Raw genomic sequence first — 144,179 nt, 5'->3', positions numbered from 1 at the left:
CTAGGAGTGAGTTGGCACTCTTAATAATTTACAAATTATGCGACTAAATATTCAAAATAAGCTGATCATATGGTAAAACAAGCTACCAGTCAGCATGAATACCATAGACATAACTGGGACGGTTGAAAAAGAATTAAAAGGTATCGGTAAATTAATCTCAGCCATATATTAACTTAAATTCCCTTTACTTCACTTCTATGGTCACTTGTTTTTATGTCATCAGTTTCGGTCTTTAATGACCATCTTCAGATATGCAGCAAAATATGAGAAAAACACAAATACAACTAGCGGATTGTCTATAGCTTAACACAATAAAATAGACCATGATGGAAAGTATTACTGACATACATGTGCATTTGTGCGCTTTAAATATGTGGCATACTCGTTTTATAAAAACATGCCCTAATATACTGGAACCATAGTGACATGTCATATGCTAAAACAAAATCAGCGCCGACATCCTCAAACATATGTAAATAGTAGTATACAACAAGACTCATCTCGTCAGCAGCACTACTGCTCAAAACAAACTGCAGTACAGAAGCCACAAAATATTGTGTTGCAAGTTCCCCAGATGTCGCTACTGTAGGTGTGCACATACTCTTCAGTGTAATTTTTCGATGTAAAATAAAGGGGGATACAAACAGTAAAGTCTGCAATGGAATTATAAAGTGCAAGAGGCATTACTGTAATAAAAAGCAATGACATCAAAAACGACAAGACTTAGACCGTTAAAAAGGGGGAAAAAAGATACAGTAATTGACATACGCTCAAGTGGCGATGTTATAGATAATGATATAAATAATAAACAGCTTTCCGAGTACACAGAATAATATAAAAATTACAAAACAAACAACTAAAGATCCCCAATGGATGAAAACATACTGCTGCACATAATCAGCGCCCTCTGTTGGCGCTAACGCCGTAACACTGCATTGGCGATAAGTGGTTAGAGGCACGGGGGTGAAAGCTACATGGGCGAAGAGGCAACAAGCCACGTAGTTCTAGTCCAGACCAAAAGCGGCGCAAGGGGTCAAACGAAGCTGGAACTGACCAATGAGAGCTGTCTAAACTCCAATGGTGGTTGTTTTGAAATATTCACTCGTCTTGCTCTGCACTGAAGTCTGTGGTCCTCAGTTACAGTCGTCTTTGTATTTGTTTCATATTTACGTACTACTCATCTTCATTATAAACAGATTTTTTACTTTAAATTCATAAAGCTCACCATGGAATTGAAGAAATTTCCCGCTGAAAAATGCCCACGATTAATTGTAAGGTAAGACATTTAATTTTTCATTAAATAATCTCGTAGCTTATAAATGAAATGTATTCTCTCCTCTCGTGAATTAAGCAGTGTGGTTTCCGTTTGTTTATTTAAATAACTTTGATTTGTCTGTAGTAGTTTTATTTAATGAAGACGTTTATGTTTTTTTCAGAATATTCAACACAACAGATTGACGTTGAAATACTCCTGCAAGTTCCCCGGCTGTTCATCTGGCTATTACGTGAGTTCAAAGGAGAAAATTTGCAACAAGCATTTCTACAGGTTTCCAAAACAACCTCAAGAGTTGCTTCTAAAGTGGAAGAGTGTTTGTAAACTGTCACCAGATGTGAACTGTGCTTCTTATTTTGTTTGTGAAGATCATTTTTTCGAAAAGATTTTACGAATAAAAGTAGGCATAGGCTAAACAGGGGGGGGGGTTTCCAAAACATGTGACAGGTGTTCCTTGTGAAATTGCCAAAATCGGTAGTGAATCAGGTGACACTGTTGTTAATAGTGAATTGGGCCTACCAAGCACTAGTGGTGCTACGGCAACTGTTCATTTTACAGCTGCTAATACCAGAAGTGGAACTGGTATTAATGAACTACAAAGCCTTAGTTGTGCTGTGGCAAGTAGTTCTCATGTAGATGTTTGTACCAGAAGTGGATCAGGTGAAACTGGTGTTAATAGTCAATTAGACTTACCAAGCACTAGTGGTACCATGGAAAATCTTTATTATACAGGCGCCAATACCAGAGGTGACACTGGACTCGCATTCGGGAGGACGACGGTTCAATCCTGTCTCCAACCATCCTGATTTAGGTTTTCCATGATTTCCCTAAATCATTTCAGGCAAATGCCGGGATAGTTCCTTTGAAAGGGCATGGCCGATTTCCTTCCAAATCCTTCCCCATCCCGAGCTTGGGCTCCGTCTCTAATGACCTCGTTATCAACGGGACGTTAAACACTAACCACACACACACACACACACACACACACACACACACACACCAGAGGTGAAACTGGTATTAGGGAATTGCCTAGCACTAGTTGTGCTGAGCAGAGTAATTCATTGAGTGATGCACCTCTTAAATTTTTTATCTCCCCTCAAAATGAATCTGCAGATAGTGAGTACACATTCTTGTCTGGAACATTTTGTAATGAGGAAAGTGAGGTTTTAGGTACAGGGGTTTCAAAAGCAGACTTAACTCGAACAAAATAAAAAATGTACAAGATTCAAAGGAATACTCTAACAAGGCTATCAAAACTGAAAGCAAAGCTACATCATGAAAAATGAGAACTGAAAGCACTTAAGGATTTATATGACAGCAATACTTTCTCTGTCATAGAATCTAATTTAATCTCTGTTGCCAAAGATTTCATAAACAGCCAATTGCGAAATGCTCATCGATCTGCAAATGCAAGGCGATGGGCACCCGAGGACAAAGTATTTGCTTTATCCTTATACAAACGAAGTCCCCGCCTGTACAGATATTTGTCAGTTCATTTTTATCTTCCTTCTGTAAGGTATCTGAAATGTCTGTTGTCTTCTATACCTTTTGAACCAGGACTGAATACTTTGGTCATGAATGTAATGAAAGCAGGAGTTGAAGTAATGAACAACAGTGACAAACATTGTGCTTTGTTTTTTGATGAAATGTCTTTAGAAAGAGGGTTGTATTACATTGCAATCAAACAAGGAAAATCAGGATTTCAAGATTTAGGGCATTTAGGGAGGTCAAATGTTCATGCAAATCATGCATTAGTTTTCATGGATAGAGCCACACATAAAAGCTGGCAGCAGGTTGTTGCTTATTATTTCACTCACAACTCAGTTTCAAGTATCACTTTAAAAAGTCTTATTACCTATGTCATAAGGCAATTGCAAGAAATAGGGCTAAAGGTAGTTTGTACAGTTAGTGACCAGGATGCAACCAACCAGAGAGCACTGAAGGAACTCTGCTCTGAGAAATCTACTGAGTCCATTCCATTTCATTTTGTAGTCAGACATGAACCTATTGCAGTCATTTATGATGTCCCACATCTATTCAAAATACTAGAAATGCTCTGCTAGGAAATAAAATACAGTTTGGGTTTAAAAAAGAGGCCAGTTTTGAATATATTCACAGGGCTTTTCTTCTGGATCAGCAGAAGACGTTTAAGACATTGCCAGATCTACATAGGAATCATTTTGAATTAAAGGATTCTTTTACTAAAATGAAAGTCAAGGTAACTGCAGCCCAGCTTAGTCATACAGTTGCTGCAGTTATTGAAACTAATGTTTCATTTAAAATCTTACCTGCTGAGCCAATATACACTGCAGAATTTGTTGAAAAGATGGATTGTTTATTTGATTCACTGAACAGTTCCTATTGTTACCCACAAGATGGCAGGTCTTATAAGTGTGCCCTTTCTGCAGAGTCCCCACATATTGAAATGTGGTACAGTCTATTAAAGGAAATGGAAAATTGGAAAGTGTTGGAGCTAGGCACAGGGAGAGATAAGACAAATATGTTCAGTTTCATAAGTGGGTGGCAAACTACAATAAGATCACTGATGTTCATTTGGAACAGGTTTTCAAAAAAATGGCTTTAATTTTTTAAACATGAGGGCTTTCAATCAAGACCCAGTGGAGAATGTATTTTGTTGTGTGAGGTAGCATGGTGTTGCAAACACCAACCCAACTTGCTTTCAGTTCAAAGCAGCATTGAAAACAGTTATAGTCAATAACATGTCCTTACCTACAAAGTCACTAGGTAATTGTGAGGATGATAGATGCATGCCATTAAGCAATTTAAGGCAATTTTTGGGAGCTAGTGATGACAACTTTCTTGACTCCACAACAGACCATTCCATTATAGATCAAAGTGAAAGCTGCTGCTGGAAGTGGTGGGGCTGATGTAAGAAATGACAGACAAGCACTAGCATATGTAGCTGGTTACATCCTATGAAAGATGGGTGTAACATATGAAACCAACTGTAGTGACTGTAAAACAACTCACCAACACCCACAGAGCATCATTTATTTACAAGTTTCAAAGAATATGATGCTTTAAACCCAAAATTATTGTATGCTAGTGACAGCTTAATGTCCTTTGTAGCAAATGTTCCTAGTTAGTTGTATGCATTCTTAGATAAATGTGGACTCCAGGAACAATTGGAGAATGCATTCTATTCACTGTTTAAGTTTCCAGAGGAAATAACATTTTGCAAGGCCCATTTTTCTGAACAGTGTATCTTAAGACAATGTGTACCTCTATTGATTTACAAATATGTGAAAGATTGGAAACGCACCATCAGTAATAAAAGACTTGATATTGTTAAAGACAAATTCAATTAATGGTTTAAAGCTTTATAACAGTTAAAAGAAATTTTTTCTTGTGAACTTGAGAAATAAAAAGTAAGTTTTGTTTTCGTTTCACTGTTTTCATTTCACTGTTTTTATCCACCTTTCCTGCTTTTGGTACTTGGTATTGATGTCTTCTTTTTTACGTTGAAGCATTTACAGTAGTAAAATGTAGGAACCTTTTTAAGAAATTAATGGTCAGTAGTGCAAGTTTGCTGGGCACTTACTCAGAACTTATAGTCCTGCAACATAGTTGTCACAAATTTTACAATTCTTCATTAATTAATACTGTGATAAATATTTCTTAATTGAACCTCTTTAACTGCTGCTTATTCTCTTAATAATAGGCTTTTTTTCTCCATTGGTCTAGCAGCTTGTATGATGTAAAAATTATGACATTATTCAGGAATATTTGTAGTCCTGTTTAGCTGTTACAATGTTATTGTTTGCTTCAATTATTTACACTACAAGCTTGTTTCGACTTACTCTCATTTTCAAGTGTTGCATCTAGTTCTTATGAGCAATAAACATGCTGGAGCTTTAACATGTTGATAGGTAACAATATAAGCATGTCAATTTAAAAGTCTGTTTTTGACGTTTTGCACCTGACAGTCGTTGTTCCTATCATGTTTTGTTGTCTGTCAGACGCAAACGTCAAAAATAGACCGAAAATATTACTGAATAAGTTTCTCTCTGCTGTAGTACAGTGTGCTATAGATGTGTTTCAATTATTTTATTATGATTCCAGCCTAAATAATTACACAGCAGGCCCAGAAAAATAAGGTAATAGAATTAAAAGAAGAATAAAAACCTACAATGTAAGTAAATTAGGGGGGGGGGGGATGCAACCCGCAATTATTACTTATTTTAGTTCATCTCGATACCACTTGAGGCGCTGCTGTCGGTCTGTGTTTCCCACTTTTAACACGGAAGTTGCGGTTCTCTTTTTTCTTGTTCTATTGTTCGAGGAACTTAACCAGCAGAGGTCCCCTCGTATCTTGCGGCACGCTGTTCCGAGTAAAGAATGATAAAACCCCGTACCAGTGCATGAGCGAATTATCTGGTTAATTAACTAGATAATATAAGGGCAAGCCGATTTTCTTCCCCATCTTTCAAACACTGCGAGCTAGTAAGCTGTCTCTAATGACCTCGATGACACAAATCCTCCATTTATCTTTAAAGACATACCAAAGCAAAAGCCTAAATCGAGAATCCAGCTAGAGAAATCCACGAAACCTCAATAAAAACAAATAAAAAAGTAACCTCTACGATACCATAAACAGCGAAATAAATCTGAAAAAAAATTATATTGGAAATTTCACTTGGCGTATACAGCTCCAGTGATGTCAAGATACTACGAAAGCACACATCGTTCCAATAACCGATATCGGAAATTACATTTCACTACATAGCTCAAAAGAAGTCCATGATTCCACAAGCCATGACACAGCTCCAAAAGCTGATCTGGGAAACTTCACATGACCCATACTATCGAAATGAAAAATAAATAAAAAATAAAACGCAACACAAAAATAACCTAAGACACTCCCTCTCTAATCCTCCCCACTCCCCTTGTAAAAAATACCTACAAAACACCTCTTACAGTCAAACTGCAAATTAAGCCTAACAAAGGAATGCGAACCAAATTCAACACGCCCCAAAAATTCAATTTCCAACCCTTGACCTATACATCTTCTCAATAACCTATAATAAGCTGTGGACCAGACAAAAAGTGTGTGCAAACATTCTCCAGCAGTACCCACTTCAGCATTTCAGCGGGACTGCAAGCAGGGATTCGTACCTTCCTCCTGCTTACCACAGATTTAACCACTCCCCAACATGTTCGACAATTTCTAATTCACAACCAAGCGCCGAAACCCCTATGTCTCCAAATCTCTATAATAAATCAGGATACAAACGTAGACCTCTCCTCAATACATTCCTCAATTAACTCAACTAATACTCGTTTCGTCCGTCGGCACTGATTACGTATTTGTTTGTGTGTTCAGATGTGCTAACAAAACTAACGGGGTTCCATTTAAAAAAACGTAGGTTTATATTAAAAAACATAGTTCCGTGCATTTTTTTATGGTTTGTGTTCACCAATTACACTAGCCCCTCTCCTCACGTTCGGTCTGTGGAATCGATTCGTCAGTATTTGATGTGGTTTACGAAATATATCCAGCGGTAATGTTAAGTGACTCACCCTATATATATATATATATATATATATATATATATATATATATATATATATGCGGTCTCCTCTGGAGAGTAGTGTGCGTGATTGTTATCCACCTCGATCATTTTACCTGAAGCTGGAAGCCGTATTGAATTCCAAAGAACATGCTATGCTGTGTTAGGCATGACAATGTTTTTTTGTGTTTGTTTCGATACTTTTGTCCAACGCTTGCAACTAATTTATTACTTCCGCCTGCACAAAACACTGAAGCAGTTACATGTTTAGAAAATACAAAGTATCCACAGGATTATTTTAATACGATTAATGGAATTCGGAGGCGTTGTCTTATTGTAATTAACCCAACATCCTTCACTGTGAACATACTTTCAGCGTTTCAACTGTACCACTTCGTTAACAGTGGGATATGAATTACTGATGCTTCCCCAAAACGTCAATAGCAATAGCAATAATCTAGCTCCACTCAAGGACCATCGCTCGTTGTTATGTACGTCGCTTCTGTACTGGATTCAGAGGGAGGTAATCCGTTGAGAGGTGATGACTCCGACGAGCTGATGTCGTGCCAACTATGACGCACTATGCTGCTGGAAGGTCCTGGAACAAAATCCGAAGTAAAGGATTGTTTCCTTGTTGCATTCAGAGCATTACCATTGGTAGAAATGGCTAAATCACAAAGCGCAGTAGCATTGAGCTGACTTGCTGGTAATTTATCTACACTTGGATTTTCTTCAGCACCCGAATCTTCATCTGTTACGTCATCAGTTGAATTTAGAGGAGGGTGTAATGTTACATTCACACCAGTATTAGGTATTTCCTCATCTTTTGATTCAAACATGTCCAAAAGTTGCATCAGTGTACATCGTTTTCTGTGAATACAGAATGACAACATATTACCCTGACATACTTCTGGAAGGACGGTTGAAAACATTATTGAATTACAACCGACGAAAACTTTCAATCGTAATATGAAACCATAAATAATATAGGTTAATTCTTTAAGATATTATATGACAAATTTCAGAATTATTGGCGCAAAATGAAAGAAAATATACATACCCATCGATGACAAGGTCAGTCAGTTCGTCCATGGTAAAATCGGCCCTATTTTCCAGACACAGTTTCTAACTCACTATGAATGACACCGTCAAATTGACTGTTGCACCGCACAACTGACTCTGCCTACTTCATATAACAATGTGTCACAGTCCGTTGCAACATTGCGTTATTCACAAAAGTAAATAATTTCAACAGTGAGTGACGTCGTCCTTCCAGAAGGACGTCAGGGTTATCTGGGTAGCAGTGCTGCACTACGCCGAACAAAACAAAACTCGTGAAGCCAATCTTATTTAACAGTAGTGGACACATCTATGAAATTAGTCGCCAAATCATCAGCAGCAAATCAGTCCACAAAAAAGCAACCAGTGAAGAATACGTCCAGCCCCAAACTGTCGAGCAGGTTTATATGAAAACATCGATTTCCAAAACTAAGCACATCTACATTCATCTCAAAAATATGCCAAGCGAAACACAGGTCTCCATGACTTATATTGCGCTATGTAGATACAGCATAGCAGATTCTGCCATTACGTGAATTAATTTTTATACCATTTTGCTTTCCCGGACTGCGACGTTACACACCATTTTGACACTAATACACGGAATTTGTCTATTTTTTACGTCTTTTGTAGCTATGCAACACCTGAATATGTACTGAATTTCAGTTTCTATCGTATAGCAATAATGAGATATTACTGAAATAAAAATACGGTAAGTTTTAGCTCCAAGAATACGGCTCGAGTATGGGCACTTATGCAGTTTAGCAGGTACGGAAAAAATTTTTCATTCCAAATGTATCTGGCTTGGAGAGCTTTGTGGGTGAATATGTAAAGTTCGTTGGTGATTGTACTTTGTACTTTCATAAATAAAGTGATCTGTAGCGTAGTCCACTTGAGGTTAGGTTGGGAGTTGTTTTTTTTTGGAATGCGGCCGCGGCAGCGGCCGCCTATGATTTGAAAATACTGATTAGTTAGTGCATTACGCAGTGTTGCGTCATCGGCAGCGCCGCGCTTATCGGGCAGAAGATATCGCCGACGGTCAAGGGAAAATGAAAATGGATGTTATATTCGAAATCAGCGCATCAGAATTCACTATATCGACAAAATATTGAAAAATAAAAAATTTTAAAAAATTTAAAACAATTTTTTTTATGTAAATAATTGACTGGGGCGAAAATAAATATCGTATTCGTAATCAGCGTATCAAATTTGACTATAATCGATCAAATTTTGAAAAAAAATGAAAAATTTTTTCCGTACCTGCTAAACTGCATAAGTGCCCGAGTATGAACGAAATTATACGCAAGCGTATTTCAACAGCAAGAATTTCAGAAGGAACTTTTACGGCATTTATTCTACGAAATTTATGTAACCAGCTACTTTATTTACACTACTGATGTGCACCAATCTTGACGACATAAATTATTTCTTCACTTCGACGTCTTGCATTCTGAAGCCATTACACTATTACTATTAATTTATGTTTTCGGCGTTCAGCTTTTTTTTTTTTCCCAGGAAGCATGCTAACTGCCAGTTTTTTTTTTTTTTTTTTTTTTTTTTTTTTACAGATGTACGTATTTCTATTGCCAGCTTCCATATATGCTTATTCTGATTTACATATGAGTGTACATAATAATATGACGAAATGCAGATCTTATGTCCTGAAGTATTTCCTATGCTTATACAAATTCTATTGGTACCTTGTTTTCACGTTTCCTTGATTATTCAGCATTTTAATTTGGTGGCAACGTGCCCAATATGGATAATCTTGTAGGTCGGTTCTCTTAACATAAGCTAAAGCCTTGCACATTTTTCTGTTTTCATACGGGCGTAAACAACAACTGAAAGAGACAACATTTATTTTGACATGTGTCCAGCGGATCACATCCCTTCTTGTACTTGATGGTGTCACTAATTTACTTGCTTTCATCTATGTAGATTGAAGAAATCAATGTAACATGTACCTCATATCCATAGCAGATACTCTTAATTTTTTTTTTTTTTTATATTTTGCAGAACCAACGTACCAGAGTCTCATTGTATCCAAATGAGATATTATGCTCGTAAATAGAAGCAGATAAAAGTGCATAAAATGTAGTACATAGAAAGCACGACACAAGTAACTTATATGGAATTCTAAACCACATTACCCCTATTCATACTGTTTCCTGGCAAACCTTTTATAAACATTTTCCTCTTAATGTACTAGATAAATTAGGCAGATTGCCTATAAAGATTTAGGATACTTCTTTTGCATTTTATGTTAGGTATAAGAGTATTGTTAAATGAGTGCTCATATCCTGGGCTGCACCAGTTTTGTGGGACAAGGATGGAACATTGATGTTTAATGAGTGTTCATGCCACGTGCTGCACTCCAGTAATGAGTACGATATTGATGCTGATGATTTTTCTATAATAGTATTCTGTGATGTTAATATGTATTTTGTGTATGTTGTGTCCGTTCTAGGAAAATCTGTCTTACCTTGTGACACATGATCGGAGGTGTTTGTGGAAGATTGTCACAGAAGCTTTACACCTAAAAGAATTTTTTTCTTCACCATTCCTTATGAGATTGGTTATGATACTGCCTTCTAATGTTAGCATGCATGATTGCCTTTTTTCAGGTTCATAATCACTTTTACAGGTTCCACTACTTCTGCAATTCACAATCATATTTATCTCTTTATTTACAGTGATGTGTCAAATGTATCTAATCACAAAGGTATATTGGTCTTAGTACTCCTGTCTTTATGCTTGCATATACTATAATCAAATTCTTTCTTTGCTTTGGCCATAGCAGTTCTTTACTCAAGACAAATTAGATTGACTGTTAATTTTCTTTTTTTTTTTTTTTACGTATAAAGTGCACTCCTCTTACAATCATTCCCATTTCCTTCCTAGCAGATATCCACATTGTTAGAGATACAGGTCATTTAATAGATAGTTTTTATGAAGCCCAAAGGGTGATAAACAACCTATAACTATTATTCCTTTACTCTATGATTCTGTTTGTCTAATACGTACTCATACAGGGCATATAGAGCCATAGTTTTAAATAATATTGCTATTTAAGCACTTTGCTCTTGTAGAAAGCCATGCCAAGTTAGCTTTGATGTTTATGCTATGTAAAAGTAGGCCACCATGTGCCAGAAAGATGTTTTCTGTCACATTAGCTATTAAGAACAGCATTTATTTCATGTAAAACCAGGCCAGTGTGAGCCTTAAAGAACATTTTTGTCACCATTTTGTTATTAAGGTCAGCAATTGTTTCTTTGTAAAACCTGGTTACTTTGAGCCACAAATATGATGTCTGTAACATTTTATAGCTACTAAGATCAGCATTTATGTAAGTAGGATAGCAACTTGGCACCTCTAGTTGACATTTTCTATTCAACTGTTTTAGATATTAAGATTTGCATGTATTTCATGTACTACGCCACCTGGAGCCATTCAATTCTTGACTATCTTGCTGGTTTTCTTACGTAATTATAGCGTAATATTGCACATACATGGCCACTGAGAGTAACAATATAAAATTGTGAACCAGTGATGTTCTCTGTCATGTTAGATTATTCATTGTCTAATTGGCGGCCTGATCCCACACTTATTGATGTTGTCTTATTCAGAGCTCACATTCAGTTTTGCCTGTTCACTCTGATGTAAAGAATTGTTGCTTCATCCAGTCTTTAATTTCATTAGGCTACTGTACTTATTCTGATGAGATAAAAAAAATGGCTCTGAGCACTATGGGACTTAACATCTGAGGTCATCAGCCCACTAGAACTTATAACTACTTAAACCTCACTAACTTAAGGACGTCACACACATCCATGCCCGATGCAGGATTTGAACCTGTGACCGTAGCAACAGCGCTGTTCCGGACTGAAGCGCTTAGAACCGCTCGGCCACCATGGCTGGCTGATTTGAGATAGATTCCTTGATGTTGATACAGGCAGAAATATTCATGTTCCACTACCTTACCTTTGCTACTTCTTTGTACCTTCCATTACACAATCTCCTACCTCTATTCGTGGTATTGGAGCAATTTACTGCTGGTATTCATATCTTAATATAAATGACTAAATGATGCTGGTCATCACATTACTGATATTATGATAATCGCCAACTATGCTTATTGCTGAGTACCTTTTGTGTCTCTGTACATGACAGAGAAAAATAATACAGAGTTCAGGTGTATTGGTACACTGAATGCAATCCACACTAGTCACTACTAAGTTTTTGAACCTGTACAAAACAAAAAGAAATGCACTTTATGATGCAGTCACTTCAACATGCTCATAGACTTCAGCCCTGACTCTTTCTTTACCTTGCCCAATCCTATACGATTATCTTGATGATTAGGGTTGTATACTGATTCTTCTTTACATGATTTGTTTGTCAGAAACCTTGTTTCAAATGGTTCAAACAGCTCTGAGCACCATGGGACTTAACTGCTGAGGTCATCAGGCCCCTAGAACTTAGAACTACTTAAACCTAACTAACCTAAGGACTTCACACACATCCATGCCCGAGGCAGGATTCGAACCTGCGACCATAGCGGTCGCGCGGTTCCAGACTGTAGCGCCTAGAACCGCTTGGCAGACACTCGCCGGCTAAACCTTGTTTACAAGACAATTTACTGATATAACCAGATTATGGTTTATACTAGTGCTTCCAAGCACTGTCAGTTCTTTCAAGTTTAATGATGTTATAGAGTTAAATAAATTTACCACACATTTGTTGTACAAGGTACTTCAAAATATGTGCGAAATTTGTTTAAACCCACTGGAGGGTTGTGAAAGGGCACACTTGTATGTGGCACCAGAATAAGATAAGATAATTAATAAATTAAAATGAAATTAGGATACTAAAAACGATGAATGTCTGACAGGGTGATAATGTGGATCGCTGACTGCGCGCAACCGCAGACCCAATTATACTGCTTTGTTAGAGTTAAGAGAGCGCTGGGCGCACAGTTGTAGGTAGCTGTCTGAGAGGTAAAGACGATGAGGTAGGCAATTTTTGTGGTGTGTTGTGTGGAGCCACCAATAGTTAGATTAACTTAGGTATGTAAATATTGCTGAACATGGAAGCAGAAGTCTTTGTGTAACCAAGGTAAAGATTTAAATAATTACGATTTCTGTTTTTGCCAGTCTGTTAGTATAGATGAGTTGTCTTATAATTTGTAATTATTGAGTAACCCCAGAATGTACGTAAATGATTTTGATAAAAAAGCTAGTTAAATGTTTCATTTTTGTAGTGCTTTCAAGATTTGTTAACAGAGGATTTGCATTTATGTTGGGTTAATTAAGTTAATAATACTTGCTGTTTAAACCTCATTGTTTGTCACTCAATTGTGAGTAATGTAACTTCAATTGTCAGATGTTTTCCAAAGGCCAAGCTTGCAATATAATTTTTTTTAAAAAACTGAGTGTTAGGAATTCACCATAATAAGTACCTCCTCCCAGTCTAGGTCAACTATTTTTTAAGGAAGTTGATTTTCTTAAATGTTCTCGTTTATCAGCCAAATGAATTTCACGTCAATTTCAAGTATTGTGGCCAGCATTGCACACTGTTGAGCCTGTAATTAGCATATTCATACTTGTTTTATGAGAGACCACAATATATAGCGTTACTCCATTGCTGCTTTAGAAGTAAGACAATTATTGGTTATGTGAACAGGGTCTCAGGATTCAGCGCTTAAAGGGCTGAACGTATTTTGCAGTGGCTGTATTTCTTTACTGTTATTGTCAGTTGCATTGCCCAATTAATTCGTGTAAAGTTTTGCTAACAATAACACAGAGTAAGCACACCACGTTTTAGAGTTACAACACGTCAGATGAAAATTCGAGTTCTGTATCCATTCCAATCTTAAGACATTGATTCGACATCATAGTAAAGTCTATTATTGTATCATTACTTTTAAAGAACGTTACACAGCCCGGCACAATACTTCAGCTCCATAGCTTCGTTTCTTCACGCCAACTAGAACTCGGCTACAGGAAGCAAAATGCCGGAATTGGCAATGGGAAACTTCTCAAACCAGCTGGCAGGAGGTTCTGGAAGATACGAAAAACGTGGTCGGGGAGGAATGCACAATAGAAAGGAAGTGAACACATGGATAGGACGTTGCACAAACTAGTCTAATAATTAGCCAGACATATGAAAGAAGTGCTCATATATTCTTCAACAGCAAGGATCTGAAAATATAAAAAAGGAAACAGTGCCCGATACAGTACCGTTCACTGCACAAAACAGGTACTGTATTCTAGTGATTTATGAGATTCATTTACCAGAAAAAAATATTCAAAAATGTAAAACAAAGTCTGTGAATATCGCAAGCAATGTAGTCAGTTCTATAATCATATTAAATATGGCCAATCTGAGAAATGGAAAAAACTTTGATGAACTGGATTCTACTTTCACAAACGCCTAAACTTGTAGTTGTTGGAAAGGGCGAAGATAAACTGGTAAGGATGAGGATTTATATGGAGGCGGAACTCTCGTTATTGGTTCGTTACTTAGCTTGGCCGCGAAAAAAAAAAAAAACCAGGAGACTGCATACAGTAAGTGTACAAGTTATCGTTCTTGCAAGGGCATCCACCCCTCCACATTAAACTGGGGAGGGACTCTCGTAGCCCCATCTGGTTGGCACCTACTGTGGCTGGAGGAGTGAAGTCGCAAAGAAGTAGCCGCTCTGAAATGGGTAAAGTTACCTCTCATAAGACACCATCTGGCAAATTTTGGTTAGTTATTCAACGACTAACGACATCTAAGCTAAACTTGCGACCCCTGTACGTGGAAGTGTTATTTACAGTTTTCCTTGGTCCAGCTAATAGGATGAAAATAGGTAAATATCGGCCATAAGTTTAATTGTATCTAAGCTAATTAATGTGTCCAAATATGAAATAGATTCCTAAATTCCTTTACTTTATCTCTATTAACTGATACCATTATCGGTAGATTTGCTTCTAATACACTCCTAGAAATGGAAAAAAGAACACATTGACACCGGTGTGTCAGACCCACCATACTTGCTCCGGACACTGCGAGAGGGCTGTACAAGCAATGATCACACGCACGGCACAGTGGACACACCAGGAACCGCGGTGTTGGCCGTCGAATGGCGCTAGCTGCGCAGCATTTGTGCACCGCCGCCGTCAGTGTCAGCCAGTTTGCCGTGGCATACGGAGCTCCATCGCAGTCTTTAACACTGGTAGCATGCCGCGACAGCGTGGACGTGAACCGTATGTGCAGTTGACGGACTTTGAGCGAGGGCGTATAGTGGGCATGCGGGAGGCCGGGTGGACGTACCGCCGAATTGCTCAACACGTGGGGCGTGAGGTCTCCACAGTACATCGATGTTGTCGCCAGTGGTCGGCGGAAGGTGCACGTGCCCGTCGACCTGGGACCCGACCGCAGCGACGCACGGATGCACGCCAAGACCGTAGGATCCTACGCAGTGCCGTAGGGGACCGCACCGCCACTTCCCAGCAAATTAGGGACACTGTTGCTCCTGGGGTAACGGCGAGGACCATTCGCAACCGTCTCCATGAAGCTGGGCTACGGTCCCGCACACCGTTAGGCCGTCTTCCGCTCACGCCCCAACATCGTGCAGCCCGCCTCCAGTGGTGTCGCGACAGGCGTGAATGGAGGGACGAATGGAGACGTGTAGTCTTCAGCGATGAGAGTCGCTTCTGCCTTGGTGCCAATGATGGTCGTATGCGTGTTTGGCGCCGTGCAGGTGAGCGCCACAATCAGGACTGCATACGACCGAGGCACACAGGGCCAACACCCGGCATCATGGTGTGGGGAGCGATCTCCTACACTGGCCGTACACCACTGGTGATCGTCGAGGGGACACTGAATAGTGCACGGTACATCCAAACCGTCATCGAACCCATCGTTCTACCATTCCTAGACCGGCAAGGGAACTTGCTGTTCCAACAGGACAATGCACGTCCGCATGTATCCCGTGCCACCCAACGTGCTCTAGAAGGTATAAGTCAACTACCCTGGCCAGCAAGATCTCCGGATCTGTCCCCCATTGAGCATGTTTGGGACTGGATGAAGCGTCGTCTCACGCGGTCTGCACGTCCAGCACGAACGCTGGTCCAACTGAGGCGCCAGGTGGAAATGGCATGGCAAGCCGTTCCACAGGACTACATCCAGCATCTCTACGATCGTCTCCATGGGAGAATAGCAGCCTGCATTGCTGCGAAAGGTGGATATACACTGTACTAGTGCCGACATTGTGCATGCTCTGTTGCCTGTGTCTATGTGCCTGTGGTTCTGTCAGTGTGATCATGTGATGTATCTGACCCCAGGAATGTGTCAATAAAGTTTCCCCTTCCTGGGACAATGAATTCACGGTGTTCTTATTTCAATTTCCAGGAGTGTATTTACAAATAGAAGCTCTCAATATTTGAGGTACTGCAAAACATGAACCTTTTCTCGAATGTGAGTTCATCTGCACCTCCTTGAACGTTCTTTCTGATTTTTTTTCCCTTAGCTCTCTTTGCAAATTCTGTGTTAACCTCTTGAATAATTTACCACATTCGCCCTATTGAACCATATCCAGCAGAGATGATGTCACATCTAACGACAGAGACGTCGTTGTCACCTAAAATAATACAGTCCCACGCCATTTTAACAACTCATTACGTAGCATAAATATGAAGTGTCACTGTGTTATCACATAATATAAATAAGGAACCACACAATGGTACCTAAGTTACTAATTCTCCGACAACGAGCAAGGCTAGGCGCAAATTGAGACGGCATAGCACGTGTGACGTGACACGACACCACGCCGCGCGACCTGGCGCAAGCGCGTGTCGCGTCCCAGTCGCATCGCGTCGCAATTTGCGCGGTACCATTTGAACCAGTAAAGTTACAAAAATGCGCGCTGCACTGCGTCGTGCCACACACGTCTCAATTTGCGCCTAGCCAAACAAGACAGCTTAGAAATAGTCTGTCCAAATGATTTGCGTTACCAGACAACATATAACAAACCGCAGAGTTACCTGATTTCACGTAAAAAAAATTGAAAGGTCAATGTATTCATGAGTTTGTACTCGCCTTTGTGTAAATAGAGTTCTCCATTAGTCACTATGAGTTACAAAAGTCACATTCTAGACTTAAGACAATGTGACATAAAAATTAAAAAGAAATGATTGTATGGCATTTATTGGCTGGGAATGCCTTTATGTCTGAAATGGCGTTTGTTGAGCATCTCAGTAACATTCTCATTTTAAACAAACAAAGTCGTGACTAAAAGTAACACTAATGTTTGGATGTTCTCCACCTCTTCTATTAATTCTACCTGGTAAGAGTCACACTCTGAGGAGCAATACTAAAGAATAAGTCGAACGAAATTTTTGCCTGCCACTTCTTCTGTGCAAGAATTACATTCTGAGTTTTGAATTTTAACCCTAGAAATGAAAAGCAATGCACTTTGAGAATGAAGAACCGTTTCTCCAACCTAAGAAGGCGATGAGGACGAAGTGAAAGACGAATTTAGCGGCCAACTAGAAGAGGAATTAAAAGATACACCAAGGCAAGATGTAAAGGTAAAAAGGGGACTTCAGTGCAAATGTGAGGAAAGAAGATGCTTTTAGACAGACGGTAGGAAAGGAAATCCTGCATGATATATGGAAAACATGGACAAAGACATACTTACTTTTCTGTGGGGAATGTAATGGTCCTGAAGAGTAGATGGTTCCATGATTTAAGGAAAGCTAAATGGTGCTCTCCAGATGGTACCGCTGACAATCAAATCGACCAGGTAATAATTGACAAGAGACATGAATCTGACACTGATGAAGATTTGGCTGTATATTTCTTGAATTTTATTGTTTGTAAGACTGTTAATTATCAAACCGTCTTTACATTTTCAACATAAAAGAAAAACAATAATTAAATTGTTGTTGACTAACTTAGAAACATGTATACTTCCATCAGAGGCATGCCCACTACTCTTAACATCTGCGGTACTCACAATATTCCAAAGACTTTACAAGAGAAAAGAGTTTACAAACCTTCTTGACAAAAAAAGAATCTTTCCAAGATATAACATTATTTTGTAAACGAATCCAGGAATAAACTTAACAATTCGAGTTAGATTGTGCAATTAATAATATGATATTTAAGTATGTCAGAAATTTCGTAATTTCAAATAATTCTAAAAGAATAGTAATTTTAACTGTACATACAGAGAGTAACAAATCAAATTCTTTTTATACATTTTAGTCTGAAATATAATACATTGTATACTGTCGGAATTTAGAATCGATGCCTCTGATACATATTTATCTTTGCCGCAGTTGCTACGGACGCTTTTATAGGCGTTCCTATTAACATGGTTGTGTTTTGACTACCCTTGTGTTACATTCGTTCTGTGCGTGTTAATAAAAGCATTTATGTTTACTTTCAAACCGTAAACGCGTGTTTATTTCAAATTCAATAGCAAGTGATTATGGGCCCAGGCACAGTCACCTAGCGGTTTATTTGAAGTGAAAGACGAGTGTGTAGGATGTATCTTGTTAGCTGGGCTGCCTAATGAATGCAAACCAATGATAATGGGTTTAGAGAACTCCAACACGCCGATAACGGGCGATTCCATTAAAAACAAATTGCTACAGGAAGTAAATGATGAAGCGTGTGGCAACTCGAATGTTAATGACGTGGCTCTCCAGGCGAATAAAAAAGACAAGCGCATCAGCTCACACCACAATACTAGAGAACCGAGATGTTACAACTGCAACAAATATGGACACATAGCAAAAAACTGTCGCATTAAAAACAAGGCAAGCGAAAAACTGTAATTAATGGAACCAGTTACAAGACATTCTTCATGACGCCACGATCAACTGAAGGTGTACACAAAAACTGGTTTGTGGATTTTGGGGTGTCAGCTCACATGTAAAACCATCCATGTTATTTAAGTATCGTAGCGTCACTTCCCAGTTCACAAGTGGCTGTGGCCAACACCGAAAATTTACCCGTTAAAGGGACGGGTTGCACGCATATTAAAGCTGTGGCAGGCTGAGAGAAAATAAATATTAAGGTGACGGATGTACTTTATGTTCCTCAGCTGAGTACAAATTTACTTTCCGTAAGCAAAATTGTGCAACAGGGTCACTCAGTCATTTCTGACAATAGAGGCTGTCGCATTCGAGATACAGAGAAGAAATTGATAGCTGTTGTTGTTGTTGTGGTCTTTAGTCCTGAGACAGGTTTGATGCAACTCTCCATGATACTCTATCCTGTGCAAGCTTCTTCATCTCCCAGTACTTACTGCAACCTACATCCTTCTGAATCTGCTTAATGTATTCATCTCTTGGTCTCCCTCTAAGATTTTTACCCTACACGCTGCCCTCCAATGCTAAATTTGTGATCCCTTGATGCCACAGAACATGCCCTACCAAACGGTCCCTTCTTCTTGTCAAGTTGTGCCACAAACTTCTCTTCTCCCCTATTCTATTCAATAACTCCTCATTAGTTACGTCAGCTACCCATCTAATCTTCAGCATTCTTCTGTAGCACCACATTTCGAAAGCTTCTATTCTCTTCCTGTCCAAACTATTTATCGTCCATGTTACACTTCCATACATGGCTACACTCCACACAAATACTTTCAGAAACGACTTCCTGACACTTAAATCTATACTCGATGTTAATAAATTCCACTTCTTCAGAAACGCTTTCCTTGCCATTGCCAGTCTACATTTTATATCCTCTCTACTTCGACCATCATCAGTTATTTTGCTGCTCAAATATCTAAACTCCTTTACTACTTTAAGCGTTTGATTTCCTAATCTAATGCCCTCAGTATCACCCGACTTAATTCGACTACATTCCATTATCCTCGTTTTGCTTTTGTTGATGTTCATCTTATATCCTCCTTTCAAAACACTATCAATTCCGTTCAACTGCTCTTTCAAGTCCTTTGCTGTCTCTGACAGAATTACAATGTCATCGGCGAGCCTCAAAGTTTTTATTTCTTCTCCCTGGATTTTAATACCTAGTCCGAATTTTGTTTTTGTTTCCTTTACTGCTTGCTCAATATACAGATTGAATAACATCGGGGAGAGGCTGCAGACCTGTCTCAATCCCTTCCCAACCACAGCTTCCCTTTCATGTCCCTCGACTTTTATAACTGCCATCTGGTTTCTGTACAAATTGTAAATAGCCTTTCGCTCCCTGTATTTTACCCCTGCCACCTTTAGAATTTGAAAGAGAGTATTCCAGTCAACATTGTCAAAAGCTTTCTCTAAGTCTACAAATGCTAGAAGCATAGGTTTGCCTTTCCTTAATCTTTCTTCTAAGATAAGGCGGAAGGTCGGTATTGCCTCATGTGTTCCTACATTTCTACGGAATCCAAACTGATCTTCCCCAAGGTCGACTTCTATCAGTTTTTCGTCTGTAAAGAATTCGCGTTAGTATTTTGCAGCTGTGACTTATGAAACTGATAGTTAGGTAATTTTCGCCTGTCTCATACATCTTGCTCACCAGATGGTAGAGTTTTGTCAGGACTGGCTCTCCCAATGCTATCAGTAGTTCTAATCGAATGTTGTCTACTACTAGGGCCTTGTTTCGACTTAGGTCTTTCAGTGCTCTGTCGAACTCTTCATGCAGTATCGTATCTCCCATTTCATTTTCATCTACATCCTCTTCCATTTCCACAATATTGTCATCAAGAACATCCTCCCTGTATAGATCCTCTATATACTACTTCCACCTTTCTGCCTTCCCTTCTTTGCTTAGAACTGGGCTTTCATCTGAGCTCTTGATATTCATGCAAGTGGTTTTCTTTTCTCCAAACGTCTCTTTAATTTTCCTGTAGGCAGTATCTATCTTACCCATCTTGAGATAAGCCTCTACATCCTTATATTTGTCCTCTAGCCATCCCTGCTTAGCCATTTTGCACTTCCTGTCTATTTCATTTTTGAGATGTTTGTATTCCTTTTTGCCTGCTTCATTTATGGCATTTTTGTATTTTCGCCTTTCATCAATTAAAATCACTCTCTCTTCTGTTACCCATGGAGTTCTACTAGGCCTCATCTTTTTACCTACTTTATCCTCTGCTGCCTTCACTGTTTCATCCCTCAAAGCTATCCATTCTTCTTCTACTGTATTTCTTTCCCCCATTCCTGTCAATTGTTCCCTTAAGCTCTCCCTGAAACTCTGTACAACTTCTGGTTCTTTCACTTTATCCAGGTCTCATGTCCTTAAATTCCCACGTTTTTACAGTTTCTTCAGTTTTAATCTACAGTTCATAACCAATAGATTGTGGTCAGAGTCCACATCTGCCCCTGGAAATGTCTTACAATTTAAAACCTGGTTCCTAAGTCTCTGTCTTACCATTATATAATATATCTGAAACCTTCTAGTATCTCCAGGGTTCTTCCATGTATATAACCTTCTTTCATGATTCTTAAACAAAGTGTTAGCTATGATTAAGTTATGCTCTGTGCAAAATTCTACCAGGTGGCTTCCTGTTTCATTTCTTAGACCCAATCCATATTCAACTACTACGTTTCCTTCGATTCCTTTTCCTACTGTCGAATCCCAGTCACCCATGACTATTAAATTTTTGTCTCCCTTCACTACCTGAATAATTTCTTTTATCTCATCATACATTTCTTCAATTACTTCATCATCTGCAGAGCTAGTCGGCATATAAACTTGTACTACTGTAGTCGGCATGGGCTTCGTGTCTATCTTGGCCACTATAATGCGTTCACTATGCTGTTTGTAGTAGCTTACCCGCACTCCTATTTTTTTTTATTCACTATTAAACCTACTCCTGCATTACCCCTATTTGATTTTGTATTTATAACCCTGTATTCACCTGACCAAATGTCTTGTTCCTCCTGCCACCGAACTTCACTAATTCGCACTATATATAACTTTAACCTATCCATTTACCTTTTTAAATTTTTTAACCTACCTGCTCGATTAAGGGATCTGACATTCCACGCTCCGATCCGTAAAACGCCAGTTTTCTTTCTCCTGATGACGATGTCTTCCTGAGTAGTCCCCGCCCGGAGATCCGAGTGGGGGACTATTTTAGCTCTGGAATATTTTACGCAAGAGGACGCCTTCATCATTTAACCATACAGTAAAGCTGCATGCCCTCGGGAAAAATTACGGCTGTAGTTTCCCCTTGCTTTCAGCCATTTGCAGTACCAGCACAGCAAGGCCGTTTTGGTTAGTGTTACAAGGCCAGATCAGTCAATCATCCAGACTGTTGCCCCTGCAACTACTGAAAAGGCTGCTGCCCCTCTTCAGGAACCACACGTTTGTCTGGCTTCTCAACAGATACCCCTCCATTGTGGTTGCACCTATCGCTATCTGTATCACTGAGGCACGCAAGCCTCCCCACCAACGGCAAGGTCCATGGTGCGTGGGGCATGGTTAATCAACTGAATGTATAGGCTGGACCAATCAAGTGATCGCAATGCAGAAACAAATGCATGCTTGTCTATTGATGCGAATCTATGGCACAGAAGATTAGGCCACCTACACTCAGATGCGATGGAAGAATTACGAAATGGTTTGGCTAATGGCATCAAATTTAAACGAGCCGTCAACACTTCGTGCATTACGTGCCTAGAAGGTAAGCAAACTAGATTTTCCTTTCTGACTCCACTTCTAGAGCTAAAAGAATTTTGGAGTTAGTGCATTCAGATTTGTTTGGTCCAATGCAAACCACATCGATTGGTGGAGCTAAATATTTTCTAACTCTGATTGATTTTTTTGAATACTGTCAGCAATAAATACCAAGTACCTGACATTATACGCAATTTTAAAAAGTTCATAGAGAATCAGAATAATGGAAAAGAATATGTAAACGAAAGACTGACGAAACATTTAAGGAAAAAAGGAGTTAAACATGAAACCACTGTTGCCTACACTCCAGAACAAAATGGTGTTGCAGAAAGGTACAACAGAACAATTGTGGAATAGTCAAGATGTATGTTATTTGAAGCGAAATTAACTGCGAATTTTTGGGGAGAAGCAGTCTCCACAGCAGTTTATCTCATTAACAGATCATCTACAAAAGCTTTGAGCAACATAGCGCCAGAGGAAGCTTTCTCAGGAAAGAAACCGGACCTCCGACATCTAAGATTATTCGGCAGCAAGGCATTTGTCGACATACCAAAAACCATTAGGTGCAAATGGGACAAGAAATGTGTTCAGTGCATAGTCGCCGGATTCTGTGAAGACAGCAAGGCATACCGGTTGTTCCATCCACTTCAACAAAGAATCATTAAATCCAGAGATAAGATATTTAAACAAGAAATAATTCGAGAGAATAATAACTAGCCAGAAACACGTGATCATTTGCTGGAACCAATCAGATATCTATGCCGTTCACACATAAGGAGGAGAACATTACGATTCAAGATGACTCAAGAGACAACATATCAGATAACAGCATTTCAGAAGAAACAGGCTCAGTCGAAATAGAAGAAGACTAAGAACCACCTCAACAAGTGCTCAGAAGATCTTCCAGAATACCCACACCGAAGAAGATGGATGATTATGTGACCTATTATACTAAGGAAGATTCACAAGAATCAGAGCAATCAACTTTGGAAGAAGCTTTGCAATCCAAGAATTCAGAGGAATGGTTTCAAGCAATAGAAGAAGAATTGAAATCACATGCGGAAAATAAAACTTGGGAATCAGCTATCCTGCCTCAAGGCAAAGAAGCGAATGATGCTAGGCGGGTCTTTAAGATAAAAAGAGCCATACAAGGACAGATAATTCGCCATAAAGCTCAACTTGTAGTTAAGGGATGTTCACAAGTTAAAGATTTAGACTATGAAGAAACTTACTCATCTGTGATACGATACAATTCACCCAGATATTTGTTTAGTCTAGCTGCTAGATACGACTTGGACATTGATCATTGTGATGTGGCGACAGCCATTTTGCAAGGTGATTTGAAAGAAGAAATTTATGTTAAAATTCCCACAGTTCACTACGTGACAAACCAGTCACATAAGAAGGTATTAAAAGACTCAAGAAAGCAGTGTATGGATTTAAAGGGGTTAGGCGCTGTTGGAATATCAAACTGGACGAAGATCTACTAAGTTTAAACTTCATCTGGTCCACCGTTGATCCATGTGTTTATCACAGAAACCAAAGGAACAACTTAAACTAAAGGACCTTGGAGAAGTATCCAATTGTCTAGGGATTCGAGTGATAAGAGATCGAAGCTTGGACTTTTATGGTTGGATCAGACTCATTATATAAATCAGATTTTACAAAAGTATAATGTGGAAGACTGTAATCCAGTATCCACTCCGCTTGACAATAACTAAGTATTAACTCACGAAATGAGCCAAAAACAGAAAGAGGTGCCATGAAGAAAGTCCCATATAAAGAAGCCATAGGTAGCTTAATGTATGCACAACGAGGTACTAGACCAGATCTTACATACACAATTGGAGTTATGAGTTGGTTTCATAATAACCAGAACAAAATAATGGAAAATATATTAGAGCGTAAGTTTACGATGTAGGAGTCGACCCAAAAATCAGAACCACACCGGATACAAACCAGCAAAAATTGTTTCAACGCTACAAAATGAATAAAGTTCATAATCATATCAATATGTTCAATTATATGCAAAGAGCAATTGTAAGAAGCATCTAGCCTCAATCAATGGTTGTACACTCTCCTTGAGTACACACACACACACACACACACACACACACACACACACACGCACACACACACTGGTAACTGTAAGAAGCATCCTTGAGTACACACACATGCAGACACACACACACACACACACACACACACACACACTCACTATCGCAATGACCAGGGTTCCGAAAACAGAGCTTAGCATGAGTCTGTTCACAATTCAAGGTCCAGTCAGATACAATATTGCAATACTTAGGATAAATACAGCTAAACATAGCCATAATTAGCTATGAATGATGACACGTGCCAGTGGCTGGAGGTTGAAAATCAGTGCATGAAAGCAGACATGTACACATCTTGTTATGTTGTCCATACTAGTAAATGTCTTCCACCCTATTTGATAACTGTCTATTGTATTGTACTGTATCGTATTGTATGGAACTGGGGACCTAGAAACAATGAGAGGCTTCATCCCCGACATAGGCCTCAGTGTTTCACAACTTCGCAACAGGCTGCAGCAGTCCACTCACCACACTGCCGCCCGACACCGAGCTCAGGGCCATTGTGGGGTTTGGCCCCCAGTGGACCCCCCCTGGGAACACCTCACACCATATGAGTGTAACCCCAATGTTTGCGTGGTAGATTACTTATGGTGTATGCGTACATGCAGAAAGTGTTTGCGCAGCAATTCCGACATAGTGTAACTGAGGTGGAATAAGGGGAACCGGCCCATATTTGCCGAGGTAGATGGAAAACTGCCTTAAAAACCATCCACAGACTGGCCAGCACACTGGACCTCAACACTAATCCACCGAGTGGATTCGTGCCGGGGGCCAGCATGCTTTCCCACCTGGAAAGCAATGCATTAGACTGCACGGCTAACCGGTTGGGCTTAATTATCCATAGAAACTGACCTACGTAAATAAAAGCCTAGAAGATTTACTTACAAATGATAAAAAAAATACATACTGATTTAATGTTACGTAATGTATTGTACTTGAAAAAATGTGTTTGTGCTGAATAACACTGTCCTTAACAGTCTTGCCTAACAGTTCACAAATATCAGCTGCAACACAGATCACATTGACAGATGCTTGAGTACATTACCCAGCAACAGTGATCTCTTGCAAGTTGAGTGGTGCAGCAGTGTTCAGCAATACTGCAGCGTGGGGAGTGGATCCACCACATCTTTCAGTTTCCTCCCTAGAGTTCTCATCACACAATGAAATAGATAAAGCAACTTCCTGTCTAGCAATCACATCGAATCCTGAAACATTGTTTTGTGTACTAAATATGCTGTTCAATACCTCCTTCACATCACACAAGATATCTTCTCCTTAGTAAATTTTCAAAGTTAATCATATGGGATTTAAGGCAGGTGCAATTAAAAAGTGTTCACATATGAAATTATTAATAACAGAGTTAAATGCAATTAAAAAAAATGCACTAACCAGGTGATACACACAGGTATACTAAGATACTATTCCTAATCTTTGCAGTACAAATTATGAATATTGTCCCATTTCAAAACTGCAAAAAGATCTACTAATTTAGTCTCATGGCATATATATGTACTGAGTTCTAAAGCAAAAATCTATTACAGAACACAACTATAAGTGTGTCATAGATTTTAATCCAGTCAATAGATAAGACAAATCTTTAAAAATCACATCATCTTACACACTAAATTACAGACAAACAAAACATCTAGTCTTATTCATATACAGATAGATTTAAACACAGTTAATGGATAAGTTAGATCTCTAGAAACTGCATGATCTTGCACACTAAGTTCAAGACAATGGAAAAAAGGCAAACAAACAAAATACTTATGGATAATCTCTATACTTATGGATAATCTCTATATGCTTTCAGTTCAGTGATATTGCATAATCCAAACAACTACTTGCATTTTGGATACATAATTCTGCATGCATTAGAATGTGGATTTTCATGAATTTTGAATGGCCCAATATAAATATCAAAAAATTTCTTTATCCCAGAGGTCAACAGTTTAGATTTCTCTTTGGCTGTGAAACAAGATCCCCTACTTCAGACTTAGAAAATCTTCCTTTACCATCATATCTCTCCTTTCTCCTATCCTGCTGTTTTTTCATCATTTCCCTAACACATTCTTCCCTCTCTTGTGGTGGCAGAATTTAACAAGGTGGATACTCAACAGTTTCAGAAACAAAGTTACCTTGTCTGCAATTAAACAAGATTTCAAAAGGCGAGAAACCTGCTGAAGAGTATTGTAAGATGTTCATAATATCCTCAAAATCACTGACATAATCTATCCAACTGGTATGATACTTACTACAATATGTTCTAAACAGTCTTCCAATCTCTCTTATACTATATCTTTCAGCAGGATTACTCGAAGGATGGTACACCAAGGTTAGAATATGCCTTATTTTTGTGTGATCAGCAAAATCTTTCCAAGCTTGCGATTTAAACTGAGAATCATTATCGGATAAAACTGTTTTAGGAATACCCACCTGATACAAATATGTATTACCAAACTTATAGATGATTTGCTTACTGGTAATTTCCTAAGCAGAAATAGGTTTATGAACTTCGAAAATACATTAACCACCACAAAAACATAACAAAATACATCCTTAGACTTAGGCAAGAGTCCATAAACTTTCACAGAAGCGAGATCTAGGTTTCTACTAGGCAGTATGTTTAGCATATGGCCTCTACTTGTTTGGTTACTTACCTTCACTCTTTGACAAGTGTCACACCTGGCAATCTTCTTCTTTACTCTTCTTCCTATGTTATCAAAATAGATGTTTTTCTGAATCTTTTGTGTGCATTTGGTTGATCCACAATGACCAATACTCTTATGTGTATAAGTAATTAAAGTATCAGTACACTGTTCCGGCCAACATAGTTTCCAGTCATCTGAGGCAGTCTTAGGTCTCCTGAATAAAATACCATTGTGTACCTTATCATACTGTTCAGTATTTTCTCCTACTTTCTTACCCAACATGCTCTTAACCTGTTTCTAATTTTGTTCATGATTTTTATACCTACCCATGTCTTTGATAAATTTCAAGATTTCTTTTTCCTGTCAAGCACATAATTTTAAACTCTTTCTCTCCTTCTCCAAAGTTGTTAGATGATTCACTCCCTAATAGTAGCCTAGACAAAGCATCACCAATTACATTATCTGTGCCCTTAATGTACCTTATTTCACAATTTACCGTATTTACTCGAATCTAAGCCGCACTCGAATCTAAGCCGCACCTGAAGTTTGAGACTCGAAATTCAAGAGGTGAGAAAAGTTTTAGGCCACACCTCCAAATCGAAACAAAGTTGGTCCATTGTAATATGAGACACAATTTAGGTCGAATAAATGACGATGCAGCTACAGTAGTTTGGTTCGAGTCGTAAGCTCAGCAGTTAAGCTGCACCAGGTAGCCATTGCTATGCGTCAGTCACTCCGTCCGTATTTATACGGGTACCCTTCCTTTTTCACGTGCTTCGTCTGGTTTGAATTGATTGCTTATTTTTCTTTGATCTGATAAGTGCCGTTCTCTTTGTTATAGGTGTTTACGTCACTCTAAGCTGAAAATGCATTACTGTACTGTCATGCATTGTTTGTCGCATTCTGATAATGAGTGTTTACGACCTGTCACCGTTCGCGGGATGGCTTGCTTTTGTGTGCGCTACCGTCGCTTACAATTTTAAAAAAAAAATAAAAAATAAAAAATAAAAAGAAAAAAAAACAAAGAGAAAGGAATCGTCTCATTATCGAAACAATGGCAAGACACTGCTATTTGTTGTTACTTACACTGCTGCTTTCTTTGGTAATGATCAACCAGAACCAAATAATAGGCTGCATAAGATAGAAGATGTTCTGAACGAGAGTTTAGCAAAAATTTTTCTCTGTTTGAAAATCTTTCCAGACGCCTCTTTAGTACATTATATTCTGCACAGAAATTCGTCATCTTAGATTTAAAAATCTAGTCAATTGCCGTGCTTCAATTCTGACTGTATCACTATTAGGCATAAGAATAATAAGAATAAAAACATTACATGATATGTATATTCTTCCTCGTTTGTTGTTGTCTCACTCTAGTTTCATAGTTTATTAGGCAGACAGGATTTAAATGAGATAGCAGCAAATATGAAAGAATGCATGGCAAAATGTTTATATTCGTACTATTCTTATGGTGAAGAGAATACTGCGTGTGATTCACAATTCATAAAAGTTCCTATTAGCAACTGTCTCTTCTGGCAGGTAGGAAAAAATTCAGAACGTAGAGTTGGCCATTTTGACAAACATCCCAAACAGTCTTGCCAGTCGGATTTTCGTAGTACATAGAAATGCTGCTACATTCGAAGATGAACAATACGGAATTTGTATTTACTTCGTCGGATAATGTATGAAAATGCAGTGGTTCGAAACTCGGGGCGGAGAAAAAAGCTCATCTTCCACCTTTTTTTAATTTTTTTTACTGATGCAGAGGTTTTGGCGCCAGTATTTATCTTTGTGCCTGCAAAGCATGCCCGTGTAGCGCTACACATATTCGAAGGCAGAAGTTAGTTGTGGCGGCACCTACCAACATTTTTCAGAACTTCCACTTACTTTGCACTCGATTCTAAGCCGCAGGCGGTTTTTTGGATTACAGAAAACGGAAAAAAAGTGCGGCTTAGATTCGAGTAAATACGGTAACTGCAGTAAAAACAAGGCCCAATGAGTAATTCTGTTATGGTACAGCTTACACACCTGAAGAGAACATAATGTTTTGTGATGAGTATAGATAATAACTTTGTGACCGAGTAAATAACTTTCAAATTGGTTGAATGCCGAATGTACAGCCAAAAGTTCTTTCTCAGTTACAGTGTATGTCTTTTCATGTTTCTGCAAAACTCTACTAGCAAATGCAAGAGATCTGTGTTCAATAACACCATCAACTTCAACCTCCTGAAATAAATGAGCACCCAATCACACATGTCTGTCATAATACAAAAGGGAAGAGACAAATCTGGTCTGCACAATATCTGACTTTGACACAAATGACCTTTGGTCTCATCGAAAGAATCCTGACACTCCTGATTCCAATCTCAGATGGTGTTCTTCTTCAAAAGTTCACACAAGCATGGAGCATTCAAACCTTGGATGCTACTAAATTTTATATAAAATTCAGCTAACCCAAAAAATTATTTGAGCCGTTTTTTCATTGTAAGGATGGGGTAAATTAGCAAAGCATCAAGTTTCTCTTTATCAGGTGCAATTCATTTTTCAGATATAAGATGACCTAAAGATTTAATTTCTTGCACAGAAAATGTACACTTAACTATTTTCAAAGTCATGCTATAATGATACAGCCTTCCCCAAAATTCATATGAAATGTCTGATTCTATCATTTTTAATATGCATCCAGATGCAATTCAGAGTTCCTAAGGCCTTTTACATGTGTCTTTATATATATCATTCTGTCCTATTTGATTGAAAACTTGATATTCATTGTGAAGGCATGTGGAACGTTATGGAAGGATATGTGTTGTCCTAATTATCGGTGGATTGTTGTCATTCATAAAATTATGTTCATATACTAAATTAAGTAACTAATCAAGAAATCGAAGTAATAAGTCCCTAGCAATAATTAGCGACTGCAGAGATGTTAGCATGAAAAAATCAATGCTTCTAATTAACAAAATGATAATCTAAAAAAATCCAGTAACAGAACACCTCACTATCTCAGAAAAAAAAGCTCAAAAGTTATTACCAAGCGATGTATTTTCATTTTTTGTTAATTTTTATGTCTTTCTCTGTCATTAATATTCTTTGTAATTACATTTCTAATTAAGTCTCCAATTGTTTACATCTCACATTTTTCCAATTTCCAGAATTTGAGGCCTTATTTATGCATTTTATGTATGTAATCGGATAAAGCATGAGCTCTGTACTGCCATTAAATATTAGTAACCAAATCCAAACTTTAATTAATTATGTAACTAAAATAATATGAGAGAAATTATTGTAATTATAGTTAAGAATGAGTTTTTGAAGCCCTAAATAAGCTTTGCATCATATTCAATGACAATAAATGTCATTTGTGATAGTCAGAAGTTAGATTACTTGGCCACCAGCTTTTCAATGGCATATGGTGTTATAACGGTACATCCTCCCCCTTTTTTTATGCATCCATATAGTTATCAGACAATTCAGTGCTTCCTAAGGCCTTGTATGTGTGCCTTTATATATATCATTCTATCCTATTTGACAAAAAAAAAAAAAACTTGATATTCATTGCGAAGGCATATGGACTGTTCTAGAAGATTGTGCATTGTCATAATTATCGGTGGATCATTGTTATTGATAAAATTATGTACATATACTAAATTAAGTAACTAAACAAGGAACTGAAGTAACAAGTCCTGAGCAATAAATAACTAGAGACTGCAGAGATGTTAGCATGATAAATCATTGCTTCTAATTAACAAAATGGTAATGAAAAGATCCAGTAATAGAAAACATCTCTATCTTGATAATCAGCTTGAGGTTATTACCAAGAGATGTATTTTCATTTGATGTTTATTTTTATGTCATCCTCTGCAGTTAATAGTCCTTGTAATTACATTTCTAATTAACTCTCCAATTGTTACATTTCAGTTTTCCAATTTCAGAATTTGAGACCTTATTTGTAACTTTCTCTTATGCAGTCAGATAAAGCACAAGATTTGTAATGTTGTTGAATGTTAGGAACCAAATCCAAATTGAAATTAATTACATAACTTAAATAACAAGAGAGACATTATTGTAATTAAAGTTCAGAATGATTTTCTTTTGGAAAACTAAAGATATTATTAGAAAAGATTGTTATTAAAATATTGTATTTTATGCCTTATTTGGCTGTAACATCAGTTTCTTTACGTTTTTTAAATCTTAATTGTAACAAATGGACTATTTTGGAAGCTATTGTTAAAATTCTATATAAATAAATGCAGTGATGCTGCGACAAGTCAGTTTTGAAGTTAGCCTGCTTTTGGAAGTGAAAGAGATCAGTGAAGTCTGGCCGTGTTTTGGTTACATGATGAGTGTTGAGTTCTGATGTCAATTAATATGAATAAATTTTGACAAGCATGAAAATTTTGCATTCATTCATCAACGGACCAGGCAGAAGAAGCTTAAGTTAAGTAACATTCACCATGAATCATTACAGTGTACAACAGAATGGAGTGAGATCATTAGACAACCACTGTAGCCATGGAAGTTTCAAGAATTGTACCAGTTTCTCAGCATGGTACATTTTTATTGCAGACACCTACCCCTCAAAAGAACTGCCATCCAGCAGACAAGTACACAATAGGCATTTGAGCAAACTAAAAATTGCCTTTCTCAGGCTATGATGTTGGTGCTCCCACTATACTGCACACCTGCTGATCTCTTCTAATGCAAGCAATTTTCTGATCAGAACAGTTCTGCAACAGTCATTAGCAGGAATACAACAACCTCTATGCTTCTTTTCCAGGAAGTTGGCAGACTCTCAGCAGAAATGGTCAGCATACAATAGGGAATTGTTCACAGCTTATGAAACAGCATGTCAGTTCCAAGATAACAGTGAGGAAAGTCCTGGAAGGTTTTATGCTGATGAAGTTCAATTTCTTGCAGTTAGGTCTTGACACTAGTCAGACAAAAACCCTGCAAAATCTCGAAAAAACCTTCTTGCCATGGTTTTCAAAGATACTAATAGAAAATCCATTTGTTAGTTAATTATTTTGTTTACTATCCATGCATTAAATAATAAATCATTGGAATATTTGTTTGATAACTTGGACATATTTTCCAGGCCAATTCAACATTAAATCCAAAACAGCCAAACATTTTACAATAAATCCTTGATATCTGTTTCAATTGCTGGGAAGTTCATGTCAAAGAACTTCTCCAGGAGGGACTTCAAGACACAGGACTCTGCACTGCAGACTCTGAGGAGACAGTGTATGATGATACAAGCATGTCATAATGAGACGTCACATCACAGCATGACGCCCCAGAAGTATCTCAAACACAAGACTACCACCAAACAAAACAGCATCACACTAATATTTTAATAACTGACAACAATTATTTCTTGGATGGACCTAGTTCAAAATGTCAATACTAACTCAATCAAAAAAGATGAGAGGAGTACAAATGGTACTCAGATACTCATCTGTGTTTCTAAAAACAAACCTGTACCCTCACAGGCCCTTGACTTCCTACAAAGATCATTGACACCTAACAGATTCCATCTGCACTCCATCAAAATACTGCTGTTCACATCCTTTTCACCATTTAGATTATATTGTGCAATTCACAAATGATGTTCAACTTCTCTATGGTGTAAACAATGTCATGACAGACTATCTCTGTTATCATTGTAGAGCTGCTGTATGTACCTGTCCAAATATTCCCATGGTAGCTGTGTCACAGTTGAACCTGGCTGAAAAGTAAATGTTTGAAAATAGGTCATTGTCAACTATGCAATTTACACGTGATTACTACTTGAAACAGATATTGTGCCATTAATTTTCTGTCATTACCTGAAAGAAATTATGTAAGCATAAGATGGCTAAGCTAAGAGACAATTACAAAAAAAAAATATTAAACGTGCTTGGCATCAGCTGAAACTGGCAGATAATGTTGCAGGAACATTCCTGGCACAATGGGCAATGCCAGGAGTTTCATTGTCACAGCAGCATCTTGGCCACCTTTCAGACACCATTCCAAGGGGGATCCAAGCACATTACAGTCCACACAATGGAGCAGTGTGGAACTAAATATCATCCAGCAACAGATTTTGATTTCATAGATGTGCAAAATACATGCTTTCAAACAGATTGCCTTTATTTTGGATCTTGTTTCATTTTTATTCACAATATAGTTATTTATAAGGCTTATTCTTTCATTCCACGCTTCCTCTGGATCCCAATCCACATAGATTTTCAGCAATTCATGTGAAATAAAATTTTTTGAGAAGTTTACCATGATTCACATAATCAAGTAGCAGATTGAACATAGAAACCCATTTGCTCTACCTCCAAATGCTAATTTGTTTGAGACAGAACAATACTGCACACATCAATATTTGACTCTCATTCAGTCTCTAGAGACATATTTTGTGAAAGTAAATGCCACAGACTTTAATTCTATGTACACAAAGTCACAGAAAGTAAGAAAAACACAATATATTGTCTGTGTCTTATTGTGTGTAACAGCCTTTGTAATGTATTTAAAATACAAACAAAATCAACTTTCTTTGAATTTTTAACTAAAATTGCATAAAAAAGGACAATTATTATTATTCAGCTCTTCTTCATTTAATATACACTTCAGCAAATCTTTTTGCTCAACGCATAGAACACCTCACAATTTCTTGAGAGTAGTGTAATAGAAAATGACATGCCAGCACATTGTCTAGCTTCCATCTTGAAATCAGTTAGATAACTGTGAGGCAGAATCTCAAGGGGCAGTAAGAAGTTCATAATTGCTACATTGTCACTCTGATTTGTAATCTACATGCTAAACTGAACACTTAAAGTTAAGATCATTTGTAGATTCATTTTTAATCCATTAATATCATATTTAGTAATAATACCATACTAATCATGTATTAGAATGAACATGTCTACAGCAGTCCACATCAGAGAAACTCTAAGAAGCAAATTAAAAATAAATAAATAAAAACGTTCTCAATTTCTTGTGGGAATTTAATTATTATGCTCCTTACATATGTTATTATTACTTTGATAAGACACAGAAGGTTTAGTGAATGGTTCACTAATCTGTATTAACTCACTATGAAATGTTAGAACCACTTTATGAACAAATGGAAATTTTACCATGGAATAATGGCAATATTAAGAAAAGGATATAGTGCTACTCAGGATATATGGGAGATATTTAGTCAGAGACATGCACAACAAAAACACTGCTAGACAATTATGTTTCAACAAAGGCCTTGTTCTAAATTAGACAACAGACACAGACACACTTTCATACAGATGTCACTCGCACACATGGCCACTGTCTCTCGCTGCAGAGACCAGAATGCAGGCAACAGCATATGATGGGAGAAACAGTCTGGATGGTGGGGATAAGGAAGAGGCTGTCAAGAGGAGGTAGAGGGATAGCAGGCTAGAGGTGGAGGACAGAAAAGTGTTGCTTGTGGGAGCACACAGGGACACACAGATGATGTGGGGAAAGGGTAGGGCACTAGGCGCAGTGGTGTATTGGTGAAATAAAAGGCTGTGTAGTACTGGAGTGGGAACAGGGATGGAGATAGGTGGGTGAAGGACAGTGACTAATGAAAGTTGAGAGCAGGAGTGTTATGGGAATGAAGGGTATATTGCAGGAAGACTTCCTAACTGTCCAATTCAGGAAAGCTGGTGGTGGTAGGGAGCATCCAGATGGCACAGACTGTGAAGCACTCATTGAAATGAAGAACATTGTGTTGGGCAGTATGCTCAGAACTGGGTGGTCCAGCTGTTTCTTTGCCACAGTTTGTCAGTGGCCATTCATGTGGACAGACAACTTGTTGGTTGTCATGCCCACAGTGCTTGCATTGCATCTTAGCTTGTAGCTGGTTTCACAAGTAGTCCACCAGCTGGCAGATTCATCCACCTACAAACATTGCCACAGTGATCTCATTACAGAAATCAAGTAGCATCTCCAGTCTCTCATCAGTTTCTTAGCCCAGCCCAGAACTTGTGCCAAGAGTCTATCCCTTTCCTCACTCTTACCACTCCCCACACTCATACCTTCCAGATGCTTCCTAAAGCACATAAATCCAACCATTCAGGATACCCCATTGTGACTAGTTACAGTGATCCTACAGAGTGAATCTCTGGTCTCATAGACCAACACCTTCAGTCTATTAACCTCAACTCACCCTCATATGTAAAATGTGTCAACAATTTCCTCCACTGATTCTCCACAGTTCCTGTTCCTGTACTCCACATTGCCTTACTTGTCACTATTAGTGCCACCTCCCTTTAAACTAACATCCCTAAAGCCCATGGACTTATCGCTATTGAACACTACCTTCACCAACACCTGAGGGATTCCAAACCTACAACCTCCATCTTCTTTACCCTGATGGACTACATCCTCACCCATGATTGCCTCTCCTTTGTAGGTATAACCTACAAACTAAGTCTGAGGTTTTGCAATGGGTGCCATCCTAATGCAATCTATTCATGGGCCACCAGAGTAATCCTTCCTCCCAAAGCCCCAGCCTTTACTTATGTCTGCTTGTGTCTGTATATGTGCGGATGGATATGCGTGTGTGTGTGAGTGTATAGCTGTCCTTTTCACCACCTAAGGTAAGTCTTACCACTCCCAGGATTGGAATGACTCCTTACCCTCTCCCTTAAAACTCACATCCTTTCATCTTTCCCTCTCCTTCCCTCTTTCCTGATGAAGCAACTGTGGGCTGCGAAAGCTTGAATTTTGTGTGTATGTTTGTGTTTGTTTGTGTGTCTATCAAAATACCAACGCTTTTGTTTGGCGAGTTACATCATCTTTGTTTTTAAATATATTTTTCCCACATGGAATGTTTCCCCATATATATATATATATATATATATATATATATATATATATATATATATATATATATATATATATATATATATATATAAAAACAAAGATGATGTGACATACCAAAAGAAAGTGCTGGCAGGTCGATAGACACACAAACAAACACAAACATACACACAAATTCTAGCTTTCGCAACCAACGGCTGCTTCGTCAGGAAAGAGGGGAGGAGAGAGAAAGACGAAAGGATGTGGGTTTTAAGGGAGAGGGTAAGGAGTCATTCCAGTCCCGAGAGCGGAAAGACTTACCTCAGGGGGAAAAAAGGACGGGTATACACTCGCACACACAAACACATATCCATCCACACACATATACAGACACAAGCAGACATATTAAAAGACAAAGAGTTTGGGCAGAGATGTCAGTCGAGGTGGAGGTGCAGAGGCAAAGATGTTGTTGACTGACAGGTGAGGTATGAGTGGCGGCACCTTGAAATTAGCGGAGATTGAGCCATGGTGGATAACGGGAAGAGAGGATATATTGAAGGGCAAGTTCCCATCTCCGGAGTTTGGATAGCTTGGTGTTAGTGGGAAGTATCCAGATAACCCGGACGGTGTAACACTGTGCCAGGATGTGCTGGCCGTGCTCCAAGGCATGTTTAGCCACAGGGTGATCCTCATTACCAACAAACACTGTCTGCCTGTGTCCATTCATGCAAATGGACAGTTTGTTGCTGGTCATTCCCACATAGAATGCGTCACAGTGTAGGCAGGTCAGTTGGTAAATCACGTGGGTTGCTTTCACACGTGGCTCTGCCTTTGATCATGTACACCTTCCGGGTTACAGGACTGGAGTAAGTGGTGGTGGGAGGGTGCATGGGACAGGTTTTACACTGGGGGCGGTTACAAGGGTAGGAGCCAGAGGGTAGGGAAGGTGGTTTGGGGATTTCATAGGGATGAACTAAGAGGATACAAAGGTTAGGTGGACGGCGGAAAGACACTCTTGGTGGAGTGGGGAGGATTTCATGAAGGATGGATCTCATTTCAGGGCAGGATTTGAGGAAGTCGTATCCCTGCTGGAGAGCCACATTCAGAGTCTGATCCAGTCCCAGAAAGTATCCTGTCACAAGTGGGGCACTTTTGGGGTTCTTCTGTGGGAGGTTCCAGGTTTGAGGATATGAGGAAGTGGCTCTGGTTATTTGCTTCTGTTCCAGGTCGGGAGGGTAGTTGCGGGATGCAAAAGCTGTTATCAGGTTGTTGGTGTAATGGTTCAGGGATTCTGGACTGGAGCACATTCGTTTGCCACAAAGATTAGTAACTCAGTAGTTACCTCTCTCCCAATCCGAAACCTCTGTCCTATCCAAAGGCCTCACCTTCAGCCCTACTCCCAGATTCAACCAAACAGCCCTCGTCAAAGATTTACTATCCTACACTCGTACTCTCTGCTGGAAATATCACTTTGTCACGAAGAAAAATGATCCTAATCCTACTCCCAATGATCCAACTCCCCAAGACACTATCCAAATTGAACCCTGCATGCAAAAGTTCTGTCCTCCGTCACAGCGGGACCCACCTCCTCTTCCTCAAAATCACCCTCTCCAAACCTTCCAGGAATTTCTGACTTCTAGCCTTGGTTCTCAATCCTTCTTAAAAAACCTTAATTCTACTCCCAACATCACCACTGCTGAAGCCCAGGCTATCCGTGATCTGAAGGCGAACCGATCCATCGTCATTCTTCCGGTGGACAAGGGTTCCACGACCGTGGTACTTGATCGTCGGGAGTATGTGGCTGATGGACTGCATCAGCTTACAGACACCACCACATACAAAGTTTGCCTAGGTAATCCCATTTCTGATGTCCAGTCGGAGCCTCAAGGAATCCTCAGAACCTTAGGGCCCCTAAAAACCTTTCACCTGATTCCATCAACCTCCTGATCCCACCAACACCCCGAACCTCAACCTTCTACCTTCTTCCTAAAAATCACAAACCCAATCATCCCGGCTGCCCCATTGTAGCTGGTTACCAAGCCCCCACAGAACGTATCTCTGCCTACGTAGATCAACACCTTCAACCCATTACATGCAGTCTCCCATTCTTCATCAAAGACACCAACCACTTTCTCGAACGCCTGGAATCCTTACCCAATCCGTTACATCCAGAAACCATCCTTGCAACCATTGGTGCCATTTCATTATACACAAATATCCCACACGTCCAGGGCCTCGCTGCGATGGAGCACTTCCTTTCACGCCGATCACCTGCCACCCTACCTAAAATCTCTTTCCTCATTACCTTAGTCAGCTTCATCCTGACCCACAACTTCTTCACTTTTGAAGGCCAGACATACCGACAATTAAAGGGAACAGCCATGGGTACGAGGATGGCCCCCTCATACGGCAACCTATTCATGGGTCACTTAGTGGAAGCCTTCTTGGTTACCCAGGCCTGCCAACCCAAAGTTTGGTACAGATTTATTGATGACATCTTCATGATCTGGACTCACATTGAAGAAGAACTCCAGAATTTCCTCTCCAACCTCAACTCCTTTGGTTCCATCAGATTCACCTGGTCCTACTCCAAATCCCATGCCACTTTCCTTGACGTTGACCTCCATCTGTCCAATGGACAGCTTCACACGTCCGTCCACATCAAACCCACCAACAAGCAACAGTACCTCCATTATGACAGCTGCCATCCATTCCACATCAAACGGTCCCTACCCTACAGCCCCCTGTCTTCGTGGCAAACGAATCTGCTCCAGTCCAGAATCCCTGAAGCATTACACCAACAACCTGATAACAGCTTTTGCATCCCGCAACTACCCTCCTGACCTGGAACAGAAGCAAATAACCAGAGCCACTTCCTCACCCCTTCAAACTCAGAACCTCCCACAGAAGAACCACAAAAATACCCCACTTGTGACAGGATACTTTCCGGGACTGGATCAGACTCTGAATGTGGCTCTCCAGCAGGGATACGACTTCCTCAAATCCTGCCCTGAAATGAGATCCATCCTTCATGAAATCCTCCCGACTCCACCAAGAGCGTTTTTCTGCCGTCCACCTAACCTTCGCAAACTCTTAGTTCATTCCTATGAAATCCCCAAACTACCTTCCCTTACCTATGGCTCCTACCCTTGTAACTGCCCCCAGTGTAAAACCTGTCCCATGCACCCACCCACCACCACTTACTCCAGTCCTGTAACCCGGAAGGTGTACACGATCAAAGGCAGAACCACATGTGAATGCACCCACGTGATTTACCAACTGACCTGCCTACACTGTGATGCATTCTATGTGGGAATGACCAGAAACAAACTGTCCATTCGCATTAATGGACACAGGCAGACAGTGTTTGTTGGTAATGAGGATCACCCTGTGGCTAAGCATGCCTTGGTGCACGGCCATCACATCTTGGCACAGTCTTATGCCATCCAGGTTATCTGGATACTTCCCACTAACACCAACCTATCCGAACTCTGGAGATGGGAACTTGCCCTTCAATATATCCTCTCTTCCCGTTATCCACCAGGCCTCAATCTCCACTAATTTCAAGTTGCCACCACTCATACCTCACCTGTCATTCAACAACATCTTTGCCTCTGCACTTCCGCCTCGACTGACATCTCTGCTCAAACTCTTTGCCTTTTAATATGTCTGTTTGTGTCTGTATATGTATGGATGGATATGTGTGTGTGTGTGTGTGCGAGTGTATACCCATCCTTTTTTCCCCCTAATGTAAGTCTTTCTGCTCCCGGTATTGGAATGACTCCTTATCCTCTCCCTTAAAACCCACATCCTTTCGTCTTTCCCTCTCCTTCCCTCTTTCCTGACGAAGCAACAGTTGGTTGCAAAAGCTAGAATTTGTGTGTATGTTCGTGTCTGTTTGTGTGTCTATCGACCTGCTAGCGCTTTGTTTTGGTAAGTCACATCATCTTTGTTTTTAGATATATTTTTCCCTCTATTTATATATATATATATATAGTTATAATAGAAGGAAACATTCCACGAAGGGAAAAATATACCTAAAAATAAAGATGATGTGACTTACCAAATGAAAGTGCTGGCAGGTCGATAGACACACAAACGAACACAAACATACACACAAAATTCAAGCTTTCACAACAAACTGTTGCCTCATCAGGAAAGAGGGAAGGAGAGGGAAAGACGAAAGATGTGGGTTTTAAGGGAGAGGGTAAGGAGTCATTCCAGTCCCGGGAGCGGAAAGACTTACCTTAGGGGGAAAAAGGGACGGGTATACACTCGCACACACACACATATCCATCCACACATATACAGACACAAGCAGACATATTTAAAGACAAAGAGTTTGGGCAGAGATGTCAGTCGAGGCAGAAGTGCAGAGGCAAATATGTTGTTGAATGACAGGTGAGGTATGAGTGGCGGCAACTTGAAATTAGCGGAGATTGAGGCCTGGTGGATAACGGGAAGAGAGGATATATTGAAGAGCAAGTTCCCATCTCCAGAGTTCGGATAGGTTGGTGTTGGTGGGAAGTATCCAGATGACCCGGACTGTGTAACACTGCGCCAAGATGTGCTGTTCGTGCACCAAGGCATGTTTAGCCACAGGGTGATCCTCATTACCAACAAACACTGTCTGCCTGTGCCCATTCATGCGAATGGACAGTTTGTTGCTGGTCATTCCCACATAGAATGCATACAGTGTTGGCAGGTCAGTTGGTAGATCACGTGGGTGCTTTCACACGTGGCTCTGCCTTTGATTGTGTTCACCTTCCGGGTTAAAGAACTGGAGTAGGTGGTGGTGGGAGGGTGCATGGGACAGATTTTACACCGGGGGCAGTTACAAGGGTAGGAGCCAGAGGGTAGGGAAGGTGGTTTGGGGATTTCATAGGGATGAACTAAGAGGTTACGGAGGTTAGGTGGACGGTGGAAAGACACTTTTCGTGGAGTGGGGAGGATTTCATGAAGGATGGATCTCATTTCAGGGCAGGATTTGAGGAAGTCGTATCCCTGCTGGAGAGCCACATTCAGAAACTGATCCAGTCCCGGAAAGTATCCTGTCACAAGTGGGGCACTTTTGTGGTTCTTCTGTGGGAGGTTCTGAGTTTGAGGGGGTGAGGAAGTGGCTCTGGTTATTTGCTTCTGTACGAGGTCGGGAGGGTAGTTGCGGGATGCGAAAGCTGTTGTCAGGTTGTTGGTGTAATGCTTCAGGGATTCCGGACTGGAGCAGATTCGTTTGCCACGAAGACCTAGGCTGTAGGGAAGGGACCGTTTGATGTGCAATGGGTGGCAGCTGTCGTAATGGAGGTACTGTTGCTTGTTGGTGGGTTTGATGTGGATGGACGTGTGAAGCTGGCCATTGGACAGGTGAAGGTCAATATCAAGGAAAGTGGCATGGGATTTGGAGTAGGAGCAGGTGAATCTGATGGAACCAAAGGAGTTGAGGTTGGAGAGGAAATTCTGGAGTTCTTCTTCACTGTGAGTCCAGATCATGAAGATGTCATCAATAAATCTGTACCAAACTTTGGGTTGGCAGGCCTGGGTAACCAAGAAGGCTTCCTCTAAGCGACCCATGAGTAGGTTGGCGTACGAAGGGGCCATCCTGGTAACCATGTCTGTTCCCTTTAATTGTTGGTATGTCTGGTCTTCAAAAGTGAAGAAGTTGTGGGTCAGGATGAAGCTGGCTAAGGTAATGAGGAAAGAGGTTTTAGGTAGGGTGGCAGGTGATCGGCGTGAAAGGAAGTGCTCCATCGCAGCGAGGCCCTGGACGTGTGGGACATTTGTGTATAAGGAAGTGGCATCAATGGTTACAAGGATGGTTTCTGGGGGTAACGGATTGGGTAAGGATTCCAGGCGTTCGAGAAAGTGGTTGGTATCTTTGATGAAGAATGGGAGACTGCATGTAATGGGTTGAAGGTGTTGATCTACGTAGGCAGAGATATGTTCTGTGGGGGCTTGGTAACCAGCTACAATGGGGTGGCTGGGATGATTGGATTTGTGAATTTTAGGAAGAAGGTAGAAGGTAGGGGTGCGGGGTGTCGGTGGGGTCAGGAGGTTGATGGAGTCAGGTGAAAGGTTTTTTAGGGGGCCTAAGGTTCTGAGGATTCCTTGAAGCTCTGCCTGGACATCAGGAATGGGATTACCTTGGCAAACTTTGTATGTGGTGTTGTCTGAAAGCTGACGCAGTCCCTCAGCCACATACTCCCGACGATAAAGTACCACGGTCGTGGAACCCTTGTCCGCCGGAAGAATGACGATGGACCGGTCAGCCTTCAGATCACGGATAGCCTGGGCTTCAGCAGTGGTGATGTTGGGAGTAGGATTAAGGTTTTTTAAGAAGGATTGAGAGGCAAGGCTGGAAGTCAGAAATTCCTGGAAGGTTTGGAGAGGGTGATTTTGAGGAAGAGGAGGTGGGTCCCGCTGTGATGGAGGATGGAAATGTTCCAGGCAGGGTTCAATTTGGATAGTGTCTTGGGGAGTTGGATCATTAGGGGTAGGATTAGGATCATTTTTCTTCGTGGCAAAGTGATACTTCCAGCAGAGAGTACGAGTGTAGGACAGTAAATCTTTGACGAGGGCTGTTTGGTTGAATCTGGGAGTGGGGCTGAAGGTGAGGCCTTTGGATAGGACAGAGGTTTCGGATTGGGAGAGAGGTTTGGAGGAAAGGTTAACTACTGAATTAGGGTGTTGTGGTACCAGATTGTGTTGATTGGAATTTTGAGGTTTTGGGGGGAGTGGAGCTGGAAGTTGGAGATTGAGTAGATGGGAGAGACTGGGTTTGTGTGCAATGATAGGTGGTTGAAGTTTGCTGGAAAGGTTGTGAAGGGTGAGTGAGTTGCTTTTCCGCAGGTGGGAAACCAGGAGATTGGATAGTTTTTTGAGGTGAACGGTGGCGTGCTGTTCTAATTTGCGGTTGGACTGTAGGAGGATGCTCTGAATAGCAGGTGTGGATGTGGAAGAGGAAAGATTTAGGACTTTTATTAAGGATAGGAGTTGACGGGTGTGTTCATTGGCTGAGTTGATGTGTAGGTGAAGGATTAGGTGGGTGAGGGCAATGGATTGTTCAGTTTGGACCTGGAATAGGGACTGATGGAAAGAAGGGTTGCATCCAGAGATGGGAACTTTAAGTGTGAGGCCTTTGGGGGTTATGCCAAATGTCAGACATACATATGTAAGGATAAGTATGACACGTAGTGTTGTCCTCATGCTTCAGGCAACCACATTTATAGGCTTACATAAATTTTGCAACAACGTCATTTCAACTATCTGGTCCTTTAAATTTCAATTTATGATACAGATTCATATTCTGACATTAATTTCATTGCAACTTTAGCACACATACATATATCTCTGCACTGGTTTGACTGTTACTATTCAGTACTTGAACATAAAATACAAACAATTCTCTTTTGTGATTGCAATAAAGTTTTTGTAAGGACTGAAACTACCATTCCATTTGCATTTGTGTAAGAAATGTTAGGAAGATTTTGCAAATAATAATCTTCATAATTTAAGCAACTTTATAAAAAAAAATATTGTTAGCAAACATATTTTACAAATTTCTATACTAAAAGCTGCATAAAATGTTACCTTACAATGAGAGAGGAATGAATTATTGTTTAGCTGAATTATGATAGTCTGTGTACATCAGAAAGATTTTGGTTGTAACATGCAAATTTTGTGTTTCTGGAAGGATCAGAGGCTTGCACACAGCTGCATCATGTGAGTACCAGTGCGATTGCAATCTGGCATTATCGTAGAAACCTGACAAACTGCAGTGTCAATATGTAGTGGCTGCAGAGCGCCTCACACATGCAGTAGTCAAGTCATGTTGCTGGCTGCCTGTGTGGGCAGAACAGTTTCCAATATACATGGATCCAATGCAGAATTATGTCTTTCTCAACTCAAACTGGAGTATTGCCAAATCCATATTTGTTCATGGTAGGACATCAGACACAGTTATAATGGGACGGCATAGTGAGTACGTTATCTATAAATGTCTTGATAGAAATAAGTGATGATGGCTAATAACTCATAGTTCACATATTTCTGTATGTCATGGGCCCAATGTCAGCAATAATCCTGAAAAATACCAAGGGAGTCCCTCAGCCGAGGATACAAATCTCATAAACACCTTATAAAAGTGGTGTCAGCATGGGCATCAATTGTGAATATCCTACAGTCCTGAGGCGGTGCAGCAATGTGTGAACTTCTGAGAATTTCCAAGTTAATGGCATATCTGTGTGACAAATCAACAGCAGCAGCAGCAATGTGGACATCATCTGACAACATGGGGTCATTCATTGCTGGAATTCAGGTTCGTCTACACAAATTTAGTATGAGAGGCAGTGATGAATTTGTAAATCTTTTGGTGTAATAGAGTGAGTTTGCTGGTGTAACAATCTTTCACATGACTTGTCATATGATAGCTCTTGCAGTGTTAACCCAATAAATAATTTCCCATTTTAGCCATCAGCACCACTGTTTAGTGGCAAACCCAAGGAAGACTTATAAGTATTCTTCTGTAAACATGAAGGAGCTGCCTTGTTGGGTTTGTGGGTTGATTCAGATAAATTAGCAGTTGCTAAATTAAGAATTCAGAGAGCCACACAAGATTTCATCAACACGGAGCCCACTTGTGTGAAATCAGAAGTTTACAATGGTGTGACAGTTGTTCAGAGATTTAAATGCAAAAATGCTATCAGATTCTACAGAGAGGAACTCTGTAGTCTGTGGATGTGATGTGATGAATCTATTGGTCAGTTTCCTGACAGAATTTGAAACATTAATGCTCAAACAAACGAGCTGCTCGAAGACAAGAATGAGAATCACATTCAGTTGTTCAACACCAATCATTCACGGGTTGTATGGTGAGAAAGTAAGCAAAGCAGTCAGACTGGCATGATGAAAGACTCTTTAGGAAGCAGTAGAAGCAGCTGTTAGCTTCATGGAAGCATTAAGGCCCCAAATGATTTACGAAAAGAAGAGCATCGCATATTCAACACAAATGCAGAATGTTACAGATGTACAAGACTGGTCATAAACATAAAGACTGTAAGGAAAAACGCCTTTGTTACAACTGTGGAATACAGGGCCACATATCAAAAGATTGCTGCAATAAGAGTAATGTGAGCAATGGACAACTTGGCAGATTGTGAAATGAGTACGGGGATATACGGGCCGCCACATTGTCTGCCTCCTGCCTGAGACAGTGATTCCTGTTATCTCCACCAAAAATCAGATTGACAATGACTTTGTTACAGGTACTGTATATCGTGGATGACAGATCAAACTAGTTATTGGCACATGAGGGCAGACCATACTAATGTTGTGTTACAATGACAAAAGGGATAAATTCAGACCACCACAGCTAAAAGGGTCATGGATTAAATGGCGGGAATTTATGGAACCACATGGAGGTTGACACAGAATTATGTTTAGACCACAAAAAGAAAAACATGGCAAGGGTGCAAGTCATTACAAATAATGAAATGCACTATGACAGTGTACTTGGATTTGATTTCTTGTCCATTAATAGGGCAGAGATATTTGTCACAGACAGAAGGATCAGACTAGGCCATAGAAACTATTACATAGGAAATCATTCTTCAGATTGTACTCAAAGGAGTAGCAACACCGACATCATGGGATTGATCAACTCGACCAACACATCAGTTCAAACACTCCTAGTCAATGTACAGATTGAACAGTTACAGCAAATTTCCCAGACAACAGGAAAAACAATGTTTGTTGAAGTCAAGTCATCTCAATGCAAAGAAGCAACTTTGTAATTGACTGAGTGGTTAAATAAAGGTGAGTTGCAGGACACAATGTATTGTTATGTTGCCAGAAGTGTTGGTGTAGCTACAATGGTAAGACAGGACATAGCTAGAGTCTCAATAACAATATCAAACATAGGCAACAAATAGATTGTATTGCCATGAGGAAAGAAAGTTGCTGAAGTGAAGTGTTGAGCATAAGTAAAAGTGATGTCATACAGATTCCAAATGAAGTTACAAATGTTGCAGTTACAAAGACAGATTTTTCTAGTGGTACCAAAAAATTGCATTCAGGAGTCAAAACTAATAATGAAATAAAGAGCAAGTTTTGGCAGTAGATAGAACATTTGACAGTTGAAGAGCAGAAGATTTTAGTGCCTGTTTTATTGGAGTATGCAGATCTTTTCCAAGAATGTTCAAATTTACCTTTCACTCATCTGGTTCAGCATGGTACACATACTGGAAATGCAGTATCAATTACTCAGAGACCTTACAGAACAACATTCAGCTGGAGAGAGCTGGTGGAAGAAATGGTTAAAGAACAACTGGAAGCCAGAATTATAGAACCAAGAGATCCTGCAAATCAACCATGGTGTTCACCAGTTGTCTTTGATAAGAAGAAATCTGTTTCCAGTGAACCACAGCTGTGTTTTTGCATAGATTAGCGTGGTCTGAATGCATTAACCACACCAGACATTTACCCCTTACCAAACCTTTTCGAAACCCAGGGCTGCCTTGGCAGATGTTGAATTTTTTTGGTTTGTGATCTAACAAGCAGATATCATCAGCTGACAGTGCATCCAGATGATTGACCAAAAACTTCATTTGTTACAACTACAGGAGTGTATAAATACTTGTGGCAGCCACCTTTCAATGCCTGATAGATTCTTTTTTACGAGGGCTCACACCACACAAGCTCTTGTACACCTTGACGATGTAACAATTTTTGGTGAAAACATGAAGCAGCATACTGAGAGACTTCAGGCAGTCTTTGAGGGTATAAGAAGCACAGATCTGTCCTTGTCAATAGATAAATGTCACTTTGCACAAAATCATATGAACTACCTTGGACATGTTATATCTAGTGAAGGCATCTGTCCTGATCCAAAATTAATTGATGCTGTCAAAAATTTTCTGGAACCATATAATTTAAAGGAATTACAGTTATTCTTGAGATTAACAAATTTCATAGTGTTTCATAGCTGGTTATGCAAATATAGCTAATCCAATGACACAACTACTGAAAAAGGGAACTACATTAAGTTGGTTAACAGAATACATGAAGGCAATGGAAGAACTTAAAACTGCCCTAACCACAGCTTCAGTGTTAGCCTATTCAGATTTCAGCAAGCCCTTCATTCTTTCAACAGATGCTTCAAATTTTGCTGTCAGTGCCATTTTGTCTCAAGAAATTGATGGCCATGAACACCCAATATCATTTGCTTCCAGACAATTAAACAAAGTAGAATGTAATTGTACTACTATAGGAAAGGAACTTTATTCTTTGATTTTTGGTAATACACATAACAGAGGTTTTTTTGACAAGAAGAGAATTCACAGTGATTACAGAACATGCCATGCTTAAATGGCTATTGAGTTTAAAGGGTCCAAGTTCCATACTAACAAGGTGTCAGTTTAAAGTTATTCATTGACATGGCAAACTACACACAAATGCTGATGAGATGAGCCAAAAGGTGCATGTTTGTGTTACAATAAGTCATAAGGAAGAGTTAAAAGCAGCTCAGGATTAGGATCCACAATGCAAAATATAGAAATATAGTCAATGTTTTGTCGAAATAGATGGACTGCTGTACAAGATCATAGTAAAGGAAACTGCCTAGGTCCAGAAAGCATGAGAGAGCATAGCATATCACAACAGAACGACATGATTCTTTATTATCTGGACATTGTGATAAGAAAGCAACAAATATTAAAATAGCTGAGGTATATTGGTGGCCAAGACATAAAGCTGAGTTTGTTTCACAATGTGATGCCTGCAACAGACAGAATAATTCAAGAAAAACTAAGCACCAGAGGCTAGTGAACCGTTTGGAAGAGTTGCACCTGATATTGTTGGACCTTTGCCTAAGACTAAAGATGAAAATAAATACATGTTGGCCATGTTAGATCATTTCTCCAGATATCTTCTAATGATACCAATATCTGATCAGAGTGCGAGACTGTGGCTAAGGTTTTTGTAACAGAGAGGGTTCTAAAGTTTGGATCACCATTAAGAGTAATCACTGATCAAGCATCAAATTTCATGAGTGAACTGCTTAAACAGACTTGTAAGTTAATGTAAATCACACAAAAGAACTACACCAGCACACCAAGAAAGAAATGGATGTGTTGAGCGAATACACAGGACAGTCATTAAGATGGTTAGCCACTACATAAGTAGCAAGCACGACAATTGGGATGTGTCTCCTCCATACATTGTGAGCTCTCACAATGCAAAAATGCACACATCAACTGGCCGAAGTCCATATGAAATTGTATAGGGAAGAAGGATGCAGTCACCTTTGGACTTTGCATGATCGACTGCTGGAATCAACAATGAACATGTGAAGGAATTAGCACACAAGCTAAAGGAGGCATGGAATGGAGTGAAATGACAAAACCATCATTCTTTTCTGCTGCAAGTGAAACATCACAATCACCAAGCAGTTGTGCCACAGTACCAAGTTGGAGATCTTGTCTTCCTTAGCAATGTAGTATTAAAGAAGAGTCAGGACAAAAAATTTAAGAAGTTTTGGAAAGGACCGTATCCAATCTTGGAGGTGTTGTCGCCAATCATTCCTAAGTTCCCACTGCCTTTTCAGTTGATTGTCATTCATGTCAATCATTTAAAGCCATTTCTGGGTAGACTTCCTGTAGCACCATGGGACAATGAGAGGAATGACCTAGAGGACTTCCAGCTGTTCCTAAATCCCAGGACACACGCAGTGGGAGGTAGCAGTAAAGATTTCGAGACCGAGGCATCACCATATGCTGAGCAGTCCAGTCCCAAACACCCTTACAATCTTTGTAGCTGTGTGTAGTGTGAGTATGTGTAAAACATGTGTTTATATCTCAGCCATGTGCTTATCTGAATGTATTGTGCAAATATAGATTGCAGATGTTACACAAAGTGTGCAATTGTAGCTAATTCTTATTCAACAGGTCACCACAAGAGACACATTTGTATTATATTCATTGTTTAACTCAAGTGTTTAAAAATAATTGACCATGTTTACCGCAATTATAATTTTTTCTATGACAATCTGCTCCATTAATGTTGTAGTGGTCGTACCACATACAATGGGTGTTTTGTTTGAACCATGATCATATAGGGTAGTTTCAATAAATAATGCTAAGCTTGTACTTAAATACAATATGAGTGAGATTCAACAACAATTCAATTCTGTTAAGAAGCAAATTGATTTGATTCATTCAGTCAAAGTTAATGACACAGTTTTGGAAGTGGGTACATCTTGGTATAGCAGTTGGATTACTACCAAAATGCAGGTAGTGTCTGCATTTGTTAGTTATGAAAAAGAGATTAACTGTTTCTTAAATCTTTTGCCAAATAAAATCTCGATTAGGCACAAATTTGCCTGGTTTGATTTTGGAGGAAGCGTCCTTTGTACTGTATTTGGCACTTTAACAAGCCAAGATTTATTTGACATTAAATACAAAACTGTAGCCCTTGAACAACAGTGTTATATGAATTCAGTTAACCTGTCTAATGAAATAACTGTATTAAGGAATACACAAAGAGCCATTACTAATAACACAGTTTTAATTGAATAAATTGTAAGGCAATTTCTTACCCATTTCAACATGACTCATGGTGAGATGAATGCAACCATCTGTGAGCTCTTTGAAGAATTATATTCTGTGAGTGTTCATTTAGATTTAAACACTCTGCTTTTAAGAATTAGTGATAGTCTATGAGATGCTAGAATTGATGCTCTTTATTTAAGAACAGCTCTAAAAATTAGTTCAAACAATTGTTCAAGCAGTGTACAATTACATCCAGATCAATCCTTAAAGATATTGCTGTTAATTGAATGTGTGTTAGATGCAACATCTACTATGATTTACCCTGTTAATTCTTATAATTTATATACCTAATAAAAGGTAGCTACAACATACTCTTTAATGACTGAAGATGAATTACCTGTTATTGTTTCTATACCCACTGCTACATCATAGCAGTGGCAACAAGCTGGCCTTCATGTCATGTATCAGCTAAAGGACTATTTACTGATCAATAAAGATCGAAGGTACTTTTATCTCTAGATGAGCATGACCTGTATGTATGTAAACATTGTCATAAGTCAATTTGCCCAGAATTGGCAGTATTTTTACACAGAAGAGTGTATAACCATGAGAAAGAATTATTTATGGATAATCCTCTTAGAATGGATTGGCCAAGGAAGCTAATGTATTTGTGTCAGCCATTTCTTCATGTCCTGAAGGTATGATTTACTCTTTCAATTCAACTCTCGATGTCACATTTAAATGTACAACTTCTGGTACACCAGATCAATGTTTCACACTCAAATTAAACAGTAGTGGATTAATGTTAAATCCCACCCATTGTGATTATCATATGATCTGTTTGATATGCCTTCTGTATTGCCAACTACTATTCATGCAGCTGGAAAGCTGTCACTAACAAGAATGTTACCAGTTTATTATAACATATCGTGCATAATAGTATATGCAAATCATTCCCTGTCGAGTTTTCCCAAGGATAATGGTTTAATTATGGATATCTAAGAAGATATAATGACTATTAACAATGAGTTGAATTTCATTCAAGGAACAAATAGGATTAAGTCTTTTGAATCTTCAAGTAATGTTAATCCATACTTACTTGTCAGTATTGTGTTCTTCTTACTTTTATTAATGTATCTTGTGCTGACAGTATATGTCATGTACCATGTTGTGATTTTGAAAACCTGTTCATCAGTATCAATCATTACTGTGTCTGCAAAGGAGATAAATGTTGCAATGCCTTCTGATACAACTACTGATGAAGTAGATTCATGATGCCCAGGTGGTTGTCTTGAGCCACATTTGATAGCTCATCTTCTTTGGTGGAGCAGGTAACCTGCAAATTCATTTACTGCTACCTCAGGACTGGAGGTCGTGGAGAAATGAAGATGAGTATTTGCTAATTAATTGTTATACTCTGGTGTATTTCAACTGTCATGGAGCAGCTGGGATTACAGCTGCACTGTTAAGGAGATTTCGCAAAGAGAATTTTGAGTTTCAGGTTGATTTTTTCTATAATGGATGCTAATACAATGAACAATTTTAATGAAAACACTGGTAAGGACATCTAAAACGAATTATATGTTAACAGAAAAAAAGGAGATTAAAGACACAGTAGCTAAGAAGTTGACACAAAGAAGGAAATGAAGTTAAGAACATGGAAATGCATTATCATGGACAATTGAGATAAGTACTTTGATTGTCCATTCTTGTTTTATATGTGGTAGGAATTTCATGTGAAAACTAGAATTTTAGTGTGAGGACAGAAATTTTCTCTTAAACTGTTTAGAATTGTGCTGCTTTATTAGTATGATGAGTAACAGTAACCTAGACAGTGTGCCAGTAGAAAATCAGGAACAGGTAGTAGACAATGTTCCAAGTTTAAACAACAGTAGCACCAATAATGAAAGTGAAATCAAAGTAAACAGTGAGGTAACTCAGAACCAAACAAATGAGAATCAGGCAGTAGTAAGTGGTGATGTGAATGCTTGTTCCCCATTCCTTGGTTTTGTCAAAACTGAATTTGCAGGATTGAGTTGGGTCTCTGTAATTGGTACTCTCAAAACAGAACTCAATGCAGAAATTACTTGTACCAAACACAATTTCAGAGTTATTCAGAAGAATGTAATATATAGTTGTGATGTAATGAGAAATGTAATAAATAACAAGTCACATTCAGATTTTAAATTCAAAAAGTTAGAAGACCACCATAATAACAGAGTATTAGAATGAGTCTCCAACGTCATTAACATAAAAAAGTTTGTAACTATCAGTATTGATGCATGTACTCATAGTAGTGGAATGAATAACATGAACAAGAAATTTACTGAGTTACAGGTAAATTTTGTAGTGAAAAGTTTTAGCAATAATTGTGCTGGCTTGTGAGGTAACATCTCAATTAAGCAATTTTCATGTGACAGCAAAATTCACCCTGTTGATTTTTTACATAAATGTAGGGACAACTTTGTAAGTCATATGACTGATAATCTAAACATCAAATTGGTGTTTTTTGATGGATAGGTGCTGTCATGGGCAATCAAAATGTTAATACTGAAATGTCTTGTAATGTATTTGAGATCTGTTGTTTAAATAAATTTTCATCGGAGAAAGTGAGAGTAAGGAGCCAATTTATAGAGTGAGGTAGGAAAGCATGACAGCATTTTGTGAAATACAACATAGGAGACTAATTCAATTAAACAAACTATTTGATGAACTCATTCAGACTGGCACTCTAAAAAAGAGACTTCTGAGCAGAGTGCAGAGGGAATGTGTGTATGGACCAGATGAATCTGTAGAGGAATTCCAAAAATACATGAACAAATTTGACAGAGCCTTATAATGATTTGGAAATCAAGACAGTAACTTTAATATGAATAATAGATCTAAACCAAACAGATGGAATCAGAGTAATAATTGGAGTAACCATAGGAGGAAAGATAGGAATAACTCCAGAAATTATCATAATTGTGTAGCAAATAAAAGGGATAATCAATGCATTGACAGAGATAGGAAAAGAAAGAGAGAAACAGCTAGCAGAAATAGACAGTGGGAGAGAGAGAAGAGGGAATATCATAACTTGAAACAAAACAACAGAGGCAGTGGTCAGGGAAACAGAAGAATATCTGAACAGGTGCCTGTCAGTTTGGGGTGAAAAAAAAAATCATTGGAATCAGGCAAACCACTATAGATCCATAGAAGGCTGTATGAAATCCCACAGATTCAATAGTATGGAGACTCACTAGGTGTGCCAATTATAGTTTGATCGAAAATTTTGGAGTGTAATGAAGAGTGATGTATATGATGGGAGAGATTTAGAAACTGAGGAAAACTATGAATGTAGACTGCATGCAGAAACTTTTCAGAATTTATATAGTGAAGACAATAGTAAGCATGTGGGAGGGGGGGGGGGTGAAAGTTTTAATGATGATGACAACTTTGATATTTATGGCATAAATAATATAATGAGTAATGAAGGTATGGGAAGTGTGAGTGAATGTGTCTGCTGCAGTGTTGAACTAGTGAGTCAGGTGATCTTGTGCCAAAAGAGGAAACAGAGAGTTTTAATTGTAGTGCTGAGGAGATTGATAGTGATTCTTTGATTTGTGAGGCTGTGGATACTGATAATGATTCTATGATTTGTGTGGCGGGGGAGATTGATGATGTGTCTGTGATTTGTAAAAGTAATGCTGAGAGATATTGCAATGTTGTAAGTGATTATGTTGTAGATGGCATTGACTATGATTTGAGAAGTGCTATTGTTTTTCATGTTGAGTTAGGTGAGATGATTTATGTGGATATTAAAGATAAATTCTAAAGGGAGATGATGATGTAAGTAGGGCTGATAATTCATAGAGGAGTGATGCATATGGTAGGATGGCACAAGAGAATCTTCTGTTGCATGTAGATGTCAGAAAAGCAGGGAGCACTGATAGCACAGCAGAGGAAAGACTATCGTGCATTGATGATGAGATTTTAAGAGTTGCTTGGGATCTTTACAGAAATATTGATAATTATGTTAAGGTAGTTGAGAAAATAGAGGGCATTTACAATGAATTACAATCAGTCATATGGAAAGAGATAAATGAGGGTAACTTAAAGACAGACCTAAAGTGCCTGCAGGAGCTTTGTAACCAGTTCTGATAATGAATGTGATAATAATCAAGGCAAGGGTCACATTGGTTATGGAGGAGTATAAAATGATTTGTTTTTTGAAAAAGAAGGTAGAGATGATGGGGAATTACAGGGGAGTCTTTACATATTGGTTAAAATTGATAACTGGAAGGGAATTCTTTGGTAGACACTGACAGTCCAGTCTATGAATTTCTGAGAAATTGAGAGACTAAATTAAATGTAACGTGAATTTTACTGAATTACCCATTGTTGGTGTCAAGATTAAGGGAGCTACTGGGACTCTAGAGGTTGAAATTGATGTACTCTTTGTGCAGAATGAGAAGAATGGAGGAGAATGTGATAAGAATTTCAAAATTATGTTTATGAGAGGAACTAAAGATGAGAACAAGATAACTAAGATTTGTAAGGACATCAGGCAGAATCAAAATGTAATAAAATGCTGTATTAGGTTGATGGGAAATGAAAAAGATGGACTTTACTTTACAGTTTTCAAGGGGACTTTTTTTTTTAGAAATAGCCTGTACAGTGAGAAATGGATGTTATGTTGGCCAGAAAAATTTATTGATACACTTATTTGGTATCTACATGAAGCAAATAGTCATTGTAGAGCACTGAAATGTATACAGAAAATTTAATAAAATTTATGTTTCAATAACATGACCAGAAGCATTTGAAATCTTTCAGCAACTTTGTGACAGATGCCAGAGAACTAAAGTTAGTAATCAAACGCGTAGAGGCTATATGCAAAATGTTCTACAGAAAACACAATTGGAATTAGGAGGGATGATTTCTATGGCGAGTTACCAAAATCTAAAGTTGTTTAATTGGATATAGAAAAAGTCTACTTAAAATGCAGCCGTAGAACACATACACAAAAGAATGTTGTAATTGGCAAACTTTTGGAGATGTTGACTCCTTCTTCAGGCAGAAGAGTTGAAGGTAAAGGAAGAAGGATGAAGAAAAAGACTGGAGAGGTCTAGGAAAAGGGGCAGACTTCGGGAAAGTCACTCAGAACTGCGAGTCAGGGGAGACTTACTGTACAGGATGAGAAGGAAGGGTTATAGCTATATTTTTTGATTGTTGATATACTCTCAAAATTCATCAGACTTTACCTGTTTAGAAAAGTTACAAGCAAGAAAATTATCTATAAATTGTGTAAAGACTATTTTCAGAATGTAGGGAGATCCAAACGTACACTGTCTGATAAAGGGGCACAATTCACTTCCAAAATACAGAAATACTTTTTGAGGGATGAAAATATAAAATACATATTAATTAATGTGTATTTCCAGCTAGCAATCCAACAGAAAGGTACATGAGAGAGATAGGTAGATCCTTTAGGACATGTTGTAGTAAAAATCATTGTTGATGGATGCACAATGTGAGGGATTTTGAAGATATTTTAAATATTTTACAGTATTCTGCTACTGTATTTTCTGTTTTTGGAATTATGTAGAACAAAAAGCCTAACAACATTTTTAGTGAACTTGTAGGGTATCCTGAATATAGAAGCCTAATTGCACAAGAAAGGGAAGAGGTTGTTAGAAGAACCATGAAACAACAGTACAATTTAAGAAAACACAGACATGGCAGAAAACTAAGATTATACCATTTAGAATTGGGGACCTGGTTCTCGTGAAGACCAACGAAAGATCTAGAGCAACTCATAAAGGGATCAAAAAGTTTTTTGAAATGTACATTCATCCATTTGAAGTGATACCAAATTCTCATTGAAATGCTTACAAAGTAGTTTTTTTGTAAAACAGTAAAAATGTTTAGCTTAAGGAATATGGTATAACTGGAAGCTTACAGACATGGAAAGAGAAAGTGGAGTGGAAAAATTAGAAATCTTTTACATGTTATTTTGTGAATACATAAAGTATGATACATCATTTTATTTTACAACAATGTCAATATTCCCTTAGGGAAATGTGTTTACCTTGCACATTAAGAGTGTGGCAATCTCTAGGGACCCAGCCCTGTGCCATTTGCTTCTGTAGTTTATCCTTATGATGGTAAAGAATTCTTCGACTATTCTTTTACTCAGTTCTTGCTCCTGGTGTGTGCTTGTGAATGCCAATTTTCATACTGTAGAATTATGGTCAAAAAAAAAAGTTGCATGGAAAAGTTACTCAGTAACAAAAGATTAAATGTTAATCTTACAAAGAATCTCTGTCTGTGAGCTGGAACTTTATTTGCTTTCTGTATTAATTTCATCTTATTTGTATTCTGTGAGTTTGACGCTTAACTATATACCAAAAATTGTCACAGGCAATATTACATATGAGACTCTTTTTGCTTAGCATTGGAAGAGTTTGTTAAAGAAGTAGATTGTACACATTAAGTAACTGATATATGAACGTAGTTTAAAACAAAACTGTGCTGAGTTGTTTGCACTAGCAATTTTAAGAAAGAAACCAGACATAAGAATTATGAATAATGAGAATATTACAGCAAATTTATGTTACATGCTTTATGTACATCATGTGGATAATTTTGTGGTTTAGTTGTAATGAGTAATAGGAGATGGACACTGTTTTGAACTAATGAACGCATATCTAACTTGAAACCACTTCATAGATACATATTGTCTTTATATGTGACTTCGCATGATTCCTGTTCTTCTGGTAAAGGAAAAAAGAAGTTAGTGGTATACAATGAGTATGATCAGTATTACTTTACACTACCATTCTTGTCATCAATCTGCTGTGTGACCGGTAGACTATTAGGAAGAGGTCATTGGAGTTTTCCAATAAAAACTCTCAAATATGTTCACATGGAAGAGTTGTACATGGTTTATGCTCCACACACTATTAAAAAGTTATTTTAACTGAACTGTATTTATATAGTCTATTATATTATTGGTAATAGTTTACTGACAAAATACGGATTATCTGTTTTATAGAACACACACACACACACACACACACACACACACACACACACAGAGAGAGAGAGAGAGAGAGAGAGAGAGAGAGAGAGAGAGAGAATTATCTGACTGACATGAGCCACAGCATTTTGTGAAGTGATTTAGTCAATGCTGTTGTCAGATACAGGTATTGTTACTTTCTTTTATTTATGAGTAGTTCACTGTCCATGTACTGTAAGATCAATAGCCAAGGATCAGGATGATGTGAGAGTTTTTACGCATATTATGGTATTTAGTGATTTCAAAAGAAGATTATTGCAAGAATACTCAACAGATGGCTGGAACACAAAATTTAAGAAGTAATAGGAGAGGACCAGTTTGGATTTAGGAAGGGGAAAGGAACCAGAGACACCATCAGCATGGTGAGGATATTGTCGGAAAGAGTTTTGGCAGTTAATTAAGAAGTTTGTGTTTGTTTTATAGACCGGTAGAAGGCCTTTAACAGTCAGCTGCATAAAATTGATGAACATCCTTATGGAGATAACAATAAACTGGAGAGACCGGAAATTAATTCTCAGCTTGGACCTGTATGGGGAATGGCTGGCAAGAGAAGCTTTCAAAGGATGCAGAAACTTCAACATAAAAGGATGCCTCATCAATACCATCAAGTATGCAGATGACCTGATAGTGCTTGCTAAAAATCGAAGACAACTGCAACACATGATGCACCAGCTGATGTAAACTGGAAGGAAATATGGCATGGAAATCAACATTAAAAAATCAAATGTTATGTGAATATCAAAATGGGAGAAACCTTTGAGGATAATCAAGAACTGGAGGATGTGAAACACTTCAAGCACTTGCGAAATTTGGTGACAAAGAATGCCCAGTGCATGAGTCAAATTCGAGCAAGAACTGCTATGATCAAAACTTCATTCAATAAAAATAGGAATCTACTTGCCAGCAAGTTAGGTTTGGAATTAACGAACAAACTGGTGAAGTGCTACATCCAGAGAATTGCAATGTATGAATCAGAGACAGGAACCGAGAGAAAAAAGGAAAAAAAAAACTACCTTGAAAGTTTTGAAGTGTGATGCTGGAGGAGAATGCAGAAGATCAAGTGGACTAATCAGGTGATGAATAACAATGCACTGAGAAGACTAGGAGAGAAGAGAGACATTCTGAATACAGTTCTTCAGAGAAAGGCCAACTGGATCGTACACATGCTTAGACATGGAGGCATCATACACAAAGTCATTGAAGGGAAAATTAAAGGAATGGTAAAACGAGGAAAAAGAAGAATTCAACTTTTGGATGACATGGATGATGGAAAGAGATACTGAAGACAGGGAACATTGGCATGAGAAATTCTCCATACAAAGACACAGATCTGCCACCAGGTAGAATACTACATGTTTGTTGTTGTTGTGTTGTTGTTGTTGTTGTGGTCTTCAGTCCTGAGACTGGTTTGATGCAGCTCTACATGCTACTTTACCCTGTGCAAGCTTCCTCATCTCCCAGTACCTACTGCAACGTACATCCTTCTGAATCTGCTTAGTGTATTCATCTCTTGGTCTCCCTCCCCCCTGCCCTCCAGTACTAAATTGGTGATCCCTTGATGCCTCAGAACATGTCACAGCAACCGATCCCTTCTTCTAGTCAAGTTGTGCCATGAACTCCTCTTCTCCCCAATTCTATTCAATACCTCCTCATTAGTTATGTGATCTACCCATGTAGTCTTCAGCATTCTTCTGTAGCACCACCTTTCGAAAGCTTCTATTCTCTTCTTGTCTAAACTATTCATTGTACATGTTTCACATCCATACATGGCTACACTCCATACAAATACTTTCAGAAACGACTTCCTGACACTTAAATCTATACTCAATGTCAACAAATTTCTCTTCATCAGAAACGCTTTCCTTGCCATTGCCAGTCTGCATTTTATATCCTCTCTACTTCGACCATCATCAGTTATTTTGCTCCCCAAATAGCAAAACTCCTTTACTACTTTAAGTGTCTCATTTCCTAATCTAATTCCCTCAGCATCACCTGACTTAATTCAACTACATTCCATTATCCATTTTTCTTTTGTTGATGTTCATCTTATATCCTCCTTTAAGGCACTGTCCATTCCATTCAACTGCTCTTCCAAGTCCTTTGCTGTCTCTGACAGAATTACAATGTCATTGGCGAACCTCAAAGTTTTTATTTCTTCTACATGGATTTTAATACCTACTCTGAACTTTACTTTTGTTTCCTTTACTGCTTGTTCAATATACAGATTGAATAACATCGGGGAGAGGTTACAACCCTTCCCAACCACTGCTTCCCTTTCATGTCCTTCGACTCTTATAAATGCCATCTGCTTTCTGTACAAATTGTAAATAGCCTTTCGCTCCCTGTATTTTACCCCTGCCACCTTGAGAATTTGAAAGAGAGTATTCCAGTCAACATTGTCAAAAGCTTTATCTAAGTCTACAAATGCTAGAAATGTAGGTTTGCTTTTCCTTAATCGTTCTTCTAAGATAGGTCTTAGGGTCAGTATTGCCTCGCGTGTTCCATCATTTCTACGGAATCCAAACTGATCTTCCCCGAGGTCGGCTTCTATCAGTTTTTTCCATTCGTCTGTAAAGAATTTGCGTTAGTATTTTGCTGTTGTGACTTATTAAACTGATAGTTCGGTAATTTTCACATCTGTCAACACCTGCTTTCTTTGGGATTGGAATTATTATATTCTTCTTGAAGTCTGAGGGAATTTCGCCTGTCTCATACATCTTGGTCACCAGATGGTAGAGTTTTGTCAGGACTGGCTCTCCCAATGCTATCAGTAGTTGTAATGGAATGTTGTCTACTCCTGGGGACTTGTTTCAACTTAGGTGTTTCAGTGCTCTGTCGAACTCTTCATGCAGTATCATACTCCCATTTCATCTTCATCTACATCCTCTTCCATTTCCATAATATTGTCCTCAAGAACATCCTCCCTGTATAGATCCTCTATATACTACTTCCACCTTTCTGCCTTCCCTTCTTTGCTTAGAACTGGGTTTCCATCTGAGCTCTTGATATTCATGCAAGTGGTTCTCTTTTCTCCAAATGTCTCTTTAATTTTCCTGCATGCAGTATCTATCTTACCCCTCTTGAGATAAGCCTCTACATCCATACATTTGTCCTCTAGCCATCCCTGATAGTCATTTTGCACTTCCTGTCGATCTCATTTTTAGATGTTTGTATTCCTTTTTGCCTGCTTCAGTTACTGCATTTTTGTATTTTCTCCTTTCATCAATTAAAATCACTATCTCTTCTGTTACCCATGGATTTCTACTAGGCCTCATCTTTTTACCTACTTGATCCTCTGCTGCCTTCACTATTTCATCCCTCAAAGCTACCCATTCTTCTTCTACTGTATTTCTTTCCGCCATTCCAGTCAATTGTTCCCTTATGCTCTCCCTGAAACTCTGTACAACCTCTGGTTCTTTCAGTTTATCCTTCATCATCTGCAGAGCTTGTTGGCATATAAACCTGTACTACTGTAGTAGGTGTGGGCTTTGTGTCTATCTTGGCCATAATAATGCGTTCACTATGCTATTTGTAGTAGCTTACCCGTGCTCCTATTTTCCTATTCATTATTAAAGCTACTCCTGCATTACCCCTATCTGATTTTGTATTTATAACCCTGTATTCACTTAACCAAAAGTCTTATTCCTCCTGCCACTGAACTTCACTAATTCCCACTATATCTAACTTTAACCTATCCATTTACCTTTTTAAATTTTCTAACCTACCTGCCCGATTAAGGGATCTGACATTCCATGCTCCGATCCGTAGAAAGCCAGTTTTCCTTCTCCTGATAACGACATCCTCTTGATTAGTCCCTGCCCAGAGATCTGAATGGGGGATTATTTTACCTCCATAATATTTTACCCAAGAGGACACCATCATTATTTAATCATACAGTGAAGCTGCATGCCCTTGGGAAAAATGATGGCTGTAGTTTCCCCTTGCTTTCAGCCATTCGCAGTACCACAACAGAAAGACCATTTTGGTTAGTGTTACAAGGCCAGATCAGTCAATCATCCAGACTGTTGCCCCTGCAACTACTGAAAAGGCTGCTGCCCCTCTTCAGGAACCATACGTTTGTCTGGCCTCTCAACAGATACCCCTCCATTGTGGTTGCACCTACGGCATGGCTATCTGTATCGTTGAGGCACGCAAGCCTCTCCACCAATGGCAAGGTCCATGGTTCATGGGGGGGGGGGGGATACTACATAATAATAATATGGTATTTTAACTATACTTCTATTTCACATTTTACTACAGTAAAGGCACGTTGCCTCAGTGGCCCACTTGTAAACTTATATTTCAGTTCATTTGCTTGTTGAGAGATGCATTTGTAATACAGGTTTCATTTTCACTGCATTTTAAGAGGTTTTTAATTTCAAAACTTATTTGCATAATTTATGAGAGATTACAGAGGTGTTGAAACGCAAGTCTTGTATTGATCCATGATGTGTAAGTTTCCAATATACTGTGTAAAAATAAATAAATAAATAAATAAAGGACTGAAATTACCATTCTGTTTGTATTTGTGTAATAACCTCGCAGAAATGTTAGGAACACTTTCTGACTAATAATCTTCATGACATAAGCAACTTTATATAAAAAAATATTGTTAGCAAACATATTTTACAAATTTCAATACTCAAAGCCCTGTAAAACTTTTTCTTGCAATGAGAAAGTAATGAATTAATGTGTAACCGAATGATGACAGTCTGTGTACACTAGCAAGATTTTGACTGTAATCCATACACTTTCTGTTTCTAATAATGGATGATGTAGGAAGTAATTATTACAAATATATATAAAAGTAGTCATGAAGCACACATGATTGTGTCCAACAGCTTTTTGAGACAGTTCTGTTACAGTATTATGCAATATACATGTGATTTTGGAGGAGCACATTGTGTCAACCTGAATTTCCTGAAATTTCTCTTAGTGCCACCAAATCTATAGTTACACTGTTAACAACTCAACAAGTTGCAGCAAATTTTTGTGGAGGAGATAAATCAGAAATTCTTTTACAGCTACTGCAGCATCTGAGATCACCGAGAAATGAAGATGAGTATTTGCTAATTAATTGTTATGCCTTGGTATATTTCACACTATAGGACAGGAGGTAGTTACTTAAATGATATAAGCAATGTTGGCTACTGCCTTTCAAAACAATACAGTGAAATTTAGTGAATTATTCCTTTATTATTTTTTACTCTTTGTTGGCACGTTTAAATTGTGGGCCTCTTGTTTATTTTTGCTTTCAAATGATAATTCCATGTAATGGGAAATCTTGGAATGTTGAATCAGCTGGCGTCCTTTTGGTGTATCTGTTTCTCTCAATATTGAAAAATAACATAATAATGATATTATTTTGCATACTTTCAAATATGTTTACCAGCGTACAAAGAAAAGGTCATAAGAAAAAAATAAATACACACAACAATAAGAAAGTATTGGAAAATGACAACATTTTCATCAAACTACCGGAAAGTCTTTGCTTACATTCCTTATAAGAGACTGGTTCATTAGATGTTTATAGTGTCAACTAAAGCACAAGCAAATAATGTTCATACAACATGAAATAAGTGTGTCGCCAACAGGATCATGATTGACATGGTATTAAGCCTCATCTCATTTTTTATTTCTGTCTTTTACAAAGTACTTGAAATAGCTTCATTGGTGGTTATAGAAAAGGTAGAACATAATTTATTTTACATTTGCTCATTTGTTAAATTTTCCTTTAGATCTAATTTTTTTGCAATTTAACAGCTCCTGTGCCTCTGTCATAATCATTTTCTGTATGATACTGTCAATTGCATCTCTCTCTGTCATTGCACATACATGTCTCTATTTCAAACTGCCTGGTCTATGGCAACACACTATGCCAAAAATTCATTCGTTCCTTGTTGAGCCCCGTACCAGCCTGGAGATCACTTGCAATTTCGAGATAATTTGTATTATTTATCTCAAATATATTCCATTCTTCTGTAAGTAATTCATCAGTGTATGGAGTTGGATTACTGAAAATACAAAATTAAAATTTATATTGTGTTTGTTCTGGACATAACATAAATAACAGCTTACTTTTTTAAAAGTATTTATCAAACTTTAATACAAATTCATTATTTACATTCAGTATAGCAATGCTGGTAATGAATCTCTGCAAATGAAAAATTTTTCCAAATATTTCAACAACTATAGCTACAGTTAAAAAACTACCAATAAAGGAACATCCTGCAATTTTAGCTAAGCTGTGCATATGAACTAACCCACAAGCAGTAGCTTCCACCAAAACATAAGACTTAGAAACAAAAAATAGAAAATTTTGATACAAATACCTTTAAAGAAAGAGATCTGTAGATTTATTTTACTAACTTCACTGAAAAATGAACATATTTATTTACATAGACAACAGCTAATATGTAGAACATCTAAAGTGATGGAAAGAGAGAAAAAAAAGGATGTGCATATTTACAAAAATCAGTATTAAGATACAGGCCCTAAAGGTTAGTGAATATTATGTTAAATTGTTGTGGCACAAGAGTGGATCTAAAAGCATATAAAACTCAAGAACTGGTAGCTTAATGATAACCTGCAGGAGCATATTTTTAGTCTGAGAAATGAGCTATCAGCAGTGCTACTAAGGACTGGCACTTTTAATTGGAGACTTATTATTCATAGTCATTTAAATATTGATTATTACTATATGATAATACTGATGAAGATCTCTGAGAGAGTATGATGAACAGCTTTGTATTATTTTCAACAACAAAATTCAAGTCAAGCCATACTGCAAAGGCAATGACAACTTGTCCTTAAACCCACAAAATGGCAGTGAACAATATGTAAAAGCAATAACAAAAAATATTTCTGAGCATGATGGTCTCTATCATTGTTCACCCACATGTCTTCTGAGCAAACTTCCACATGACATTCCTTTTCTTTTTACCTTCCCCTTTTACACCCTTGCCAGCCCACAGGTCTCATTAATTTTCTGCCTTGGGGCTTGATAGTTTAGAGATGTTTCATTATTGGCCCCTTTCTTTGCAGCATAAGTTTGGTATTTATAAACCGTGCATAATCAGTGACTTTTACAATTTGTTATGCAATTTTGTTTGTTCTTGTCTTATCATATTTTATGATACGATTCCCTCTTTTGTCATGCACTTTATGGTACAATGTCACCATTCCTGCTACTTGTGCACATATGCAGAGTGATTCATTTTTTTGCTGATGTTGAAGTATTTCATTCTTATTCGGCAGCTAGCACCTAGGCATGTCTATTTTCCCTTATTTTTACCCAATTTAATATGCAACACTAGATGATTAATAGACTGCTCTAGTCCTTGCACCTTCATATTGCACTTATGATACAATAAAAAATAAATAATTATTGGAGCACCTACATCTTGTCTATTTTCCCTTATTTTTGCCCAGTTTAATATGCAACACTAGATGACTAATAGACTGCTTTAGCCCTTGCTTCTTCATATTGTACTTATGATACAACAAAAAAATAAATAATTATTGTATTTGCTTGTAAACCTGCTACCTTTTTACAAACACCTACACCCTGTATACACTGCCATTTCCAAGTAATTCTGATGACATCACATTTTTAGTCTTACTAATACTACATATTTTATAAGCAACATAATTTTTTCTAAATATGTTTTATATCTTTTTACTTTCTTATTTGTTATTATCATGTCTTTAATAAAACAAATTTATCCTTCATCATTGATGGTTCATCCTCCATGCCTCTTCTTCCCCTATTTCCAGTTAGTACATGTATCATATTGTTTTAGCAACACTGTAAGAGTAATGTCTGTTTTTTTTCTTCTTTTATTTTCTGTGGTTTGTCATATGTATGACCATCCTTTTTACTTCTTCTCTTTATTTTAAATTATATTTTACTCATGCATTCAAAGCTGCATTATGATACCACTAGTCCCACCTATTGACCATTTTCTAATCTTAGACATTAATGTCAAGCCTTGTGTACTCAGTTACGTCCTGGTATGTGACATATTCACTTGACGCCATACTGCCTGTATGTAGCTCTACACCTTGTCTTGGTTGGTATTTTTCATGTACTCTTTATTGTATTTTCTTGCTTGTCTTACAGCTTCTACTACCTTGCTACTCTTGATTTTTTAACCTTCTCCAGATATTCTGAGGATCAGTGTCTTAGAAACACATCAATAAAGCAGTTGCCTTACACCTACTGACTATTACGTATTTATCCAGAGTCGATATCAGTATTGTTTAACATTTTAAAATTCCTGCTCATTTCTGGTCCACACTGTGCCAGTAGCAAGTAAAGTGGACAGTATATTACCATTTACACCAATTTGTAACATGGTTTGCATAAAAAGGGAGCATACACAGTGTACAAGAGATATAAAACACAAAACTTCAGGACCGTTGTTGTTTTTTTTTAACCTAAATTTACTGAAAAATAACATTTCTTTTTAGGAACAAGAAATGGACAGTGAGCAGCAGAAGGTATGATCCAATGTAGGACATCTTAGGTATGCCAATAGAATAACCAAACCAGTTTATTAATTCAGAAAATAGAAAACTGGTAGGGAGTGAAATATCTACATTATTTAAAATGCACAATAAGTCAATGTAACTGTAGCTGAACAGATCCAGGGTTCTGGATGACTTTTATGTAACTTTCCCCTTTTCCTAACCCTTGTGAGTCCTTTTCCTTCATCCCTCCTCCTTTCCCTTCAACCCTTCTGCCAATGGGAGGGTCCACTGTGAAAACTTCCACATTTCCATAACTATTATGTGTGTTTTCTCCAGCTGCCACTTGGTGAGTAGATTTTTTTTTGTCTGTCCACAATACATAACAATAAAATGGGATTTATGAATGAGTAATCTGCTGATTTTCCTTTCCTTATATCCATACTGTCTTCAGTTTCACCAAAATGCTAATCCTTTGCACAGTCAAGCAAGTAGTAGATTCCACACCAAATTGAAGACTGTTGTAGGCATGGTGTTTGTATCTTTAATGGCTAACAATGTATCTAACATTTTTTATTGTTAATAACCATTAAAATGTTATATATATATATGTATATATATATATATATACCTAAAAACAAAGACGATGTGACTTACCAAATGAAAGTGCTGGCAGGTCGACAGACACACAAGCGAACACAAACATACACACAAAATTCAAGCTTTCGCAACAAACTGTTGCCTCATCAGGCAAGAGGGAAGGAGAGGGAAAGACGAAAGGATGTGGGTTTTAAGGGAGAGGGTAAGGAGTCATTCCAGTCCCGGGAGCGGAAAGACTTACCTTAAGGGGAAAAAAGGACGGGTATACACTCGCACACACACACATATCCATCCACACATATACAGCTGTATATGTGTGGATGGATATGTGTGTGTGTGCGAGTGTATACACATATACAGCTGTATATGTGTGGATGGATATGTGTGTGTGTGCGAGTGTATACCCGTCCTTTTTTCCCCTTAAGGTAAGTCTTTCCGCTCCCGGGACTGGAATGACTCCTTACCCTCTCCCTTAAAACCCACATCCTTTCGTCTTTCCCTCTCCTTCCCTCTTTCCTGACGAAGCAACCGTTTGTTGCGAAAGCTTGAATTTTGTGTGTATGTTTGTGTTTGTTTGTGTGTCTATCGACCTGCCAGCGCTTTTGTTTGGTAAGTCTCATCATCTTTCTTTTATATATATATATATATATATATATATATATATATATATATATATATATATATATATATATATATATATATATATATATATATATATATATATATATATCCCACATTCCCCCCCCCCCCCTTTTGTTTGTATAAAAAGCAGATACTGACAAAAATAATTATTTTACCTATATTTCACAAAATTTGACCACATCTGTAACAGCCGAATTCCAGTTCTATATCCAGCAGAATCAGATTCAAGACTTGCATAATTACTCATATATCTTCTATCATCTCCATGGCAAGCTCCTGTGGAACATAGTAATTAGTGTTATTGTTATGTTGAAGACTTTTTAGAGGAGCTACTGTACTGCATCAAAAATTGTATAAAAACTGATTTCAGGTGGTAATAAGACCTTTAGTCATGATAATATTTTTACCTGGGAAGTCAGGAAATTCACTGAGTGGTCCATAGAAGGAAAACTCATAATAGTAAACTGGATATGCAGAATCTTTACTCATGTTTTGCACTATGGTGTGTACTCCTTCAACAAACATGAGATCTGATACCAGCTGTGACAAACAAAATACTTATTTAACTTCATACTATATGCTGAAAGCAATATGGGAAACAATATAATCAAAAATCAAACAATGGAAAATCCAAGATGGATTGTAACAATATTGTGAGAAGGAAAGTTGCTACTCACTATATAGTGGAGATGCTGAGTCGCTGATTCTTAATTGCTAGGAATGTGAGACATAAGTAACTGGTACCTTAAAAATATACATCTAATTCTTTTCTAAACATACATCCTAACTGGGCTAAGAAAGATGCCCAAATTGCAGGCCTCAAATGAGTAATTATGTGTTGAACAAGACATCTGTCGAAATGTATAGAACTTCAAGTTTATAATAAATATTTATATATTCATCAGCTGTGTATGTTATTTCACTCTTTGTAATAAAAACATTTTATCTGTGCAACAAGCACAATATATTAGTGGCATTTTCCTTGTTGCCGGCAATATGTGGGCCATATTCCACTTCCTTCTGACTCATAATGTAGGAAGCAACTTTTTCTCCAAACAACACGTGCAAAGGAAGCCATGAAGAGGTGCATGCATAACAGCTGTATGATTTATTTCTTTGTACAATTGTAATCAAATAAAAAACAAGAAATTTAGTTTATTAAATATGATTATTAGTAAATCTTACCGTTGCAATTGAGTCATTAGATTCTAAAGTAATTTCACTGTCACCAAAGAAAAACTGCCGAATCTGTGCTGATGCTTTCAGCTGCTCTTCTTTACTAGAAAGCCTGAGTTCATGAGCAATATAATCATCAAAGTTATCATTCAAATCCTTTACACCTTCCTCAGTTGCAAACAACCCACCCTCTGCAAATAAAAAGTTAATTTATCACATCATATGTTTATCAGAACTTTGTAGTCCACATTACAAGAACTGCAATAGGCATGAAATTTCGTTCTCGACTTTCTGCAATAACGTATGTATACATTATTATGAAATGTCACAAAATAAAAAAGGAAATCAACATTTTGAAATAAGCAGTCAATCACAAATTCTGTTGACCCAACAGATGATAAACTTAAAACCAAGAGAAAACATAAAGTCAGAAAGACGTAAAGAAAATGATTGTTAAAATATCTTAAACATGAATTAACAGTACAGTGTAACTTTAAATTCAGGCCCATTGAGGACATATATGGTACTCCAAATAACTAAAATGATTGCTAAAATATCTTAAACAAACATGAATTCTCAGTGGAGTGTAAATTTAAATACGGGCCCAATAAGGACATACATCATACTACACATAACTCCAGTCAGCTGTGTTGTAAGAAAAGAATTGCCTGGAATACCAAAGCTGTATTTCCCATTAACATTAGTTAAGAGTGTAATGAGAGATGACCCAGCTGTTTCCAGATGATTAAGATTTGGTACACTGAATGTACAAACACTGACAGGAAGGTGGAAGAAGTGGTAGACTTGAAGTTGAGGAGATTGCATAGCCTACGATTGTTATAAACCCGTGAACCAGGCAAAAAGGTTAAGGAAATGGGAAACTGAGGAATGGATCTAGGCTGTACTGAAGTGAAAATGATGAAGAAGGAAACTTGGTGAAATGGTTACGTGAAGTAACTGTAGTTATAAGAGCAGTGTTGAAAGAGGAGGTGAAGGGAATAACTGACAGCATGGGAGAGGTCAGAGTAAATGTGGAAGGGAAGGATATTGAAAGTGTGCACACATATGCACCACAAGTTCAGTTTGTGAATGTAGACTTTTCCAGAGTGTACTGTTGAAGAAAAGCTCTTTCGTTTCCAGCCAGGTGACAGTACCATGGCATTTTGAAGAGTGTCATACTCATCATCTTCTGCCAAAGATGATGAGTAAGACAATCTTCAAAACATTGAAGTAGTTAAATGCTGCCACCAGGTTGTAAACCTGAAATTTTTTCATCACAAGTTGGATGTCCTGCGAAAGAGGAGCCTTTTGAACAGGACACACAGAGCCAACTAACAGAAAATAAGACAATGAGATGTGCAAAAATAAATACATATATGAGCAAGGAAAAAGAAGGTTATGAGGAAGTACTGGTAGTGGAAAGATGGTAAGAAAGAAAAGAGGAAGGACGAAAACTATTATAATTTTATAAAATGAATGGGCTAGCAGTTAGCAACACTTGGTTTAAGAAGAAGGAAAGTCATAAGGTGCTTTTTTTAGTTAATATATGGTAAACTAACTAATGTACAGCCTGAGTGCAAGGATAATAGACACAGATGTCAAGGTAAATATCTTTTGAAGCTGTAGATAGTGATTACCATCTTTTAGTAGTGATGGATACAGGAACTAGAGAGGAAGAGCAAGCAGAAAGACAGAAAACAAGAACAAGAACATGGACGTTGAAAGAAGAGAAGTGAAAAGAAGTATTTTAGAAAATATTAAAGAGGAACATACCAAGGGATGAAATGAAGTCAGCAGAGGAGGAATGGGGAAGTTTCAAAATGAAGACAGCAGAAGCAGCAGACAAAGTGTGTGGAAGAACCAGTGATACGAAAAAATAGAAAGGAACTCCCTAGTGAAATGAAGGAGTAAAGGTGGAAGTAGAAAAGAAAAACAATGCAGTCCATGTTTGGTTTCAAGAGCGATTAGAGCAAGCAAGTAAAGAATACACTAACAAGAAGAAAATGACTAAGAGAGTGGTAGCTTTAGGAAAGAGGAAATAGATGTAAGAGTGAACAAATATGATGGAAGAGAATACTGAGGGCAGTAAGAAGGTCCTCTATGGAATGGTTAAGCCTAAGAAGAGACTGAATGAGGTGGCACAGTTGTTAGCTCACTGGACTTGCATTCAGGAGGACAATGGTTCAAACCTGCAACTGGCCATTCTGATTTAGGTTTTGCATGATTTCCCTAATATCTTCAGGCAAATACCAGGATGGTTCCTTTGAAAGAGTGTGGCCAAAACCCTTTCCCATCCTTCCCTAATCCAATGGGACCAATGACCTTGCTTTTTGGCCCCCTCCTGCAAATTAACCAACCAACCAACCTAAGAAGAGAGACATTATGGAAAATGTCAGTATGACCAATGAAGAAGGAAATTACACTGAGAATGTACAGTAAATCACAGACACATGGAAGGAATATTTTGGGGAGTTACTATACACTTATGGAAATACAGAAGAAGAAAATGAGGAGCCTGGGGAAGTAGATGATGTCAAGATGGACCTAACCTGGATGTGTAAAAGTGCCTGAATGAAGTAAGTGTGTAGATGGTGCAGGCAGCTGGTGTTGTTGTGCAGTGGTACTATTGCATCATGAGAACAGTAGTAGTAGTAGTAGTAGTAGTAGTAGTAGTAGCTTTATTCGTCCATAGATCTCTTTTTACAAGGATATAGGACATGTCAAAGTATTTAAAATTTAGATCAATTTAAAATGAGCTAATTTGTATACACATATATTTACAGACTTCTAGTTAGAGATAATCATTAGATTTACTCCTGGTATACAAATCTTTTTTTACAAATAACTTATGAAATAATGCCACACCGTTCACTCATACCTCACTATCAGTCACTGCACACACACACACACACACACACACACACACACACACACACTGGTGATCTCTGGGCCATTTTCTGTATCGCAACTTCCCATTTGCTATCCTGAAAAACTGAGTTAGCATCGCTTCATAATCAGTGAGATGTTGAGCCCAGAAAGAGGAAGAGGTGTTAGTATTACGCTCTGCATAGCTTGGGAGTAAGTATTTCTAGAAAGGAAAAAAGAAGGAAAAAAACATCAAGTGAAGGTGTTATGTGGAATGTTGGATATTTTATAATCATTATTATTATTATTTATTTGTGTAACATTTTTTTATCAAACTCCTACTCTGTTTTATCTAAGTAGTCCTTCAATGTATAAAATGTGTTGCATAACAGGTACTTTTTAGCTGCCTTTTTGAATAAGTGTGTTTTTGCAATTTCTTTAATCTCTTCTGGTAATTTATTATACAGTTTTATTCTTTGGTAGAAAATGCTGTTTTGAGTTTTATGTTTATTTTTTCTTGGTAAATGTAAGTTGAGTCTATCTCTTGTTGCATGGTCATGGACAGAGTTGTTTGTGCAGTAATTACCAATATGAATTTTGATATGTACAACTGACTGGTAAATGTATTCATGTGGAGCAGTTAAAATCCTCAGTGTTTTGAACAGATCTTTAAAATGAGCTGAATTAGTATTTTTGGTTATTATTCTTATGGCTCTTTTCTGCCATGGCTCTTTTCTGCCATAGCTAAGAATTGAGTGTACATATGAATAATATGTAACTAAAAGACACTGTATGTTACACACTGATGATAGGATTCTAAGGGAATAACATGCTGATGACATTCTGTTTGCAAGTACCTTTGTGTGTTCACACCACTTCAACTGAGAATCAATATTCATTCCTAGAAATTTTGCTTTCGTTACACAGTCTATAGAGGTGCCATCTACTTTTAATTTAACATTGTCATTTTTCCTCTTCAAACTGAAATTCATGGTATTAATTTTCTCTATGTTCAATGTCACTTTATTGCTTATTGAGCAATCATAAACTTCCTTGAGAGTTTCATTTGCTTTCTCAGCAAGGAGTTCTCGTGTTTTCTCAGTGACTACAATATTGTTGTCAGCAGCAAAGAGAATTTTTTCACCATGAGTAACACTACTGGGAAAGTCATTGATGTATATCAGGAACAATCAGAGAGTACTTACAATATGATTAAACTTATAGCATTTTATGCTGCTATGGCGAAAAGATATTTTTACATTTATGCTTGTATAATGAAGAAACTGTTTTGCATTTTGAGAAGGAATATTTTTGGTTATTTTTGAAGGACAATAAATTTTTGCCAGTAATGACATTAGAGAAGCTTTAGGTTTGTGTGCTGTCTGATTACAGAAATTGCAGAAAAATAAATTTTGGATCTATTTGGGAACTTACATGCAATATTTGTAATTGGAAAGATATAAAATCTGAATTGTTGGATTGCTACTGTTATTTTCAATGTCAGTAGTCAGCATGTGAATAAAGCTATTACAATGAAAGCATTGGTAAGGATTTTATTATGAAAAGAGAGTAACTTAGAGTGAGGCAATCAATTTTCAGACCATACACAATTTTTTAATACTGTGACAAGTGAGAACTGTCATACATGGGCAACTTTAAGCGTAAAATGGACCAACATTAGCAAAATTCTGGCATGAGGTTGAGAGTATGGAACATGTGCTGGATGATTATGATTTGAAAACTGATACTCTATAGTCAAACTACATTGTAATATGGAAATAACAGCTTCAGCATTTTTGTTGAAATATGAGAGCTGACTGTGAGTTCTCTGATGTTTTGTTGAAATAGGTCTTTACATGCTGTGATGATGAAATGTAGTCATTTCCTTCACGTTTTAATGAAATATTGATTAGGATGTACTGTAGCATTTTTGAGAGATGGTTATGATGAAGTTCTTTGTGCTACAGAATTTTATTCTGTACTGTGGTGTGTGATGTTCATTTGTGTCATGTAATATGACTTTGTATCTGGGAAGAAAATGAAGGTGTGTAATGTCTTTACTGTGAGTCTTTGTTAATCTAAGAATTATACTAATTACTCCTGATAATAGTAGGTTCATAATAGTAGATCTCTTGAGATGACAAATAGTAAAATAGTTAGTGATGTTGCTGACTAATATGTTGTACTATCTGAAGGTTTCTTGTAGCAAGTCTCACCAGTTTAAGGGAATAATGTTCAAGGAGGAACTGAGACTTGCTAAAACTGAAATGAAATCATTAAACTGCTTCTGATGTAGAAAAGACATGTGTTCCTGATGCACTCACTGTGATTACTTTGTATAAAAAGCTTCCTAGCCTGATGTATGCATGCTGTGGCAGAGTCTCACTCATATTTGCAATACTCTGGGGAGGTATAGAATGTAGCAGAATTTGACAGTAGAAAATGAACAGATCAATGTCAAATATATCATTAACTGTGATACCATTATGTAATGTTATACACATGCAAACTTTTAATAGTATTGGCCAACACTTGCCACATTTATGAAAGATTGTGGGCTTCTGATGAAATTAGGTGCTTAATATATAAAGTTAATCAACTTATGAAAAATTTGCATTGTAAATTCCTGTTATATAAAACCAAATGTAAATACACACTGAGATTATTGCTTGTGAGGCAGAATACAGAAAAGCAGTAGTCAAAATGATAGCAAACTAAAAATGCTGAAATCAAGTTTGTATCACAAGTCATAATGTAATTGTGAAGCAGATAAAGAATGTAATAACTCAGTTGCTTACAATACATGTTTCATAAAATTACTGATGCAAAAACCAATTTATTTCCATAGACTAATTACTACAAACTTGTGTTAATCGAGCACAAGTCTTGAATCAGTTTCATGGGCATAAATTCATGTAGTTTTATCTGTAATCTATTGTAATAAACATACATTAAAAGTATTTTTCTGGATTCTGGCCATAATTTTTTGTTTGTGAACACATTGCAAAGTGTCTGTCAATGCAAAATTTTTGAGCCCAGACAAGACTTTTGCTCAAGGAACTATATCGAATCTGACTTATACCACCTACATTACTTCAATGTGAGATGTATGGGGCAGGACTTCCATCTAGGTCTATTAACAGTACTGTGAGCCATGAGGCAAGGGGTTGGGGACAGGGTTGGAGTGGAGATGGGAAAGGATATTGTTTATGTTTGGTGGACAGAAGACTACAACTGTGGGAGGGGTGATAACAATGGTCAGTAAGATTTTTCTCATTACAGGACACAATAGAGGTAGTCAAAATCATGGCTGAGAATGTGATTCAGCTGCTCCAGTCATGGGTGGTACTGAGTAATGCAGGGAGTACTTCTCTGTTGCTGTACAGTGCTAATGTGGAAGGTGATAGATGACTGGAGAGGCAAGACACAAGTGATCCGTTGCTGCACAAGGTTAGGAGGTAATTTTGGTCTCTGAAGGCTTCAGTGAGAGGAACTACTTGTCATTACAGATGTGATGGTCATGGGTGGTTAGTCAGTATTGAAGTGTCTGCCTGGTATGGCAGCTGTTGAAGTGGAGGTATTGCTGGTGGTTGGTAGGTCTGATGAACACAGGTACTGATGAAGCCATCTTTGCAATGGAGGTCAACATCAACCACCAGCAATACCTCCACTTCAATAGCTGCCACCCATTCAGAAGTCCCTTCCACACAGCTAGCCACCTATGGCCATTGCATCTATAGTGATGAGTAGTCCCTTCCCAGATATACCAAGAGTCTCACTGAGGTCTTCACAGATGGAAATTACCCTCCCAGACTTTTACAAAAATAAATTTCCTGTACCTTATCTCTTCAGTCATCTACTACCTCCCACATTCCCACCATCCGGCCACAAAAGATCACTCACCTTGTGACTCAGTACCACCCACAATTGGATCAACTGAATCATATTCTTTGACAGGATTTCAAATAACTCTTGTCATTACCTGAAATGAGGAACATCCTAATCACTATCCTTCCAAACCCTCCCACCATGGTACTTCACAACCCCCAAACCTACACAATATCCTTCTCCATTCCTACTCACAATGCTGTTTCACTGGCCACCAAACCTAAACAACACACTTCTCCATTCTTACTCCACTCCTGCTCCCAACCCCTTGCCTTATCAATCATACCCCAATCATAGACACAGGTGCAAGACCTGTCCCATGTCCCTCCCACCACTACTTATCCAATAAAAGGCCGGGGTAAATGCGAAAGCAGTCATGATCTACAAATAAGCTGCAACCACTGTACTCTGTTCTACATGGGTATGACAGCCAACAAGCTATCTATCCACTTAAAGGCCACTGACAAACTGTTGTCAAGAGGCAGCTGGACTGCCCAGTTGCTGAACATGCTGCTCAACACAACATGCATCACTTCAATGACTGCTTCACATCCTGTGTCATCTGTATCCTACCTATCAACACCTGCTTTTCTGAACTGTGTAGGTGGAAATGCTCCATGCAGTATATAATATGTTAATGTAATTTCCCTGGCCTCTACCTTTGCTAGCCACTGTTTCACCCACATATCCTATTCCCTGCTCCCACTTCAGCACTACACAGGCATCTATTCCACTAGACTAACACACCCACTAATCTGGCTCTATCTTGTTTTTTTTTTTCCTTCTCTTCTTCTCTCCTCTCCCCCCCCCCCCCCCCGCCCCCCACCAATCCTTTCACCTAACTCCAACCTCCCAACTGTACCTGGCAGCCCTACCACATCCCCAATATGTCCCTGCATGCTCCCAAAAGCAGCACTATGCTCTCCTATCTGCACCCTACTATCCTGCCCCAGCCTCATCCATACCCTCACCACCCATTTTGCTTTGTACATCAGGCATAGCTGGTCACAGTCCAGCCTCAGGGGCCAGAGATACTCATGTGTGTGTGAATCATGATTTTGTGAATGTGTGTTTGTTTTCTCTATTAGAAGAAGGCCTTTCAGCCAAAATCTCACTTATAGGGCAGTGTTTTTGTTATGCCTGTCCAAGACTCAACATCTCCTCTACATGCTGATCAGCAGTCTGTCCTGTTTATGATACTGTCATTATTCATCCTGGATTTTGAATTGATTAAACCTTTGAATAAGATGGATGTCAAATTTTTTGAATTCTGCAATAAGCAAATGCAAAAATTCGTTTCCCAGTAATGTTTAGAACATTTCTAAAAGATTCCAGCTGCTTATGTGCACCATTTTGCTACTGTGGATGGGATGCAGATTTAAAATTTTACACAATAAGTGGAGCAAGAATCAAAGCAATGGATAGAAGTCAACATCCATGAATCAAAAGGGGCAAAGGCCATTTCATTTAATGGTTAGATTATGGCAATTATTTCATAGGGTGCTAAAGGGTTACTTCTTATCGTTTAATTTTGAAAGGGTGAAGCAATAACTTGAAGTAGTGTACAAATATTGTGGACAGCAAAATAAATAGAAAACTAGAAATTCTAATGATATAAATCATTTTATATCAGGTTCATGTGCTTGTCCACAGTGGTTCTTTGTCAATAGAAATCTAAAGGATTAAAAATACAGATTATTCAAAAATCTATTCTATTGTTATATTTGGTACTCTAAATTAACAGCTTTCCCAAATCTGAAGAAATTAAGTCAAGGATGGAATCCACTCATTGAAAAAACATTGTAAAATTTGTACTGGTGTAAAGTGGGATAGCATCAATAAGAATTGTATTTTTAACATAGAAAACATATTTCAATTCAAAAAAATTACCTCCTTGTTTGCATTTGTTTTTCATGTCAAATTTACATAAGTAATTGTTGACTTTGCATTTGTTCAGTGTTTCTATGTAAATGAATGACCATAAAGGTTAAGTTACCCTGCTTAAGTCAGATAAATATAAACATCTCATTTACATACCATGCGTTCTTATCAGCAGTTCATAGTTTGTTGCACCTGTCAGATATGGCACATGGTTATATCGGTTTTCTGATGTTATCACCCATGGCTCCTCTGTTAGAAAAGCATCTTCACTTTCAGGTTCCACATGTGGCACCCAAACACATACAAAGGCAGATGTATGATCCTGAAATGCAAGCATGTGTTATAAGTTATTTTTTTAGATATCTTAAGGTCATCATGTAAACTGCTTCATTACTCTAGGTTTGTAATTTATTAGATATTATAGGTGTAGTTTCAGTTGCCTGAGACTGCAGTCATGTGGGTGAGTTGCATTTGTGTGAGTGTGTTTGTGGGTGTGTGTAGGTGTGCTTGTCGTCTGTTGTTGATGAAGGCCTTAATGGCCAAAAGCTTTAATTGTGGGAGTCTTTTTGTTGTGCCTATCTCTGACTCAGCATCTTTTCTATATGGTCAGTAGCAACTTTTCTTTCATAATATTGTTAGATTTTTATAAGACACAGACATATGATACTACAATGAATTTTTTATCAGGACAATCCTGCAGAAACATTTTCATATCACTAACTAGTGGTATATTAATAAAACTGCTCTCCCCCTCATTCCTACCCTGCCTCTTTCTTGTGTCTCTTGTCTGGTCTCCCCACCACCCCTATCTCTATGTCTCTCAACTTTTTAAACAAGTTAAGAATAGCTGTAATGGACTGATATCATAATTCTGATGACTGTTATGTACATTGAAGACTTATTCTGTTTGTGGTTGATAGTTCCCATTTGAGAGACTGAGAAGAGCCTAATTACACTGTTCTGGTCACTTCCCTATTTCAGATCAATTCAGTTACACTTATTACAAATGCTCCTGAGCTCATTTTTGGTCTAATGTTAGAGCAGAATGAAACCAAGAATTACTAAATTGCATAACCGATTTTTATCCAAATTTTCATAGCCAAATGAAGAGTGGAGAGTGCACAGATGGCATACCAAATTGATAAGCATAATGTGTCTAGTTTCAAAGAAAAAAAGTTTAACTGCTTGAGAATAATCAGGAAAACTAAGAACAACTTAGTCGATGATTTGAGAGAAAATTTTTGTCCAGATTTTTGTAATGAAACAATGAGTTGGAAGTAGACAAATGGGGCAGCATGAATTCAACTTCAGTAAAAAGTATTTAACTGCTTGAAAAATCTGTGTTATTAAGAAAAAGCTTGATTGGTTATTTGAGGAAAAATTTTTGTCCAAATATTCACAGCCAAACGAAGAGTGGGAAATGGATAAGCAGCAGGGAATTAATAAAAGTCCTTAACTAGGGATTCAAGAGAAAACTGAAATATCTCGCAAACAGCTGCAGTTAGCCAAGTAAATGAAGTTTCAAAAAGTTTGCATTTTCAAGGCCTGGTTCTCTGTGTAAAAAATTGGATTAAACTATATACTCATAATAATAAAAGATTACTGATACATGTTTAACAGATTTCTTGCTTTCTGAACAAAGATTGAAAATAAAAGATAAGGAAATAAGTAAATAAAGAAAAGACAAATGTTTTGTGAAATGAATAGTCTAAAACTAAGAAATAAAATATATGAGAGGAAAATTTGATTCACCTTTGAATTGTGTTCAAAATCACTTACAGCAAATGAGGTGCCAATTGAGAATTTAAAAGTCAAATTTCTCACTTAAAATTTTAAGGAGTACTAGCGTATATTTTCAAGCTGCATTCAAAAATGTGTCAATGTTCCTCTATTCTATTTTATTTCTTAGTTTTAGACAAATCATTTCAGAAACATTTGGCCTTAAAGTGCAAATTTCAATGATAATATCTATCTATATCCGTCTGCCTCCATAGCTGATGGTCAGCATAGATGGCTGTCACCTGTCATGCGGAGGATCTGGATGCAATCTGCAGGACTACCAAGGATTTTTCCTTCATGAGAAGATTGGTATGGGATGCACTCAGCCTCGTGATGCCAACTGAGTGGCTACTTCACTGAGTAGTAGCAGCTCCATGGTCTGTAAAGTCTGCAAAACAGCAGGGAGAGCAGTGTGCTCACCACATACCCCTCCATGCCGCATCCATATGATGCACACCATTATTTTTATGTATGATATTGATAAACAGTGTTTGACAATGGATTGCTTTTACCACAGGTGTTCTGTTTCCTTCTTTTACTTCAGACATGTTTCACAACTGTGTTCGTCTGTGCAAATACTGTCACAGCATCATCAAGCCCTGTGACAAGACATGTTGGCACACGCTCATACAACAGGTTAGACTGCCACCACACACCACAGCTTCCATCGGTAGCTATCCTGTGAACATTTCACCTCAGGAACAAGTGCTGTTTAAACACAAACGTAGTGTATTTTTAGCTGTATTTGTACATTCTTCCCCACCTTTGGGTATCCTGTCACAACTGCCAAGAGATGTGTTTCATACAGGAACCACATTTCCGTATTTTGTTTCAAGAATGGTTACAGTTGATGGATTCAAGCTGATTCTCAATAGTTATGGCAGTTCCAGCTGGGCAACTCGTGTCTTCAACCGCATCAGCCACACTGTGTTACCTGTGCAGCCATCTCCTAGCCCACATCTTCAACAAGGTCTCAGGTGATGCCTCACTGAGGACACGATCACAGTACTGTGTTAGGCTGCCAGTCTGCCCCCACCCCAGTCTACACTTGGTTCCCCATCATGAGTGTTACAAGATCATGTCGGACATTTCACAAAGCAATCTCAGTTGCTTGAAGACAATATGAAAATATGTTTGGCATTGGTTGACAATATCCTGGATGTATGTGGCATCCTCAATGATGACACTATATTCATATGTCTAATAGGCCACCTACAAGAACATACAGATTTGATCAGTGACTTGATTTTAATCTCTCCAAAATATGCTAAGGTGCATGTGATTATCTTCAAATATTTGTATCATTCCCGTGAGAACACTTCATGGCCTATCATCTATGATGGGCAACAAGGAGACAAACCCTCTTCACAGCTCTGGCAGAGGTAACATGCTCTTGTGGACCCTGAGGTGATGCCTGATGTTACTCTATGGATATTATGGTTGGTCAAACTGCCTCATGAACTCAACTTGCAGCTACTACCATATTCCACAGAGCTGTTTGACACTTGATTCCAGCTTGTTGAGTGTATTTATCACATCATACACCACTGTCAACTGCTGCCTGCAATGAGTCACTCTCTGACAGACAAGGTTAGTAGCAGAGTTCAAGCACTGTCCCCCTCCGTGCTTGTATGGCTGCCCCTTGAGAGCCAGTCTTTGACACTATGAACTCCTGCTTCCCCATCTACTCCAGCCACCAACACACATTCTTTCACTGCCAGTCACAAGAATGGACCTACAGATGGTGTAGGAATCACTTCCCCTACCCTGCAAACCATCTACCTGCTATTCTGGTTTCACATGACATTTGGCAATGCTGCAAGAAACTGTCAACTCCCCTACACACAGCAACCAAACTTGTCATGCTGACTGGTTTAGAGGTCTTGTCTTGTGCTGCTGCAACATGGTGTAATCTCAGTCATCATCCTTGGTGTGTCCTTCCAACGGTAGAATTCATGTGCTTGTTCAAGCAAATAATACACACTTCCTCATTGACAAGGGCACAGATTTGAGTATCACGCCTCTATTCATTGCTCCTTTGTAGCTTCTCCTGCTGTCAAAGGTTCTTTTAGTGGTTAACAGTTTTGGCATCACTGTCTATAGTGTCACTGAACTTCAGCTTATGCCAGACCTTCAATTCTCTTGGACCTTCCATGATCTGATGCGGAGGGCCCTGTCCTTAGGGTCAATTTTCTTACACATTTTGGTCTCGCCCCTGACTACATTCTGTTGCCTTACTCCACCACACATTTGGCACATGCATCACTGGCTCCTTCACCTCTCCTCTCCTTCATCTGTGGTTCAGTGTGATCCCCTTGTTCACCTCAATCACACTGCCTCTGGGTGCTCCTTCCTGACAGCTAATCGTATCAAATTGATGGCAGAGCTAATCTCATCAAATCAGCACCAAGACATCAACACCCTCTGCATCAACAACAACATCCTCCATCAGCAGATTGTCAACACATCAGCCAAACTGGTGTGTTCTCTCCAGAGAGTCAATGACGGCTCCACTGTGCACCTGCCTTCTACTGAGGGTTCTGACTGTGCATATGCTGTTCCCTCATCGCTGCCTATGCTGCAGACACTTCTGGTCAGTGACTCACAAAGTATCAATGTCCAGATGAATATCCCATCCCACTAACTTAGTTACGAGTACAGTGCTCCCAAGTACTACAAAGACTATCATTGGCATGATATCTAACATTATCTGCCATAGGTTATCCATGATGGAAAGTCCTCATGATCATTACAAAGCTAGGTACCTTACAGCTAAAATACAGGTTGATTATAATTAAAGTTAAACTTTCAAACCACTATAGAAATAACAATACTCATCATCAGAATGATGTCAATTTGCAATGGAATATTATTGGAGAAGTGAGAAAACTTATGGCAGAAGAAAAAAAAAATAGTGTGAAAATTGATCAATAGATGTCGCTGTATGTGTCAGAATAAATTCATAAATGAAAACACCTGTCATGTGTATGACCCATTGAAGTTGGTATAAACACACCAGGTACACAGCTTTTCCTCCTTTCACTTCTGTGACATTCGCCATGACTGTCTCAGTGCAGGATTATGCTCTGCTTGTAAAGCTTTATTACAAGAATGATGTCTATGCACACATTAACTTTAATTATAATCACTCATACTTCATCAACTGAAGGCTGCCATGCAATAACTCTTAGCTGAAGGTATTGTGCACCAATATCATAGCAACTGGTAGTCAAACATGAACCTGGCTTCTATGAAAAAATATGCCTTTAGGTTGTATGGAGACTATTGCAAGTTTAATGCATGTACTGTTATGGACAATTATCCAGTCCCTCACATTTAAGACTTTGTGCAGCAACTCCGCAGTGTGCAGTTCTTTAGTATTACTGACAGTCAAAAGGCTTACCAACAGATACTGATGTACAATGATGACATTCCAAAAAGCGCTACCATCGCATCACACTATTCAGCCCGCTTGAGCATCACATAATGAATTATGGTCTGAAGAACAATGCCCAATAGTGGCAACGGTTTGTCTACTCTGTACAGTTTTCCTTATCTTTCTGCCTTACAGCCCCCAAACTCTAGATCACAAAGACTGCTTCGTTTTACAAACAACAGGATGGATATTTGCATGACTGGCAAGCACCAAACTATATCACTGAACAGAGTCAAATGCGCTTGGACACTCAACAAGGTCCCCATCTGGACTCAGATCCAGACAACCTTGTTCCTAGTGCATCCTCTTCCAAGTATCTTGGCCTGGAGCCAGCCATGTGTGACCTACTGAGTGTGCCATCAGATTTGAGTGTTGCATGTGATGTATCCCTCCTAGTGCTCTTTCTTCCAGGTCTTCAGTCTAGCGGTTCCCCCAACCCTCCTACTGTGTGTGCCCACAGAGATGAGCACTGTATGTGAAGTGCCTTCTCCCCTGATGCCTTATTCAACATCATGATGCAATGTATCATATTGCATTGAGGACCTCTCCCCCCTAATTATGTGATGGCATGCTTTTCCTGCTCTGTGTACCTGTGCTCACTTGATGACACATCCACCAGCCATGATGTGATGAAGCAAGCTGAGATATTTCTACTTCCTCCCTTGTTTTGCCATCAGCCTCTTTAAATTCATTTTTTTCAATTTTAAATGATCACCATTAACAAAGATGGATAGAATCTGTATTTTCATAAAAGAGAAAGATTGGCCTCAGTTTTAAAGAATATAACACCAGATCTAATTTTGTGGTTAGTTTTATGTATGGTATGTAATTGATTTCCTAATTTATTTTGACTATTCCTAGTTGATGTCTTTTGTTATAAGGTGAAATCAGTAATTGTTTCGTATTGTTGACATATAAACAAATACAAATTCTGTAATAATCATAAACATTTGATAGATGAAATACTAGTAATCTTCAAGTATCTATTTGGCTCTATTCAAAAACATGTTCACAAAGCCAGCCCTTAATTAATTCCAAAGTTCTTCATAGTTAATTCGGCCTAACTCTTGTAGTTGAAGAAACTATTGAAAAGAACCAATTTTTCAATATATTCGGTTAATTTAATGACTTAAGTTTTAATTGTAATTTCTGTGTATTTAACTTCAAACAATGTGTAGCTTCAGTACCTTTTATTGTGATATATAAGGGCCTGATTTTTGGTCACAAGACAGTCAGTCCATGGCCAAGTTTCAGACGAGAAACCTGTGCTGGTTAGAACAACAACAATGCTTCAACTTAACTGTGAAATAAGTGTTACTCAATTAGGCCATGTGTTAAAACAATGACAGTGTCTGTTCCATATGTACCTTTCTATTCTTCAAGAACAGCAAACTTTGTTTTTAGGTTTTTACTGCTGGTAGATGTTTAATAGTAAACTATTGTAGCAGTATGTGGATGTTCACCTGAAAACTAATAATTAGGCTTACCGAAAGTTAAACAATAGTACACTGACCATATTAAATGTGTATATGGGGGGGGGGGGGGGGGGTTGTGAACAGTTAAAGTAAAAGACTGTGAAATGCAGCTGTGAATCTGTCAGCTGCATTATTTACAGTAGACATCCCCTTGCTTGTCATGCAAGTGTGACACAGAAAAAAAAAGAGTTCAGTATTGTAACACATTGTTAACATCAACTGCTGACTGTTACTTGGACCTCTTTCTTTATTTCATGTCAGATGATACCTGGTTTCATTTGTCAGGTTACGTAAATTCCAAGAACCACAGATACTGGTCACAGGACAAACCACATATTTTGCCTAAAGAACCTCATCCCTCATGGATGATGGGTATGTGGTGTGTGTTGTCTGGCATGCACATTATTGTCCCCACATTTTCCAATTACACCTTAGACAGTGCCAGATATCTATAGATCTTTGACTCTTTCTATGCACAGTTAACAGAAGCAGAGAAGTTGTATGTAGTATTTTGACAAGATGGAGCAACTGATTACACATCCAATCAAAGTATGGGCTACATAACCAATGTGTACTCTGAAGACAGGCCTGTCGGTAGATACCTCTGGTTCCCAAGTCCCCAGAGTTAATATCATGTGATTTCCATTTATGGGGCACAATAAAAAGCAAAGTGTATGTTGACAATCCTTTCACAATAGATGATCTTAAACAGATTATTACTACAGAAATCGCCCACATCATGTCTGCAGAATTACAGCATGTTGCTGCTAATGTCATCACATGAAATCAGTGATGCTCAGATGACCATGGTCACCACTTATAAAGAGGTAACTACATGTTTTGTAATGTTACTATTATCTATTCTCTTTTAATTGGTTCATTGTTACTTGAATTTTGGGCATGCGGCATACTGGTTTTATGTGGGACACCGTGCATGATTCAGTACTACAGTATCTTCCCCCAAGGTCTAACATACCATCCCTAATGCTCTCTGTACCCCCCCCCCCCTACTCTGTATCCATACACTACCACCCACTCTGGCCCAGATTGCTATTCACCTCAGTGGGTCCACAGTGCCTTCTCTCTCTCTCTCTCTCTCTCTCTCTCTCTCTCTCTCTCTCTCTCTGTGTGTGTGTGTGTGTGTGTGTGTGTGTGTGTATAGCTGCACTCCATTATGTAACCTGTGGCTAAACAGTAATTTATTAAAAACTGTTAATGCTGAAACACACTACCCACACGTATGTGCCATCAAAAAAATTATTTCTTGGAAGTCATGCATCATGAGCAAGTTGTGACCCTGCAAACCATGCAACACTAAGAAATAGACCCACCAAATTTTAAAATGATGAGGAAAACTGACAAAACTCATGTCAGTTGAAACTCACTCATTTACTTCATGGCAAACATTTTTACTTGATCAAGTAGAAAATTAGAAACTATGCCAGAAAAGTAAATAATTTCGTGATTGTTTGTGACATGTTTAGCCTGAGAAAGATTATAATTGTCTCAGTGTGTATGGAGAGCCAGAAATATACTGTAATACACCTCCATAAACAACATTCTGAGATTTGCTGTCGTCTGTGTAGTTCCAGAGATAGCTAAGTACCTGGCATTTCCCAGATATGTATTTATTCCAATCTTCTATTACTCCATTTACTCCTTCCCCTCTCTCTACCCATCCACTCCTTCTGTACTCCCTCTCTGTCCACCTTTTCCACCCCCAGCTCTCTGTCCATCTCCTCCTCTTTCCTATCTCTGTCCCTGTCTTCCTCTTGCCTCTGGCTGCCCATCTCCTCCTGTTTCAATTCTCTGTTGATTTCTTGCTCTCCATCTTTCTCTCCATCTCTTCCTCCCCCCTCTCTTGGACCATTTCCTCCTCCCCTCTATCTGTGTCCCCTAGGTATGACATAAACTGGTCGCCAAACGTTTCCTGAATATAGTGAAAAACTGAAATATATTTTGTATAATATGATTGGTTTTTCTCACTTCCATACATGAAGTTACCAATAAACACCTGTGTGGTGGTATTCAAGATTAATGTAGCTGTTTCAGGTAATGGTGACGGAAGAATATTCACCACAAATTTCTAGCGAGCAAGGGGAGGAGAGATGGCAGTCTATAGTTATTGATCATCAGACTTTTTACTGATGATCTGGATTTAATTCTAGACCTTTCTCCACTGTCTCATGAAATGAGGAAGTTCCAATACTGTTCAGTGTGATTCATTCATCACATGCAGACATCAAACCCAGCAGCACAAATGGAGCTATTCAAATAGAGTAGGCTATATGCCAACTCTGAGACTCAATTTCATCCTTCTCTCATAATCATACAACACCAACATGACACTTCATTGAAACTTTGTGGCATATTAAAGCTTTTTGTCAGACTAGAACTCAGACCCAGGACCTCAGACAACACTCTTACTGAGCAGTGGGCTATCCCTGTACAGCTCATCACCTGCTATGACTGCTTTACTTCTACCAGTGCCTCTCAACTACACCCCACTATACAAATACTCATTTCAGTGACCTACACTTAACAGATACACTTAAAGACACATACTTTTAAAGTTTTTTTTTAGAAAGAAGATTAAACATAGACGTAATACTGAACATACTTTCTGGGGATAACCTTTTAACTACAGCTCAGTTTGGCTCTTGTAAAGGCTTCACCACTAGGATACAACACATGATCTCAATTCTAGTAGAAATAAACAACAAAAATTACCATGTTGGTATGTTCTGTGAGCTTTTCAAGCCCTTGATGGTGCAGACCATAAAATTCTGTTAGGAAAAGTTAAATGACATGGCATTAAAAGTCGTCCCTTCTTAACAACAAAAAACTTGAGGGACATATTTCCAAATGAAACAACAGGAATAAGATCACATTCAGAATCCCAGATGGCTCCAATGTAGGGCCCTTACCTGATCTTCTTTATACTAATTACCTTACATTAGTAACATTAGCAGGTGTCAAGTTTGTCTTGTTTGCAGATGAAACAAACATTGCAATAAACAGCAATGAAACGTAGTTTTAGAAAGATTGGTTACTGTAATTTCCATGGACGTTAATAAATATTTACAGCCAATTCTTCATCAATAAACTTTGAAAAAACACGTGTATGTTATGGATACAATATGTATATGGATACAATATTATGATATTCTGACGAAGAGGGTGACAGTGTTAAATTCTTGGGTTTACAACTTGTTAATAAATTCAGCTTATTTCATTCAGTCAGATGCTTTTGCTCATTTCACAATCTCTATCACTTCTTCTACTCTGTCCAAGTTAGATCAATCTCAATATCCATTATATCCCCTACTTCTCATTTTCTGTTTCCATTGGTTCTGATGGGATTCAATAACTCTTCAGAATATGCCTTCAACATCTAGATGATTTCCTGTACATTCCCAGATTTCTTTCCTTTTTTATTGATCATTCTGACATTCTCCAACATGCCTCTCTTCTTAACCTTAACAATCCTGTTAGAGGGCTTTCATATTCCTCTCACTGTATCTTCCATCATTTTTGTACACTCTTTCATCTATTTTCCTCTCCTCTTCTGCTACTACTCTCATAGCCACCTTTTTTCTCATTGTAGTGAGTGTGCAGTTGGTGAAATCAACTGGCATTGTTGGAGTGCACTGGGTTTAGTGAGTCAAGAGAACAGAATGGAAAAGAAGGACACCTGATGACTGGAAAAATGGAATCATCATGCCAATTTTTGGATAGGGTCACAGGAATCTATTCCAAATTGATAGGAGAGTTACTACAATATGTCACGCTGCCAAGGTGTTTGAAAAGATTCTGGAATAGGGAGTACAGAAGATAGTAGGAGGATGACTGAGGGGTGAGCAATACAGGTTTAGACCAAGAAGTCTGAACGTGGATCTAATACTCTGTGTAAGGCAGCTCCAGGAGGGACATTGTGAATATCATAAGGATTTAGTAGTGGTGTTCCTGGACACTGAAAAGATATATGATAGTGTGAAAAGAAGCAAGACCAAGGTAACACTTTAGAAAAGGGGAACTGGAAGGCCAATTGTGAGCAAAATAACAACAATGTAGCAATGATGAAAGAATTTTGTAGAAATAGGGAGTAAACAGACTGGATTGAAGAGAAGAATAGTCTGAAGCAAAGGAGAACATTATCCCCTCAGTTCTTATTATCACTGTTATGGTTTAGATAATGACAGAAATAACAGTGTGAGTAGGAGATGAAAATACAAAATAGTGTTTGCAGAAGGTTAAATGGTGTGAGGAAATGGAGAACGAGAGGTACAAGAAAGGCTACACATATGTGAGAATGTGTTGGGGTATTGTGGATTGAAATTTAATGCAAAGAAGTGTGATATGTTGGTGACAATGAGTAATAAAACAAGAATAGCAAAGGATATAAGTATTAAGAGTGCAAGTACCAAAGAAAGCAGAAAGATTCAAGTATCTAGGGAACATAACAGAAGACAGTGGGAGGAATGAAAGAATGATAAGGAAATTAGTGAAAGAGGCAGGTAAGCACTTAGGTTCTTGTAGAGTGTAAGAAGCCTGGAGCAAGGATGTATCACCAAAAATCAAACTAATGTTATACCAATCTCCTTATGCTGCAATACTCATGCAGGCATCAGAAATGTTGGTAATGAAGAATAGGCTGGTGAGCATCATACAGGCTTGTGAAACAAAATTTCAAAGAAGCAGAATAGGACTTACTAGAATGGATAGAGTAAGAAATGAAACAGTAAGAGAAATAATGAAAGAGAAGCTCATGCAACATAGAATAGAAAAGACAAGATTAAGATGGTATGAACATGTTAACAGAATGAGAAGTGGAAGAATATTGAAACATATTCACAAAATGATAATAGGAGGCAAAAGACCTAGAGGAAGATGAGATGGATCATTAGCGTGAAGGAATGTGTGATAAGGAAAAGAGAAGACTGGGTCACAGTGGAGAGTGTAATGTGGTAGGAGGACACAAAAGGAGGGAAAAGCTTATGTTCTACCCAGACCCAGCCATGGCCTGGACACTGTAGATGATGACGATGAACAAATTCAACTGGGAGGAGCATGTTGCAGAACTACTAAAGCATTAAAGAAATCTTAATTTGCAATGCATATGTTGATAGGCACAAGTGACATAAAAATATAGCAGCTATATAACTTCTCTTACTTTCATTCCATAATGTCATATGGAATCATTTTTTGTGGTAACTCATCAAGCCAAGCTACAGTTTTCTGAAACCAAAAATGTGTACTCTAGTATGAATTATTAGTTTGTAAACTCAACAAATTCCTGCAGAGACCCGCTCAAAGAACTAAGGATACTAAATGTTGCTTCCCAATATATTTAATCCTTAATGGAATTTGTCATAAACAACATACCTCTTTTTCAAACAGACAGCCCTGTTGAGGGAATCAGTACAACAATTAACAGGTATAATATTCACAGAAATTTTAAAGCACTTACTTTGATCCAGAAAGGTTTCCATTAATCAGGAATACACACCTTCAATAACTTTCCAGCAACCTTAAAAAAATACTGATGAAGTTCAGTTTAAGATGTGCCTAAAGTATTTATTGGTGGCCAATGCCTAATCTACTGATGAATTTTTTAGTAAAACTGATTGAGTTGTATATATTACAAATAATATCAAATAATGTTGAGTATTATGCAAAATCTGATTTCTGCACATCTTTCATTGGTTTGTTAAAGGGGCAGTCAAAAGAAAATGAGACAGATGGAAAAAAGAAAGTACACCATTTATGATTTCAGAAGTAATCACCATAACTGTTAATTCATTTATCGCACTACGAGACAAGATGGTCAATGCCATCATGGAAAGTGTTTGCAGTGGACTACGGAACTATGATCATACCCAGGCATACACCTCTTCGTCTGAAGCAAATCAATGGCTAAGACTGTTGTGATGTTACAAGCAGCTGGTCTGACTGCTGCAGGACAGCATGAATCTGACAGGTCTTCAGTGGGTCAGTGTGAATGTTTGTTGGGGCGGCCAGCTGAGTGGAAGTAAAGGTAGCTAGCAAGCCATGAGGCCCAGTGCTCATTGGGGTTTTTCCAGGCAGGAAGAGTGGTGTGTTCTGGTAACATGGTCGCTGGACGAGCTAATATGGAGGGACCTGTGATTTTAAATGTCGACACTAGTATGATTTTAATGAAAATACACTAACACTTATTACAAGCATGGTAGAGAAAAAGTAAATGACATTTTTTGAACCAGGGCAGTGGGACAAGCTCACTGAACACAAATCCATGCCTGAAGCTTTGACAGTTAAAAAGTAATTGACATTATTATCATTACTGTTTATAGTAAATTGTAACAACTGAATCCATCATGGAAGTTACACTCATGATACACCAGATGAAAAAGGATAATGCCTGTGTTATAATGAACAGATCATTTTCCTAATTAAACAAGTATAAAAAACATTGTACTACATTTTCATTCTGCTGTTATTTCGAGATTGGCTGTCCAAGCATTCAAGCTGTAGTAGTGAGCAGCTAGCATGTGGACTCACAAGTTTTGGTATAGTGCAGCAGTGGTAAAAGCAGCATCAACAGTAGCGCACTTAGTGCAGACAATAAGTGTAATAGTACATGTTAGTAACATCAGTGGCAGACAATGGCTACATGGTACATTGCCAGTATGGCAGTCCACATGGGCAAAGTCACCGAGCAGCAGAAGTGGCATCTGCATGGTGTCACACATGGGTGACATTGCATCAGAACAAAGCAGCAGAGATGGCATCACATTGGCACCAAGCTGCAGAGGTGGTGCCTTCATATGGCGTCATATGCGAGCAACATCGCATCGGTCCCAAGTATCAGAGGTGGTAGTTTCACAGAGAGTCATACAAGGCAAATGGCAGTCCACATTGCAGGCAATGTTGCATCAGCATTGGACAAAATGCAGAGCAGCAGAGGCTGCATACTGTGATGGGTAAATGCAAGTTAAGTACAATTGACAGCTGCATTGTAAATTTTTCCCATACCCAGTCATGGTCAATGGAATTAATAATTTGCGAAGTGATTGTGGGTCAGAAGGTGCAGGGAGTGATATTAGTAATGATAGCATGTTAGGGAGAAGGAAAGAAAGAGGCTGGGTGACAGGAAGCAATCTGAATGTGTTTTTCAAAATAGTTGAAATGGAAGGTAATGAGGAAAATACAGTGGGTTTAGCTTCAATGAACACTACAGAGAATTTTGAAACAAAAGGAGTCACTCTGTCGGAAGTATAAACAGGCACTGATGTGGAAATGAGCAGCAGAGCAAATCATAATGAAATTATTTGTAATCAGGTTATGTATGTGGAAATGGAGATGAGTAATGATGGAAGTTCTTCAGATATTAATGTATGTGCACCTGCTCAAAGTGAAGCATGTGCTGTTTGTGAGAATACCAGTGAGTATACATGATGAAAGGTAATGATGTATATGAAAATGCTGTGACTATGCCAGTGGGTGCACCTGATAATGTTGCATTTGGTAACGGTGACATTTTGAGTGGAGTTGAGGAAGACTGCAGTAAAGAAAATGTTGTTGAGTTTTGTCCTGAGCAAGAAGTTCAGACACGTTTTTATGGAAGATAATCAGATGGTTCTAAATAAGATTATTAGTAGTGATTGGATGGGAAAAGAGGAAGCTAAGTATGATGTTAAGGAGTGGGTATCTTCCTGAGGAAGGGGATAAGTTAAAATTTAAAGGGGAAAGGAAAATTGAAGAATTAAGCGGTGTACAGGATATAAGGGAAGTGGTTCAGGATTTGTTTAAGGAAGATGCAGATAATCATGAAATTATTTGTAATCAGGTTATGTATGTGGAAATGGAGATAAGGCTTTCACATGAGCCTGAGGAAGCAGTTGATTTTAAATATCATTTAAAGGTAATGCTCCTTGAAGTAATTAGGGTTAAACATTTCACTATTGCTGTGGTGAACAAGGAAGCAATAAGGGCCAGAATAATGAAAATGCTAGACTGGATAACAGTGTTTATATAATGGACAGAGAGAGCAGGGAAGGCATTGAAGAAGATATGTTGGAAAGGACTGAATTAAAGACAGTAATATTGAAAAGGTTCAGCCAATTATTAATGCCAAAGTGGGAAATGTAGAAACTATTGCATTATTGGATTCTGGGTCTAGTGTATCACCTGTATCTCAATCATTCTGACAACAGATAAGAAGCAGAGATTTGCTGGAGTTGACTGTGGCTGGAGTTAAAATAAAGACTGCAACTCTGGGATATAACAAGACAGTAAAGGTGTAGATTTAATTCTTGAGATGGTTTATTTAAGACAAATCAACTGTTTGATTTTTACTTTATTTTTTTCTACAGGTTTAACTGCTTCTTATTCCTAACAATTATTTACTATACATACTTCTTAGAGTTCAATATAGATTGCTTTGTGGTGCCTGACCTTGCTATGAACATTATTCTCAGGATGAATTTTCTTAGTAAGTATGGTAGCAGTATTATTGTAACAGACAGAGTTCCAGAATTTGATGATGGAGGTAGCAGAAAAAGAGTTAAAATTAGAAACGAATTGACAGGAGGTATAGAGGTGGAGGTGGCTCACAGGGGAAGGAAGAATGAGTTTAGTGGAGAGGCATGTTCTCTAGAGCAAATATATGACAAAATAAAGAGATCAGTCATTTGTCAAAGGATCAAAGCTCATGGCTCAATGAACTATTGAATAAGTATAAAGATGTGCTTCCAGATAGGTCTGCAGAAGTAGTTGATATTAAATATCATTTAAAGGTAATGCTCCTTGATGTAATTAGGGTTAAACCTTTCACTGTTGTTGTGGCAAACAAGGAAGAAATAAGGGCCAGAATAATGAAAATGATGGACTGGAAGGTTATTGAGTTGGGCAGGAATGAGTGTAGTAACCCAATTGTTATAATCAAAAAGCAAGATGGTTCTGTGAGGATTGTGTTAGATGTGAGGAGACTGAACAATATAATTGTAAAAGAGAATAATCAACCAGAAAACATGAATGAACTTTTACAAAAAATTTAACAGATGACTGATCTCTTTATTTTGCCATTTATTCACTCTATAGAACACGAGTCCCCACTACACTCATTCTTCCTTTCTATGTGAGCCACCACTTTACCTCCTGTCAATTCATTTCGAAACTTAACCCTTTTCTGCTACCTCCATCATTAAATTCCAGAACTCTGTCTGTTACAATAATACTGCTACCATACTTACCAAGAAAATTCATCCTGAGAATAATGTTCATAGCAAGACCAGGCACCACAAAGCAATCTATATTGAACTCTAAGAAGTATGTAAAGTAAATAATTGTCTGGTGTAGATTTAACTTCATGTTGAGAGGAACAAGTGGCAATGTTTTTAACTGTATTCATAAAGATCTTCAAATACAGTCACATACCCCAACCAAGTAGTGTGCTTTTTGCTGCAGTAGGTCCTGCACAATCTACCCAGTTCCTGTAGCTGCCTCTCAGCAGGATTGCTTGCCAGCTGGTACATTCACACAGTGTTGAACTGCAGATGAGATTCTAACATACTATGCACACATCTGTCTCATACTATGTAGAAAGGGGCCAATTTATGAAAGAAAATCTTTTCTAATTAGGTGGCTGAACTTACCACTCAAAGTCTCCCAGGGAACAATGTCATAGAATTCTTTCCTTTTTATTTCACTGTAGCTGTTTTGATGTGTATTGCATTATGTATTATCACCAATATTTTTTTCTTAATAACTCAACTCACTTGACATCTAACAGTCAGCAACAATTCACAATTGTGACAACCACTTAGCTTCAAAGATTTCCTCAGGATTGCAAAATGAACAAACTTGCACACATACACTGCATTCTAATAATTGTTTAACATGCACTGCAAATTTTTAAACTCTTTCTTACTTAAATTATTATAAGCATTTTCTGACTACTTGCAGTTAACTTATAGTGAGGAAGCTAAGTAAAAGCCAATTTACTGTTTGCAAAAGACAAATTGCAGTACTTTTTCAATTAAAATACAGGAAGTCTGTTTTCCTGGACTGCTCAGTTAAATAAATACTGCACCACTTTCACACAGTACTTTTACAGAAAGATTAATTATGGTATAATTAGGCCCCTGGAAAAAGAGTCTCAATATCCTGTTCATACAAACTTTCGGGTAAAGTACTTACTTCATCAGACAGAGCAGGTAAGCTTGCTTTCACCAGTTCTGATGCATTGACCGTCATCAAAAACTGCATAAGGTCTGAAGAGTTCTGTGCGTCATATCCCAGGTATGAAACAAAACGGTATGTTCTATCTGTAGCATTTTTATCAAATGCCCATGGGCTAAGTGCAGATCCACTTTGTGCTATAGCACGTTTGAAAAGACCTATGAACAAAAAATAGAGCATTCATTAACTAAACTCGGAGACTTTCTTTACCGCTGCTATGCATTTCTGCTAGTATGTCATTGATTTTAGTCACTAAGAGTGCTATTTTTAAGAAAAATAGTTAACACAGCTGTAATAAGATACACTATCATAATATTATTATTAACTGATATAACTGTCACTACTATTCACAGTTTATGCACCTTGTACATTACACTGTTAACTGTAGGCACAGTCACCAAAAGTCTGGTTACATATATGAGGTAACCTGAAATCCAGGTAAAATAAGTGCATAAATAAACAAATAAAATAACATTTTTGCTTAGCAGTACTTAAATATGAACAATCCCATTGTGAAATTCAGCTTGAATCCTTCAAATTTTGTCACTCCTATATTTTACAGTTTATGCTTTCACAGTTCCTTCCAGGCTTCATGTACTGTATTCCTTCCAGTAATGATTCTCATGACAGCAGCTGTTTTACCATATCACTATCACTTCAACAAATATCACTGGTGGATTATGCTCTTTAGCTAGCTCCCTCTCCAAAATTCCCTAAAACTGGAACAACAAGTAGTCAATAATTTGTGGAAGAATTCTATTATTACTTGAATGTTGAAACCTTGCAGGCTTCAAGTAACTTGAGACTGGTGCTAGCAGGAACCTAGGTATAGGAGTAAGTAACATGCCCCCCCCCCCCCATCCCCCCCTCCCACCTCCCCCTACCAAATAGTGTTTTTTTTTTTTTTTATTTAAATCTCTCATGCTAAATTCTGGCTGTAATCACTTACACTGGCTGTTACATTGCAAAGCTTAGCAGCAGCAAGAAGAGTCTGTAAGTTGTCAAAGCTGAGCAGAACTTTGGATCCTTACTTGTTATTGGTGCATGTCGATACATCATGTCGACTGTCTTATGTCTACGACTGCTACAAACTCTAGTGATCTAAGTGCTGTAACACCATAGAAGCATGGCAGACTCATGTTGTGTGTATCAAATGAAATATAAATGCCATGATGAGTGTGTCTGGAAATGAACAACTCTATGATATGCTTTCACATAACTGAATAATGTCGTATTACTGACTTGAGCTGCTGGTAAAATACTTTACTTATGCAACCTATTTCAGTCATCCGACCATCATTAGTTTCATAAAATTATTCACAGCATCATGTTATGTGAAATATAAGGTGATTATTGTCTGTTGATGAAACCATGAGTAAAGCACTATCATCAAATTGTAATATAAATTATATTGTCAGTTGATCATATCTGAGCTAGGAAGTGTGCACAGTCATGTTAAAACTGTAATCAGCATCAGCATCACACAAAGAAGGAAAACTTACTAGCTTTTGCAGTAATTCTTTTCTTAGCTAGAGCAAAATACACAAAGAAAAAGAAAAAACTGCACTCACGTACACATGCACACACACACATACACATGCTTGTGCCCCTACACAGTGTCGCATTGGACGGACAGTGCTAGTGCTGCATTTGGCACGTGAACTAGGTTGTGGTGTGGGCACTGTTGGGTGGATTATGTATAGGGAGAGAGAGGTACAAGCCACAGAGAATGATTGGGGACACAAGTCTGTGTGTGTTTGGGGGGGTGTATTACTCCAGCTGAAAAAAAAGGCTTACCCTGAAAGCTAGCAAGTTTCCTTTCTTTCTGTTATGTCTGTGCCTATTGACAATTCAATGCTTCTGCTTTTCTGTGAACATATACAGCAGTTCTGCTGCATACACTGCACAGCTTTTTACGATGAGCTGACTACAACCAGCTGTCCATCAGATGAATGTCCACCACCAATACGAAAGTATTCAAGTTCATATCCTCTCTGCTTTGGCACTAGCAATGCAGAATTTTGTCTGCTTTGGATCTATAAATTCATTAGATTTTGTATCAGCTTTGATCAGTGAAATATCATCAGTCAAAGATGATCCTAATTCACAGTGACATAATCTGAGATCAATCTTTATACAATACAGTTTTCTGAGTTCAGGTTGACCAATTTCACTTTCTGTGATATTCTAAGATCGACTACTTTATACAATTGGCTCTATATGCATTTATTTTTAGCTGCAGGTCTTCATTAGTAATGGAAAATAACATAATTATCACACTTGCATGAGAAAAGATTCACTGTACATTCCAGTTTTAGCCACAACAGTAACAGTTTGATAATGAACTTCTTTTTTCCAATATGTAAGAAATGGACATAATGAATTTCCTTTCCCATCCTGTCCTATCCCTGCACCATCTGTAATGACTTCACTGCCAATTAAATGTACACAGTGATCTTCTAGACCTTCCTTGTTTAATTTTATGCTTCTTTAGTACGTATAACAGAAAAGCTATTAATTAAAGTAATCTATGTAACAATTTAATTTTGTCCAAAAATTAAAAGACGAATGCACAGAAGCTAATGGAATTTTCATTGAAGCCACTAGAATGACAATATGTGGAAATAGCTTGATTTATGTAACTACATAAAAATCATGCAGTTTAGTTTACTGTAACTATAAAAACTATTTTTTTAGTATCTACTACACATTAAACTACAGTGACACAGAATAGTCAGAGAGGTATATTTGAATTCATACTTATATAATATATTCATACCCTTACTGCAAGGAGTACATGAATTAGCATTCCCCTTATGGCTGACTGTGACTATAGGTGACATTTAAAATTCATGTTTTTATACAGCTTAATGTTGTTTCTATCACTTTAACTTTTGGACTTGTATGTTGAAATTTAATTTATTGGTACATTTTTAAACTCTTAACCTAGAGGGTTCTCTTTCCCTCAATCCAAAACTGTTAATGCTTATTGCACATTATATGGTATTATGAAGGTACCTTTTGACTTTGGTGACAGCACATGGTAATGGACAGAGGCTCCTCCAGCACTTTGACCACCAATTGTAACATCATCTGGATTACCTCCAAATGCTGCAATATTCTGTTTTGTCCATTCCAGTGCAAGGACTTGATCTTTCATGCCAAGATTTCCGGGAAGAATTGAATCACCAGTACTCATGAATCCTGCATTTAACAAAAAATTTTGGTGTACAATATGAAAGTTTCAGATTTTTGTGTGTTGTAATGAATTATTCTGATCTTAGAAACTGAAGGAATAAAGCTTAGAATAGTCACTCATTCTTTTTGTTGAGTCAAAAACTTCATTTAATGTGCTGAAGGAATGTGAACATTTCAATACAGTATATTCAGTTTATATGCCAAGGACATTATGTAAGTTACTGAAGTACTATTGGGAAACACATAGCTCTATTTTTCTTTTGAAACAGTAGATGTTAGACATTGCTGTAATGATAAAGAGCATTTTAGATAAATGTAGAAAAAAATTTAGAAAAGAAAAATTAATAGTCTATGAAAACAATGTGAGCCAGCTAGTACATGCACATTCACTATGTGATCAAAAGTATTCGGACACCTGGCTGAAAATGACTTACAAGTTTGTGCGCCCTCCATCCGTAATGCTGGAATTCAATATGGTGTTGGCCCACCATTAGCCTTGATGACAGCTTCCATTCTTGCAGGCGTATGTTCCGTCAGGTGTTGGAAGGTTCTTGGGGAATGGCAGCCTATTCTTCACAAAGTGCTGCACTGAGGAGAGGTATTGATGTTGAACAGTCAGGCCTGGTACAAAGTTGGCATTCCAAAACATCCCAAAGGCATTCTATAGGATTCAGGTCATGACCCTGTGCAGACCAGTTCCTTACAGGGATGTAATTGTCATGTAACTACTCTGCTAAAGGCCATGCATAATGAACAGGAGCTCAATCGTGTTGAAAGATGCAATCGCCGTATCCGAATTGTTCTTTAACATTGGGAAGCAAGAAGGTGGTTAAAACATCAATGTAGGCCTGTGCTGTGATAGCGCCACACAAAACAACAAGGGGTGCAAGCCCCCTCCATGAAAAAATGACCACACCATAACACCACTGCCTCCGAATTTTACTGTTGGCACTACACATGCTGGCAGATGACATTCACCGGGCATTCGACATACCCTCACCCTGCCACATTGTGTAGCATGATACATCACTCCACACAACATTTTTCCACTGTTCAATCATCCAATGTTTACACTCCTTACAAGAAGTGAGATGTTTGGCATTTACTGACGTGATGTGTGGCTTATGAGCAGCCACTCGACCATGAAATCCAAGTTTTCTTACCTCCTGCCTAACTGTCATACTACTTGCAGTGGATCCTGTTGCAGTTGGGAATTCCTGTGTGATGTTGTAGATAGATGTCTGCCTACTACACATTACGACTCTCTTCAACTGTCGGTGGTCTCTGTCAGTCAACAGAAGAGGTTCGTCTGTACGCTTTTGTGCTGTACATGTCCCTTCATGTTTCCAATTCACTATTACATCAGAAACAGTGGGCCAGGGGATGTTTAGGAGTGTGGAAATCTCGCATACAGATGTTTGACACAAGTGACACCCAATAACCCGACAACGTTCGTAGTGCATGAGTTCCGTGTAGTGCCCATTCTGCCCTTTCATGATGTCTAGTGACTGCTGAGGTCACCAATATGAAGCACAATGCACCTAATATGAAAAACATATGTTTTTGGCGGTGTCCGGATACTTCTGATCACATAGTGCAGTTGGCACTGTCACTAATTTTTTAGTGCAAGTGCATTATACATTTGTTCACTGTTCCAAAAATATGTGAGTCAATGCAACTCAACTTTCAGCTGTGTCTCCAGAACTGGGAAAAACAAAGCTCTTATAAAAATTCCAAAGAAGAGAGAGTAAATGTGCATTTTTTTCATACTTGATAATTCATTTCCAATGAGCAATAAATAACTGGGAGGAATCAAAAGCTACGACAAAAGTACAATCACAAAAAAAAGGAGAAAAGCCAATCAGAAAATAAGATGTATTGACTTCTCTATGATTTACTGAAGCAAAAATAAATTTGTATTGTGTTTACAAGCAGATTTGAGGAACTGTAATGGCAGATATTTTTAACAATATTGAGGATTTTATGAAACAATAAAAGGTACTGTGTACATTAAACAGATAAAAAGAAAACAGTGACTAATTATAAGCACATACTGTGACTATAATAAATGCAACACTCACTACAATACAACAGCACACTGAGTCATAGGATGGAAGAGAAACCACTAGGTTACTGGCCTACAAGTCACTACCCTACTGGCTACACTAACATACACATGATCTGGATACTTAAAGATGACATAATAAACAAAACATTCCAACAAATGTTGTGCAATATATTCATAAATGTGCAAAGTGGATAGATGTTGTAAAGTTATCTGCAGAATGCAAGCAATGTTTATGAAATGACATATTTATTTTTGTGCTAAAATACATGTTTTATTTAAGAAAAGAACATTTTGTAAATAAGCATTCTCCCATTTCTAATTCTGGTATGCCTTTCATCTTGATACTAGTAAAAACAGATATGTCATGTGCCATACTGATCGCCTTACTGCTTTTAGTGATATGTTCTAGTTGTTGTCTTTGCAAGATGATTTTGCTAGAATATAAATAGTAAAGATATTATATTGACCACATGAAGCAGGAATTTTTATACTACAAGAGAAGAGCAACCTTTTTATTTTTTGAATAATAAATATGATCTTTTGTGCCATATTAGATGACTGAGTGTGCAAGAACGTAATTAATTTCCATAGCCTATTCTGTACCAAACACTCTACATTTCATACATAACATGTAATATCTAGCTTGTTTGTTGGTTTTTACATTACAATGTCCCACATAATCATATGCAAAAATCAGACTCCAAAAATCATAGTGACTCTCCTGTTCCATTGCAATACTGTGATCACTGATTGTGATTGTTGTTAAAGACCAGAAATCGATGAAGAGATTTTATTTACATAGTAATAACTTGTTTATGCTAAGCCAGAGCATGAGTTTTTAGATTTTTTTGTCAATATACCATCTACCTCTTGAGGATAATGGTAGTCTCTAAAATACTATAATCACCTACGTATAGTACTGATATTCCTATGGCAGTACTTTTCAGTAATTCATTAGTAAAAATGATAAAGAGAAGGAAATACAGATTATAGCCTTTAGGCATATTAGGCTTTACAAGTTGCTCTGTGAACTGTAAAGTTTCATCATGCATCTGCCAACTATTACACTGTACATCTTCCTTGAAAGATAAGATACAAATCCTTCAATGCAAGCAGTGTGCTTTTAAAGTTTTAATCTGCATTAAATAAAAAATTTTTAGTTCTGCCTGTTTAAACATCCATGCAAGCAGAAAGATATTGGTTAGCACATGTAACAAAGATGATATCATTCATAAACTCAATAAAAAAAATTACACCCAAGACAATATTATTGAAGTTCTGTTGGCTGGAATATTTACATTAAGTCATGGATTCCAGGCAGGGAGGTAGCAGGAATGACATTCATCTTGGTTGCAGGTACTAACAGTGTTTATTAATACAATTGTGCAGCACATGCTCAAGACATTCACACAAACAGCTAAGAATAAACTAAGCCCTCATCTAGAACTTCGAAGATATCACTAAACTGAAAGAATGTCTGACAAACACAATTTTGCACTGAGTTTTTACACAATAAGCTGTCGCTCAGAGGGTGAACTCCCCACAAAATCATAAATTTGATGAACTATAACAAGAAAACAGACAATGTGAGAACAAATCTTATAGTGAGCTGTTGCCAAACTTACAGTCTCAAAATAATATAAGTTGTAGAGAAAATGCAAGAATATGGGAAGACGTACTCTGAGTACAAAAGAACATTTTGCTTTTGATGTGCAAATGTAGATCACTCATGGAAAGGAAACAAGCTTTTGTGATGACATAGAAAGATAACTGCAGTCATTTATCAAATGCACATAATTTTAAAAAAGGAAATGAAGGTCTCAGTGACAAAAAGGCTTTAAAACATATGAACAAAATAATTAGTATCCCAATAGCATTTGTTGCTGCTATTGCTCCCTTGAACAACACTGGCAATAGAACTCTTAAATATCTCACTGAAGATTCTCAAGTACTGAATGCTCCTGCTCTGCTGCAGAACAGCTATAATGGCATCAACATCCAACAAACGTTTTGTTAATGTGAGGACTTTTTCTATTCTTGTTAATAGCCTTGCACACAAGTTTGAATCTTGTATTATTAAAGCATCAGCTATTAAGGCAAAAGGTTCTGTCATACCCAGTACTTCCCTTTGTGAAATTGGCAAGTAGCCATATTTATGCAGCATTCTTCAAAATTCTCCATGAAAAAATCTGACATAGAAAGTGACAAATTTGGACCCATGGCCATTCCAGTGGTCATTTCATAATATTTACCACTATACATAATGTGTCAATTTCTGGAGAGAAGTGATTGGCAAGGAAACTCAATGTATCTTCAAGAGGCACTTTCAAATAATACAGAAAACACAGACTGATCATATTTCATCTGTGCCTATTCTTATGCATTTGATGATGGCAATAACAATCCGGGAGTTCATAATTTGTTGTTCACAATAAGTAACAACAACCAACAACCATTAGGGCAATTGCCTTTCCAGCATACAAGCTAGCTACATATTTAGTGCAATCAGAGTCACCAGTTATATTTACTATTTTACACTCTCTAAATATTTACACAATACTTAGTAAATCTAGATAGGTTAGGTAACAACATATTATGTACTGTAGAATAAGAAATGTCATCTTGTGGGAAATCTTGGTAGAATATGCTTCTATTATTAGTGATCAGCAGCATTTCCAGGTTTGTCTTTTTCAGCGTGCTACTAAATTGGGTTATGAAAATTTGGCCACAGATATTTCATTATTTTTCCTGATGCCTCTAAAGCTCTGGTTGTGCAAAATTTGAATCTCTTAGAAAATTTCTTCACTGCCATTACCATTCCGATGTGTTCAAATAATTGTTAATTTACAATAAGCAAAAATTTGTTGTGTTGGATATGAACTTGTTCCTAAAATTTATCGGCTCTGATATAAGCACACATGATCTATAAATATTTATAGCCAATTATCCTATCACTTCTTTTTCCCTTTGTTTTCTTTATGTTTCCCTGAAAACTTTAACTTGTTTTTATATAAAAAGAAAATTATTTTCAAAATGAAGTTTCACAGTTTAGGCTTTTAAAATCATGATCTGCGCAATACTTACCTAAGGCTCCAAGTCGGTATTGTATGGTAACAACCAAAATTCCATTGTCAACATAATAATCTTGTGATTTTGATTGGGCATACCCTGTTACAAAGCAGCCACCATGAATTAGCACCAACACTGGTCTATTGGGGTTGCTTGTATTTGATGGCAACTGCAACACAATTGAAAGGGAAATATTTGGATGTTGTGAACATTTAAGTAATATATCTGATTTCATACTACTTAATGTTGAAAGATTATGGTTCATCAATAAAAATAGTAGGCTAAAAAATATATCATGCTTTGTGAGTAATCACTAACATTATTTTGTCAAAAATGGACATTTTGAGATTGTGGGTGTGTACAAAGCACACACTGATTCTTGAAAAGAAGAAAACAGCAACCAAACACTCTTAATAATGCTATTTATTTACACAAATAGTGACATTGCTGGTCTTGAACCAACAGGTTCATCTCCAGTTGGCTGTTCAAATTTATATCAAATTGATTGAGGTTTACATTATTTGTTAGCTGGTTTTTCCCTTTCTGGCAGAAGTGTCTTTTGGGCCCTACAGCAGAAGCCCATTTAACAACAACCTATTTAACTATTTAATAAAAAATGAAAACAATGTAAACAAATCACTAAGGTGGAGTTGTTTCAGATTTAGTTACTTATGGCATTCTAACATAAGTAACCTAAATCTTGAACAATTCTTAAAGATTTATTTACATTGTTTTCATTCTGTATCAGGTACAGTTGCAATTAAATAGCTAGGCCATTTCTCATATTGTTTTTTTGCTGTAGGGAACCATCACCTTGAGGGACTTTCACCACAAGACGGAAAAAAAACCAACAAGTAATGCAAACCTCAAAGAATTTAATAAAAATATGAACTAACATCTGAAGATGAATCTATTGGTTTGAAAGTGATAATGGTACTGTCTGTGTAAATAAATTCGATTATTAATTATCACTCAACAGTTGTGAGTTGGTAAATGTTTTGCATCTGACATGTAATAGTGAAAATTAGTATAACACATTTACACATTTCTGTTTACATTGTCTACATGTTTCAGTGGACCAGTGTAAATTTTGTAAGCGCTTTAATCATTTTGCTGATGATATTAAGGTCTCAATCTTTGAAATACTTTTTTTTAGTTCATTCTGGGTGAATGTATGCAAATAATTGTTACCTGGTTCCTACTGGTGTTGTACTCTAACAGAACCTAAACAAACCCAAAACACTGTTGCTAGCTTCTTCGAGTTTGCTGCCAGGCCCTAAAATCAACATGACTCACTATTTCAGTGACCCACCTGCCCACCATCTTTGGTAGAGAAGCTATTGCTACTGCTACTCCTGCTGGTTAGTCTTGCTGAAAATTGATGCCAAGGTTGGAAACTGTCATCCTATATAGGCCTTCATACCATGCATGGCACATGTATTATCCATTACAGGGGTTTCTCCCAAGACTAGGCTTGTGGAGCTATCCATAGTAAAACACCAGCACCAATGATGTGTCATACTCAAACACTACTGTCAGCCACTCCAGTTGGTTACACCAAAGAATGTTTTCTTTTGGTGTGAGCTAGTATAATTTTGTGTGTGTGTGTGTGTGTGTGTGTGTGTGTGTGTGTGTGTGTGTGTGTGTGTGCATGTATAAAATTTTATGTGTACTTGTGCAAGGGAAGATATAACTGATATATCAGTTGAGGACCAAAGTGTCCATATGGCAATATTTATACTATCTGTAGAAATAAACGAGAGGACAGCCCTCAGTTTCTTTTTTCTTCTTCTTCTTTTTTTCCAAGGGCTGGTAGGAGCTGCCTGGCTGTTAGCTTTTGTCTTTTACTGTCCTGATTTTATCATGTAAGCGTCAAAATGCGTAGATTGGAATACTATCTAACATATTACACTAATTTTCATTCAAAATGTGTTCCAATACATTTATACAATACCAATTCATATATTTATGCCAACAATCATTGTGCTACTAAACCAGCTTTTCCACTTTTTTTTTTTTGTGGGAGAGATGCAACACTTTGACATGACAATTATGTGGTATGACTTTGTTACTAATTTCCAGCATCTTTTTCTCTTATCATACAGATTGAACCTGCAGTCATTTGAAGAAGAAGTACAAGAATTTTCACTACACACAGAGCACATAGTTGTTATCAGAATGTGATATGAAATTTGCATTTTAAAAAATTCCATTGGTCCATAACTTTGCTGGTGCTGCTCCAAACACCAATTTGGGACATTTACAGTGTGCAGCCTTCAACTTCTTCATAATTCATTTAACGAGCAGAGATGGAATCCAACTCACAGGTTCCATGTCTTGCTAAGAGGAAAATCTTTGTCTCTATTAACCAAATTGTCTGCCGACTGGACTTCAAGTGCCTCCTTACAAATACTGTGGCAAAAAACTGTATGTATCAGCAATTCTCACTAAATTTTATCATGTGTCCCTTATTTAAACAATGTTCCATTGCCATTTATTTTTCGGGCTGGTGTAGCCTCATATAACAGAGATGTTCCTAATCTGTGCAAATCAACTGACTAATATGAAACTGTGTGCCAGACCGAGACTCGAACTCGGGACCTTTGCCTTTCGCGGGCAAGTGCTGTACCATCTGAGCTGGCAACTGATTGATGTCAGCCTTCCCTCACTGACAAGGAATGTTGTATCTGTCAGGCTTCCTAAGTCCCAAATCATTCCTGAAAGAGCTGAGTAATGCCCTAATTTGGCAGACTGATTAACAGATATGAGAGTTTTCTTCCTAGCAGGTTGTGAAACTCTATAATGTCTTACATCAAAACGCAACATTCTTTGTCGTAGCTAGCCTATTTGTTAGAGGAAAGTTTGATGTATAATTCATCATTGGCATATGTCATTGGCAGGGAGTACTATGAGGTCAATTTGGGGACAGAACATGTGATAGGCAGTACATGCAATATGTACAGTATGGAGGCCTATAGAGGTCAAATGGTTTCCAGCTTTAGCATCATTTTTTATCGGGACTCAGCAGCAGCAGCAGTACCTCTCTGAAAGATAGTGGACAGGTGAATTGTTGAAATATCCAGTCATATTGAATGTCCAGCAGCAAACACAAGGAGAGAAACAAGAATTAGTACACCGTGAAAGCCTTTGCAGTGACATCTCAACATATCTACCAAAAACATTAATCCTACAAAGTTTCGGTCCTATCCAAAGAACTCACCTCCAGCCCCACACCAAAGTTTAAACATGATGTACTCATAAAACACCTTACCACCATAAATTGTAGTGAATATCTTATTTTACTTGTGCTGATAAATAGATTATAAGCTTTTTGACCTACCTAAGAAAAATGATCATACTCAAGCACAGGGAAAATAGCCAGATACCTTATACATAAAGTACCAACTACTGGACAGATCCATATGCAAGATACTGTGCTTTGTAGCTCAGCTTCTGAACTGTTCTGTGTCAGAATGCACACATATACAAAGTAAAGAATGAAAAAAAGCGAAAATCTGAGCTAATATGTTCCACATAATTTTAAATATCGACTTGCTGCTCAACATATCTGTGTGGTATATTCCACCCACCATTTCCCATGACCATGAATGTTAAACTCAAGTTCACTGAGAAAAGAACATTATATAAAAAAAGAGAAAATGCAAACACACAAAAATATCGAAAAACGTAATCGAACATTAGTTAATAAAAAAATGAAGAAAACGTTCTCTTAAGTTCTACATTTCATCAGATGAAACTCTAGCACACACCTAGAACTTGTAGTTTCATAAATGAAATCCCCAAAAAAATTAATTGGTAATTGGTTCTTCAATCAAGAAACACAACAACACAAATTACAGCAACTGCTCAAGCAAAGAGAGTTTACAAATGTAATGAGTTAAGGGTACTAATAACAATGAGAAAAGTGGATAAATGAATTGGGTGTATTATGGCACATGTTACTTTTTTTTTTTCTTACTGAGTTCATCATTTGGCATTGATAAGATGGAACATTTCAATCATGCTGTGTTACCACTTTGTTGCTGAAATATAAATCAAAACTAAAGGAAGAACAATAAATGTAGAAATACCTCTGGGCTAAAAATATTGAGGTAGAGGCAGTCTTCATTTCCTTCTATTACTCCGGATCCACGTCTCTGTACACATTTATCTGCATACGACAAAGCATCTCTTGTTTCATTCCAAGGAGATAGGGGTACTGGTGGCTGCAAATAACAGTGAACTTTTGTTTATAGGTTCATTTACTCACTTTCAATGTTTAAAAACTCTCCTATACACATTCATTTTGAACTTCAGTTGAGATTACTCAGAATAAAGAATTCTGAATTCAAAGTTTATCAGTTCAAATTAATTTAAAGTAATACCCACATAGGTTTTAAAATTAAAGTAAAACCACAATATAATTTATTATAAGTTATGAATACAAGCACTCTGTGTAACACACCTTCAAGATATTATTTGGAAGATTCATTTTCCGTCCTTGTATTGACTTGCTCATAATGTTTACAAGTGGAAATATGTTCCTGTCCAAGCACAAAAAAGGCAGATATGTTCCTCTTTAAAAGGTCTATGTGTAGTAATTAAGAACCTCTGGACCTCAGTAAGGTTCCCCGAGAACATCATATTAAGAACATATGGTAAAAATGTTGACACTCTGCCGAGAACAGAAATTAAGGAAGTGGCAATCCCCACAATCAGTAACTTTTGTATACCATTTATTTATTTCTTTATTTATTTTGCCATCCATGGACATTTTAAAATGTATGGATGTTGTCAGTTGCATACATTCATTTATTTATACCTAAAAACAAAGATGATGTGACTTACCAAATGAAAGTGCTGGCAGGTCGACAGACACACAAACGAACAGGAGTCATTCCAGTCCCGGGAGCGGAAAGACTCACCTTAGGGGGAAAAAAGGACGGGTATACACTAGCACACACACACATATCCATCCGCACATATACAGACACAAGCAGACATCTTTAAATATGTCTGCTTGTGTCTGTATATGTGTGGATGGATATGTGTGTGTGTGCGAGTGTATACCCGTCCTTTTTTCCCCCTAAGGTAAGTCTTTCCGCTCCCGGGACTGGAATGACTCCTTACCCTCTCCCTTAAAACCCACATCCTTTCGTCTTTCCCTCTCCTTCCCTCTTTCCTGATGAGGCAACAGTTTGTTGCGAAAGCTTGAATTTTGTGTGTATGTTTGTATTCGTTTGTGTGTCTGTCGACCTGCCAGCACTTTCATTTGGTAAGTCACATCATCTTTGTTTTTAAGTATATTTTTCCTTCGTGGAATGTTTCCTTCTATTATAACCATTCATTTATTTATATAGTTTGTTGTTACATGTAGTTAAACATTGTGACATATAAGTTATTTACAATCATTTTTGCTCCTTATCAAAATATTGTGACACAAAAGCTATTTACAATCATTTTGTACTAAGGAATTCACTTATAGTGTAAAAGCAGTGTTCCTGCAGAAAGAATTTAAGATTTTTCCTAAAGCGATACATGTTATCTGCTTCTTTTATTTTCTGCAGCAGTTTATTATACAGTTTTACACCTTCATACAAGAAGCTATTTTGAGTCTTATGTTTATTCTTTCTGTCTAGGTGAAGATAGTGACTTGTTCTTGTACTATAGTAATGAAAACTGCTATTTGTCCTACAATTTTCTATATTTTTCTTGATGTACACTATGGTCTGGAATATAAATTCACAAGGAACAGTTAGAATTTAACATTTTGAAAAGTTCTCTGCAGTTGGCCCACTTACTGCTTTTTGTTATAATTCTTACTGTTCTCTTTTGCATTTTAAATACTGTTTGTAAATTCTGAGCACTGTTTCCCCAGAAAATAATACCATAACTGATTACTGAATGGCTGGCCTGTGTGGCTGTGCGGTTCTAGGCACTTCAGTCTGGAACCGCATTACCGCTACGGTCGCAGGTTCGAATCCTGCCTCGAACATGGATATGTGTGATTCCTTAGGTTAGTTAGGTTTAGGTAGTTCTAAGTTCTAGGGGACTGCTGACCATAGATGTTAAGTCCCATAGTGCTCAGAGCCATTTGAACCATTTGATTACTGAATGAACATAACTAAAGTATACAGTTCTCAAACATTCACTACTGCATGCCGATACAAGGACTCTAAGTGCATAACATGTTGTGGATATCTTTTTCGAGAGTTTCTTAGCATGTTAATTCCACTTCATTTGGCTGTCAGTGTGCAACCCTAAGAATTTTGTTGTAGGTACATCATCTATGGAGATGTTATCTAGTATTAAATTTAAGGGATTCTGTTTCCTGTTCATTCTAAAGCATATTGTATTTGTTTTCTTTACGGTGAGAATTACTTTGTTTTCCTGAGACCATTTGTGGACATCCCTCAGCACTTCAGTATAATTTTACAACCTTTGTGCTGGTGTCTTACTGGTGATTACTATGTTGCTGTCATCTGCAAACAATATCTTCTCTCCATGGCTGATATGTTGCGGGTAATCATTTATATACACGAGAAATAATACAGGGCACAGTACACTTCGTTGAGGGACTCCAATATTGATATATTGTGGATCAGATATATGTTTATCAATGTACTCAGATCCACTGGAGACATGTGTGATCTCTACTGACTGTACTCTGTTTTCTAGATATGAACGAAACCATTTGAGAACCATTCCCCTTACTCCTAGTGTCTCTAATATATTGCAGATTCTGTACCTCTACCAGGCCTGAAACCATGCTGGTCATTGCAGAGGAGGTTGAATTTACTTAGATAGCTCTAAAGCCTGTTTTTTCATTATTGTTTCTATCACTTTGGAAAAACATGACAATAGGGCTACTGGTCTGTAGTTCTCAACGTTTTCTACGTCACTTTTCTTGTGAACTGGTTAAATTTTGGCATGCTTCAGATAGTCAGGGAAGCAACCAGTTTTGAAGGATTCATTTATGATTTCTGTTAGTGGACCAAAAACATGTTTCTTCGTGGTTTGCTGAGGAATCACTAACGAACAAATGGTGCTTTTACTAGTCGCCTAAGTCCACCTCAAATAACGCGTAATGCAAAGAACCAACCAATTTACTCAGTTTGTCTAGGCTGAAAGACGTTTATAACGTTTAAATTTTGACTGTGTACTATAGTATGCATGTCTGAAGGAACAGGCACTGTTTTGACAATTTGCTAATCTATTTCGTAGACATGCATGAATGTCTTGAAAGACCTATATGTAGTACACAACCAGAGGAAGATTTACATATGGCCCACTCGACGCTATTGTAGGGACGGCAGCTTTAGAGGGCGACATATTGTGCACTGTATTTACTTTAACATTTTACGAATTAAAATAAATACACTAACAAATGACAAAAACTATTAATATTATGAAATAGCTTCGTAGTTTAAACAAGCTGTAAGAACGGCAGACGACAATAAAAGCTCTGAAATACTAGTAATTTACTCGGTGACTGAATGGAACTCAAATTTCCTTCTGGAATTGTGGTTATGAAATTGTTCAATAATATTTTAAAGTAAGCTATCAACAACAATCAACAACACTAATTTTAAAATATTATTCATAGAATGCTATCGGTTTCTAATTTCTGCTTACTGAGAATCGAGAAAGAGGCGTAAATGAAATTAATTTATTCTGCTATTGTCATTATATGTCTTAACGATTTTATTTGTTGGCACAGTTTGGTCAGGTAATGTGAACTACTCAGTTGATTAAACAGTCATTTTACACGGGGCATTTGCCAATACTGCTTCTGGTTGGTCACTAAACACTTCAAAACCGACTCTGGAAATCCAATTCTTGTTACTGGTTTTCCAATTCCGCAATCGATTTTCACTCCCACGAAAAAGCAACTGGTTTTGAAACATGCTTGGGCTGTCATGTTTTTCATCATTCATGATTGTGGCTAGATTGGACTGCGTAAAAAGTTGTAGTGTGAAAAAGTTGGGACTCTGTACAGGCGCTGATGACTGTGCAGTTGAGGGCCTCACAAACCAATCATCATCATCATTATTATCATCGTCTTGTTTTTACAAATTTTCAATTATAGCTCGTGTCACGTTAGATCATGGACCAGTGGAGGGATGACAACTGCGCATGCGCGGCAGCAGAGAGGGGCAAACAAAGTCTACACGGCTGAACTGCGTTCCTACGGACAACAGTTAGACTCATTTGCCACAGTACATTGTATAATACGTTCAAAACTATGAGGAAATAGTAAATATTAAAACCAATTTCATTCAGTCGTCATGAGAAATATTAATTCACATCTTGACGACGTTGCATCCACTGCTCCACAGATGTACTCTACGTGACATCAGGAGACAAAGAACAGCTGACAGCTTTGTAAAGACCTGAAGTACAATTTGTACATGTGGGTAAACTCAAAACTGTGTGACCCCATTCATGTGCAAGGCAGTCAAGTTTGTACATTCTGTAACGTGACTTGTATATTTCATTTTCTTTTCATTTCATTTTATTTTCTTCCTGTATATCATTTACATGATGTAGGAATTGTCAGAACAAAGTTATCATACTAGTACAAGTACTACAGACATAATAATGGAATATCACTTTCAAGGCATTTTTTAAAAGCACAAATTTAGACATATAAATTAAAATTTTTGGCAATAAATTTACACACAATGAAAGTACTCATCTACGTCATGGAAAGTTTTGCTTAAAAGGTAATTTTTAAGCTCAGTCTTAAATTTTACTTCATCTATTATTGCCTTCATGTACACTGGCAGAGCATTGTAGAGTTTTATTCCAAAATAACTTACATGCTTTTGGGTTTGTGTTGTCCTTATCCTTTCTACATACAAATTCTTACGAGTTCTAGTATTATAATTATGGCTAGAATTATAAATTAATAAGCTTCAGGAGATCGGCACGAGTCTGGTTTATACAGTGCTTAATATTTTTATTTTTAAGCTGGGAAAAAATATCCGCTTTTCTGGTGTTTTCTCTGTAACAGTCGAATAATAACTGGCAATGGCAGACTTCGAAGCAAGGTATGACAAGAACTGTGAATCACGTCACGAAACTGACAGCGTTCATTTCCCAAATGGTAGTCACTGCTGTTTTTCTTACACTAAAAACAAGTTTGCTCTCAGAGACAAAACCGAAAGAAGAGTCAGCACGCAGAATAATTATCTGAGAAGCTATTCAAATGAAAACTTTAAAACCGCCAGTACCATCACTCATTTTCCAGCAGATCTTCCTGAAATGATTCTAATTGGTGCATGTTTCATCAGGAGAATACACTGTTGCACTACCTCCTTCTCTTGTATTTATATGGGATGTAGTTCGTGCTGCAACTATGTCACTGCTTTGAACTAAAAACTCTCTTCTTAACATATCAGAAAACAATGTCTTTCAAAATTCCTTACATTGACGAAGCGCTTACCATTGAAGCTAATTTTCTCGCGCTTAACTGTAGCACGTTTTGTGAAGTTGGACATTCGTCATTCACGTGGAGCACTTTAAAACATCGTTGTCAAAACCATCCATTTATGTTATAGGTTCATTGCGATTTCGATGCTTTCCAGGCGACACGAACCAACTTTTTCTACAGTTCCTACAGCTCTGACACTTTCGTTTACAATTCTCTTCCCGAAGCGGAATGTTAACCCTAGCATTACCAACGGGGGGGCCTCGTAGGCCCACTGACTCAGTTTTTCTATGTTGTATCCACACCCTTTGATATATGAACTTGAAAGCAAAGGTAATTGTTCGTTATTGAATGTACTATTAAGTCATTACAGAATTTCGGAATAAAAATGTAATTAAAATTCATTTACTTGATTTAATTCTCTGTGGGCCTTAGAAGCCCACCCGTTGGTAATAGCAAGGAAAGATTTACGAGGTTGAGTCTCTCGTTTCAAATTCTTACCATGAAACGAATTTTGGCATTGTTGCCTTCAGACATATTATTATGAAGCGGACCATTGTTATTTTCAGTGTTTCTGCTGCTGTTGAACCAGCAACATGAGTAGACATCGTTTACGTGATAGTTCCATTGAAAGAGTGCTAGAAGAAGTTTTGAACGAATCAGATTTAGAGGAAAGTGAAGTGGATGATGATGTGGAAGAAATTAGAACTGATTCATCGTCTGAGAATGAAGATGAGGTTGAAGCCAATCCACCAGATGATAATGATACGGAATGTGATAAATTCATTGCAAAAAGTGGACGAGAGTATATTACGAAGCCATCTCGACAATATCGGCGTTCTGTACAAAATATAGTGCGAGAAAGAATGGGGCTAGGACAACAAGGAAGAATTGCGTCTCCGAAAGAGGCTATAGAGCTCTTTTTTACACCTCAAATTATGAATCTAATAAAACTACACTCAAATGAAGAGGCTTCTCGACTAGGTATTCAGCACACAGATGAAGATGAGTTATTTTGTTATATAGGACTCTTGCTAATCATGGGTTCAAATCATGACAATAAGATACCTGTCCAAGATTTATGGTCTTTGCTTCAGGGCCGACAAGTGTACTATGGATCAATGAGTCGGACCCGATTTTTCGAATTGACTAAAATATTGAGGTTTGATGATAAGAACACAAGAGAAATTCGTCGCCAAACTGACAAGTTTGCTCCAATGAGGGAAATTTTTGAAAGCTTCAATTCTTCACTTCCATTGTATTTCATTCCTGGTCTACATACAACAGTGGATGAGATGTTGTCTTTGTTCCGTGGTCGCTGTCCATTCAAGGTGTTTCTAAAAGAAAAACCCGGAAAATACGGCATTCTAATTCGAATGCTGTCTGATTCTGAGACTAGATATGTGATCAGCATGGACATCTATACAGGCAAGTCAGGAAATACACAGCATTCAAATGGACCAATGGAAATTGTAAAGATACTAATAAAACCTATTGAAAAATCAGGCCGTAATGTTACCACAGATCGGTACTATACTTCAGTGGAGCTTGCTGAGACTCTATGGAATGATTTTCACCTCACACTTGTTGGCACCCTACAGTCTAACAGACGACACATACCTGAAGAGCTGAAGACTACAACTGGCCGCAGTTTACACTCTTCCATCTTTGCTTATACTGACCCTCAGACACAGAGGCCACCAGTTACTCTTGCATCAACGCTAGTCCGCGAGAAGCCAAAACGACTGCTGTTGATGCTTTCAACTTATCACTCAGAAGGGGTGTTGAATGAAGACTCAAAAAAGACTAACATAAATCTTTTTTATAATTCTACAAAGGGAGGCGTGGACACCATAGACCAGATGGCAAGACACTACAGCACAAAGAGAGGAACAAGAAGATGGCCTTTGTCCCTCTTCTACACACTCATTGACATAGCAGCAATAAATGCATATTCACTCTTCCTCCTCAACTTTCCGAATTGGAAAAAGAATTTGCTAAACCGCAGAAGAGTTTTTATCACTAACTTAGGTCTCGAACTAATAAGATCTCAAGTAGATAAACGGGCACAAAATTTGCATGGACTTCAGAAGCCAGTAATAATGGCAATGGAAAGCATCACACAACGGAAGCTCAGCTGCTCTGTAGAACCATCATCCTCAACAGCAGAACCAGGAACACGTGGACGGTGCCACCTATGCTGCCAAGAAGCTGCATCTAAAAAGATCAAGTACAACAAGCTGGGAAAGTCAACTGTTACCTGCTCTCAGTGCCACAAACACGTCTGTGGGAAACACTGCAGGAAGACAGTGTTGTGTGAAAAATGCGTTGCAGAATGAGACAGTAAATTTTGTTTGCTTCATGTAGTGTATCGAATTAAAAAAGTCGTTTTTATAAGAAAACACTATTTTGAAACATTATTCCAAAAAATATATAAACTGAATCTCGTGATTTGTTCATTTTATTCCTATTATAATAACATCTTTTATTATCCAGTATACAAAAACAATGTCTAAGCATTTTGAATTGTTATTAGAGGTATCAGAAGTAAATAAACTTGATTTATGATAAAATAAATTGTGGTATTCTTTATGGGCCTTTGAGGCCCCCCGTTGGTATTACATGTAACAAAAAATACGTTGGTAATGCTAGGGTTAATTTAAACACGATGTGGACTGTGTCAAACTATCATGTGTGATAGTTGAAGTTGAATTAATTCGTCCTCCAGGTGCTGCATAAGCAGTTACTTTGTTCCAGCTGACGACAAATGGATGCTACGCAACTAATTATCACCGACAGCCGAAACAGGATGTAAGGAAAGAGGATATTTTAATGCTAAGGACACTACTCGAAAAACTTAAAGGATTCACATCAGCAACTTCAAAGTGCTTCTATCACCATCACCACATCGCGCTGACCAAGAACAGATAAGACAAAACCATTCCTCTCTTCGAGAAACACAATTGTAACCAATTTAATTTTTTTCTGCTTTGTAATAGACTATCTCTTAATCTTTCTATCAGTAAATAAAAGAAGTGTATTGTAAAGATTGTTCACCTTCAGTGATTGTTACCCCATCACTAACAGTAGTTGTTGCCATCATTTATTTGTTTTTGCTTTTCAGTGTATTTGTAGTTGTACTAGTCGTTGCATGTGTTGTGTGTGTCTTTTGGAAGGGTGTGCTTCGATGTGTCTATACAGTAATTTAGACAGGAGAACTTAAGTGTTGCACGGCGAAACGTGTAAGTCGAGGCACCTGCCGTTGAAGTTATTCATACCGACCAATTACAAAGAAGTAGCTTATTCGCCATTGGTTCAAGTTAGCGTATTAGAGGGAACTTTGAATCTGACAACTATCAAAGTATGCGATCTTTGTTTACAAGACGATTAATGTCATATTCTCATTCATTCATGTTTAGATGCAAATTTATCTGGGTTTAACGGTTACTGGTATGCAAAATTACAGTACACTGTGTCATTATTTATCAAATTAGCTTCAGATTGTTTTACTGTTTTCCATTATCAAAGGATGTTATTATCTGGATTTTAACATGATTGGGAAACTTCTCATATAGGGGCGTGCTTTTGAAGTTTCATGAAGTAAAACGGGCGTATTGGGTTTACACAATATTAAGTTATTTCATGCAGTTTTTCTTTAAATATTTTCTGATTACAAATTCACGGTCATAGTTGATCTCCAGGAACCGTTTACTTCACCTATAGCACCGGTTCTATTTTTTGTGCACCGTGCAGATTGTTCGGCGGTAAGACTGTGATTGCTGCTGTTGGTATATCAGATTGGAGAAATATTCTAATGTTTTATCTAATCTTGAAAATTTAATTGAACGCTAAAATTCTGAGTCATCACTTTTAATGAGGGGTTAAAAATCACTTGTAACTGTAGAAAACCATTTCGAGTCACACGTTTAGACAGAAAAAAAATGTACTGGAGCAATGTGTTGAAAAGGATGCAGTCGTGAAGAAGCTAACAAGTCGTGGACTTCCAACACATGGGCATGTTGAAAAATTTCATTATGTCTCTTTAACTTATAGCCGAGTTCGATACTTTTCACTCGGAGCATATTGAACAACATGGAAATCCAGTGCAGGGACACAAAAGTTATTTATCTTCAACGATCTGTGAGAAAATAATAGAGCTGCTTTGTGAATTAATAAAAAGAATTATCATAACTGTTACCAAACAAGCCAAAGATTTCTCTGTAACAGTAGATCCTACTTTGGAAATTTCGCTTACCAGTACTGACGAATTATCTTTCATATTAAGATATGTGAATGAGAATGATGAGCCTGTTGAATGTTTCATTCTGTTTTTACAACCAGAGACACAAGTCTGAAAACCTAACTGAGGCCATACTGAAAGCCCTGTCTACAAACTCCTATGAAATTACTAACTGTAAAGGCCAGTCATAAGACAATGCAAGCAACTAGTCAGGAGCCTACACTGGCAGTAGTGATGGGCCAATTCGAGTTTATTTCAAACCGATCTGAAAGTTTGCATAAACTGAGTTCAAACCAAGTTAAACCAGTTGGGTCGAAAAAAAAGTAAAGAAAAGAACTGAGATAACATTCAACAGATTATATTCATTTCAGTTAACAAACTGACAACTATGGGGTGATTTTTTCCATTGTGTACAAACTCTAGGGATTGATCGATGAGAGGATATGGAAGAAAAACGTTCTAATGAATGTATGTCCAGGAACCATTTATTCATACTTTGGTACAGAGACTGCGGTCTAGTATGCACTGAACATCACAGCCACAGTTACAGTACGCACAGTTTCCTTATAGAGGGTAGTACTGTTCCTCATACATCATACCCTAGCGTCCTCTCCTGCCATAGTAATTGGTAATGTTATGTCCAATTCACTTCTCTTGCTGTCTCATCTTGAAGTGGATGTGATACAGTGTTGTACGCAATGGTTCTGTATTTGAATTGAGAGCTTGCTGATATGGTATTTACTTATGAAAGGCAAATGGAAACAGATGGCGGGCAGCAAGGTTGTATCAGGAGACCTATCCCTCTGATAACCACCACATCATTCAATGTTTGCAACAGTGTTTCGTCGTTTATCTGCGACAGGGTCATTTCAGGAAGCAGGAAATCATGAAGGATGTACCCTAAATGTTCAGACATCAGACTTGGAGGAAAATGTGATTAAGATTGTGGAAGGCAACCATCGTGTCAGTAGCAGGTAGTTGGACCGCTTGTAGAGGGTGAGCTAGATGATCATGTGGAACACCTTCATGACAACTGTTACTAATCTTATCACTTAGAGCGTGTGCAGGGCTTACTAGCGACAGACACTCCACATCGGGAGTAGTTTCATCACTGTTTCTTCACAAGGCTATCACATATGTGGACTGCTTTACACGGAGTGGTATCTTCAACTTTCATAATAGTCACCTCTGGGGCGGTATGCAGAACCTCCATAGTATGGTGACAGCGTATCATCAGCATTGATCCAGCCGGAATGTGGGAGCTGGGGTAATTGGATACCATATTTTGGGACCAGTCTTCCTTCCACGCCACTTAACAGATCAGAACTATCTGCGTTTCTTGTGGGTGACCTGGCTCCCCTGCTTTAGCAAGTGCCATTGATGATTCGGAAGGATATGTAGCTGCTACATGATGGTGCTCGAGCCCACTTCGCCATTAACACTGAGGTATATCTCAGTTGTGTCTTCCCTGGTTAATGGATCAGACGAAGGGGTCCATTGGATGCCCTGCTCATTCACCAGATCTCAACCCATGTCTTTTCTGGTTATGAGGCCATCTCAAAAGTATTGTGTATGCAGAGCCCATTCCAGAAGCAGAGACATTGGTGCTGTGTATTCATGCTGCCTTTGACACTGTTCTGATGCACCCTGGACGATGTGAACGTATGAGACAAAACATGCTACAGCACATACAGACATATGTTGAGGCACACGTATAGCATTTTCAGCGTGTACTGTAACTGTGGTTGCATGGTACAGCGTGTATTAGACCGTGGTCTTTGTAACATTGTATGATTGAATGGGAACCATACATTTCCAGACAGAAGTATGGAAACCATACATTTCGAGACAGAAGTTCATTAGACCTTTTCTGTTCCGTATCCTCTCCTCAATCAATCCCTTGAGTTTTACATGACGTAAAAAATCACTCTGTATATATATTAGTCAAGAGCGAGATGGATACTGCATATGGTGCAATTTTTGGTCTGTTGTCTTGAAATTTTGAAGATAAGACTTGTGATAACATTCACTTAGCGCACGTTAATGAAGATATAGATGTCTAATTTGGATAAACTCGGGTTCGATTGGTCCGAAAGTGGCGGTGAGAGCCCTGAACTAACGTGAAACAAATCGTAACTAAGCACCGCTCGCCGTGCAACACATTCAACTCGAGTTAGTAATAATCCAACTCAAGGTAGCCCATTTCATAAACCAAGCTGAGTCCAAGCTCGTTAAAGCCGAGTTCGCAGGAAAAGCTAAATTAACGTTCAACTTCATTTGCCATGTTCACGTCTGTCCGAGTAGTAACTTCTCTTAACATATGCCAACCAAACGGAACTGGTACAAAAATTCTGCTGGCGTTCATTTCGCTTGTTAGCGCATGTGCTGTTTACATACCTTCTTGACTGCAATTTTGGTACTTATATAATCGGCGATGAAACTGGAAACGCATTTTGTATTGCTTGATGTCCAAATATCTGACGTCAGAGCTATATTTTCTATCCATTGCAATATATTTCTTACAAGTTACATACTCAATATTATTATATTCTTCTAACATATCAGTAATTTTTTATATTCTTCTAACATATCAGTAATTTTTTTCTTGAGGGCAGTTCATAACTGGCGATTTTGTAGCCAAATGTCCCAGCACAAGCACAAATGGCTACTGTGCCTGAATCCAAAAATTTAAGTCTTAATAGTGATGTCCCTTTTCATAATGAATGTAATCTTTCGATATATGAGAGGCAATGTCCCGACTCACTCATTCATTGACAGACTCATCATCGCGCAGCTCAAACCACTGAGGACAGAAACTTGAAATTTGCAGAGAGTGTTCATCTTATACTGTAGGTGTCGTTTAAGAAGAGATTTTTCGATATTTCGCTTCAAAGATGCTTTCTCAGAAAATTAGCACTGAAGAACTCGGAGATCGCACTCCATCACAACTCTTACGACGTTTGTGCACACTTGCAAGTAACACTGTAACTGATGATGTGCTACGAAATATATGGTTGTCTCGGTTGCCGCCAGAGACTCAAAAAATTCTCACGGTATGTGCAGGCGATTTAAACGCACTGGCACAGACGGCCGACAGGTTAACTGAAATGTATCCCACATCAAGTGTCTCAACATTAACGCCGCAACAAGAAAATTCGCCCACAGTGACGCTAGTCTCCCTACAATCACAACTGGCAGAGTTGACCGCACAGATAGCTGCATTACAAACAACGCACAACCGCCAACGGCCACGCCGCCGACGGTCACGAAGTCGCAGTCGATCACCATCACTACAGAACTTATGCTGGTACCACAAGACATTTGGTAATGATGCACGAAAGCGTACGCCACCTTGCAAGTGGAAACATGAAGCAGACACCGTAGTAGCGATAACTTCCAGTGCAAACACTCGCCGACTTTTTGTGACAGACCGCGAAACAAAACTACGGTTTCTCGTCGATACAGGCGCAGAAGTGTCCGTATATCCAGCAAACCGCCTATCACGCCGGAGCTGCGACGACTGTTATCTATACGCCGCCAATGACTCCAAAATTAGAACATACGGACGAGTAAAATTATTCCTTAATTTGGGGCTACGCTGTGTGTTTGAATGGCAATTTACAGTGGCAGATATATCACAGCCTATTATCAGAGCAGATTTTTTGTCCTACGACTTATTGCCAGACCTGCGACGCCAGCGACTAACAGATTTGACTACTAGTCTGCATACAACAGGAAAAGTCCGTTGTATCACACCACTAGAGGTACGCACAGTCACAGGCGACACATCATATACAGGGATATTACAAATGATTGAAGCGATTTCAAAAATTCACTGTAGCCCCATTCATTGACATATGGTCACGACACACTAGAGATACGTATAAAAACTCATAAAGTTTTGTTCGGCTGAAGCCGCACTTCAGGTTTCTGCCGCCAGAGCGCTCGAGAGCGCAGTGAGACAAAATGGCGACAGGAGCCGAGAAAGCGCATGTCGTGCTTGAAATGCACTCACATCAGTCGTAACAGTGCAACGACACTTCAGGACGAAGTTCAACAAAGATCCACCAACTGCTAACTCCATTCGGCGATGGTATGCGCAGTTTAAAGCTTCTGGATGCCTCTGTAAGGGGAAATCAACGGGTCGGCCTGCAGTGAGCGAAGAAATGGTTGAACGCGTGCGGGCAAGTTTCACATGTAGCCCGCGGAAGTCGACGAATAAAGCAAGCAGGGAGCTAAACGTACCACAGCCGACGGTTTGGAAAATCTTACGGAAAATGCTAAAGCAGAATGCCAGTACGGCATTTCTTAAACAGGAAATTGGAAAACCGATGGATCGGTCGTGGTGGAGATCATGATCAGCAATTCATGTCATGGCCTTCACGCTCTCCCGACTTAACCCCATGCGATTTCTTTCTGTGGGGTTATGTGAAAGATTCAGTGTTTAAACCTCATCTATCAAGAAACGTGCCAGAACTGTGAGCTCGCATCAACGATGCTTTCGAACTCATTGATGGGGACATGCTGCGCCGAGTGTGGGAAGAACTTGATTATCGGCTTGATGTCTGCCAAATCACTAAAGGGGCACATATCGAACATTTGTGAATGCCTAAAAAAACTTTTTGAGTTTTTGTATGTGTGTGCAAAGCATTGTGAAAATATCTCAAATAATAAAGTTATTGTAGAGCTGTGAAATCGCTTCAATCATTTGTAATAACCCTGTATACGATTACTGAAAGGATACCCCGAGATCACACAGCAATCGCCTACTCTCCCACCAGTCAAGCATACAACCGTCCACCACATTTTGACCACGCCAGGGCCGCCAACTCACGCTCGGCCTAGACGTTTAACGGCCGAAAGCCGGAATTTCGCAGCATGCTGTCACAAGGTATCTGCAGAGTTTCTAGTAGCAGTTGGGAATCCCCAATTCACATCGTGCCTAAAAAGAAGAATGGATGGCGCCCCTGCGGTGACTATCGCCAACTCAACGCAAGGACCATTCCAGACCGGTACCCAGTTCCACATATAGAAGACTTTTCTGCAAATGTTCACGGTAAGACTATATTTTCTACCATTGATCTAGTTCGAGCTTACTATCAGATCCCTATAGCTGCAGAAGACATTCCTAAAACAGCGGTGACAACACCATTTGGTCTATTTGAATTCACCCGAATGCCATTCGGACTATGTAATGCCGCCCAGACGTTCCAACGTTTTATGGATGAGGTTACAAGAGATTTAGATTTTTGCTATGTGTATATAGATGATTTATTGGTGATTTATGCGTCGGAAGCATTTGGCACAAGTGTTTGACCTCCTACGCACACATGGACTAGTAATTAATCCTTCCAAGTGAGTTTTTGGTGAGAAAGAGGTCCACTTTCTAGGATATTTGGTGAATGCAGAGGGTATTCGACCGCCACATAATAAAGTAGAGGCCATAAACAAATACCCCCGCCCTGTCACAGTCAGAGAATTACGACGATTCATTGGAGTAGTGAATTTCTACCAACGCTTCATTCGCAATCATGCACTGATAACTGCACCATTGAATGAACTACTTAAAGGCGCACCTAAACCTAACCACAGAGTGCATTGGACTATCGAGGCGGACACCACGTTTCACGCTATAAAAATAGCCATAGCAGAGGCCGCGCAATTAGCACACCCGGTCGCGCATGCTCCACTCGCTCTCATGGTTGATTCTTCGTCCACTGCCATTGGTGCCGTATTTCAGCAACAAATTGATCATTTATGGCAGCCCATTGCATATTATAGTCATAAGTTGTCACCATCTCAGCAACGTTGGGCAACATATGACCGTGAGCTGTACGCCGCTTATGCGTCAGTGAAAAAATTCAGACACGCATTAAAAGGGCGACCGTTCACGATTTACACAAATCATAAACCGCTTGCCTATGCCTTTAAGGTAAAGCCAGAGAAAGCATCGCCCAGGCAGCTGCGACACTTAGATTGTATCAGCCAGTTCACGACCAGCATTGTGTATGTGGAAGGGAAGCTAAATGTTCCAGCTGATGCACTTTCTCGCATAGAAGCAGTGTCCACAGTAGCAGATGACATCGCACAGGTGGAAGCAGTGACAAAGGCCATTGATTACGACGCCCTCGCGCATGCGCAACAATGTGATAGTGAGTTGCGTGATCTATTGCAACAAGAGAAAGGATTGAAGCTACAGCTCGTGACATTTCCTGAAGCAAGCATTGAGTTGTACTGTGACGTAGCAAGAGGAAAGATACGTCCTTTAATATCTCTTTATATTCTATGAATTATTCTGATACAATTCTACCCTTGAATGACGTTTACAAATTTTCTATCTTCATACTCGCAGAATCCATGCGCAAAATAGTTTCATACAATAGCTATGCCATGAGCGCATAAGTATTCTTTGTAGTACTCTCTCTGGTGGTCGTTAGAAAAAAAATAAAGGGAGCTTCCGAGATTGTCTTCGTGCCGATTACCACGACTGAGCTATGACTGTAATTTTTTTTCTCCTATCTACGTGATTATGAAGCTCTCAATTCGTTCGAGCCGTCAATTATTCATGATAGGAAACACAGTCATAGCTCAGTCACTCAAAATGATTCTGAAATTTTACTTGTTAGAATGAAATCAGGCGATGATTCTTCTTCTCTGCAGGCTCGTGCTTTGCGGCAGTCTGCTAATCTGTACAAATAAAATGCCTCGTAATTTTGGGAGCGTTGTATAATCAGTCGGGAAACCTCAGATCAAGCGGATAATGGCTTTGATGAAGTTTAACCTTCCGAAGAAGTAATGGAGCTCTTGGATTATTAAATGCAGGTTCGTATCCAGTCTTTCGGAAGTCCCTTCTGATTAACAACTACGCAATATATCGATAAATATCATTAATTCTCAATTGTGAAATACACACCTTTGTATGAAGGAGCAATCTATATGTATATTTCCTTTTTAATCGTACAGTTCGTATCAGTTATCTTCTGTTATAAATCTCAATAATCAAATTACAGTTCTGCCAAACCAAGCTCATGCTAATCGGCACGAAGACAATCTCGGAAGCTCCCTTTATTTTTTTTCTAACGACCACCAGAGAGAGTACTACAAAGAATACTTATGCGCTCATGGCATAGCTATTGTATGAAACTATTTTGCGCGTGGATTCTGCGAGTATGAAGATAGAAAATTTGTAAACGTCATTCAAGGGTAGAATTGTATCAGAATAATTCATAGAATATAAAGAGATATTACAGTCCATTTGTGCCACAGCAATTCAGAACATAGGCAATTGCATCAATGTACAATCTGTCACACCCAGGAGTAAGAGCCACACTCTGATTGGTTAAACAAATATTTGTATGGCCATGTATGCACACAGACCATAAAGCATTTGTGAAGCAATGCTTGGCGTGCCAGAGGCATAAAATCACACAGCACGTCAGGGCACCATTAGGCACATTTCTTCCACCAAATCAGCGTTTTGACCATGTGCATGTTGACATCATCGGCCCACTCTTGGCATCGGAAGGCTAGAGTTATTGCCTCACGGTGATTGACAGATTTACTAGGTGGCCTGAGGCATTGCCAATGAAGGACATCACTGCAGAAACTATAGGTCAAACATTTTTTCGTGGTTGGATTGCCCGGTTAGCAGTTCCACTGAGAATTACAACTGATCAAGGACGACAATTTGAAGCCTACGTTTTCAAAGCATTGGCTACGTTACTAGGTACGAAACGCATACGCACCACGGCATACCACCCCACATCAAATGGCATGGTTGAGCGTCTTCATCGACAGTTAAAAGCAGCACTGAGATGTCACGCAACATCGAATTGGACAGAGACACTACCTATCGTACTTTTGGGTCTACGAACGTCATTCAAAAATGATCTGAAAGCAACAGTAGCAGAACTGGTCTATGGACAAACGTTACGCCTACCTGCAGAATTTCTGCACAGCATGGCAGATGATACAATCACAACCTCAGAATTCGCCACAAGATTAAGAGAGCATATACGCCAATTGAGACCAACAATGCCCAGAAACCAGCTTGGAAGACACTCGTTCGTTTTTGCGCAGCTAGACAAGTGCACGCATGTATTCTGACGCAATGATACTGTGCGTAAACCACTGCAGCCACCATATGACGGACCATATCTGGTAGTCAGGAGGGATACCAATACTTTCCGCATAATGATTAACGGTACACCCACCACAGTTGCAGTGGACCGTATCAAGCCTGCATTTCTGGACGCAACAGACACCACAGCTACCACTGAACACAAGCCAGAGAAGACAAGAGAAGCTACGAGATGTGTTCTTGTACCCCATGAACACCACAACGCTCAGCGAACACCAGTCACTACAACACCAAGACCGACGTCGAGGACTACTACACCACTCCCTGACACAACCACTGGCACACGTGACGCACCGCCCGGTTTCAAGAAAGAAGTAGTTACAAGAGCTGGACGGCGTGTGAAATTCAACCTGCAGTATCGTTAGCATTAAAGGGGGGAGTCATGTAGTGACCTATTTCTGACAATCGATCCCTACAGGTGTACAGTGCTTCATAAACATTCCGTGAAGTGTTAATTTACGTACAGTGATATAGTTATTCTTTGACTTAGCTTTAGTTTGTTATTCCGTGCTGTTCATGTCTACACAATTCATTCATGTGTGTAGTGTTCAGTTATTGCTAAATATATGTGGGAATAAAGGAACTGTTTTCTCCAACACCTACAACCTCTTTTCAACAAATAATTCTGGGCAAATAGTGAGTATCGTGACGAATACAGGAATTAGCGACCGCAAGGCAGTAGCTGCTATGCTGAATACCGTAACTCCTAGAGCCATCAAAAAGAAACGCAAAGTATATCTATTTAAAGAAGGTGATAAAAATGCCCTTTATACCGTTTAAAGAGACAGTCTGCACTCCTTCCGATCTGATCATGTAAGCGTAGGAAAGTTGTGGAATGATTTCAAAGAGACAGTATCGACAGTAATTGAGAGATATATACCACATAAATTAATGTGATGGTACTGATTCCCCATGGCATACAAAACGGGTCAGATTGCTGTTCCAGAAGCTGCGAAAAAAGCATGCCAAATTTAAAATAATGCAAAATCCCCAAGACTGGTTAAGTTTTGCAGAAGTTAGAAACATAGCTCGTACTTCAATACGAGATGCTTTCAATAATTTCCACAACGAAACTCTGTCTCGAAATCTGGCAGAAAACCCAAAGTGATTCTGGTCATATATAAAGCACACCAGTGACAAAGCGCAATCAATACCTTCACTACGCGTTAACAACGGTGAAGTCACTGATGACAGTGCCACTAAAGCAGAGTTATTAAACACGATTTTCCGAAATTCCTTCACCAAAGAAGGCGAAGTAAATATTCCTGAATTCCAGTCAAGAACAACTGCCAAGATGAGAAACACGGATATAGATATCCTCGGTGTCGCAAAGCAGCTTAAATCACTTACAAAAGCAAGGCTTCCGGTCCAGTTGTATACCTGTCAGTTCCTCTGAGTATACTGATACAATAGCTCCATATTTAGCAATTATATACAACTGCTCGCTCACAGAAAGATTCTTACCTAAAGACTGGAAAATTGCTCAGGCCACACCAATACCCAAAAACGGAAGTATGAGTAATCCGTTGAATTATAGGCCCATATCACTAACGTCGATTTGCAGTAGGGTTTTTGGAACATGCACTGTATTCGAACATTATGAAGTACCTCGAAGAAAATTATTTACTGACACGTAGTCAGCATGAATTCAGAAATATCGTTCTTGCAAAACACAACTAGCCCTTTATACTCATGAAGTAATGAGTGCTACCGACAGGAGATGTCAAATTGATCCTATTTTTTTGGATTTCCAGAAGCCTTTCGACACCGTTCCTCGTAAGCGTCTTCTAACCCAACTGCGTGCCTATGGAATATTGCCTCATCTGTGTGACTGGATTCGTGACTTCCTGTTAGAAAGGTCACAGTTCGTAGCGGTAGTGTGTGAAAGATTTTTTGAAAATAAATCATTATTAAAGAAGACAAGTGTTTTTAAAGCTAGAGCTATGAAAATTGGTATTTGACTTCTCAGTTAGAAATAAAAGAAATACCCGTTTCGGTGTTTTTGGAAATGCCACCCATAAGGGGGTGTTGTTTTATGAAGTATTTCGTTATAAAAGCGTTTTTAAAGCGGGCTCTGAAAATTTCAATTTCGATTCTATGTTAGAAACAAAATAAACGTCTTTCACTGTATTTGGAAGCTGGACTTCTAAGGGAGTGGAACAGACTGGTTCACTGACTAATCATTATCCAGCCCCAGACAGCTAAGGATGGAAACTTGAAATTTGGAGATGGTGTGGATCTTATACTGTAGGCATCATTTAAGAAGGGATTGTCAGAAATTACACTCCTAAGGGAGGAAATAAGGGATGAAATGCTTTTCGTAAATGTCTTGCTATTAAGGCAATTTTGAATCTAGGCCTACAAAAATTGGTACATAGTTCCTCAGTTAGAAATAAAAAAAAATACATGTTTCAGCATTTTCGGAAACTCCACCACTAAGGGGTAAAATATGGGATGAAAATTATTAAGAAAATATTTCATTATACAAATTTTTTTAACCATATATCTATGGAAACTAGTATTTCACTTCTCAGTTAGATGTAAAGACACATGTGATAGGGGATGAAGCTTCTATGGCATTACCACCGCAAGAACACAAAAGTCATGATTAAAAAACACCTTGAACTCCAGTTACTGGAATCACTTTTCGGTGAGAAGTACATTCTGCAAATACCGTGCTTCAGCGACCTTATTTAGTGCGAAAACATTAGAAGGTATAACAATTTGTGAACATAAAAATTCTATCAAAGAAAAACAAAAGACTGTGCAGGCCATACAGCCTACAGAAGCAAAAAAGCAGTGGGCGGTAATCTGGTGTTCAATATCTCAGGTTCAGAACCTTATTGCCACAGCACTACCTCTATAAAAAGTATGTTGACAATATAAGTCAACAACGATTAACGAATATTATTTTTTTAAACTTTGTTTAAGGAGAGCATAAAGTACAGAATCCTCTGGTAATGCATGTTATCGAAAATGCGTCTGTACTGCTAAGGTTAATGAATGTCACACTTCAGGCAGAAATTTGAATATACTCAAGAGTCACTTTGAATTTTCTGTAAGATTTCGAAGACGATCAGACTAGCTTAACCTCTTTGAAAATAACACTTATCAAACGCTTCAACCAAACAAATCATAACAGGATGCTGCACTTTTAAAGATCACATTGGCTGAGATACTATTATGTAGGCTTCAGTCTAGTCTACACTCGAGGGGATGTCAGTATCTAGCCTCGCGCGAAACCATTATCAGTAGTGGCAACCACTGCACACTGAATAAACACAACTCGAGTTAGCAACGATCTATCAGTGTTGTCTTGAAATTCCCTTGACCCTAGTTAACATGGTTTGGTAACTCAAGTTGACCCATCTCTAGTTTGCAGGTACACATTAAAAAATGAAAGCACACTTATTATGTGCCTTGTACAACACATTCTTTGAAATTTAGTTGCCACTTGTGTAGCAAGCTATTGTCGCGAAGGATATTCATTTTCCAGTTTAGTGCAAAACGTTTATAATTTTTCTCTGTTTCTACACAACGCTGGGATCGTTTTATTTCTTCCATGAAACTACCTAAGAAGCAAAACAGTTTAGACTTTATCAAAAACAAGTTGGTCAGCAAGAGGGGAAGAACCAGTATGTGTAAGTCTAGTTGAAAACTGCGAGAGTGTTATCAATGTCCTCACATGTGTTACCAACAACACCTGTGAGAAACCATTTGCGCGAAATGAGACATGAGCTTCACTGGATCAACTCGTTAGACTATAAACAGTATTCATGATGACAGTCTGCGAGGACATACTCCAGAGACTCAATAGTGTAAATGCGAAAGTGCAAAGTGTAAATAACTATTGTTAGTGAAATACTGCTTGAATTTTTATGAATCACTTTCAGGTTTTATTAGCTCTATGCGTGAGATGTTCGACTATTATGAAATCAAACTCATGAAATTATGGCTGATATGAACTATATACTTAAATGGATATGGTGTCTGTTCTTTCGGACGTGCCCGAAAATTTACGAAAAGCCTTTCATCCCTTATTTCCTCCCTTAGAAGTGTAATTTCTGACAATCCCTTCTTAAACAATGTATAAGATCCACATCATCTCCAAATTTCAAGTTGCCTTCCTTAGCGGTCTGGGCTGGATGATGATTAGTCAGTGAACCAGTCTGTTCCATTCACTTAGAGGTCTAGCTTCTTTGGACATGTCCAAAAGAACGGACTCCATTGATGACCTGCACCCAACTAGAATGAAATTAGAATTATATTAATACCGCCAGCTGCTAACAGGCGTTGGTATATATCAATGGGGACAGGTGAAAACGTGTGCCCCGACCTGGACTCGAACCCGAGATCTGCTTTCGTGGTAGACGCTCTGTCCATCTGAACCACTGAGGGCACAGAGGATAGTGCGACTGCAGGGACTGTCTCATGCACGCCTCCTGCGAGACCCACATTCTCACCTTGTATGTCCACACATTACATTCGTAGTGTCCCACCCCAACACACTCATTACCCATGGAAGACATTCTTACCTGGAAGACCTTCTTACCAAATCCCATAAGAGTTCGGGGAATATGTTTGTATCTGCACAGAAGAAGAAGGTCATGGCCAGTGTTGCCAGAACTATATACTTATATGGGTATGGTGTCTGTTCTTTCGGACATGTCCGAAAGAACATATAAGTATATAGTTCTGACAATACCGGTCATGACCTTCTTCTGTGCGGATGCACACATGTTCCCTGAATTCTTACAGGTCTTGGAAAGAATGCCTTCCATGAGTAATGAGTGTGTTGGGGTGGGACACTACAAATGTAGTGTGTGCACATATAAGGTGAGAATGTGGGTCTGGCGGGAGGCGTGTGTGAGATAGTCCTTGTAGTTGCAATATCCTCTGTGCCCTCGGTGGCTCAGATGGATAGAGAGTCTGCCATATACAGGAGGTCCCGGGCTCAAATCCCGTTCGGGGCACACATTTTCACCTATCCCCAATGGTATATATCAACACCCATTAGCAGCTGGAGGTGTTAATCTAATTTTAATTTCGTTCTAGATGGCTGCAAGTCATCAATGGTGTCTGTTCTTTCAGACATGTCCAAAAGAACAGATGCCAAATTCGTATAAGTATATAGTTCTGGCGATACCGGCCATAACCTTCTTCTTCTGTGCAGATGCACACATATCCCCTGATCTCTTATGGGACTTGGAAAGAATGCCTTCCATGAGTAATGAGTGTGTTGGGGTGGGACACTATGAATGTAGTGTGTGGACATACAAGGTGAGAATGTGGGTCCCGCAGGTGTCGTGAGCGAGATTGTCCTTGCAGTCGCAATATCCTCTGTGCCTTCGGTGGCTCAGATGGATAGAGCGTCTGCCATGTAAGCAGGAGATCCTGGGTTCGAGTTCCAGTTGGGGCACACATTTTCACTTGTCCCCATTGGTATATATCAATGCCTGTCGGCAGCTGGAGGTATTTATCTCATTCTAACATTGACAATTGTCATTCCAACCATTGCAGCAACACTTGTTCTGCAGAACATAATCCTTGTTTTGGTACAAAGGAGACGAAGCAGAAGTTCAGGCCTAGCCATTGTTCAGATTCCAGTGGATTGGATACCCTGAGCATAAAAGCAGAAGGAGGAAGATGAATGCAGGAGAGGCTAAAATTAAGGATAATAATTCATTTTAGCTTATAAGCTTGCAATACAGAGTTAGAAGTTATTGTGCAAGAAGCCTAGTAATGAAATAAGTTCCATGGTGCAGGGCAAAGGACACTGTAGAAATGTCTAAGATTAAGTGACGGGGTTCATCATTATAAAAATTCCTAAGAGGCACAACAGGGCCAGGCTGGTCACCAGGAACGCTTGTTCTTTCATAGGTGAACATATCCTTGAATGCTCTGGTTAATGTGGCCCACTCATGACTGAATATATTCTTCTGGTCTGTAGCATTCATTTTGAGTTTTTCGAGCCGACTCACTTGTGGTATACTTAGACTCTGAAATTTTTTCTCTTCTCTTTTGAAGATTTTGAAGGTTTGATTGTTTAGATTAAAATTACAATTTATAATTCTAGTAATTTACATTATCTCTGTAATTATTTATATAGTTTAGTGGTGTAATGTTGTAGTTTTGAGCTTGTATTTTTTGTCTTGCAACAATATGTTCCATAGATCTGAAAATCTGCATAGCATATCCTGATATATGTATAAATTATGGCTTGTATAGTAGATATTTTGCTAATGTTTTCTGGAATATGTTATGTATCAGAAACTTCTATACATCTCTCTGTTATCCTGAGCATCAATTTGTACACTGTTTGGCAAACCGTGTAGTGTGTCACAAAATATTGTAAACACCCTGTCTCCAGATTTTGTGAGGGGGATATTGTAATGGAACACCCTCCTCTAACATTACCTTTTTTTACAGAATCAAGCAATACCATATATACTATCGATTCTTGTATAGGTGAACATTATACGAGAGTGGTTTGAAAAGTTCTCAGAATCAACATGAGAGGTCAGCACTAGTGCAACGAATTGTTCACATAATATTCATTGGACTGTTGCCTGTAAACATGTGCCACGTCAGCGCCCATGGGAGAGAGCTGTGGTGGCGACATGGCTTTGTTGTTGTTCCTGCATAGCGATTTTCGAAGATGTAAAAAATCGAGATTTGAGCAGTGACTAAGTACTTGGTAAGGAAAGTATGAAAGCAAAGGACATTCATGCTGATTTCCAGCAAACACTGGGGGACTCTGCTCCTTCATATTCAACTGTTGCCAAGTGGACAAATGAATTTCAACTTTGTTGGGAGAGGTTAGATGATGATCCACACAGAGGTCGGCCAAGATGTATCACTACTCCAGAAATCATTAAAAAAGTGCGCAGAATGGTCATGGAGGATCAACAATTGAAAGTGCGTGAAATTGCTCATCCTTGGCAGATGTCATGTGAAAGGGTATATCACATTTTAACTGAAGAATTAGAAATGGAAAAAATATCTGCAAGATGGGTGTTGTAACTTTTGATGCATGCCCACACACATGTGCCATTGCCATTGCAAAATTACATGAACTAAGGTATAAACTGCTGCCACACCCACCTTATTCACCTGATATGGCTCTGTCAGACTCCCATCTCTTCCCAAAACTGAAAATTTTTCTTGATGGATGAAGATTCACTTCAAATGAAGAATTAACAGCTGGAATTGACAACTATTTTGCAGATCTGGAGGAAAGTCATTTTCAAGATGGGATCAAGGCACTGGGACATCATTGGACCAAGTGCATTACTCTACAAGGAAATTACATTGAAAAATTAAAAAAAAGTTTCAGTGATGTAAGTACTTTTTTTCTATTCCATTCCGAGAACTTTTCAAACCATCCTAGTATCAGCCATTTAACTGAATGAAATTCATAGGATCTTGTATATTCTGTGTTATGTTTTGTACTAATTTATGCATGAGTAAAAGTAGTACTCTGTATGTATCATTAAAATTACTCTTCTTGTAGAAATATTTGAAATTATGAAATTTCTGGGATATTTAAAATTCGTATTATTATTTGCACAATCTAACGTGAATTATTAAATTTATTTCTGGACTCATTAATAAAATAATATTATATCTTGGTGATGATTCTTCTTTTGTCAAGAAAGTTGCTTTGTAAACTCTTTGTAATATTGTGAGTACTGCAGAATGTCAGTAGTAGTGAGCATGTCTCTGATGAAAATGCACATATAGTTTTAATTGTGTTTACAACAATATAATTGATGGTTTTGTTAAAAAGGGGATTGTGAAGTTAGTGTGATATAGAAGAATGGGATAAAATAAAAGAAAATCACAACAAGAAGTAGTACTTCATCAGTCATTTAGTCTTCTGGTACCCAGTAAGTCAAAATTTCAGCCTCAAGAATGTACCCCTAGACACAAGAATTGTAGCCAACAAAAACAAGAAAAAATGAAGATAAGTAAAATGTTTTTCTTTAGTATAGCTTTTGAAAATAATGAAGAAACTAAGAGAAATTTAATGGTGATGTGTCCATGGGTCATCTAACATGAACAACATAAACAGATATTGTTGAATGCTGATATTATGCAACAAGACTGTTACTTTATGCAACTAAATGGTTCTAGAGTATTAAGGAGAAACTCTGTGGTCTGTGAGCTCTAAAATATTTAGTACCTAAATGATGTATGAAATGGAAGACAAGTTATTATTATTCATATTCATATTATCGGGCTGTGTGTGTAATGGACAGATGGGACTTCAGTACTTGGTGGCGTGAATGAAATATCAAAGTCACATTTCAAGACATTACTAGCATAGTTTGTGTCAAATTATTGAGTTGGGGGGGGGGGGGGGAAGGGGGGAGGGGAGCTACACTCTTAGGGAAAGGTACTTTAATATAAAAATGGCACAGGGAAACAAAACATTTTTGCCTTCCTCCTCCTTCTCTTCCTCCTCCAGTTTGTTCTTCTTATTCTGTATCTCTTCCAAAGCATCTTTTTGACTGTTAAATCAAAATCTATATCAATACTCTGTGGTATCTGTGATGTGCATGGTGGTTCTTCTTCTTCTTCTTCTTCTGGATCACTTCCCACCATCATTTGGAGTATTAAATCAACATTTACGTCAATACTCTACAGCATCTGTGATGTGTAAGGTGGAGGGGACTTCCCAAGGTCCCACATGTTTAGATTTCCTTGTGTCCCATTAAGTTATGAATCATATGAGGAATGACTGCTAAAATGCCTCAGAGCAGAGGTAATTATCTTAGTCCTGTCTTTGAAGCCCCTACTGTATATATGAGGTAGTGGTATATCCACTGATTCCTGAATTAATACTGCATCTTGATATTTTGTTTGTGGGCTTTTGTTGGATATTTGGTGTTCTCATTTTAAAGAATAGCTTAATCCATCACGTCACACTTCCATTGCTTCTTGTAGCAGTTCAGTTTGTAGTGAAACTGACCTGGGTTTTGTAGTCTCTAGAAAGTAGTGTAAAGAACTGCTCATGCCAAAGCTGAAAGTCTAAATGTGTGCAGGATATTGTTTGCTCAAGATTATATGTGGCACCATAATTTGAATTGCACTAAGAAACATTTATTCTAAACCAAGGTCACTTATTAAGAATTGTGATAATTTTGTCACTCATGAAAATTTATTAGTGCACTGAACCAGGCCAGCACCTAGAGTTACCCATCAACAGCCCAAGTGCTGAAGTTGAATGTTGAGCTGTTTCAGAAAACATAGTCAGCATCTACACAAAACGGTCATGACTGGTATTTTATCAAAAAGACTACAATGTGGTAATTTGACTTATCCAGTCAATAATGAGCATCACTGTGTCCAACAGTCATTCACTCTGATAGAAATGATGTTTCACACATTATGTCAACTGCAAGATCATTTAAAATGTTCCTTAATTTGAGGTACCATAATCACTCAAAGGTCTTTAAATAGTAATATTAATGAGTCTTGCAGTTGTTGATGTATGTATTTTCATGTAGAAAGCATGCATAACTGTCACATGAGTCAACAATGAGAGTGCACCTGACATAACTCTTATCTGTGGGCTTGCAAACAATAAAACTGCCGATTCTGGATAATGTTAGACTATTTTTAGATGAACTTAAATATAAACTGTTATAGTGTAAACTACATTATGTTTCGAAAATTAGCTGGGCTGGATTTTTCTGATTTGAATGAACTGCAAGATCTTAAGTGGTTTTGGATTATAGAAAATGTTTCTGGTTAAAAATTTAGAAAAATATATGAGCATTGTTATTGTTACATGATTCAAACTCCCTTTTTTACAAATATGAGTGCCATATTGCATATTATGATAAATAATATGAAATTTTTAATTATTCAGTTAATTAATTAGTGCTGTATGTCATATTGTGCCAAAAAATTAAGCTAACAAAAGTATGCAGTCAATGTTTGGAAACCAACAACAGTTATTATTAAATCTGTGAAGGAAAATGGGGCAGCTTGTGAAGGGCCTTTGAGGATCCCCCTATAATATTTACAATTGTCTATTTTATCAGTATTCATGCTACACAGTTTTGCTGGATAAACACTTACTTATTTGTATTCTTTCCTTAGGTAACTTCATATGACACACAGTGGAAGTATAAAAAGTGAAGCAGTACTAAAATTAGATTAAAAAAAAAATATGTATCTTATTATATCATATGGTTGCATTAATTTAGTCATTATTATGTTGCTTCTTGCAGTAGTCTTATGAATTTGCGTTGAGAAGAGCATTGTGTGTGTGTGTGTGTGTGTGTGTGTGTTGAATTATAAATAATGCAAAGCAGTTATGGAGAAATGTTGCCAATTTTTCCCATGGCAAAGACTCATTAATAGACTTTTCTTTTTCCATAACCTAGTGAGTTGTAGATGACAAATTATTCCTGGACAGTTTTCATCATTGTGTAAAGAAGTTATTGACACTACATCTAACACTCTTTACAGTGTTTTAAAGGCAGCCTTTCTAAACATTTGTAAAACAGGTATAAACATATGAATCATCATAATCAGTCACTGTTAGCATAGTTTTTAGTTTCCTGCAGAATTTCAGTCTGCACTGATAATTTTCTGTTACTTTGTCTGCACTGTTTGCCCCTGCATCATTTCATTGTAAATTCAATGCCAATGATAAAATTTCATTTAAAGAAGTTTGTGAAAAATTGTTTATCACAATTGATTGTTCAACAATTTATTCCTCTTCTTAAAAGTCATCATTATCTCAGAAATCATATTTTAATTGACGCTGAATAATACATCACTAATGAAGTAGTTGAAAATTTACCCAACTCAACATTACTATTTGTGGTGCTTCATTTGTTTCTAAAATGTTATGAAGGTACATTCATGCACCTGGCCTGTCCATTAAGATTATGCTCAGAATAATTATGTCTTTAAAAAGTAGCATTACTACATAAAACAAATAACATCAAAGGCATTACTTTACTTGATAATTTCTTACTTTAAAACGCCGTTCTCCAACTGGTGGTTCAGCGTAAGGAACTCTTCTGAATATATAAACAGGATTGCCAGTTGAAGTATTAAACTGCCGACCCCTTATAGGGCCCAGAGTTGTGTTTACTGTTTTATATATCCTTGTGGCACCCTGAACAGATCATTTATTTGTAGCATATTAGAGAGTATGACAGAAAAATCGTAAATATTAATTAAGAATACTCACATGTTCTAAATTCTATAAAGTTTACTGTTAAGTTAAGCTTAAAACTAATAGTCAAAGCTAAAGGCACAAATAAGCATGTGCTGAGAGCTACAGTTTTGCAGAACTGTTGGCATACTACTTCTTAACTCCAAAGTTCCTACAACTATTGAGATACAGCTCTAGTTATAATAAGTGAAACTGATAGATTTCTCACAGTGCTTTCTTACCTGAACTTGTTTTACAGTACAGCAGATGAAAAACAGGATGACTGAGAAATAAATTAACTTTAAGTAACACATTGCTATGTGTAAGATACTTGTAATGTTGCAGACAAAAAGAAGTTTGCCCAAAAAGACTGCTACTTCCACATATATGTAGATGTAGTAATAACTTGACAGTTAGATAAAATAAGCATTAAGATAAAGCTCACTAGTTAGATGATAATGATCATATAGAGTTCTTGCTGTGTGAGTATTTATCTAATATACATTAAGATAACTTATTATGATTGAACTTGTTACAGTGGAAGAAGCAGCATGCTGATGTTTCTGTACTCATATCAGATAATCATACTGATTTCTCACCAGAGATTAGCTAATGATAAGATCTCACTTTTCTTGTTACTCAAGCGGTAGCAACAATAGTAGTAGTAGTAGTAGTAGTAGTAGTAGTACTATAATAGTAGTTTATACAGTATGCAGAACACCTTGAGTTGTTTCCAGAATCACAGTTTAGGAGAAGATATTGTAGTGTTGCTAGTTAATTACATGTGGTCTCCAAAAAATGTTGTAAGGGGAATATATTGTACAAGCTGTAAGAGAATAAAACAGATATAAAATGGCTAGTAACAATTGATCAAATTCGGGGCGGAAATAACCTGAATGCTTGAAGAAATGAAAGAGGATTAAAAAGTGACAATAAAACTGGTCAAAGACAAAATCTACACAAAAATTTTACTGGGAAGATAACTACATTCGGTTTCCAACTTCAGAACCACATAAATGAGTCTTAATAGGCAAAAGATGAGTTACAATGAGACATAAAATAAATAATCACAAATCTATGTATAGTAAGGTTCCACTTTTTCTGATGATATATAACAATAACAATGAAAAATGAGAGAATAAATTTAATACAATATAGACATCAGAAAGAAATAATTTTTAGAATATACTGCATAACAAAACTAAACAAAAAGTAGGGAAAAAGCTTCTCAGTCTTGGAAAATCAAAATGGTTCAAATGGCTCTGAGCACTATGGGACTTAACATCGGACGTCATCAGTCCCATAGAACTTAGAACTACTTAAACCTAACTAATCTAAGGACATCACACACATCAATGCCCGAGGCAGGATTCGAACCTGTGACCATAATGGTCGCGCGGTTCCAGACTGAAGCACCTAGAACCGTTCGACCACACTGTGGAAAATCAAACAGATGGATGTTGACGAAGACACTAACATTATAAGTGGGCTTAAGAGGCAATTAGTAATGGTTTTTCAAAGTGTAGGAAAAAGGGGTAGCTAAAGATGATAAATGATCATCACATATAAAAAGTGAAGATCTGCTTAAAATAACTGAGTAAATCCATTTCAGAAATAACAGTCCAATTATCATATCCTAAAATGCAAGATGATTACTCATTCATTCCAGCGGTAAAGACGTGTGAAAAAACAAACCAATAGTAGCAAAGGTCACAGATTGAAACAGATAATGGGATAATACACATAGGCATTCCCAGCCAGTCTGTAGGAATTCACACTAGGAATGGCAGAGACTGATGGGAAGAATTTTGCATGAAAAATAACAGTTATTTAGCAAATGGTTTTCCAGCTTAAGTGGGGAGTGATATTAAGAAACAAAATTTATCTTATCAAAAATAAGGGAAGAGCCATGAATGCACTGGTTGGATGTTACCAATTATTCTAGAAAGTAATAGAGACAAACAACAGAGGAATCTTGTATCAAACAGGCATTTGGAAATACAGGGGAATGTGCAAGCAGCCAAGGGGTCCTGCAGGCAATAGGGCACAATAAGGTTTTCCCCTGTAGACCATCATCTTACTGTTTAGTCAGTGTGTCATGCAACTGGTGGTGCGGAGGATGGGAGGGGAAGGGAAGGAGTGGTTGCTACTTGGGGGGAGGGGGGGGGGGGAGGGTTAATAACCTGCAGCTGGTGCATGTAATTATCTCCACGGTGTGCCTCATACTTGTTGCCCCAGTCCAATGGGATGAAGTTACACTGACACACATTAGTTTTTAGGATGGAGGATTTAGTGTTTTGCAGTATGACTGGATGATTCTTTTTTAATACAGTTATCAGTCAGCCATGTTCACCTGTTCTTACAGATTTACACATTGAATTTAGAGCTGCAAGTAAACATAAATTTAGTATTTCTGTGTGAATGTTGTAAGCTATCACAATTTACTTTTTCAACATTCTGTCCTCACAGTCGCAGTAGAAATCAATTTTAATTTATCTGTTATACTTCAGATCAGAAAGAAACCTAGTCATCTGGTTTGTAGATGGGAACCAGTCACAGCCAGGCAGTGTAATCACTGGCAGCAATCAATATACTGAGTCACAAATTTGCTGATTTATTAATATGTGTCACTCAACAGCACAAATTTTCACATTCTAATGTTTCAAAACAAAACACCATTAATATTGCTGCCTCTGCCATTTGATTTTTCGTTGCAATTGATACACATAACAAGCATACAGGCTCATGTACATTTTATTCGAAAGTATGCTTGCCAGACACTACTATGAGTTTTAAAAAATACTACTTCCAGCCACTACCATGCTGCATATTGCTATGTCAGACTGTTGCAAATCTTACATTGCCTCTGCACCCAAAAAATTCCATGACTGGGTTGCTGAGGGCAATAAAAATAAAAGAACAAGGAAATGAAAGTTATCTTAGTGTTGTGAGCTTGTATTCTCAAAAATTTAAAATATTAATGAATCAGCATTTTAGCATAAAGTAAAGCAACTACCAATGAAAATAAATGTATTGCAAGCAAGGAGCATACTTACTAATGTACAGAAATGAAATAATATATATTAATGTAAATAATATACAAATGACCAACAAATCAACAGATATTGGTTGGGGAGAGAGGTATATGCACCAGTTATCAGGAAACTGCACCAAAAATTGTGTGTGCAGAACCATGCACTGGGATTGATGCATTCTAAAACATTAAATAAATGCTAATCTTTCCGCTCCCGGGATTGGAATGACTCCTTACCCTCTCCCTTAAAACCCACATCCTTTCGTCTTTCCCTCTCCTTCCCTCTTTCCTGACGAAGCAACCGTTTGTTGCGAAAGCTTGAATTTTGTGTGTATGTTTGTGTTTGTTTGTGTGTCTATCGACCTGCCAGCGCTTTTGTTTGGTAAGTCTCATCATCTTTGTTTTTATATATATGTATATATAGTTGTGTAAAATCTGAATATTTGTAATAGGTACGATGTAACACCCAATATTGTGCCTTATTAGGTACAATGGCACATTTGTATCGTGTATATGTAATCACATATGTATATATGACTGTACTAAACTTGTAAAAAAATGCTATGACGTTTGCAAAAGACACCAGTTGGTGTCTCCATGCAAAAAAAATACAATTACAATTACAATTACAAGTTTTAGTGTGCAGCTTGGTAATTTACCTTTTCTCCCCAAACAATGTACAACAATGCCAGCATAGCTGCTGCTGCTACTCTTTCTTTGAGTTGGCTTCCTCTCCGAAGAGCCAAATTTTAAAATGCAAGTCCTCTTCACATCAGGAGAAAGAAATTAGGTTTAGCTTGGTAGTAGAATACAAAACTTCTGACTCCCACATATTAGCACTTTTACTTAACACAATACTGAGACAACTTGATTACATATGTCTTTCTTGCACCAGCTCAGAAGACCAACAGACAGCAAGTTTGGTGAAAAAAGAAAAATGAGGTACATAAAATAATTGCTACTTCCATTCTTCAATGTTTTTTGTCAGCCGAGATGTAATCATACATCTCTACAATATCATTGACTTATGGAGAGAGCACGAATAATCATTTATATGCGTAGCCATTTAAAGAATCTACACAACTGCTCCCTGTAACACAGATTCAGCATTACATGGTCTTTATATTTCATCATTGTTACAATAACCTAAGTATTGACATGCTGGGTTCGCATATTTCTTACCCCTTGCATGCACATTTTTATATTGCATTTACATTTCTTTACATAAATATTATACAAAGCTTTACATAAACACTATACAGAAATTATACATAGAAGACATTTGATATTACATACGTCTCTTGTGTTTTTACGTCACATATCATCTTTCTGTTTTTACATTACCATTTTTATCGTATTTTGCTATCAGGGCATTAAACTTTCAAATGTTAATTTGTGAGCAATCTATATTCATAGTTTTCAGTATTGGCAAAATGTTTGCATACAACATTATCACATGATGTGTATAAGTTTTATGTTCATTGTTGTTGTTGTGGTCTTCAGTCCAGCTCTCCATGGTACTCTATCCTGTGCAAACTTCTTCATCTCCCAGTACCTACTGCAACCTACATCCTTCTGAATCTGCTTAGTGTATTTATCTCTTGGTCTCCTTCTATGATTTTTACCCTTCACGCTGCCCCCCAATACTAAATTGGTGATACCTTGATGCCTCAGAACATGTCCTATTGACCAATCCCTTCTTCTAGTCAAGTTGTGCCACATATTTCTCTTCTCTCCAATTCTTTTCAGTACCTCCTCATCAGTTACATGATCTACCTATCTAATCTTCATCATTCTTCTATAACACCACATTTTGAAAGCTCCTATTCTCTTCTTGTCCAGACTATTTATTGTCCATGTTTCACTTCCATATGCGGCTACACTCCATACAAATACTTTGAGAAACGACTTCCTGACACTTAAATCTATACTCAATGTCAACAAATTTCTCTTCTTCAGAAACACTTTCCTTGTCATTGCCAGTCTACATTATCTCTACTTCGACCATCTCCGGCTGCTGTGGCTGAGTGGTTCTCGGTGCTTCAGTCTGGAACTGCGCCGCTGCTACGCTCGCAGGTTCAAATCCTGCCTCAGGCATGGATGTGTGTGATGTCCTTAGGTTAGTTAGATTTAAGTAGTTCTAAGTCTACGGGGACTGATGACCTCAGATGTTAAGTCCCATAGTACGTAGAGACATTTGAACTTTGACCATCATCAGTTATTTTGCTCCCCAAATAGCAAAACTCATCTACTTCTTTAAGTGTCTCATTTCCTAATCTAATTCCCTCAGCATCACCTGACTTAATTCGACTACATTCCATTATCCTCATTTTGATTTTGTTGACGCTCATCTTATATCCTCCTTTCAAGACACAGTCCATTCCATTCAACTGCTCTTCCAGATCCTTTGCTGTCTCTGACAGAATTGCTATGTCATCGGCGAATCTCAAAGTTTTTATTTCTTCTCTATGGATTTTAATTCCTACTCCAAATTTTTCTTTTGTTTCCTTTACTGCTTGCTCAAGATACAGATTGAATAACATTGGGGTAGGCTACAACCCTGTCTCACTCCCTTCCCAACCTCTGCTTCCCTTTCATGCTCCTCGACTCTTGTAACTGCCATCTGGTTTCTGTACAAATTGTAAATAGCCTTTCGCTCCCTGTATTTTACCCCTGCCACCTTCATACACCATACCTAATGTGAGTATCCATCATTAAAGATGTGGAGGAAGGAAAGATTCATAACATGAAATCACAATAAACCCCCATAACTAAGCTTCGCTACACCTCTGACAAATTTACTATGATATGTCTACTGCTCTACAGGAAGTATTATGGGCAGGAAAAAGCATACAGTTTTTACTCTACAACTGCAATCCTTCATTCATTACACAATAACTATTGAGTACGTCATTTCAAGGGTATCTACTCATGTTAATCCACTTACCTGGTGTTTACTATCTACTGATATATTCTGGCAGTACAATATTGTGTTATACAAGTATCATCATCAACTGTAAACAGTGTACTTCAATGTCGGTGACTTATACTTCATTTTACTACAGGATATCACTCTTGTGTATTCTGCTGTACATGAGTATGTCTCTACAAGAATTGTGCCAATTAACTAGTGTAAAACAATGTTGAGACAACTTGTGTTCGTGTGAAAATGTATTGTAATAACTCCTGCTTGGCACTCTTCTCAGTCAAATGGTTCAAATGGCTCTGAGCACTATGGGACTTAACTTCTGAGGTCATTAGTCCCCTAGAACTTAGAACTACCTAAACCTAACTAACCGAAGGACATCACACACATCTATGCCTGAGGCAGGATTCGAACCTGCAAATGTAGTTGTCGCGCCTAGAACCACTCGGCCACTCCGGCTGGCTCTCCTCAGTCACATGGACTTATAATGCATGGTCTGATCCCCTTTGAATTTGGTAGCACAGGACTTAAGTTCATCCTTTTTATATATCTGGCGTACTGTAGCTTTTTCATACATGCATTCACACCATCACACTCACACATATTTTTATACATACAATTATTTATTTTGAGTGCAACCTTTATGCTTTTGTACCAGACACCTAACTATTGTGTCCTCTATTTTATCCAGGACATGACTCCACATGGTTCACTGAAAGGACACTTAAGTACTTACTTAGAAGTAAGTGCTTAGTTACTCACTGGCTCAGCTTTTTTATGAGTTGTTAATACTGCAGTTGTTTTAACTTACCTTTTTGCGCCCAGAAAGCATAGTGTTGTCTTAGGCGGGGCACAATACTATCTTTCACAGTATATTCGAGACTTAATTTATATTCCTTTATTCCCCATGTAGATATCCATTTTTTGTAGTGAGTTAATAACCACTTGTATAAATGTAAATAACTTGTATGTAGTATCATACTGTGTGGCTTGTTTTCTGTAGATGGTGAACTCATATTGTAAAGTTTCTCTATATGCAGAGTGCTTGACGTTTCTTTGCTAAGCTATTGATGTCTGGTGGTGACCCATTGGCTTACAATGTGCTGTGCACATTTGCAGAGGTTGTCAACCTTAAAGCTAGGAACTGCGCATGCACAGTTCTGTCCTCAAGCCATTTCAATACTTACATGCACGGTGTCTCAATCACATACCTACAGTGTGTTTAAACAGTCAAATTAAAGAATTTCTCATGCTTGGTGAGGGTAATGTTTTCTGAGCTACTCTGACCTGTAAACATACAAAAAAATCTTACACAACTAAAACTAATAAGGCAACACACATGAAATAGGCAAAAATGAAATATTTCCTTGATACTAAACATCAGTTGTAATAAGTATATTTAATGGACTGTAAGTCATTTCTTATATACACTTAGGTACATTCCTCCAAGCCCTTCTTGATCAGTGTCATATTTTGTTTAGTGCACAAATTCACATAAATCTTTGTGTGGGTAGAGCAATTTCTCCTTACCACTGTTTAAGTATACTAACTTATAGCCTCCTGGGTGAGGGATTTTTGATATAATAAATGGCCCTGTGTACAACAGTCGCCACTAGCAATTCAACTTACCATAATTTATCAGTTTTGGATGGCTCCTAATGAGTACTTATTGTCCCCCACATACAAAAGCAATGTACTTACGGCTATCCTCATGTACTGCAATTTGCCAGTATGAAGTCAAAAATCTATTATATTAAGGTACCTAACATTATAGAGTTTTAGAAGATGTTCTTCCAGGTTGCCAGGACATGTCCCAGCAGGCACAATAATTTTATTTATCCCTTCTCTGTCGAGCATGAGGCGAACCTTACCATTTGATTTGCTATCAGCCAAAATGGGGCTACAGTATGGAGATTTGTATTATTTCCTAGTTTAGCATTCTACTGATCTCTTTTCTTACAGCCTACTTCTTGACCCATGGGATGGGGTAAGACAAAAAGCAGAATGTTTATGTGGGTACGCTTCCATTTTGTGTTTGTATCCTTTGATTATGCCAGGGTGTCATTCAAAAACATGAAAAAATCCATTAAAAGCTCTTGCAGTTCTTCCTTTCATTCTTCTGTAAGACACGCTGACTCATTCACCTTGGCACACATGATCTCAAGGTCTGTTTCCTCTTCCTGTGTGTTTAGAAACACGAGAGTAGAGTAGAAGAATTGTATTCAAACTTCAGGAGTGCATTATGGTTAGCTTTCTCTGCCGTTTGAATATCATCAGTCGTTTACAACAAGTTGCAAGTTGACTCTTCCCGTTACCAACGTCAGTTTATGCTTGGCATTTCCTAAAGGTATTGATGCTGATAAGGCAGTTTACTATTAGCCTTTCAACGGCAGAAAGATGCATTGTAAGAGAAACTCTGAATTTGAATCGGAATCCTTGGCTGCAATTTAATGCCTCCTACAGCTGTTTGGAAGATCAGTATGTGTCTTTGTTTTTGTAATTGGTCAAAGAGACCCGGTGAAATTACATTTGTGGTAGCTCCTGTGTCCAGTACTATGGATAGCCTTAAACCAAATATTTGTGCACTGATTACTACCTGTACTGTGTCTTCATTTCCATTTACACAGGTGGTAATATCCTCCTGACACAGGTCATCTTTGATATCACCGCAGCTGTCATATCAAATAAAACAGCTTTTAACTAGTTCCACTTCCACCCCTATTACTGGTCACTGAATGGGGACCTATCAAGACCAATTGGAGTTTTCTGAATTGCTCTGAGCACAGACCTCTCAGTTAGAGGTAACCTCAACTATGTGGACATTCTGTATCTGATTTCACTAGTTAGTATCTTGCATGTTTCTTAATTCCAAATTTCATTGTCCCTGGCCACTATTCAAAATGTAATTTTGATTGTACTGATTATAGCCAGGCAGTGGAAGATTATTTTGTCATCTGTTTGCATTCTGTTCTTGACAGTGGGTGGTGGCAGTGAATTGTACACTTGCTGTCTATAACCCCTGTCTGACAGGTATTCTGTCCTTGATTATTTTTAAATCCTCACTTGAAGTTTTGCTCCTTTCCATTACCAAATTGGTTCCTGTTGGTATTGTCATGAGGGGGATATAGTTGCCAACTGTATTGGGTGTTATTGCCATGTTGTGCATTAGTTCATAAGGGGCCTGCCTGTGTGCTATCACTTTGTGGTTGTACAGATCTCTCTTCATAAATAGATCAATGGAACCAAGAAGTGAGAGGAAATTCTCTATATCATGCTCAGGAATGGTGATTAATTTCTCATGTATGTTACCTGGTAGTCAGCTTTTCAAGATTTTTAAGAAATCTATGTGTAATATCGAGTTTGTTCAGTAACAGGTTTTATTTAGATACTTCTTGGAGTACCTTCTGAGCCCTCTGTGCTTACAGCTGAATGGCACTGGGTTAAACACTTTACGTCTCAATCACTCTTGTACTGCAATGGACCAGAACTCATCTAAGAATGCCCTTTCAAATAGTTGATAGGTGTGACATTTTGCCACCATATCAGTGGCCCACAGCAAGAATTCACTCTGTGTATAGCCAACCACAAGGCGTATCTTCTGTGCTTTGGTCCAGTTCCTTGGGAAAATGTTCTGGAGGGCTGTTATGAATATAACTGGGTTTGTTTGCTTACCTTTGGAAGAAAAAGTCGGAAACTGCCCATGTCATAATAAGCCTTCACCCACGAGCAAAATAGAAAGGCATGCAACACTGCTTGTTGCCAGTGTGACATTGTTTTGATGTATCGGATCATATTCTGAATACTTCTACA

General features: G+C 38.1%; 1 protein-coding gene across 1 annotated transcript; it reads right to left on the bottom strand.

The window, feature by feature from the left end:
• Window positions 1-62,280: 62,280 nt before the first annotated feature.
• LOC126155546 (esterase E4-like) lies at window positions 62,281-136,042 on the bottom strand. Its single transcript, XM_049916235.1, has 14 exons — window positions 135,973-136,042; window positions 135,192-135,235; window positions 135,009-135,097; window positions 134,652-134,814; window positions 134,227-134,370; window positions 105,509-105,643; window positions 101,433-101,586; window positions 96,101-96,286; window positions 93,041-93,240; window positions 76,328-76,493; window positions 67,547-67,728; window positions 66,769-66,901; window positions 66,517-66,637; window positions 62,281-62,664 (listed from the first exon to the last, which is right to left on the bottom strand). The coding sequence occupies exons 1-14, from the start codon at window positions 136,040-136,042 to the stop codon at window positions 62,511-62,513; spliced, it is 1,941 nt and encodes a 646-aa protein (XP_049772192.1). The 3' UTR covers window positions 62,281-62,510.
• Window positions 136,043-144,179: the final 8,137 nt, after the last annotated feature.

The sequence above is a fragment of the Schistocerca cancellata genome, chromosome 2 (genome assembly GCF_023864275.1).
Source record: "Schistocerca cancellata isolate TAMUIC-IGC-003103 chromosome 2, iqSchCanc2.1, whole genome shotgun sequence".
Lineage (NCBI taxonomy): Eukaryota > Metazoa > Arthropoda > Insecta > Orthoptera > Acrididae > Schistocerca > Schistocerca cancellata.
This window is presented reverse-complemented; position numbering and strand designations above follow the sequence as displayed.

Coding starts and splice junctions, on each gene's coding strand:
- LOC126155546 (XM_049916235.1), bottom strand. CDS start 136,042: ATGATAATTGGACTGTTATTTCTGAAATGGATTTACTCAGTTATTTTA. Junction 93,241..96,100: donor GCTGTCACCAAAGTCAAAAG/GTACCTTCATAA, acceptor TTTTGTTCATAG/GTCTTTTCAAACGTGCTATA. Junction 66,638..66,768: donor TGAATTTCCTGACTTCCCAG/GTAAAAATATTA, acceptor TATGTTCCACAG/GAGCTTGCCATGGAGATGAT.